The sequence below is a fragment of the Sceloporus occidentalis genome, unplaced genomic scaffold (assembly GCF_023333645.1).
Source record: "Sceloporus occidentalis isolate IW3139 unplaced genomic scaffold, rSceOcc1.0.p SCAF_221, whole genome shotgun sequence".
Lineage (NCBI taxonomy): Eukaryota > Metazoa > Chordata > Lepidosauria > Squamata > Phrynosomatidae > Sceloporus > Sceloporus occidentalis.
The window spans coordinates 394,266-516,703 of record NW_028317201.1 but is presented as its reverse complement, the minus strand read 5'-3'; the positions used below and the strand labels follow the sequence as shown (position 1 = coordinate 516,703).

The 122,438-nt window shown below is 41.4% G+C and overlaps 5 protein-coding genes across 7 annotated transcripts; 3 read left to right on the top strand and 2 right to left on the bottom strand.

Annotated features, from left to right (window-relative positions):
- The first annotated feature begins 13,753 nt into the window (after positions 1-13,753).
- LOC149277023 (cytohesin-1-like) lies at positions 13,754-32,502 on the top strand. 3 transcript variants are annotated; one of them, XM_089503122.1, is made up of 14 exons: positions 13,754-13,772; positions 21,991-22,073; positions 23,136-23,200; positions 24,248-24,314; positions 24,406-24,524; positions 24,650-24,730; positions 24,865-24,977; positions 25,148-25,296; positions 25,455-25,566; positions 26,309-26,311; positions 31,269-31,345; positions 31,529-31,600; positions 31,789-31,943; positions 32,424-32,502. In XM_089503122.1, the coding sequence occupies exons 1-14, from the start codon at positions 13,754-13,756 to the stop codon at positions 32,500-32,502; spliced, it is 1,194 nt and encodes a 397-aa protein (XP_089359248.1). The 3 variants fall into 3 exon arrangements, with proteins under 3 accessions (XP_089359248.1, XP_089359250.1, XP_089359249.1); XM_089503124.1 differs by lacking the exons at positions 13,754-13,772; positions 26,309-26,311; positions 32,424-32,502 and having other exon boundaries at positions 21,999-22,073; positions 31,789-31,947; XM_089503123.1 differs by lacking the exons at positions 13,754-13,772; positions 21,991-22,073; positions 23,136-23,200; positions 26,309-26,311 and having other exon boundaries at positions 24,255-24,314.
- Positions 32,503-51,246: 18,744 nt separating this feature from the next.
- On the top strand, positions 51,247-57,932 carry LOC149277022 (dolichyl-diphosphooligosaccharide--protein glycosyltransferase subunit TUSC3). Its single transcript, XM_089503152.1, has 10 exons — positions 51,247-51,291; positions 52,112-52,281; positions 52,764-52,881; positions 53,268-53,408; positions 53,721-53,861; positions 54,349-54,438; positions 55,005-55,068; positions 55,538-55,612; positions 56,019-56,116; positions 57,885-57,932. Exons 2-10 carry the CDS (start codon positions 52,139-52,141, stop codon positions 57,930-57,932), a joined length of 918 nt encoding a protein of 305 aa, XP_089359278.1. The 5' UTR covers positions 51,247-51,291; positions 52,112-52,138.
- A 100-nt stretch (positions 57,933-58,032) lies between these two features.
- LOC149277021 (olfactory receptor 11L1-like) lies at positions 58,033-58,845 on the bottom strand. The gene has a single exon (XM_089503150.1). The coding sequence runs from the start codon at positions 58,843-58,845 to the stop codon at positions 58,033-58,035; it is 813 nt and encodes a 270-aa protein (XP_089359276.1).
- Positions 58,846-60,701: 1,856 nt separating this feature from the next.
- Positions 60,702-61,286, bottom strand: LOC149277020 (olfactory receptor 11A1-like). The gene has a single exon (XM_089503149.1). It carries the CDS (start codon positions 61,284-61,286, stop codon positions 60,702-60,704), a length of 585 nt encoding a protein of 194 aa, XP_089359275.1.
- A 13,145-nt stretch (positions 61,287-74,431) lies between these two features.
- LOC149277019 (uncharacterized) lies at positions 74,432-120,212 on the top strand. The gene is made up of 18 exons (XM_089503148.1): positions 74,432-74,930; positions 75,582-75,920; positions 107,002-107,199; positions 114,491-114,679; positions 114,797-114,902; positions 115,346-115,450; positions 115,558-115,701; positions 115,795-115,858; positions 116,041-116,101; positions 116,369-116,460; positions 116,547-116,735; positions 117,361-117,414; positions 117,591-117,761; positions 118,094-118,161; positions 118,373-118,415; positions 118,827-118,890; positions 119,524-119,600; positions 120,183-120,212. Exons 1-18 carry the CDS (start codon positions 74,432-74,434, stop codon positions 120,210-120,212), a joined length of 2,493 nt encoding a protein of 830 aa, XP_089359274.1.
- The last annotated feature ends 2,226 nt before the right edge of the window (positions 120,213-122,438 follow it).

Sequence of the window (122,438 nt, the reverse complement as noted above, 5' to 3'; positions counted from 1 at the left end):
AATCGGTGTCTTTTAACCCTTTAGAGCATGCAGACCCTGTTTGATTTCTTGGCCGTGTTTGATAGCCTAGATTTCCCTCACAGATTGTTGTTAGACTCTGTACTTAGATGAGGCGTTCCTGAAAGTCTGCAATATTTGCAGTAGGTTGGGTTCCAAATCCATCTTTCAGTTACCACTTTTTTTTTTTTTTTAATGATTTTATGTTTTAAGAATTTTCAATGCGTCAGATAAGGTCTCCAAGAACACAAAAAAATACTGTGTATTGAGAGATGGATTATAATTTTTTTGTCATCTTGCCACTCTTCGCCCAATAACTTGTTCCTCTGTCCCAGGCGGGCCGTGACTAAAATGAAACGTATCATCCTGCACCCACTGGTGTTCCAGTTCCTCGGGGGGGGGAGCAGGTATTGTGCGGACGGTCGGCTTGTTTCTCAGCCATCTCATCATTTCATTGTGATGCGGAGTTCATCTATTAGATGTCTCGCTCAAAAACTCTTTTGCGTTCTTTCACTCGCTGCTACTAATCACCGAGTACCTTCTGGGACCGGACTGATGAACATCTGCCATCTGCTTCAGTGAATTCCCTCGTCGTCTCTGTTGTTCCTTCTCCAAGACCGTTGTCGACCGTTTATGTACAACCACGTTAAAGACGCTGATCTGGATTTGATCTCATTAAAACAGTTTCTTGCTGGTGTTCTCAGAATCTTCTCACGTGAATACAAGTTGCACTGATGCTTTAAAAAAAAAAAAAAAAAGTTTTTTTTTTCTTATCTTAAGTTTTCAGAACCTTTATACCGAACTCTTGACAAGGCCCGTGGAAACCTTCTCGCGGGAGATCATAGAAATGTGTGTGTGTGTGGACCTGGTTCTTGGCTTCTAGTTTCATCAGAAGTCTGTTAAACCCCCTATTGTTCTCCTTATCTGATGGCTCCTTCACTTGAGTCCGTCACACATTACCCCATTTGGGGGAAAACCTTGAATAACTATGATTTTCTTTAAGGGTAAGATACAGATGTGTAATGTGGGATAATCTAGCATTTCCAGCTTGGTGACAAATCCTCAGAGTGGAAGAAATTATTTAAAAAAACCAAAAACATTGCACCTCATTCTTTCTCTAGAAAAAAAACAACATTCAAGTTGTGAATGAATCACCAATGTATTAATAACTTGTGATTTAGACGTTAGGTACGCGGGAGAGCGCTACTTTTTTTGTACAAATGACTGGCATATCGACCGCGTCACGGATCGGCTCCCCGACACCAATGTGATCTTAATTACGCACCCTCTCTCCAGTACGTACGCCTTGTTTTACTAAACGTTTTAAATGTATATATTCTATACATATCTCTTGAGCTGTTCTGTGCTCTGGAAGGGGCGTGTATGAATTACTAATTCTGTATCTTCTGTTCTTACACGTGGGAACATATCTTCCTATTCTGCAATAAAGCAGACATTGTGGAAACACCTGTCTCGTTGTATGTATTGGGGTGTATATGGGATGGCTAATTGGCTCTGAACTACAGCTCCCATGATGCACAGCCGCCTAAGCCAACAGCGCTATTCCACCGAATCTGGTAACTTTGTTTACATTTTTGTAACTAAATTCAGTATTAGAAACATTATTTCTATTACTATGCCCAAATCCTAACAAACCATAATTCTTTAATTGTGAAAAATATTGGCTCATTCATATTCATGTTTGTCGGGAACAGCTAATTCTCATGCGACACAAAAGCAGGCGCTTATAGGCCGCTAAAGGGCTTCTTAAAAGTTTTTGTAGGTTTTATGGAATCAAACCTTAAGACTGAAGAATAAAATGACGGTTCCGCTAAAGGCTTATGTGCCTAACGCACTAGAAGGTTCAACGTTAAGTCTCGTTCAGCCGCATTGTAAATGTGGACGCCAGAGGTCCGAGTAAAGAATGAATGGAAAGTTTTTTGAAACAAGATGCCAAAACGTGTCAGTAAGGCCACGGTGGACACCAGCTCCTATATGCGGCTCCTTCCCTCCCTGGCCAGAAGGTCTATGGGGGGGGGGTTTAGGACCACTTAACTCTTTAATGGAGGGAGGAGGGTGGCACCCATAAGGGCTACCTATTTATATATTTATAGTTTAGTGCAATAAACATTGATGTACATCGCACACCTAACCTAAAAACTTACCAGCAGCGTCAAACAGAAAGGTGACGTGCTAAACCCACTGCCTACCTTAGTGAGACGTGCCCTAGCCTGGACTGTGGTCAGGGGGCTCACAAAAGAATCCATGAGGCATCTAAACGGCCGATAGGACCAAGCTTTCCCCCTCTGACATACGTACTCACGCAATCGTATCCAAAAGGCCAAATAAGCATAATTTGGCTGGAACCGTAGAACGTTATTTTTAAACTGCATTAGGTAAGACTGTATTTCAACATAAATAATATTACGTAATGTTTTGGTGATGGAGTCCGGCGCCTCAAAAAATATATTTGGGCTAAACAGATGGAAAAGAAAAATCGCAAAAGCATAATTGTGTGGGAGTCGGGAAGATGTGTGTTAAAAAAAATAAAAAAAATAAATCTTAAAAACAAATGGCGTGAAAGACGTGTTGGTGTGAGGAACGGGGGAACGGAAAAATGTGTTTATTTAAAGGGGACTTTTTAAAAATGTTGATATATTTATAATATAATATATATCTCAGAACCGGTAGTATCTAAACTTCTAATTCTAGACCCCTACATTTTTCCATAGTGAACAAATCAACACAGGATCGTTTAACCCTTCTAATGGATAATTCACTTAATGGGACAGTCATATCCAGATTTATTTATTTTTAATTATATTATTTTGAATAATCTAATCAACCATCTAAAATCTGTAAGTTTTAAATTATTAATGAGGTCGTCTGGCTAAAAACTCTCACTTCCAGCTCAGCATCGATGGATCAACAAATTCCTGCACAGACCTAAAACAATGGACGTGTTAATAAAAACGGGATTTAATTGTTAAACCTTATTAAAAAAAAATCCTGTGTGCGCTCTGCAGGGGTGTCTGGTAATTACATATTTTAGAAGAAAAAAAAAAACAAGCATTTTAACCCATTCACCAAACCAAATCAGGCTCCATAGAACGTGCTGGCAGATCAGAACCGTTTGGCCCATCTACCCATAAAGATTCAAACATTAATCAGCCGTTGGTCTCGTCTCAGATTCAAGAGCCATATATGCTTTTGCTATACATATTTAAATTCCCTCACGTTAGCCTCTACCTCTTCTGCTTGGAGGATGTTCCACCCTCTCAGTAGCTTTCTTAAAGTCTATCTAATCGTTGTGTGGCTTCGGGGGGGGGGGGACCAGTTGGGTCGTTTGTCTATGGTACAGTATAATGTATATTACTTCTAAGAACTGGTTTTAGAGGAGTCCAGTAGGTGGACGATGCCCCTCTTTTCTAGGAGCTCAGAACGTCTGCCGGGGATAAGGAGACTCTGTAAGTTTATATAGTATTCAGCGTTGTTACTTTATAGCTGGGTGGACCCCGTTGATGCCGTAATCCCCCATCCAAGGGAGGGGTGACCCAGTTGAAACAATGACGTAATTGTTTATGGAATTATTAGGCAGACAGGGTCGCACAATGGCTTTTATGGGCCTCCGGTTTATTAGTTGGGATTATAGAGTAATCTTAAGAGTGTTTGCTGTTTTCTACAATAGTTTAACCCTGTAATTACATGTAATGGAGTCATGTATTCAAAATATTGAAGTGCAGATGACACATAATCGTGCATGCGTGGGATCGGCATAACGATATCCGGAATCTAAGACAAGACCAAGACCTGAGCGTTACATCAGGAAAAGGGGGCAAACTAGATGACCGAATGGGTCTTATCTGCCGGCAAATTCTATGTTTCTGTATTTTAGACTAATAACAATAACTAACCTTTTCGATTTTCAGATTCCTCTTGAGTCCCTGATTAGTACCTCTTTCGATCCCAGATCCCTCTGCCCTTTTTTCCTCCCCTGATTTCCCTTTTTCCCTAGGCTCTAGGGTTGGAATCTGGGTCTTTCCACCTATAGCCCAGAATGGCTCACTCTTGCCCCCCCTACTTCTAGCTAGCACCACCCTCATTCACCCAACTGTACCGCCCCCGCGGATCCCATATGGAGAGAAAGAGGGGACCTATGGGCTTAGCTCTTAGTGACGATGAACATATATAAATATATATACATATATATACGTATACTGTATATATAGCTTGGGATAGCTATATATAATTATCTCTCTCTCATTATTATATATATATATATATAAAACAGAAGTGTATATAATTGCTGAAGCAGTTAATGTGTTAAAGGGGAAGTGTAGGTAATTCTAAAAGTATATTCTGAAAGATTTCTCGACGTAATAAAGTGGGTATTTCATGTAGCGTGCAGAAGTCTCAACAAAATGATCTCACCCACACCAAAAAAAACGAAGAAACGTTACATAAACCACAAAATGATAAAAATGGGACAGTCGCTTATGAAGCGGTTTCTAAACCCCTTGGCTTTAGAGCTTGTTCGGATTTATTGTGGCAAAACGTTAAGTTCTCTCTTTGTGGAAAAACGTGCTGTTTATAAGGAATGAGACTCTGTTATACAGAGCAGGGTCTTCTGTGGCCTTATAAAGGGGAGAAAAGAGAAGGATGAAAGTGAATGGGGGAAAGTCCAAAAAATAAAACTGTGTGCAAAGGAGAAGTGAACAAAATTAAAGGGGAACTCCAGCCAAAATCACAAGAATCAGATCAAAAATGAGATCCCGTTCCAGTTTTGGAGAATATGATGTTTTCAGGCAGCTGCATATCAGCCATTTGTTCTCTCTCTGTTATCTGAACCCAATTTAGTGACACATATCCCAGACTCCTTCTAATACTGCCTGTGGGAAACAATAGAATGGCTCAGTCTTAATGACTCAGCCGTACTCTGGCCAATTAAAGTTTATGGAGGAATGGACTTCTTTAGCATTGCCATAAAGAATCAGGTTTGCCATAGGTTTGGGGTTTAAACAGAGAAAGTCACACAACTGACCAACATTACAGTCTTGGGGGTTGTTACTGTATACAGCGCTGGGGGTTGTTAGTGTATACAGCTCTGGGGATTGTTACTGTATACATCCCTGGGGATTGTTACTGTATACAGCTCTGTTGGTTATTACTGTATACAGTCCTGGGGATGGTTACTGTATACAGATCTGGGGATTACTGTATACAGTTCTGGGGATTATTACTGTATACAGCTCTGGGGATTGTTACTGTATACAGTCCTGGGGATTATTACTGTATACAGCGCTGGGGGTGTTACTGTAGACAGTGCGGGGGGATTGTTATTGTATACAGCTCTGGGTGGTATATTACTGTATACAGCGCTGGGGGTTATTACTGTATACAGCGCTGGGGGTTATTACTGTATACAGCGCTGGGGGTTATTACTGTATACAGCGCTGGGGGTTATATTACTGTATACAGCTCTGGGGGTTATTACTGTATACAGCGCTGGGGGTTATTACTGTATACAGCTCTGGGGGTTATTACTGTATACAGCGCTGGGGGTTATTACTGTATACAGCTCTGGGGTTTATATAGGGGCCTTCCCTCTTAAAAAGACAGTAGGGCTGTGTTTTTGAAAGTGACCGGAGCAGCAATTCCTCTGGAACCAATACCACAGCTGTCCTCTGATACCAGTTACTCAGTAATGGCGGCTGTCCGAGCGTGTGGGTACATGCGCAATCACTGGGAACAAGCAATGTCCTTTAACAGGCTTCATATTGTATAGGCTTCAATAAAAGGGGGATATATAATTACCATCCCAATGATATATAACCTTCTCCAACGGCTGTCTATATGTTATTTAAAAAATATATATTTTATAACAAAAGAAAATCAATAAAAATAAAACAATAATAATAATGCGGCTAAGGGGTGGAGGGCCCTTTATTTACTCATCTCCCCGTTACCCTTTAAAACATTCCTCGTCGTAGAACATTCCGCCCCCTGTCTTTTTCTCGCACTCCTCCACTCGGTACCTGACACAAACTCTCTTCATCCTCCCTCCTGTTTGCCGTATAATCCCTATAATTGGCGTGTTTTGCAGAAGATGCACTTTCAGATCACACGGTTGCTATGCAACTGCATTGAGAAGTAGAGTACCACGTCGGTCCAAAGCGTCGCTGGATCTGGGGAGGAAAACTCATTACCCGGCTCCTTTTCTCTTAGAGAGAATGCTTCCCATCCCACTGGCACGATTACTTACAAAGTATCCGGGGGTGGGGAAGTTACAGCTCTGTGGTCTGTCGGCTCTGAAACATACACGATCTGAAACCTTCCAGGCATCGGCGAGAGCGTTTACGCCGGTTCTGGATCCGAATGGATATTTAGGTACCGTGTGCCCCCCCGAGAGAAACAAAAACCATGGGGACGGTGAGCGAGCTCTGCGTCTCCAGCTTCCAGGCGTTCCTGTACAACCCCGTCGCCGTCAAACCCGGTAAGCAATGACGGGGCTTCGTGCTCTAACCGAGTCCTGGCTGCCTTCGCTCGGATAATTCATTAAGAGAGAGATCGGGGTTTTGGAAACAATTATGGTGCAATCACCATAGCAACCAGCGGAATATTTAACACCGATTGCTCCACTTATATTACTTATATATAAGAACCTCGTAACGTACACGCACGCCTGGTTGGCTGGTACCGGCAATATGCCTAGTGGGGCAAATTGGGGTCCCCCGGCTCATCGCTTTGGGTGGTTATGTTACCTTTTTTGTTGTAATTAATGTATTTGCACCATTACCACGGATCCTGGGTCCGCGGAGCATCCGCGTGTTTTTGGTTAAGGATAAAGGTTTTAACCCGGTTCAGGTAGCGCGTAACCCTTTGTTTTCCGGGGAATGTTGCAATCTTACAGTATTTATACGGTTAAAGAGTTTTGCTTGTTTTTAGCGGGGGGGGGGGGGGCAACTACGTTTATATGTAATTAGAAATGAGAGGGATTAACCGGTTCGGCTGGACTTTGGAGAAGGCGAAGGGGATTATTAGATATCCGAGACCTTGGCCGAAAGCCGCTGTGTATACGTTGTGTATCCGCCGCTCGCTTTCCCTTCCTGTAAAGGCGCACCAAAGCCCCGATATGTCTGTACGATAAGCTACAAGACTTCGCTAAACCAAAGAGAAACAAAGGAAAGTCTGTCTTTTGCTTAACACACTTAGAACTAAGCTTTTACTTTACTGAGAGTGTGGTAGATTGGTGGAACATCTTCCCAGCAGAAATGGTAGGGATTAACACAGTAAGGGAATTTAAACATGCATGGGATACGCACGTGGCTCCTGAATCTAAGACGAGATCAAGGCACCATTCCTAAAACTGTTGCTTGCTGAAACCCTTCCAAAAAGGAATTTTTGTCGGGAACCTTTAACTGTCATGTGACGCACAAGCACTGATAGGTTGAAAAAAGTTTTTTTTTTTTGTTTTTTGTTTTTTTTTAATATGATTAAACCATCTGTAAAAGTAATACAATGGCAGCTCTGCTAAGGTTTATTTGGATAATATACTAGAGGGTGCAATTATTTTTTTAAGTGAAACGGCACATTTCTCGCTTTCTGGCGTGGCTTCTTGAGAGTTTATTATTAGTTTATATTGGTTAAAAAGATAAAGATACAAAATGTGTTGCTATTGCATTTTTTTAAATTTGATTTGTTTCTGTAACATCTACAGAGAAGCAGTGTAATATCTCATTGTACAGCACTACGGAATATGATGGCACAATATGGATCAATAAATAATAGTGAAAGGTTTTTTCAACAGATTCTATTGCTTTATAAACAGAACAAAATTAATTTTAGATTTTAAGTGTTCCAATAAAATGCTTTCGATATATTGTCGCTTTACGTCTAGCTGACCTAGAATATATATTATTGAACAAAAGGTGACTCTAGATTGTGAGCAGGACCCTCTTTACCGAATGTATTGTCTGTCGGCTCTAGTTTTGTCAGACTCTTTGAATGTGGAGACTGTAAGAAGGGCTGCGGAAATTTTTGGCGCTATATAACTAAAAGATAACAATAATAACAATAATAATAATAAACACTAAAATAAGCAGACAGAGATAGAATGGCAATAAGTCAGCCATGCACTCATATAACAAATAAGCAGTTCATGTGTGCTTCCAGCAGGTGGCAGCACATTCCCAAAACAAACATGGTACCTTTACCAAGTATAGGGTACAATATGTAGTAGTATTAGTATGTAGCATAGCATACAATATGTAGTATAGGGTACAGTAAGTAGTATCAGTATGCAGTATCGGGTACAGTATGTAGTAGTGGTATAGGGTACAGTATGTAATAGTATGTAGCATAAGGTACAGTACGTAGTATGGTACAGCAAGTAGCAGTAGTACGTAGTATAGGGTACAGTAAGTAGCGGTAGTATGTAGTATAGGGTACAGTATGTAGTAGTATGTAGTATAGGGTACAGTGTGTAGTAGTATGTAGTATAGGATACAGTATGTAGTAGTATGTAGTATAGGGTACAGTATGTAGTAGTATGTAGTATCGGGTACAGTGTGTAGTAGTATGTAGTATAGGGTACAGTATGTAGTAGTATGTAGTATAGGGTACAGTATGTAGTAGTATGTAGTATAGGGTACAGTATGTAGTAGTATGTAGTATCGGGTACAGTGTATAGTAGTATGTAGTATAGGATACAGTATGTAGTAGTAGTATGTAGTATAGGGATAGTGTGTAGTAGTATGTAGTATAGGATACAGTATGTAGTAGTATGTAGTATAGGATACAGTATGTAGTAGTATGTAGTATCGGGTACAGTGTGTAGTAGTATGTAGTATCGGGTACAGTATGTAGTAGTATGTAGTATCGGGTACAGTGTATAGTAGTATGTAGTATAGGATACAGTATGTAGTAGTAGTATGTAGTATAGGGATAGTGTGTAGTAGTATGTAGTATTGTACATTAAGTAGTAGCAGTATGTCGTATAGGGTACAGAGTTGTAACCGCTTAGCTCATGAAAAAAAGGGACATAAAGTCATTTTAATCACTATGACAGGTGAGCATCGCCTTATATTTTACCTTTTTTATGCAAAAACATGATTTCCAGGGGGGGGGGTCTAAAGAGACATCGATGCGCATGCACAGAAACACTGCTAAAAGCAGGACAACATTTCAAAGTGATGCCACCTCTATGTTTAATAACGAAAAAATGCAGGTGATGTAATTATTTTATTTTTTGATCATTTTTTAATAGTTTTATTATTGGCAGCAATGTTTTAGGGCCACCATTACACACTGTACTTGGGGTTCACTGAGAGCTGAGACTTCCTATCATGATCTCGCTCTCTTTACTTTGGAGGCCGATAATTATCTTATACTAGTACGATCTATTGTCACCAAAATGTACTGAGCTTGCATAGAAACCGCACCTACGTGGAAACTTAAATCATTCTACAGGATCTCCATAACCACAAGGAGACAGGAAGCAGAAGGTTCTGGTTAACAGGTTTACTACAGGAGCAAAGAAAGTCAAATATGTATTTAGCAAGTGAAGGCCAAGTCTCCTTCTTACCACCAAAATTGTAAGAAAAGTTACTGGTCTCCCAAAAGTCTTGGTTTTCATGCGACAGTCTCGGTTTTTGGGAGCACTGTTCCGCTGTCCCAGCTAGCTGCAGGACGGTCGGGATCATGGGCCATTTGGGTAGATCCTCTGATCTCCTCTGACCAGCCCGAGGAGCCGTAATATCAATACCCAATATCCCATACAGCCTCCTCACAACACTGAATGCGCTTAAGGTGGTTGGGAGACCATGCCTTTCACCCTGTCTACTTCTATAGTGTATCTATCTCCCCCTCTGAACAGAGGTCCCATATATAATCTAACCATTAAGCCTCCGGCTCCAGTGGAAAGCTCTGGGCAACATGTGAACCTCTAAAGGTTTCTGTAAATGGCGAATTTTCCCAACACTCTTAGACATGTGAGTTACCCGTGACTTTTAGGTCAGCTCAGGGGGTTAGCAGTTGCCCTCCCCTCTCCATGCTCTACTATCGAGGGCTTCCCGTTTTCTCCTGGCTGCGGCTGGTTATATGGGTTGGGAAACCTACTATTACGTCTGTGAGCTGCAGGCTTTCTAGTCTCATGGAAATCTCCCTGGATGAGATCTCAATAACATTTTTGTTGCGGGTCTAGGCCTGCGTTTGACCCTGTGTCACAAGACCCTGGTTTGTTGTTGTTTTCTGTCACATTCTTTCCAGCTCGGTTTAACCCATCCAGGTGTTTCATACTGCGTGAGAAACACATAATAATGCACCTGAATCAACCACGCAAACACCGGATGGGCCCCTAGGGTTATTACTGCCCCTGACGAACGTTGTTTCTGGCACCCCCCTGGATGAGCTTTTTAACATTGAACAGAAGCTTGTGGTGACACCTCTATAGGCTCAGACCCTAAGCCTTCCACCCAGCCTCACAGCCTTCCACCCAGCCTCACAGCCTTCCACCCAGCCTCACAGCCTTCCACCCAGCCTCACAGCCTTCCATCCAACCTCACCGCCATCCATCCAGCCCCACTGCCATCCATCCAGCCCCACCGCCTTCCATCCAGCCCCACCGCCTTCCATCCAACCTCACCGCCATCCATCCAGCCCCACCGCCTTCCATCCAACCCCACCGCCTTCCACCCAGCCTCACCGCCTTCCACCCAGCCTCACAGCCTTCCATCCAGCCCCACCGCCTTCCATCCAGCCCCACCGCCATCCATCCAACCTCACCGCCATCCATCCAGCCCCAACGCCATCCATCCAGCCCCACCGCCTTCCATCCAGCCCCACCGCCTTCCATCCAGCCCCACCGCCTTCCATCCAACCTCACCGCCATCCATCCAGCCCCACCGCCATCCATCCAGCCCCACCGCCTTCCATCCATCATTAAGCCATGGAAGGGACGCTGCACATGCCCAAGTACAATGTAACAACTGTATGACAAGACAATGTAACTCTTCCCCAGAACATTTTGCACATTAACTAAGGACATGGTGAATTTCCCAGGCTTGCTCATGAGAGGTATGTGCATATGTGGTCTCACTTTTGCTTAACTATATCTCTGCATTCCAGACATGCCGAGCTGATCGTGGTTTACTTCAAGATATAATCTCTGAAACTTTACTGAGACAATGTAAATCATGTTTTTGTTTTTCTAATTAATCTTTAACTGTCTCTTTTGTCCTCCTTTCTGCCTGTCCCTCACACGGCTCCCCTGCTCCCTGTCAGACTGAGTAACCACCCAGACACCATTATCAAAACATGGCGACTTGTTTGCTCTGTGCGCGATTTAAATACCAGGAGCCCTGAGGCTCTTTTCCGTAGACCTTCCCAGCTCGTTCCGTAACTCTCGTTTCCTCCTACATGGGGCAGCCATGAAGCTACCATAAGTTAAATCTATGAAAGGGGACCTGCTGCCAATGAGAGACGTCAAACGGGCCTTTAAAAACCTTCTAGAAGTGACATCTGTTCTAAAAACCACATAATAAATCGTCACAAAAAAGTTAGGGTGAATAAAAGGTCCCATCAAACTCTGGTGGAGAGGCTTGCAAGTTCTTCTATTGATGCCTAGAATGGTGGACCAGAATGTGACACAGAGTCATATAATGCAATAGAACTCATGGGCTTTCAGACAGGGGCCAAACTCCAAACCACTGGGCTCTGGTGCAAAAATTGCCCCAGTCCCCCCCAAATTCACCAAGCAACATGCTCACAGTGCCTGTTTTGCCACCAATTTGCCAGTGCCAACTTTGTTCCTAAACAGCTTATCTGCACCATCCTAGCCCCTAAACTGCTTGCATCTAAGCCCCCAAATGATTTGCCTCTGCCATCTTAGCCCCCAAATGGTTTGCCTCTGCCATCTTAGCCCCCAAATGGTTTGCCTTTGCCATCTTAGCCCCCAAATGGTTTTCCTGCACCATCTTAGCCCCCAAATTGTTTTCCTGCACCATCTTAGCCCCCAAATGGTTTTCCTGCACCATCTTAGCCCCCAAATGGTTTGCCTGTGCCATCTTAGCCTCCATAGAGACTAATCCAACATGCAGGAAATGTATGTGATGTCACTTCCTGCATGCTGGACGTGGGCTGTATAAACATCTTGAGGGCCACCAGTTGTGTAACACTGATCTATACATAATTACATATAGCGTGGGACGGCTCATCTGACACCATATGTATAAGGCCACACCTCCCCAATCACGTATAGATCCGTGTTACCCGACCGGTAAACGTCCAGCTGGTGGTTGGCTGTGTTCTCACGTCGTACTTTGTAAGGGCTTTATGTTCCGTCGTGCTGTGAGCTCTGGTACCGGATGGTGACATTTCTCTTATCTAGAACTTGGCACATCGCTGTGTGTTAATCTGCCGGTAATAACCCCGCCGGTTCCCTATATCTGAGCACAGGAAGGAAAGGGCTGTGTGTCTGTGTAACCGCAGCGTGGGTGCAGCTGCTGCCTGACAGATAATAATGGCACGGCCTGCGAGCTGCGATAATCTCATCACTCCCAACCGGCTTGGAACGTACCGCAGGCACCCGGTGCCACGCAGACCTGCACACTCTGTATTAAGGGTGTTAGACCTGGTGGCTGCCCGTAAGGGAATTCACAACGAGCCACACGATATGATCTAACAGAGAAAATACAATAAAAAAGTCTGGTCTTTCCACAATTTATCTCCCTATCTGAAGAAGAGACCTCTGAGCTCTCAAAAGCTTATGTAACTTCACACCTTTTTTACATGTTGGCTCAATAAAAGGTAGCAGCTTTAGCTAAAGACTTTTTGCTCTTCTTTGCCAAAATTTGACATACTCTTGACCGTGCATCTTGTGCCGTGAACCTGTGTGTACTAGTTGTGTATACCTGTGTGTTTGTGTACCTCTGTGTGTTAGCTGTGTATACCTGTGTGTGTACTCGTTGTGTAGTGTACACCTGTGTGCGTTAGCTGTGTATACCTGTGTGTGTACTCGTTGTGTAGTGTACACCTGTGTGCGCTAGCTGTGTATACTTAAGTGTGTGTACTCGTTGTGTATACCTGTGTGTTAGCTGTGTATACCTGTGTGTGTGTGTTAGCTGTGTATACCTGTGTGTGTACTCATGTATACCTGTGTGTGTTAGCTGTGTATACCTGTGCGTGTACTCGTTGTGTATACCTGTGTGTGTACTCGTTGCGTATACCTGTTTGTGTCTACGTCCTTGCATTCCTGTGTCGTTCTCCCAGGGCAGGCTATCCGTGCATTAACCCCTTTCTTTCTAATGCCTCTGTGTCTGCCCGCCCCAGGGGTGCATTAACCCATTCAGCTCGGCCCATACCACATTACCTGTTGCATTAGGAGCCCTGGCCGGGGGTAGAAGTTACTATTTACAAACATCTCCGAATAAAACAATAACAAAGCCCGGGCCGGAGCACCGTGTACTCTCAGCAGGAGCCGCAGGGGTTAACGTTGTAGGTCAGACACTGGCTATGACAGGAACAGGGTGTGACAGTTTTCTACCCCCCCAGGGGGCAGGATGACGTGTTTCTCACAGCCCCGCCCCCTCCCTTTGCCCTGTGTGTGTGTGTGCAGCTGTCAGCTTCGGCAGCAGGAGATCAGTGACAATCCCGAGAAGCCCCGATACCCCTCCTGCCCCCGGACCCCTATTTATCAAAGAGCTCCGAAGGGGGGCAAATTCCCACAACCTGTGCCGAGTCCGCATTCCGAGCAGAGAAGATGGTGCTAATAACAGATGGTGAGTTTGGGGTAAAAACACCCAATAACTGTTACTGATTCTATAGACTTACATTTAAAATGTATATATTTATCACATCTCACAAATTGACACTTTTCATACAATTTTACACCATATTGAGCTTGTGATATATTGTATTTCTCCCCAAAACTCCATTGTGTTTCTTTTAATGTTATTCTGTACGTGGATTTAGATGGCAAGCTCTGCGGAGCAGGACTCTCGTCGCCCTACGCATTACTTTGTAGCGGTGTTGTGCTGCGCTACAGAATATGGCGGCGCTCTAATAATGTGTAATAATGGATTATAAAGCCAGGTGCTTGTGCCTCGGCGGGGATGGAAGTTTGGGAGAATTATAGTTAAGCCCAGAACTGGAATGGTGGATGTAGGAACCGGTTTTTTGGGGGGGCAGGTCTGTTACACCCTAAATCATGATATTTAATTATAATCAGCAGGGCGAGGAATTCTTAAAAAAAAAAAAACATTGTGTTTCTGGGATTATGTACATTTCCTATTTTTTTCTCTAATTTTATTACTTTTTTTAAAAAAAATTTAAATTAATTTATCTTTTTACAGTCTGAAGGGAACATTCAGGGGAATGCCACGTTGATAAAAACTTTTTTCTAGAATTATAAATGGGGGGGCAGAGCTCATGTAAGGAAGTTTTTGCTTCTGAGAGGGTGGTAGATGAGTGGAACAGCCTCCCAGCAGAAGTGGTAGAGGTTAATACTGCATGGGAATGTAGACATGCATGGGATAGACATATGTCTCCTGAGTCATAGATGAGACTGATTAAGGTCTGAGTCTCTACAGCAGGAGAAGCGAGCGACTAGGCGGGGGCCGAATGGGCCCGATCTGCCATTAAATCATGTGTTTCTATAAGAGTTGGTAATTTAGTGTATCCTCCCCGTTTGTTACATCGGATTTTTCCGCAAACGATGTAAATTGGGGGTTCCCGCGATAAACGTTATGGCCGGTAGCGCCTTTTTAATACATTCTAAAGCCCTTCTGTTAATCTTTTGTTGGAGCCCACCTGTGAAGCCAGACTTATTGTGTATTGGCAGGGAAAGGGTTAAAAGAGGGATTAAAGGAAATAATAGACAGTCGATCGCAGTGGGGGGAGGTTTCAGGGGCAATCATTTGGGCTGGCTTCTGTGTCACATGATAATTAAGTGTTCCCGGTACAAAAAATAACAATGCAAAACGCCACCGCGGAACCGGGTCTATGAAGACTTGATTTTGTTGGGGGGAGGGGGGCTGCCCCTTGGCCGCCATCTTCCCTTGGAGACTTCAGTGGGGTCCCTCTTTGGAGGGGATCCTAGAAGATGATTTCGGCCAGGGAAGGAAAGGGGCTGCGTATCCCCCCCCCCCATGGGACCTGGTATCCACTGTGGCCCTACATTTTGGCCCTCAGGCTTAGGGACAAGAAAAAGGAAGTGAGGTCACCCTACTGATGAGGTCATACATGTTTCCAGAGGCGAAGCCATTGGCCAATGCATCTGACTTTTGGCCACTGGTTGACCAACCACAACATCCGCTCCGGTGGAACGGTTATCCAAATATAGCAGCTTTCGTCTTTCACCTTGTGGACCCTCAAGAAGGCCGTGGCGGGCGAGACCTCTTCTCCACACTATGGAGGGGCCGTTCCCGGCCCGGGGGAGGAGCGGATGCCGGGGCTTTTACCGAACGGCGACGGATGGGACGTGGTTTCATAAAGAGGTAGAAGAGAGTAGAGAATTTCTCCATGACTAAAGTCCGTGTGACGTCACCACATGATTGTGACACGGGACGCAACCAACCACCTACGCTTCTTGCGAAATAGCAGTAAAGGGGCGCCGCGGTGACCCCCTGAACCATGAATATAATAATACCCGCTCTGTCTGCGCTCCGAGGTTTTGCACATTCCGGTGTAATTTGATGGTCTGTGGAATGTAAGCTCTTCTCGCCTGTTGTTTCTGCGTATCATCTTCTTATAGGACATGTTATGTCCTGTCTAGCCGTTGTACAGCGCTGCTGAATCTTATGGCGCTATCGATGTACCGACCGCAACGAGTGTCTCTTGCAAGAAAGGCTGAGCTGGCCCTGCATGATGTATAGTTAAATAAAATCAGCTAGCCGAAATGTACAATTCTCCTACAAACTGCCAGTTTTGTGAACAAACAGCACCACAGTAGAATTAAGATTAAAAGATACTGAAAGGTCAATTTATAGCCCAAAAAAGCCAAAACGGCTACTTCTTCAAACCGCACAATGCCATATTCCGATGACAGGTGCCCGTTCCGCAAATCCCCGGATTATCACTGGATTAGTGATTGTTACCGAGCCTGGTGGGTACTCGGCGATATTCCTACACCGTGAAGGTGCGGCCGCTGCCCTGTAACATGTGTTTCCTAAAATTCCTAAAATGTGTCGGGGGCTGTAAATAACTCTCGTGCCTCACATACCCCACACCTTGCCTCTGCTCCCCGCTTCTATATAATACAACCACAGATTGTTATGTTATATACATCAAGTCCTGTCTACCCATTGTACAGCGCTACGGAATATGATGGCGCTACGGAAAATAATTAATAATAATAACTCATCCTTGTTTACAAAGAGACAATGTACATGACGGGCACACCCACCGATATGTTTTCTTTTTGATTGAATTTTAGACTATTTTTATAAAAAAAATATATATATTATTATTATTGTTTTTATAATCTGGAGTTTCTTTGCCGCAGAAACTCAAACCTTCATCAGTCTTTTGTCTTGAATCAGGAGCCATATGCCTGCCCCGTACGTTAAAATTCCCCTTACTCTATTAGCCTCTACCACTTCTGCTGTGAGGCTGCTCCACTTATCTACCACCCTCTCAGTAAAGTAAAACATCCTTACAGTTACAATGAATCCAGGGTGCGTGATCACCGTACCCTATGCCTGCTTTTAAAGAGATTGATTTGGTGGCATTTTTATAATATTTGGTGAAAGATTAAAAAACATTATTTCCAGTAAATGTATTCTTTCTGTGAGTAAAGCGATGTGCGAAGCCGAGGACCTGCCATTACTTAATCTTGTTTACACTCTCTTTACGTTGTTGTGACAATAATGTTTTTGTTGTAATCAGAGGCATATCTACTATTGTGCCCCTGTCCAAATATCTAAAACCCATTTACTAGCCCCTGCTGCCCATATATATATATATAAATATTAGTCCCTACTGCCGATAGCAGGTATAGATCAACACACAAACCCAGATCAATTGAAATTCACTTGTGATCTCGGCACTGAAGGTATATATCAAATAAACAGAATCAGACATACAAGTCCTGTATTTGCAGGTATACAATAATAATATATGAAACGTAGCATCGCAGGTATAGATCAAATAAATACACGGAAGCAGCATTGCAGGTATTAATCAACTGAATAAGACATATTAACCCTGTATTTGCAGGTGTACATATATAATGCATGGAAACATAGCATAGCAGGTATGGATCTACAGAATAACACAAATCCAGCTTTGCAGGCCCAGATCAATTGGAATTCACATAAAAACTCGGCATTAAAGGTATATTTAAAAAAATCCTAAATTACAGGCATAGATCACAGGTTGCACCCCAAAGTCAGCCCTGGCGTCCACACTGCCCACATAGAACCTGACCAGCACCCGCATAACACACATAGGATTTGCCATCTTTGTCCCCAAATAGCCCAGCGCAAGTCAACTTTGTCCCCAAACAGTCCGGCCTGTGCCATATTTGTCCCATATACACCCTGCCTGTGCCATCTTGGTCTCCAAGGCTCAAACATCCTGTTAGTGCCATCTTTGCCCTTCCACAATTATACATCTATGATACACAAACACTTTTACAGTCACTCACTAATTCACGCTTTAATTCAGACAACTCACCCACACATTAACTCATGCTCTCCCTCATTCACTCAATGCATTCACACATTAACTCACTCTTTACTTATATCTACCCCCTCTCCTTCCCTTATCACTTTCTAACCCCTCTCCCCCTTTGTAGTTATCTTACCTTGAGATCCAGCGACGGGAGCACGAAACTTCTGTCTTCCTGCACTGCTGCGGTGCCCGCTGCTTCACTGCTGAGCGCCGAAATATGACGTCATATGACGGCGCTCAGCATTAAATGCCGGCACCGGGACGGAGGTAGAGGCCTCGTGGAGGAGAATGAGGGGCGCCGAGCGGTTGCTAGGCGCCCCTCTCTCTCCTCCGTATCAAAAAAACAAAACAAAAAAAAAACGGCGTTTGAAAGCCGCTCACTGGCGCCCCCCTTTCAAATGGCGCCTATGGCACGAGCCATATACCTGGGAACTCCCGGCCCACTTCCCCTCTCCCCGCCCACCATTTTTAACCAGAGGGTGATCTACCCCTAGTTTGCCCTCCCCTGGACTTGCTGGTTTAGGCCAGGATATGTCACCGCCGGGGACGCCTTACCATAGATTCAAAGTAGGCAGCTGAGCTGCTTCTGTATATCAGCAAGCGAGTGCATGCGCAAGAAAAACTGATGTACGATAGATATATATAATATATATAATATATAAAATATAAGGGGTGTAAGCTCTTGAATCCTCGCTTGGCATAATCCATTGGCTAACATCCTGCACTTCATGTTACACAAGCAGAGATGAATAGGTTTTTGGGTGGAATATGATGTAACACGCGGGGCGCACCCACATTATGCGCTGTGATGTCACTGGGTGTTCTCCTGCCCAAACAGATGTGCTGGCAGGCCTGATAATCAAGGCAGCTGATGGGAAAGCCTGGTCTGTTGGGATTGTTGGCAGCTATGCTCAACCTCTGCTCTAAAATAACTAGAAATGCATATTGTGCTCCAGAAACAAATGTAATCTACCCGACTTCTATGATTTCATATATATTATATATGTGTAATATCTATATGCGTCTGTGTGTGTATATAATATACAGTATACGTATACAGTATATATATATATCTATAGAATATATATATAATAGTCATTTCAGCAGAACCCCAATTTTTGTCATCTTCCACTGTAAATGTATATGTGTAATATATAATATATGTATGTAAATATATATCTATATCAGATGATTGACGTGTGTCAATCACCGAGGTGAAACAGGATTGGACATACTGTCAGAGTAAACCCCTCCATGAGGAGCCTGCAGCAGGGGAAGGGTTAAGGGGTGCACAGTGTGCGCAGGCCTGTCCCTTCCCCCCACTCGTGTTCGCGGGGAGGAGCTGGTCCAGATCTGCATCCACGGAGCCGGTCTCCCTGATCGCTGCATCTTGCTACGATTTACCCCAGCCGCATGCCCACCGGTCCCCGCTGTTGGGGGTGGAGGGCTGGATGCCCCCTGCTGCCTCCTTTGTTGCCCTCCTTTGCCATGGCTGTCGGTGAGGACTTGTGCATGGCTGGGCAGTGCCCTCCCAGGATGGGGAGAAGGGGCAGATTAGGTGTCTGGACCGCAGCCTGACCCGTGATACCCCCTCCCAGGGACAGGGGCAGCTCAGTGCAAGTCTGGGTAAGGTGTGTCTGGGGGGGGGGCATAGGGGGTATCCCTGAAGGTCCACAGGAGGGGGTAATTATAGGTGATGGGGATGTAACCAGGGGTAACAGGTTGCACTCATCACACGCTGGACCACCTCCACTGCCTATAGACCCCATCCATATAGGATGCTGCCCCAATACCCCAGAGATGCCCCAGCGATGCCCCCATACCCCAGCAATCTGCCGTAAACAGACTGCCTCCCACTCACTCAGCTACTGCTGTACAGAATGAACGCTCTCACCCTTCCTGCTTCACCCCCACTATCAATTATTATTATTATTATTCATTGATTTATATAGCGCCATCATATTCTGCAGCGCTGTACGTGCCCTTCCTTAACCCTTTCTGAACTCTTTGAATGTACAAGCTCCTTTTCATTAATTTTTATTAATTTCATTGTGTTTATTTAGCATTTTATTTTCATCCATTCTCAGGGCAGATAATCAAATTTACCCCTTATCATCATCATCATCATCATCATTTGGCAACACTTGTTACAAAAAATAAAGCATCGCACAGGGATCCACTCGCTCTGTCCCAACATCCTCCGCTAAAGGGGAAATGAGGTCACTATGATGTCACTCAGTTTAATAATGTTAGTTGTATTTTTTTTTTTACCTGGCAGGGGACTTTACTGAATAAAATCTTGAAAAAAAATACATTATGAAATAATCAGATTTTTCTGGAAACGTGATGCTAATACAATAAATTGTGTGTATATGTGCATGTATATGATTTTTTATTATTATTATTTGACTGTACAGTTTGTGCCATAAAATAGAGAATCCACTGATTGTTGTTTTGGATGGAAATGGTTAAGTGCGGTGAGGGTGTTTTTAAGGGGCTCCTGGGGTGAGCAGCGTGTGGTCGGCGCTCTCACGTCTGTCTCCTTGCCGGCTGCATGTCTCATGTCTGTGTTACCGGAACTCCAGTGACACGTGGCTTGTGGGGACATGCTCATCGGCAACTGCGTTTGTGGCAGTGGGAGTCACCGACAGACACGTTTCTGGGTCCTAGCCTATATATATACTGTATACATATGATACAGTGTATGTAATATATACATATGATATAGTGTGTGTGTGTGTGTGTGTGTGTGTGTGTGTGTGTGTGTGTGTGTATATATATATATATGTGTATATATAAATGTATGATATAGTGTGTGTGTATATATATATATATATTATATATACACATACGCACACACTATATTATATCATACATATACACGCACATGTGTATATATATGCACACACACTGTCTCATATGTATAATATATATATTATACATATGAGGCAGTGTGTGTATGTGTGTATATATGTGTGTATATATATATATATATATAATGTCTATATGTACGTCTATTTTTCACCCATTAGGTGTTTTCTCTGAGCTCGTCATCTTCTCTTTTCTTTCTTTCGGTTCCTCTTCTCTGTCGGTTTTTCCCTCTCATCTCTTAAGCCGTGATGTCCATTCTTTGCCACCTCTACTGCTTATTAGCCACGATAAGCTTTATATGAAAAGGTCTTCCAGCCTAATTTATTCATCAGGGCGGCGCAGCCGATAGAACTCGTGGGACTACAACTCCCACTATGCTGCGATGGCAATAAGCCGTAGCTTAAATATTATTTTGTAATTGATTAATAATAAAAATATTCAAAACTTGACAGAACCGCTAAGCTGTGCGCCGTGTCTCACGTCGAATAAATCTTTTCAGAGTGAGGTCACAGGCTTTAACATGTATGTTAATGTGAACATACAAATTAGATATTGATTTTTTTTTTTTTTTAAATACATTATTATTATTATTATTTTCCATTTTGTTTTGGGTAGATTAATACAATTTTTTCACAGCTTCCTGACATTATAAATTTTGTTCAATATTTATATACAGTGTTTGGTATTACTTTGCTTACGTCTGTTGTTATTAAAATTAAATTACACAATATTTTGGTTTTTAGTTGGTTAGTTTACTAATAACATCTTATTAAGCAAATACTCCTTTGGAGATCTTATATTGTTTCGTCTCATAAAACAGCGCAGCCGATTCTGAGATCCTTTGTCTGATTGATAGAAAGTGTTGCCTGCTTTTGTGTCGCGTGATACAATGTTTCTTGGAAAAACAGATGACAACTCTACGATTAAAGAGCAATTTCTGGAAAGGGTTTGGAGATTCAATGTTCTAGTTACTGGAACAGCAGCTTTAACGCTTTTAGCACCGGTGATTGAGCGGGGCTTTACCACGAAATGCGTTGCCGCAGCGCAGAGAGAGGGTTAAAGCCACGGTAATTATTCGTTCTGCCAGGAAAGGAATTCTAATCGGTTTCTGACTCATTGCATAGGACGTTTTGTGGTTTGACTTGAAGGTATGGATATCGGTTGGGGTCTTCTGCACCTGGTCTTAAGGTTAACGTATATATATACGGCTCTATTGATTGGATGGCGTCTGTGTATGTTACCATGGTTTCGGTAAATATATTTGCCACGTTGCTTTGGCTTGTCACAATATGGTGGCATGTAGTGGTTTGATCGGGTCAAAGTAGGTGGTGGATGAGTTGAGGTGGAAGCTGATGACCGCTCAGGGTATAGATACAATTTGATGTTATTTGACCGTACATTCATCGATAATATAAGATCGATGTGTATATAATGTGCAAACTCCTTTCCTTACAGTGCCCAGTGACCTGACCCCGGAGGAGCGGCAGGAACTGGAGAACATTCAGCGTCGGAAGCAAGAGCTGTTGGCGGACATACAGGTAACATGGTCTTCTCAGCAATGGCCTCCCCCCGGCTTCAACTTATGCTTACTCTTTTTCCGTTCCTGGTTATCACCTCCTGAAAACGTACGCCCCAAAGCTTAAACTGCTACCCTGATTCTCCGTACCCAGATGACACCCGCTTGCCAGTTCCTTCTGCCTGTATCAGGCTTATAGAATGTTTAGGTTTCATTGAAAAACAGGAGAAAGCAAATGATAAAGCCAACGTTTCAGCCCCACGCAAGGTGTCTTCTCCAAGTCTCCAAAATGGTCTAAGTAAAGAAGAAGGTCAGGCCACCGCTGTCACCCAAGCTATATGTGAGGTGTCTCCTGGTATTTTGTAGGAACATTTTGTAACTGGGAAATGCTGATATCTGCACAAAAGGGGCTTCTAGAACGTGATTGACCTGGAGAGAAGCTGTCACATTCCATGTGATTAAAGACCCTTGCTTATGAGTGATTGGCTGGGGTCAGAGGTTCTCACGCTGTTTGTTTTTACATTGGCTTTGTGGCCATCCTCTCGGTAATGGCGGCTTTGTCTTGTGCCCGTGTATGTGCAAAGCACGGACGTTCTCATAACAATCCCTCCCTCCCCTATCGGGTTTTTTGGGGTCAGGTGTCTGCTCATGTCAAGTCTGCGTTTCACCCCCTTAGGCACGGGCTGGCGGCTCCACGGGAATTTTCTGGGGCAGAAAATTGGAGTCGTTGGAAGACAAGAGGTGGTGGCAGGGTGATGGTGAGGAGGGGGCAGCTACAGACACAGTAAAAATAGGGGGAGGCACCCAGCCACCAAACAAAACATTCTCAGGTCACTAAGCAGAAAGCCAAATCGATGGTGAAACCTGGTAACTGACGGGAACCTTTCACCTACGGAGGGCCAGGAAGGGTTAAGCAAGTTGTTGTCCAATTGTCCCTGGTAATCCAACAAATACGATCTGCTCTTTTATGATTTAAGCTCCTAGTTTCCTCCTAACTGTTGGGTTGGCTCTCCTTACCACCACCTTTTTGGTCTCCTTTGTCCACCTTCCCCTGGTGACCGTTCTCTTACTTGTTCTGTTTCAGCGGCTGAAGGATGAGATAGCCGAAGTTACGAATGAAATTGAAAATTTGGGATCCACCGAGGAGAGGTAAGGGGATTGTGTTTGGTTTCTAAGAAATCTCGACTTCCGATTTAGACCGCTGATGCGACTTCTACGCTGTGCCTTGACCTCGCAATGGACCCTGCGTTCCCCTGTTTGTGTCGGACTATGGGCTTATCTATTCCCACATTTGACCTCTAGGACAATAACCTCAACATGTCCTCACTGCGTGGTGCATTGATTTTTCCCACCCACCCTCTTTATCCTCGTTACTCATTGACGTTTCCCATACAGTTCTTCATTTGTAACTTGGATTAATGGGAGTTGATGCCCCTTCCAAAAAGAGTCTGTTAAATGTAATTTATTATTGTCTCGTGAAGAGCTTTTACCGTCATAAAATCATTTAATCAACATGATTGCTTCCAAGATATTTGGATTAATACCATTTTGCCCCAGCAGAGTAGAGTTCAGTGGCCCATGAGGCAAAACTTGCATAACTAATTACAGCCCTGTCGTGGGTTTGGCTTTCTTTTCCTTATCACGCCTCCTAAAACCGCCAGAGCCGATCGGCTTTCACCAAAGAGGAGTATCAACTCAACGGGGCGGAATAATTATACCATACGGAGAGAGTCGGAAAAGGACGGGACATTTTATTTGGAAATAAATTCCTTTTAAATATTTGCCTTGAGATTCAGTGATGAATTAAAAAAAAAAGTGCCCTGAACAGAACTAAAAATATATATTTCAGTATTCAGATTTTATTTAATCGTTTATTAAAGCCTCCCTTTACGTCATGTTTTTAAGGGTTCCCAGGCTGTTGTCGGGTATATTTAAGGGTTAAAAAAGGATGATGTTCTGTCAACAATTCCAGTTAGATCTGTAGATAGTAAGACGTTCCTGCGAGGCATGTCTCTGTGGCATGCAAATGAACGCTATTTATGGAGGAAGCCGAATGTTATGTTTAAGTTTGACGTATCGCACGGGATGGTAGTGATCCGACTTAGATCTGAAGCGGCTTCCATGTTTTGGAAGGCGATGGAAGGTTTGGGGGGTTCTTTATAATTTGTTACTGATTCCGTGGCTTGCGTCCTGCAGGAAGAACATGCAAAAGAATAAACAGGTAGCCATGGGAAGGAAGAAATTCAACATGGACCCTAAAAAGGTACGGCACCAAGACCATGCTGGATCGGCTCTGGCCTGTGTTGGGCGGAGGTATGTTCTTCTGTAATCGTGTCGCTGGGTTGTGTGCACAGGGCATCCAGTTTCTGATCGAGAACGAGCTGCTGAAGCATACGTGCGAGGACATCGCGCAGTTTCTGTACAAGGGAGAAGGACTTAATAAGACGGCCATCGGAGACTACTTGGGCGAGAGGTGAGAGCCGACGTGTCGATGATTCCTTAAGGCCACCAAGAGAGTTTTTGGCATCAGTAGAGTTGAGTATTTAGGGGATGTTGCAGGGGATCTAATGGTTTATTTTTTCTTCACATTGACTGCAGAGATGACTTTAATATTCAAGTCCTTCATGCATTTGTGGAGCTTCACGAATTTATGGACCTTAACTTGGTACAGGCTCTTCGGTGAGTTGGCAGCAGTTTGCAGTTTACTGGACAATTAATTCCCTCGTCCAAACAGTAAAGCTTCATCCTGCTTTAGTTTGTTTTATTTTTAGATTCTTAACCTTTTTTTTTTTTTTTCCTCGTTCTTCCCGTAGTCAGTTCTTGTGGAGTTTCCGCTTGCCAGGGGAGGCTCAGAAGATCGATCGTATGATGGAGGCATTCGCTCAGCGCTACTGCCAGTGCAACCCCGGGGTCTTTCAATCTACAGGTATGGTTTTCATTTCCCAACAAGGTCCTTGGGTTGTCCTTCAAGAGATCCGTCCTCCCATCACCTTGACACTTTTCCTATATGTTTTTTTTTCTATTTTTCCCTTACTCCTCCCAAAAATGTTCTGTTTTTTTGTACCTCCTAGTGACCACTGACCGCTCTCTCCGCAGATACATGCTATGTCCTGTCCTTCGCCATCATCATGCTGAACACGAGCCTGCACAATCCAAACGTCAAAGACAAACCAGGCGTTGAGCGATTTATAGCTATGAACCGTGGGATCAACGATGGTGGTGACCTTCCCGAGGACCTGCTGAGGGTCAGTGCGTCGAAGTGGATGTATCAAATCAGCAGCTTGTGTTATTAGTTAAATCCAAACACTGATTGGACTTTCACCATAAGCCAAGAACATTGTGCGGTCACTGGGCAACGTAGAGGGAAATTTTAGGGTCTAAATCTGTTTTACTGTCTTTGCAGAATCTGTTTGACAGTATCAAGAACGAGCCCTTTAAGATCCCAGAAGACGATGGCAATGACTTAACCCACACCTTCTTCAACCCGGACCGAGAGGGCTGGCTCTTGAAGTTGGGTGAGTAACTCTTACTGCTTTGTGGTGGGAAGATTAAGTATCATTTGGGGAGAAGAGAAGGAACCCCAGCGGGATGTAATACAAGACAAACTGGGGTCGATTTCCAGGACAGGCACATGTATCGTATAAGTCTTTTGGACCCTCATCCCGCTGCCTCTTCCTCTTTAGTAGCCGCGACTACCCTATCTTTCAGTTCCCCCATTTCATTTTTTGCTCCATGCCTGAAACATACCCTGAAGGCTGATTAGTGATGCACCAAGCATGCGCCATCCCAGTTTACCCATACAGTATGTGAGTTCAATGAATTCCAGTAGCCCGTAAACCACGACAGCTGGTTTTTGAGTTATTGTTGTAAAAAAACAAATCCAATGAATCCAAAATTTCGACTTGTGTTCCCCGATGCACCCTCAGTCAACCGCAACCATTATCAGTGATGTCATATATTTACACGGCCCACACCAATACCACATTAATGATGCAACTGTTAAAGGGTATTACGAGACTAAAATTTGACCTTACCAATGGGTTGGGGGCACCATGCTTCTTCCTCCCGGCACCCACAGTGGGATTATTATTATATTATTATTTATATTATTATATTAATTTGAGCTGTTTGCGCATGGGGAGGGGGGAGACGGACAGTGATCTCCTTTTTTTTGTTTTTAATTTTGCTTTTTTTCCCCCCCCTTATTTTTATGTTTCCATCATTCGGGCTGCTTTTTTTACATGCCCCATCCTCCAGGAGGTATGTAGACACGGTTCTGCGCTCAGTGTGTGTGCGGACGCAGGGCTGGAGCTTCAAGCTGCTTCTGTCTCTACTTTTTCTGGCTTCCCATTTTCGGTTTCTTGCTTGGCAAACTTTCCTTGTGCTGTTTTGCTGTCCTTGTTCATCCCCCAAAGTATCCCAGAGAGCCAGGAGTGCAGATTAATTATTGTGGAGATCCACCCTGGATAATTCACGTATTTCCACATGAAGAATAGAGCCATCTATAGACCCCAGAAAAGTTAGATGTTTGGCTGAACAATGAATATGTTAACAGGAGAAGCTGCAGCTTCAGAGCTGCAGCAGAAAGCACCCTTCATGGTCCGTTGTTTCTCTCTACTGATTGGCTGCTACAGGATTAGCATTACATTCTGAAGAATCCCCCCATGCATATATTTAGGGAGGGTGGGGGCAGGGGCAATTTTGTTTAAAAGAGACCTTTCAGCTGTTGTAGGCATTAAAGTGCACGTGATAGTAGGAGAGTCCCTTTAACTGTTTGAGGGTCATACGGGCTTATTCACAAGCTTGTTAGTTAAGGCCAGACGAAGCATTTGACCTTACAGACGTTAGATGATCTTTAACTCTTAAAAATACTAATTAGCACACATAAAAATACATTGTGCAGGGCCTTGTTGCGGGAGAAACATGCATGCATCATAACGCATAGCAAATTCCGGTATATTGAGCTGAAATCCTTCACCTCGACTCCTACGCACCTCACATCTTATTGAATACCCAGAAAAGTGTGGTTTACGGCCAGGCCGTGTCCCGTGGACCCCTGCGGACCTGTCTGTGAATAGATCCAGACCTTCTTTTTGTTTACGGAAAGCCGCAAGATAAGATTTGAATAGTTTTGTGTTATCAGGGCGAGAATTTTCTAATAATGATTGCAAGTGGAGGGCTCTGTGCCTTTAAGGCTTAATCAGCCGAATGTCACTGCCTTGGAGTGTTTTTACCAATCTTTCCCCGTCCTAAAATATTGTTTCTGCAAACGACTCCGGTTCAGCCGGTGCACAAACTGAATCATAACTCTGATTCAGCAGATCTGTCCTCAGAACACGGAGATTACAGTTCGACAAGCGTGAGTCAACCTGGCCTCCGGAGACCGAGCTTCTCGTCCGTCCGGGAGCCGAATTCGTTTTGAAACGTATGATTATTTAGAAACCGTACCCTGTCAACGATTAAGAAAGAGGCAGGTGACCGAAACCCTCGCCCCGTACCGGACTCGCCTCCAGGGCTGAGCCGTGAACTTCATTGTGAATTCATGGCACGAAAAGTGATCTGCAGAGTGAGCTTTACTAACCCAGCTCACAATTATCTGCCGGTTCACGAGAAAACCTTCCGGAAATCTCCGGGATTCGTCTTAAACCAGAAACCTTCTGTGTAGACTTGTGTCAGATGTGGTCACCGTCACACCGACCGCATAACTATATATACTGTGTGTGTGCACTACTGTAGAGCCCTGCGCGGGACTGCTTTTTTAATCCCGCTCCCTCCAATCAAGCCCAACCTCCTTACCTGAACTGCAGATTTCCCGCGCAGTCCCGCAAGGCTGCCCTCGAGTTGCTCCCTCACAGCGTCTCTTCTCTCGCTCTGCCCAGGAACAAGGTGGAGTCACAGGAAGTGACGTCACATCACGTGACTCCATTTTGTTCCTGGGCGGAGCAAGAGAAGAGTCACTGTAAGGGAGCAGCGCGAAGGCAGCCTTGCGGGATTACCGGGCCCCGCAGGTACAGTGCCTGACCGCCCGCAACACCAGCAAGACCGCCCGCAAGTTTTTTGGCGGGTCCCGCGGGACCCCCTCCCAATGCAGTCCTCTACACACTACTGTTCAAAGGTTTGGGGTCACTGAGCTGTTTTCATGGAACACAAGGAAATCTCGAGCCGTAACATGACTACAAGAGGGTTTTCTAACGATCAATTAGCCTTTTAAACTTAAACTTGGATCAGTGCCATTGGAACACAGGAGTGATGGGAGTGACAAAGGGCCATTGGAACACAGGAGTGCTGGGAGTGATAAAGGGCCATTGGAACACAGGAGTGATGGGAGTGATAAAGGGCCATTGGAACACAGGAGTGATGGGAGTGATAAAGGGCCATTGGAACCCTGGAGTGATGGGAGTGATAAAGGGCCATTGGAACACAGGAGTGCTGGGAGTGATAAAGGGCCATTGGCACACAGGAGTGCTGGGAGTGATAAAGGGCCATTGGAACACAGGAGTGCTGGGAGTGATAAAGGGCCATTGGAACATAGGAGTGATGGGAGTGATAAAGGGCCTCTGTACGCCTATGAAGAAAATTCCTTTAAAAATCAGCAGTCATTTACAACATTAACACCATCTGCGCTGGATTTCTGATCCATTTCATGTTTTTTTAATGACCCCAAACTTTTGAACAGTAGTGTAAGTGCTCGGTGTGTTCTGGTTATAGGACGCTGTGTTGGCTCATATATATATATATATATATATATATATATATATATATATATATATATATATATATATATAAATTATATTACACACACACACATATGGTTCTTCCCGGTGTCTGGCTCCTGGAATGCTGAGAGACATTGTGTCGGGGGTCTGGCGTCCGAGCCCCTGCTGCAGGGATGTTAGACTCCATTGCTGTGTTTATGCTGAGATAATCAAACCGTAATTCAGTGTTGCTTATAGTGATGTTTAGAACTTTTTAGGATGATACAAAATATAAATATACAGAATATATATAAAATGGTAAAATGATGGGGGTCGTGGTAAAAAAGAGGGTTATAACCCTCTATTACAAAGTTTCTATGTTACCATAGTAACCAGTGGGATGGTGGTCTTACTATATAAGTGGACAATATATTGTCTCTGGGGGTACTTCACAACGGCCAAAAGAAACAAACGATTTGATGTTTGGCTACAGAACCTTTCCCTCGTAGAAGCGTAAATCATATTTAGAAAGAGTAATTAGGGGCTGGGCTTCTACGTTTGGGGTTGTCGCCATGGAAACCAGCAGGACATTTGTGGGATTTGCTCCACATTCACAGCTTATCATAAGAATGCAGCCCGTGTATCTTTATCACCGTGAAGGCAAAGGGGTCATCTTGATCAGTGATCCTCTGTGAATGATGTTTTTGATGACCTCATAGGTGAGGAACGGGGCATTTCCTGTGGTCTGTTTTTTGTTTGTTTTTGTTTTTAGCTTGTGTGTCCCGTCTTTAAATACCAAGAATTACCGGGGAGAGCAAAGGGTGCAGCCGGCGAGCTCGTTCTTGTTCTTGTAGAAGAAGCCGTGTCCAATAACGCGTAATAATTCGGAGCGAGCCGGAGCGCTGCGAGGCGTTAGGTGCCTGAGTTTCTGGGGCAAATTTTTATTTTTAGAATCGATTTTAAGTGAAATTCAATTGTTTTTTGCATGGGTCTGTAGGAATCCCTGTGAAATTTGTTACTTTTTCCCCCACCCCTACAGACTCTTCTAGATAATTCTGTGTAAGCGCAGCCGGATTCATAAAAAAATTAAATAAATTATTAATTAATCTGTGATTGGGAAATTCCTGGACGTTTAGGTGTAGATAGAATACGAACTTTAGACCTGTTCTAAATCATGGTGGTATCTTCGCAGGAAGCTTGCCCGGGGTGCAGGACGGCTGCGTAAACAAAACAGGAAGTTAACTTTCCCATAATACACTTCAACACGAGCGTATGTTTGCGAGCTATACGGCCGGCGCTATGTATGGATCCCTTAAAGACGAAATGTCACCCCCCCCCCCAGCTCTTAGCCGTAAATTACTTTGCTGAAACTACCTGTTTTTTTTTTTCTTTTATCAGTCAGTATTATTGATTTTGAGATATTTAAGTTTAATGATTAACCAACAATCAGCAATTTAATAACAGGGGAGAGATAACTTAATGGGGAGGAATAATAATACGGATGCCGAGAACGGGAAGTAGTGCTCACACGGCGGGGGGGCTGTGACTAACCGTCTAGTGTTACGTTGTTCTTCAAACAAATGTGAGACGTCATCAAACGGTTAATGAATGTAAAGTCGCTTTGGTTAAACGCGCCGGGCAGACAAAGCAGTAAACCCGCAGTGACGTGCGAGCGTTGGCACGGCGACTCACGGCCATGTATGCGCATGTTTCAGTGACGTCCGCGTCACGCTCACACGGAGTGATTCACTGCTTAAGATGCGGGGATATCCGGGGACTCTCAGGTTTTGCCCCAAAATCAGGGCGAAGGGGTAGACAATCCGGAGCTGGCGCTTTCCTATTCTACCCCCCGCTGTCATCATATATATATATATATATAAGGCTTCCAGCCGGTGCTTTTACGACTCGCTACATATAATCTTCATGATAGGCTATTAAAGGGTTAATATTTAATAATAATATTTATATTATATATATATAACGTGGAGGCTTAAGCTTTAAAACAGGCGTTGTTTTTTTAAGCATTTTTTTAGGTCTTTATCATTTTTATCCAAAAGTTAGGTTATTTCTCTAATATTTAGAATGATTGTCTATTGATTTATATAGCGCCAGCATATTCCTCAGCGCTGTACAATGGGTAAACGGGACAGCCCGTCCCGTGATAGGCTGGCTCTGCTCCGTATAGTAGCTCGGAGATGGCCGTTATAAGAATTGATAATGACTCCCTCCTCTCCGTCGTTCCGCTTTTCTTGTCCGCTGGTGGGTGTTGTCCTCTTCTGCTTCCGCACTGGGATCCTCCTTATGCTTCAGCTTTGCTTTTTTATGTTTTTTTATGTTCTTGTTTGATTTCACGTCTCCTCCAAAGCAGACCCTCTTCCTGCGACCAATGCTTTTTCCTCCCCATCCCCACCTCTCTGGCTCCTCCACTTCCCTGTCCGTTGCTCCTGTAAACCCGATCTATCGGATCTCTTTGTTTCCCCGCGCTCGCTCCGGGACCCTCATGAAACAATACTCCTTTACAGGGGGCCGCGTGAAGACATGGAAGAGACGCTGGTTCATTCTGACCGACAACTGTCTGTACTACTTTGAGTACACAACGGTAAGAGCCACGGCGATAGATACGATACAGCTGTGCATATACAAGGGGTCCTCCACATCTCGAGAACCCAGGGTGCCCGTCCCTATATACGTATACATACATACATATACATACATACTCGCTATCTCTATGGAGCATTCAGTATTTGGGTGTTTAGACTGCTCTATTGCTTTCTGCCCCCAGGACAAGGAGCCCAGAGGGATAATTCCCTTGGAGAATCTCAGCATCCGAGAGGTGGAAGATTCCAAGAAGCCCGTAAGTGACCGGTGGTGATGATGAAGCCTTGGTCTGCTGGCCTGGAGTAGTGGGAGTGAATTATTAGTGGATAGATTTATTCTTTGTTGCCCTCCCCCTGCCTGTTCTTCTTACGCCTACACCTCGTCCTTCACCGTTTATGTTCTTCTTCTTCTTCTTCTTCATCCTGGCCTTTCTTTCTTCTCCAGAACTGCTTTGAGCTCTACATCCCGGATAACAAAGACCAAGTCATCAAAGCCTGCAAGACCGAGGCCGATGGCCGGGTGGTGGAGGGCAACCACACTGTGTATCGGATTTCTGCGCCCACGCCGGAGGAGAAGGACGAGTGGATTAAGTGTATAAAGTGAGTGGTGTCTCTGGGCGCAGGTGCAGTTAGAGAGCTGTTAAGGCATTGATGACGTTGAAAGGCTGTGCGTGCGCTGTCTGTTTCCTTTTGCGTGTGCGTTATCACACATACACATCACACGCACGAGGAAACTGTCTTTTTAACCACATTCCCTGAGTTCCCGTGCTTTGTTGTCATCGTTACCTTGTGCGCCGCTCCGCTGCAGGCTGGACCTTTGTGCCTTTTTTTGGACGGGCAGCTCAGCCAGATAGTACGAAGCAAGCAAAGACAGGGCAGAGGAGACCGCGCTCCCACGCCGATGACCGTAATGGAAATGAATCCGTACGTCTTGCTGTGCAAAGGATTCAAAGTAGCTGGAAACAGTATTAGGATCCACTGGATCCATAGCGCTGAACATCATCCCCTCGCTGCGTCCTTTTACCCAGCGTTGCGTTACGGTGCCCGCAGAATTCTTAACTCCTGTTTCTTACCTCACAGAGCTGCCATCAGCAGGGATCCGTTCTACGAGATGTTGGCTGCACGAAAGAAGAAAGTCTCTTCGACCAAGAGACATTAAGACCACGCGTGGTGGCCGTGGCCCTCTAAGACAGTGCCTCTTTCACCTGCCAATGCTGGTGGACTCTTTAGCTCTGTTCAGGTGTTGATAATCTGGTTGATTTGGACAAAAATTGAGGAGGATCCCCAGCGAGTGGGACTATTCAAGTTTTACTCAGCCTCGTATAGACCTCAACTGCGTCGATCCTACGGGCTGAAGTTCCACATTCCATTAATGACCCTTCTTGGTGTGCGTCATGTTCCTTTACCCACATGAGGTCCCAAGGGCATCCTTTGAGCCACCTACAATCCCTACAGAGGCAATGTATGTTATCTTTGTTGTAAATAAGAACCTTCAGAACGTTTATTTTTTCCATTAAGTTGTAAATAGGGACAACAGCCATGTTTCTTAACCCAGCGTGGACAACCTCAACTTACTGGATTTAGAAAGTTCCTCCCAGGACCCAAGTGACATACTGGACCTCCGCTCGTAGAGTAGTCCTCCTGAACCAAAACGCCCGGTGGAACTCATTCCATTCAAGAAACAAGACATGTTCTTAAGGATGGAGATCTTTACCGCCATCAGAGGAAGCAATCGGTACTTTGAGAATCTTTTTCTTAAACCTTGTGCTGCTTTGGGGACCTGCCGTGCAATTATAATAATGTGATGGGAACCCATATTCTGGTATAAAGGTTAAATGTTTATTAACCAAAACTCAGGTTTTCTTACCTAACTTACTGTGGGAACCTGGGTCTTTTAGCCTTTAGAAGATCTGTGGATAGACAGTACAGAGAACAAGAGAAACCTCTTAACTGTGCATAAATAAAGCCATCGTCTATGGTCTTTTTTTTTTTCTATCAGAAGTAACTAATTTAGCTTTTTTTTTTTTTTTTTTTGGAAAAGTTTTCCTTTTCAACCCTGCCCTTTGGTACTTGTCCCTTAGAGGGGGGCCTGTGCAGTGAAACAGTGTTACCTTATTCTATTTATAAAAGGTGTAAATATTTTGTCTGTAGTTTTGTTTTGTATTTTTCTTCTTCTTCTTTATTTTGTTCTCCAAAGAAATCTATTCTTCAAGGCAGGGAATACAAAAGCCTTATAAAAACCCCATTAAAATGCACGCGGCCAGCTTAAATATTGTGTTAATTTATCATCCTCTGCTACGGCCCGCCAGAGTAACGCAGGGAATGGAGTAGCCAATAAATGATTATGACTACGTTGGTGTCATGTTTTTATTTCCGACTTAATCCGCGGACCTTGAGGTCCCGTGTGACGGTCCCCCCCCCCCCCACGTGGAATCCGTCCTCTACGTACAGACTATTTGTTTTGCGGTAAACGGTTTAACGGGGACACCCCCTACCCTGCCAAAGATTTCTGTCAGTAATACACACTTAACGCCTTATATTCTTTTAATTTACATTGAATTTCATGTTTAACTCACGTACTCGTGATCTTCTGGAACTCCGTCCTGCCTCTGCCATCGGAAGCCTCTTGGAGCTGTAAGTAGAGAATGGCGTCCGACAACCTCTTTTTTTCCAGCAATACCCAGCTTTGGTTAAGGGGCGTATGACGTCATCGAGGACCGTCACTGTCCCATTCAGTCCGTAATCCAACCGAGTCGCCACGCTAGGTTTGCTATGAAGAAGGGAGAAAGGGCAGTTTTCCAACATTCTGTTTCATCTAACACTCCGTACACAACACTAGGTGCCCTACCGAGTACACAACTATACCACCACCAACACACCTGTGGGAGCCCCCTTTAAGAAATGTGTTGCTTGCGTGTTACCGCTTGCTTTCTCTTGGTTTTCCCGTTTCGTGCTGTCTTCTTTGTTTTCACTTTTTTACCTTTTAGCCTCCCCCTCGTGTCTGTATTTCTTTGTTTTCTGCGTTCTACGCAATCATTGCAGACGGAGACGCCACGGACGGTTGACGTGGACACCTTCCAATCTAGTAACTGGATACGGTATGGATTTTCTGGCAGCGATCTGCTGATGAATTGACTTAGACCCCGCCACGTTCTCACTGCTACTATCGCAAGGAGAAACGACAAAACCTGCTGGAAAACCAAATTAATAATTTCCCTGCCGTGGGGCGACGGAGATGTATTTACTAAACTCGGATGATAAACGGGAGTTAAATATTTACCTACATTATGAAGGGTCAATCCTGGAGAGCTTGTCGTGCATGGAGGAGTGAGGCTGGCCCTGTATAATAAATGGTTAAGGAGGACAAATGTCTCACTATGCATTATACAAGTCCTACTCACCCCCTTCTTGCGGTAGGAACTCATTGGGGTTGACCCTTTGTGGTTGAGGCATGTCCACCTTGGGCACATATCCCGGCGCTCCGTGGCTGGAAGGCACGCAGTGGAGCGTGGAGGCTGCGCGTAGCGTTGAGTGGCCCGTTGGGGAGATTAGAGATCTCTCTTGTAAGGACCTCATTGACCGGTGGAACAATGGGGTCTCTGGTTGCCCAACTGGACGCCCTGCCCCCCATTTTTTTTTTTTATATCAGGAAGATAGAACGTTGAAGTCTCCTGCAAACTTTTTGTTGAATGAATACTTGGAACTTCCCAGGGTGGGCTTCCCGGAGCGGCTTTGTGCCGAGGTAGCGCTATCATCCCCATTGGAAGGGCCAGCCCCAGACGGGCTTAAATTAGCTGGGAGAAGAAGCAGGGGAAGTGGTCACAGCTAAACGCTACTCCCATGTCTGGAGAAAGAGGAACCCGACCCGGAGACCCCGGGTCAGACCTGGAGACCCCTGGGTCAAACTCGGAGAGGCCCCAGGTTTGCTGAATACTCCTTTCCGAGGTGGATCGATAAAGCAGAGGAGTTGTGCTTAGACTGCAGTTCTGGGGTCTCTGTGGTTTGTTTGATTCAACGTTCAAATATTTCATTTGTGAAGGGTTTTTTTTTTTTTCTTTTTTCGAGGTTTTTGGCCACGTGAAATATGATGTATTGACTGCGTTCGCCAGTAACCCCCCCCCCCTTCATCCACGCGCTCGCTTTTGCTTGCCTTTCATTTTCCAGAGCTGACAAAGGGAGTTTGTGGTTTCATCCAAACCACGCGAGCTTCTGATTTCTCATTAAAACTGGATGGGGAGGGGAAAAAAAAAAGAAGTCTTAAAAAGCAGAACAAAAAAAAGAGCTGTGCTTAAAAATTATATTCTTCTTCCCCATATTTCAACTAAAATGTTAACGTTGTGGTTTTCTAACATCAGTATTTGTTAATACCCCGAAATATTGTATTTTTTGCCTTGGAAACTTTAATTTCTTGGTGTAATTGGACACAATGTTGCAAGAATTAATGCAAATTTAGTTAGCAGACGCCTAATAAATTAGGTTTTAAGATTACGTTTTTTAAAATAGATTTAAATTGGGATTCTGCAGATACCTCCCAAATGCATTTACCCCGTCCCCCTGCCCCGTGGCAAGAACTGGCACTGATTAGCAGGGAAGCTGCAGCAACAGGGTGGCAGCTTCTAGCCGTGTTTTTCTGTTTTGAAGAATGCATTTCAGGTTAATCACAGAGTACTTTAATATACATTCTTCTTTTAATGGGGGTGTCAGGGGCATTAAACTGGGTAACATATATATATAGGTCCCTTTAAATTCAGACAGCTTATGCATTGCAGGAGGTGCTTCTATCTATCAGGAAGCGCTCCGGTCACTTTGTGGCACGTCTCTCTCCTCTGCCAGGGGTAGTTTGTGTTATATTTGCCTACTCGTGACTCATTGTGGTAATTCTGTTTGCCTTTTCCTGAGCAGCGCTGCTATTCTTGCAAACCGAAAATAGACACCAGACAGGGGAGAGCGGAGACGACGTATGTACACAGTGTACACAGTCACGCAATACACAGCGGCTCCTCATCCATAAATAATTTACAGGTTCTTGTACCAAAAAGCCTGATAACTGCCCCAACGGCGTGTAATAACATAATCCGCTTTATACGCATCGTCATGGCCCACGCACAAACTTTTCTAAATCACCCCTTATGTCTCTCGTTCTATCATAATGCATTTCCCAATTTACTGGGCTAAGAAGATCTTTAATACAATTTATTGTGCTTACAACTTATAATTAAATATATTTTATTGTGCTTAGAATTTATTATTTCATATATTTTATTGTGCTTAGAATTTATTATTAAATAATACATTCTAAGCACAATAAATTATATTAAATAATAAATTCTAAGCACAATAAATTATATTAAATAATAAATTCTAAGCACAATAAATTTATTAAATAATACATTCTAAGCACAATAAATTATATTAAATAATACATTCTAAGCACAATAAATTATGTTAAATAATAAATTCTAAGCACAATAAATTATATTAAATAATACATTCTAAGTACAATAAATTGTAATTAATATAACTTATTGGTATTGAGTCAAAGAATTTAAGAATTTAATGAATAACGAAAACACATTTGAAGTAGCAATCAAAGTAGAACTAGCTAGTGTTGCCACTTTATATCACACACAAAGATTTATTCAACAGACAAATGGAATCACGTAGGTCTGGGATTTATTAACAATTCTCTTCACCAATCCACGCTTAGTGTTTAGTATATTAGAGGGTAAAGAGAAAAAAAGCGTGATTTGTGCAATTTATTATGAACAATCATCCCTTAAACTAAGCCACATGATGGTGCAGATGTTCTCGGGTTTGTGTTAATATCAAATTCCTCCTGTTCTTTGGTTGAATGACATCATTTTGTCCTCAGGATACCCTAAAGAATGTGGCTCTGCCAGCGGGTGCCTCCAGAAGACAGGCCCAATGCAACGAGTGTGAGTGCGCTTTAGTGTAAGGTGTGAGTGTAGAGTGCGCTTTAGTGTAAGGCGTGAGTGTAGAGTGTGCTTTAGTGTAAGGCGTGAGTGTAGAGTGCGCTTTAGTGTAAGGCGTGAGTGTAGAGTGTGCTTTAGTGTAAGGTGTGAATGTAGAGTGTGCTTTAGTGTAAAGTGTGAGTGTAGAGTGTGCTTTAGTGTAAGGTGTGAGTATAGAGTGCGCTTTAGTGTAAGGTGTGAGTGTAGAGTGCGCTTTAGTGTAAGGTGTGAGTGTAGAGTGCACTTTAGTGTATGGTGTGAGTGTAGAGTGTGCTTTAGTGTATGGGGTGAGTGTAGAGTGTGCTTTAGTGTATGGGGTGAGTGCGCTTTAGTGTATGGTGTGAGTGCGCTTTAGTGTAAGGTGTGAGTGTAGAGTGTGCTTTTGTGTAAGGTGTGAGTGTAGAGTGTGCTTTAGTGTAAGGTGTGAGTGTAGAGTGTGCTTTAGTGTATGGGGTGAGTGTAGAGTGTGCTTTAGTGTATGGGGTGAGTGCGCTTTAGTGTAAGGTGTGAGTGTAGAGTGTGCTTTTGTGTAAGGTGTGAGTGTAGAGTGCGCTTTAGTGTAAGGTGTGAGTGTAGAGTGCGCTTTAGTGTAAGGTGTGAGTGTAGAGTGCGCTTTAGTGTAAGGTGTGAGTGTAGAGTGCGCTTTAGTGTAAGGTGTGAGTGTAGAGTGCGCTTTAGTGTAAGGTGTGAGTGTAGAGTGCGCTTTAGTGTAAGGCGTGAGTGTAGAGTGCGCTTTAGTGTAAGGCGTGAGTGTAGAGTGCGCTTTAGTGTAAGGCGTGAGTGTAGACTGCGCTTTAGTGTAAGGTGTGAGTGTAGAGTGCGCTTTAGTGTAAGGTGTGAGTGTAGAGTGCGCTTTAGTGTAAGGTGTGAGTGTAGAGTGCGCTTTAGTGTAGGGTGTGAGTGTAGAGTGCGCTTTAGTGTAAGGTGTGAGTGTAGAGTGCTCTTTAGTGTAAGGTGTGAGTGTAGAGTGCGCTTTAGTGTAAGGTGTGAGTGTAGAGTGCGCTTTAGTGTAAGGTGTGAGTGTAGAGTGCACGGAGGTCTGTGCATGTTAGCATATAGTGCTGGGTTAGTATGTGTTAGTATATGGCATTGAGTGTGTTAGTGTGTGTCTGTGTGGTATGGTGTATAGTGTCAGTGGGTGTGTGCAAGTGTATGGTGTTAAGACCGAGTATGCGTGTTAGTGTATGGTGCAGTGAATGTGTGGATGTGGATTATGTGTGTAGTAGAGTGAGTTTGCCTGTTAGTATGAGTGTGTGGCTGTTAGCTATAGGGGTACAGAGGTGCCAAAGCCCTAGACTTGCCCCTGTGGCTTATTTCTACACACAGTACTGCTGAACCAGATTGATCATTGCTTTGAAAACTGATCACAACAATTACGACACTTTTTATGAAAATAATGTCATGTTATTATAGAGCACTTTGTAAATAATATAAGTTAAAGTGAAGAAAGTATGGATGCAGCTATAATTTATTATTGCCATTATCTGCATTACTATAATAACAACCAACAGCTTGTTTTAGTAAATATCATATATTCTGAATATGTTGGGTTGAGGCTCATAGAACATGCTAAGGACATAGCTCCCTCTAGTGGCCTTGTGCGGTTAAGCAGACACTTTTACATCGACTGCATGTATCAATGATTTGGAGCTTCAAAACCCACCACCCAACTTAAATTACATAAAATTCTAATTTGTTAGAATGCTAATAGCTATTTTTTGGGGGGGAATTTAGGAAAATAATTGTAATTTATCCATGCAAGTCTAACAATATACGCGTGAACACACACGGTGGAGCGATTGTACGCTCAGGAACTGGACGGAAAGACAAGGATGTCGAACATGCCCTCAATAACGGGTTTATCTTTAGGGGGGTTTATACCCGTATGAACAATTCCACATTAAATGCAGCTGCAAAAAATTACCCACAAGACCTCTGTATCTATCATCCAACAATTTAAAAAATGTATATAATCCTGAACACTCATTATTTAAAGAAATTGGAATTTTCTAAACAAATAAATAAAGGCTACAATTAAGGTAGATACTCAGATACTCACCGTCATGCAAAAATCCTCTTAGCTCTTCCTTCTGGAAATAATAAAAAATATAGACATTTGGTAAAAAGCTCGATTTCAGGTTCATGCATTTTTGAAATTGAGAATATGGGCTGGGTTCGAAATACGCATCGTGAGCAACGAGTATACTCACGGCTGACAGACGTACTCGAAGCATGGGCTGCAAAGGTTAGGGAAAAAAATATATCGTAGAAAAAAACCTCTATAAAAAAAACGGAATAAAAGTTACAAAGAGCCGAACGAACAACAGACATTCAGCTTGTAAACTTACCTTACAGTATAAAGAGGATTTAGGCAACGAGGTAGCGAGAAATCACAAGTATTCTGAGGTTAAAGATACAGAATTAGAAAAAGTGAGACGTAATCCTATAGGGTAACCAATGGTATCCTACAAAAGATACTTTGGGTAATAATAATAATAAAAATAAACAAGAATAATAGTACAGCACGAAGACACAATTAGCATTGTTGAAGAAGATTAGTAAATACATTATGACGGACAAGGAGGGGTTAAAGTCGCGTCCTAAAAACTTTACGAGAACCACTGAAAAATAATAAGATGATGCATTGTTCTTTTACACCGGCGAGGAGCATTAAAAGCATCGCAGGTTCATTGAAAGGCGCTGTTGATGCCTATATTTGCCGAGCCCTGGGTACCCGCGGTGAACTTGGCTCTGGTCCGACAATAAATACACCCGGTTACGGAATGGAAGGATGCTTGTGAGGACGTACCGGTGCAGATATCTTACCCATACCTGCCGCAACCTGCCGGTCATAGCTGCGAAGTGGCCCGAAATTTAACTGGGAGAAGTAGACAGATCCTGCCTAGTAACCACGCGACTATATAAAGCCTATATAGTAGCCAATCAGAGGCCTGAACATGGGACCACCGAGGATGTGTTGCAGCTCTGGAGCTGCAGCTTCTCCATAAGGGAAGAGATTCATTTTTAATGAGGTTACTAGTTTTATTGGCACGGTTGGTGCTGCATCATGTGGAGTTCAGTGAAATGATACTGCTGCAAATTAATATATATTATGTGCATGCACCGCGTACAGAACATGTAATTATTTACCGCTTAATTTACCAGAGGACAAAATCACTGAATTCTGGCTGACAATGGAGAACGACGTTCAAGTGGCTTTTATATAATTAATATTATTAGCTTTTATTAATATTGATCTATATTACTATGTAGCCCGGTACTACGGGACTAATTGCTTTCTTGCTTTAGGGCTGATAGAGTTTCCATCAAAGAGTGAGGAACACATCATAAGAATTCAAACTCGAGCAAAATGTATCAATTTAAAACACTGTACTAGGTGCAGAACGCTCAGAAACGCGTTATGGGAAGGTTTTTGGAAGTAAAGACGACTTGGGCAGCACAGATTTATTTAAGACGATTTTAGACAAGAGAAGAACTGATGAACGGCTACCCAACCAGGCATGGCGCCAACCAACACTAGAAATATAGAACGAGACAGCAGAGAAGAACCATTCGGCCCCTCTAGTTTACCCAATATTCCTGATGTCTTCTCTCCAATGCGTCGATGACCTTCTGGAGATGGGGGGTCTCCAGAACCGTCCCCATTACTCTAGATGAGACCTAAACAGAGGTCCGTAAAGTGGCAGGACCTCCTCCCTCTCGCTGCTACTAACGCCTCTCGCTACACATGACCTTTTTGCTTGACCAGCAGAAGAGACAAACGGGAACGGCCAAGCCCAGGACGCGGGGCCAAATACCCGATTAAAAAAACGGTAGGCTACCTGGATGAGTTTCTTTGGCCCAAACGGTCACGAACGCCTACATCAGAGGCGACAAAACGCTACAGCGGCATTCCAGCAGAAAAAAATAAAAAATAAATCAAAAGGCAAAAACAAATTTAAGGTGAGAAGCACGTCAATTTAATAAAACGAAAAGAATTTAAAAAAAGTAAAATAAATAAGTGCTCAGAAAATAGCGCACCGACACCCCCTGCTAACACCACGAACATAGTACAGGCAGAATATTCCTAGTTTGATTTTTCTCTAAATCGGTTTCTTTTTAAGAGAAAGTGCTTTTGCATTGTTTGCTTTGATTAAAGTGGGAGATCGTGACGAATTATAGCAAAATTAGATTTCGAAGGCATTCTTTACGCCGATGAGGTTTCCCCCCCCCCCCCCCTTAATTGTACGTAAGAGCGCGTTTGTGAAAGCTGGACTCGGAGACGAAGAGTTTCCGATAGCCCTTGCGCTTGTAGATCTTTGCCCGGTCGTGCAGTTTCTGATGGGAAATCAGATTGTATTTGGAAGCAAAGAGTTTGCCGCATTCGTTGCACTTGTGAGTCTTCTCCCCGGTGTGCGTCCTCAGATGAACGAGAAGCCGGCATTTATAGGTGAACAGTTTCCCGCACTCGTTGCATTTAAAAGCCTTTTCCCCCGTGTGCTTCCTCCGGTGTACGTCGAGCGTCGACGCGGAATTAAAATGTTTCCCGCAGTCCGAACACGGATACGGCTTCTCGCTGCTGTGGACCTTCAGGTGCTCCGAGAGGTAGGACTTCGAGATGTACCGCTTTCCGCACTCCATACACGTGTAGGGTTTTTCGCCCGTGTGCGTTCTGTGATGTATGATGAGATTGGCTTTGGAAGCGAACTGCTTGCCGCACTGACCGCAGATGTGGGGCTTCTCGCCGGTGTGCGTCCGGCGGTGCACGAGGAGACGGCACTGGTACGCGAACTGCTTGCCGCACTCGTTGCACACGAACGGTTTCTCCCCCGTGTGCGTGCGCCGGTGTTCCAGGAGGCTCGTTTTGGACGCGAACTGTTTCCCGCACAGAATGCAGTTGTGGGGCTTCGCCCCGGTGTGCGTTGCTTGGTGCACGATAAGGCGACACTTATAATCAAACTGTTTGCCGCATTCGCCGCAGACGAAGGGTTTGTCCCCCGTGTGCGACCGCTGGTGGGCCAAAAGCCTGGACTTAGACATAAAGATGTCACCGCACTCGTAGCAATGATGAGGTTTCTGGTTGGTGTGAGTATTTTTATGTACCAAAAGACGACATTTATACTCAAACTGTTTGCCGCATTCATCACAGCTGTGGGGCTTGTCGACCCTGTTTGGAGTTTGTTGATGGGCAAGAGCTAGTTTTCTCTTAAAGCTGTTTTTTCTCCCCGTTTTCTTCTTAACTACTGGGATATTTTCTTCGGCGTTCTCCCTGCTGTCATAAAAGAGCTCAGTTAACGGCTTCTCCTCACACGGGTAGAACATTTCCATAGATGAGAGATCCCCCGGGTCATACGAGCCGGATCCATAAGGTGAGATGGCTTCAGAATCTTCCCCTTGGGACATTACAATCATTCCGATGTCGTCTTCCACCATCCCATCTGCGGAATAGGCCGACGCTTCGTAGTCTTCCAACACAACTCTGATTATGGATCCATCTTCAGGGAAGCGATGACCTGTGTGTATCAGAAGAGAGGTCTATGAATAACGTTCTTATTGCACCCACAATACAAATCAAAGGGCAATTAGGAGTCTGAATCTTAGACCGAAGGAAAAGACCGAGAAAAGAGGACTTAATGCACTGAAAATTTCGAGCGAGACTAAACAATTTATTAAAAAATTTACTTGCCGCGGATTATACAATTATTATAGTGAACGTCATTGGGGTTTATTCACTAAACGCTGTGGTTTCAGCTCTCTTACTTCTCTATTTGTTATGACGGGCCTAGACTGCCAGTTTTCTCAAGCTGTGAGGGCCGACTCGGTCCTGTAATCTCATCGACGTCCCTGTGCATTATAGTATGTCGGCCAAGTTCTTTGTGGAGCAGGAGCTCACCAGGTTCGAACCTTCATAACGTATAGTTGAAACGACAACTATCGCTTTAGTGAATAGACCACTCCGATAGATTCTTATACAGTAAAAAGCATGGGTTCATAGAAATAAGGACACCGATATAGGACTTATTCCAGAGGACATATATATTTCAGGGAACATGTCGACGTTCATAAAATAATTCACTGCCGGAGGATTCATCTCTATACGTATAAAAAGGCATGCGCCGGACTGAGCTCAAGGCAAAAGCGCAAACACAGCGCGCCCTACGGAGTACGATACAAGGTTTGTGATGCGAGAAGCATTTTATATAGCGGCTTGAAGGACTGAACTGTGAAATGGGTTCATGTAAAGCAAATAGTGGCGGGACGGAAGGGTCCTTGTATGACCAAAATATGAGCTCCGACTTATGGTGGAAGAAGATCGTGGGAGAGAGTGAGAGAGAAAAGGAAAAGTAAAAGAGGAGCGGCGAGAGAGAAAAAGGAAAAAAGGAAAGGCGAAAGAGAAAGACACAAACACTGTGTCTTAGGCATGTCATTTTAATGACAGGCACATACAGTAGCGTTATATAAACGCATACTTTAAACACTAAGCGGATATAAAAGCGGTTACAGTATTTACTTGAATATAAGGTGGACCCCCCCCCCCTCCAAACTTTGGATCTTATTAGGAGAGAAAGAAAAAAACATTTAAATAAAAAGGTAAAAGGACAAAAGAAAACACAAAACCATTGTTTTCCTCAGGTAAACACTGTATTTATTACAAAACAAACGGTAGCGATGTATATTCCTAGCATACGCTAAACTATATCATAAACTGACCATAATGTCAATACATTTGCAAAAACGTGCTACATTTCAGAGGGGGAACTGGGGTTTATTATATATTATTATAGTAAAGGTAAGAAGAAAAACGAAAAAAAAAATAACTTGGTGGATGAGGAGAGACATCGTATTCTCGTAAAGTCCATCATCTCCATTTCCAGCGCTGTGCCGCGCTCCGTCATTGGCTTGGCTTTGCCGAGGCAGCATTTCTTAAAGCCGTGAGCGATGTCCTCGGCGGAGTTCGGTCCCCAAGCATCCGATACCCGCTCGCAGAGGAGGCTGATTGATGATTTCCCCATTTATCCTGCCTATGGTAGGCTATGATCAGCAGCTAGAGGACAATCTCCGCAGCGCTTCCTTAACTCATTTTTTAAATGGGCTTCTTATACTCAACACCCAGGACTGTGAGGTCTATACCTCCAGGGATTAAAAAATAAAACATATGTTTTTGTTCCTTTACATTTTTAGTTGGGTGCCTCCCAAGCGTGTCAATAATAAAGTTTCTTTGCTTGAGCCGGACTCCTCGTTTTACAATGTATTTAGAAAGTGTTTTACAAGGAAGAATACGTTGAGGTTTCTCTTGTTCTCAAGTACGTCCTGGGAACAAACAAACAACTTCCCTGAACAACTTTAAACCGCTCTAGAACCAGACGTTCTTCCATCATTCCTTTCTTTGGGGTTTAAGAGCATCTCGCTGAAGTTATCAGGTTGTCTTTGCACCAAACGCCCGAGGCCTAAAACTACAAGCACCGCTATAATTCTGGACATTTCGCATTAAACATGGGGGGGCTTCCTCGTGCTTTTGTTTCTTTACAAGAACGGTGACATGGCTTGAAATGAAAGGAGCGTCTCGCTGAAGTCTTTTGGTAGCCTTTGCGCCAAAGTCACATCAAAGCCAACCTGTTGCGTTGCATCATTCTCCTACACCAACCCATGCTCGCCTTAAAATCCGGAATGCCTTGTTTCTTTGCAAACTCCAGCGCTTTAATCTGCATAACTTCTCTGGTAATGGTGTATCCTTTGCCTCGCATCTCAACGACGTACTGAACCACTTGTTTGTCGATGTCTTCGTGACGCGCATGCTTGGGACCTCTGAAGGCTTTTCTGGTGGAATGCGCGTTCAGGAGCTCTGCCTTCTGGGCCCGCCATCGTCTGACGTTACTCTCCGTAACGCCGTATTTTCTACCGGCGGCGGAATTGTTGGTTTCTTCCGCTGCGTTTATCACCATGATCTTGAAGGTGGCATCATAGCACATACGCAACCCTTGGTTAAATTTCTTCTTCGTTTGCTTGGGTGATGAAGCGCCTTTGGTGTCCCGTGTTGCCATGGTTCCTAAATACCATCCTGTAGTTGGAGAGGGTGACACGATGGCAAAGTCGTACGGTTCTGGGTGGCACGTTCGTTGTTCTAAGAAAATGCCATACAGTTATATTATGGTACCATCACAGACTAAGCATTGTATATAACTGCACGTCACTGGAAACGTCTGGATAATATTTATATTTATTTACATTTTATTTTCAATAAAAAACTTATTAAAAAGTTTCTACTTTGTATTTTTTATTTTTATTTTTTTTTATCGTTTTGTATTTTCACGTCCCTTGGACGCCGACCTATGCAGTAAAGACGAGGCAAAGGACTGCTGCCGGAAGTCACACTGCCATATAAGTAAATTAGCTTTTTTTTTTTTTTTTTTTTATTCTAAACTCTTTAGGAGGAGATTCTTTTTACGTGAATACGGTTTGATTAATCATTTCTTAAAAGTAAAAAAATATACAGTTTACCATAGTTTCACATTTCCGCACTTAGGTCAAACATCAGAAAGCTACCTTTGATGTCTGCCCAGGAGAAGAATACAAAAAAGGAGAGAACGGAAAGACAGAAGAAGATAGCATGGCGGTAGTAGTGGGAGAACCAAATGTAAAGGAGACACCCCCCTCCCCAAAAACAATTTGCCTTATATTTAATAAAATACAGCATACCCATGCGATCTGCTCCTTCCTCTCTATGTGTATTTTCTGGGGTACCTCTGATGAACTATCACCATATATTTTCAACACATGCATTCAGCACATAAAGCTGCATTTCCATTTCGATGTAATAGTGTAGGACATGTTAGAGAGTGATATTCGACTACCACTACATACCTGTGTCGCAATTTTCTTTAATTTCTTGATCCTGGGCTTCCAGTTGACCGATTTCCTCTGTTTGATCATCGTTTGGCTTTGTTCCAGCATCCCTTTTACCTTCAAAAGATTAAATATATTTTAATAAATCATTTTTATGTATTTTTTATATACATTTTTGATGAATATACCTTATAGTAGACTGTAGCAAGAATATTATATTTTAATTACAAAAATAAATAAAAAAAACGAATTAAAAAAATTATATATATATATATATGGTATACAGCAAATTAACATGCTTGGGTCACAGGAGCTTTACTGCCTGTTTAAAGGGTGCCCAAACGGGTTGTTAAGACTGAGACATTCTATAGTTTACAACAAAGCAGTACAATAAGAAGTCAGGGTGTTTGTGTAGTACATAGGGAGCAGAGTGAGAACCTACAAATGGCTGAATACATTATATTATGGGGAAAACATCAGTTTAAAAAAGAAAACAGAGCAATGTTTTCAGATTATTATTTTGAGCACAATATTATAGCAATAAAGCATTAAATTAGAGATTTGTATTTAAAATATGTTATCTCAAAGTGTAACAAGACAATGCTTTTTGTTAATTAATCGTGAAAGTAATTAAACACTCTGAGGGTTTCAATTCCCCATTACACATTTCAGACCAAAAGACAATGGCATTTCATCCAGCTATTTGTATTCAGTTTATCCGCAAAGTCAATTAACTCTTCAAGTATCTTTTTGAAGACAGATAAGCAGACAGGTACACCTTAGAGAAAACCAAACCGAGAACGCAAGATTCGGACCATCATCCTTTACCGTTACCCACCTGTTCGAAGGTCTAAAGCGATGTCAAATTTCTGATCGTTATTCTCAACCGGATCACTCGATTCTGTAAATCAAAACCAAGAATAAAATGCGTTTATATTGTGTTCCTCGGCACATCAAATGCTCTAAATTATTTAAATCTATGAATACGGTTTAAAAAAAAAAAGAAAGAGGATTTTAGGCATACATAAGATACAATGTTAACTTATTTAAATAAAGGGATCTTCAAAAAAAGTTTTGTTTTTGGCAGGAAATATCATCTGGCGCCTAACAATGAGTCTTTATCCCCACAATAGTATATTCAATCATGCTTTCACCTGGACTTCGGTTTGTCGGTATTCTCAGCATATCGGGGGTCTGGTGATCCCCAGCCATCACGTCCTTGTAGCGTTCTTTGTGGTTTTCTATATGCTCCCATTCCTCCGCTGAGAAATACACAGCAACATCACCGCACTTTGCCGGCATCTGAAACACACGGAGATTTAAAGGACGTGCTGGAAACGACCAAAACAACCGAGTAAAACGTTCTTCCCAAACTATATACAATTATGTTTTCTACTATTATGTCCCAGATAGTTTGACATACACCTTATACCCATTATGACTTCCAGGTCAGTGATGTTGGATTTATTTATTTTATCTATTTTAATGATGGTGCTCCATAGGAGACCAGCATTTATTGTGACTTGGCCCCCACTAGACTGTGGAGACCGAAGACACAGGTGTTAACCCCTTTAATGAAAGGGTTAACGTTGCACAATTGCCCTTATGGGGTGATTATGCAGCAGGGGGAAGTGAGTGCCAAACATCCCCTATATTTTGCCCCTGAAGCAAAAAAGTATGGGGTTAATCCCGCACAAATTTCCGCTTGGCTATAAAATGTAGCCCCCTTTTCAGGACTACATGTGATGTAATGTGATACAGTTTCCTGCAGCAAATAGTTACCTCTCCAGTCACCAAGTAGATGATTTCCTGGGCATGTTTCACAATCATCTTATTTATCTGCAGACAGTCATTGTTCAATTCGTTCCAAATTCTTATCTTGGGAAGACAGTTCAAGAGAGAGACCTACAAAAAAGTCAGAAGAAACTTTAAAAGGTCACGGATGACCAGGACAGGATGGCTCGGACTGGCCATCCGGCACACCAAGCAAACGCCCAATTTGCCACCGGTCGACAGCTGCACACACTACTCACCCTGCCCGCGGCTCTAGCGGGAGATCAGGTGCCGCGGTGTGCAGCCGCCGACTCGATATGCCCCTTCCCACCATGGCTTAAACATACCAAGAACTGTTTTAAGTATTACCGTTCCTTAAAGAACCCGGGGCGATCATTTCACCAGCCCAAGGCTCCTTCCAATGAATCCCAGGGGCATTGTTTTCCAACAACACAAGTCACATCCTCCAGAAGTTCTTACCTCTCCAGTCAGGAGGCAGATGATCTCGAGAGCGTGGTTTACAATCCTCTGGCTCATCGGCATCTTGTCCTTAGTCATCATCAGCACATTAGCTCCTTCGAGATGGAGACCTACGAGAAATATAAGATCCGCTATGAAGCGACGCTCAATAGCAGCTACAGAGAGGTACTGGAGGACACTATACATTGTGATATACAGTATCTTAATGCCCTATGCAGCTTAGTGCTTCTCAGAGTAGATATATATATATATATATATATATATATATACACACACACATATATATATATCATAGGAAACGTTAAATAATAAGGGGACGGAATAAAACTTAAACGGATGGGATTTTAGAAGAATAAAATATTTTACAAGATACTGCTCTGAGGTTCCATCGTATGTTAGTCCAGGTATGGTCAGCCACTGGACAAGGTCAGCACAAAAACATCTTTAGGTGCTGTTTGGAACCCATTGAAGAGCTTGAGGTTTGATGACATTGATACATGCATTGATAATAACTGTTGAATTTACCAGAAGCATCACCAAAAGTTGGTACTTGAGGGCCAGTGACGTACATGAAACGTACTGTCCCACCCGACATTCGGACAATCAGCCCGTCGGCAAACGAACATCGTCATACACATCGTGGAATGATTTAACCAGATGATTTAAGGCAGGCGTTATGTACTAAGAGAGATCCGCTCACAGCTGCCCCCATATGACATAACCAGAGGGGCAATTGTGTTTTAGAAGTGCAATTAGTAGCGGTGCTGGGGCTTTCGTGAGCTACAGATCAGCATTTGCAGGCCTGATAAAAAAAACCCGTATTTTATTTACTAACATATTCTGTTGTTTATGAACACATTATTGTTACTTTTATGGCTGTAGAACTCTGTGATCCCCTCGTACCCAGCAAACACTCGGAGCTCCTAGAAAAGAGGGGCATCAGGGGAGGAGAGAGGGGCCTGGGGGGGGGGGGGGGAGAGGGGCATGGGGGGGGGTGGCACAAAGGGGAATTGGGTCCCAAAGAGGGACTGGCCCTCCTACTCAGGGACACTTGGGACACACTGTATACCGTGATGCGAAGTATAAGTTTTATAATACACACATACAGTCACACGTATTGTCTGCATTGTCCTATACATTGTGTGTGAATGTATACATAACCCCTCCTATATCTACACTTAACACGGCGCCCCTCACAGAACCGCAACAAAGGCGGCTTTAACTGCCATTCTGCGTTTATATAGAAATAACGTCACCGGGTATAACGCGGGTCTTTGTAATGGAAATAAAGCAAATCAGATTACTTCCTACCGTGCGGCAGCCGACTAGGAAAAGGGGACGGACAACAAGCTACCTTCTAATTGGCTGCCAACGAGTGATATCACTGTCTGCCGCCCAATGACTTTCGCGATGGGACTTGGACTACAATATCCATGATGCAAAGCGAGCACCAGGGCCTTTAGCCAATCAGAGCATGCTGCTATTGGTTACACTGCATTGGGAAGTCCTCTGTCCGCATATATTTTGATTTCGTCTTATATTCAGGAGCCATATACCCACCCCATGCATGTTTAAATCCCCTCACTGTATTGCCCCCCTACCACTTCTGCTGGGAGGCTGTTCCAGTTTTGTACCCCACCTCGGAAAATAAAGCCTTGTGTCAGTATTTATTTAGGCAAGGATACACGTAACCAACCCACATTTATTGTCCTACTATAGGTGGTTTGTGCCAGGAAGTGCGCGTTGTTTATATTGTGCTATTTGCTTCCGCTGTTTACAAATACTCGATAGCAACAAAGTAAATACAGTGAAAGATCGTAACAAAACACGGTATTTTCCTCTCTGATGTTCCGGGAGGTTGCCGTAGTTATCCGAGAATAATATAAATTCAACATATTTTGTTCCGGATTAATTTTCTAAACTCTGAGCTACATCAATATATATATTTATCTATTACACCCAGTATATAGATGGATGGATAGATAAATGGATGGATAGATAGATAGATAGATAGATAGATATAGATAAATGATTTACAGACAGATAATAGAAAGATAGATCGATAGATAATAGAGAGATAAATTATTTATAGACAGATTATATATATAGATAGATAGATAATAGAGATAAATGATTGATAGATAGATGGATGGATGGATAGATAGATAATCCGAGGGTAAGGGAATTTTGGGGATATCTAAATTGAAATTCTGTTGGCAGGAATCATAGGATGTATATAATCCTTAACTTAAAATTCTACAACTCGCAGGAACATCGGTCGAAATAAACTATTTTTTGGTGACTCAGCCAGTAAATCATTTACTTTACTGAGAGGGTGGTGGATACATAGAACAATATCCCGGCAGAAGTGGTAGAGGCTAATAATGCGAGGGAATTTAAACATGCATGGGATAGGCACGTGGCTCCTGAAATCTAAGACGTGACTGAGGACTGATTAGGGGCAGACTAGATGGGCCAAATAGGTCTGATCGGCCATCATATTTTGACATAATTCAATGAAATCATTTTAAGGTACTTATAGGAAAAAACGCCTGATAAGGCTATGGCGCAGTACACACTGCAGAAGCGGCAACCAGCGGCGTTACTAAGCAGAGGAGACGTTTGTCCTATTTGTCATCTGAGCAAAGTGAAAACTACAATAACAGTGATGCTCTGCTTCTTTGCTTTGCTGTGATTGGCGAATCCTTTTAGCCAATTACAGAGGGCTGTTATCACAAAAGCAGGTGGGGATGGGGATGCAGGACTCCAGCATCATGGCGTGGAGGATTAAGACCTCAGTGCAGCATCTGCTCGTCATGAATGCCTTTCTCATCCTGGCTCTGCTTCTTCAGTATGGGGGAGGACAAAAAAAGAAAGAGGTATTGGATCCTTTAGAGGCTTTATCTCACTTCCTCAAAATAAAACTGCCGCCTAATCTGTTTGCCGCCGGCTACTATGGGGACGGCATGTATCAGCATATACTTTAATGTATACTGTCCGTGTTGTAGATGAATGCATCTTGGCCATGACACATTACATACATTACATCCATTTTCCCTAATCAGTCGTTGGTCTCGTCTTAGATTCAGGAGCCGTATGCCTATCCCATGCCTGTTTAAATCCCCTCACTGTTTAAGCCTCTACCTCCTCCGCTTGGCGATTGTTCCACTTATCCACTCTCTCAGTACCACCTTCCATAAAGTATTTGTATGCATTATTCAGGGCAGACATAGATCTTAACCTGATGCATTACTGTTTATTTCATAGGTATGTGTCGATCCTGGCTGTTGTGGCAAATGGTTCCTATTTGCATAAAATGTTATGTTTCTATGGCGACCATGTTTAATTTTTCAGCGTTTCTACTAAGTTTAATTATAAACACCATCACACCTTCACACCTATACTCCTCTAAAACCTTACCGAGTCGGGAGCCTTTCCTGCTCGCATGCTGTAGGTTCAATGCTCAAACCGATCATGTGACACACAAGTGGGCGCCCGATAGGTTGTTGCCATAGAAAAGTAAAAAGATTCTGAAACGGTTTTTTATGTGATGAATCTGAAGTCACGTTTTGCTACAGGGAACAAATAAAGTTTTGTCTAAGTGGAACAGCACCTCGAATCGCTCATAGGCTGGCGCGGGATCAATCGCTTGTGGCCTTTTTTTTTTGAGATGAGCTACAAACAATTTATTTATTCCAGAACCTTTTAAGTGAAAAGGTGGAGCAGATGATGGAGTTGAGCTCCCGGCGTTCCGTCATCCGGATGAACGGAGACAAATTCCGGAGATTCGTCAAAGCGCCCCCACGAAACTATTCTGTGGTCGTGATGTTCACGGCCCTGCAGCCTCAGAGACAGTGTTCTGTGTGCAGGTAATCTGCCTAAGGATGGCATAAGGAGTCTCCGTATTTGTGCGTTAGTTATTGAAGTTGGTCTAATTTAACTCCTCCCCCAGCTGCCTCTGTTAAAACCAGGAAGTGTACAGGAAGTGTACTTAAGTATGCATCCTATGAATGCACTTTGAAATCAATGGAAGTAGCAGCAGTTAATATTATGAATGCTAGCTGAGTGGGGGAATATATTTCAGTGGGGGCTACAGTACATGAGCAGGAAGCATACTTAAGTACACTTCCTGTTTTCAGTAAATAGTCCAGGGGGAGGAGAAAAATGAGAAAAAAATAATAATTTCCTAACTCCAGTAAGTAAAGAATCCATGCTTCTATTTGCATGCAATAAAATGCATTGGAGTCCATGAAAAATTGTTTCCAATATATATTACAAAGTACAGAAAGAGTTTTGGGGACTAGACTGTCCGTTCATTGTGTTTAATGACTACTATGGGTTCTTTCAACAGGCAGGCTAATGAGGAATATCAGGTGCTGGCCAACTCGTGGAGATATTCATCGGCGTTCTCAAACAAGCTCTTCTTTACTATAGTTGACTACGATGAAGGAGCCGATGTTTTCCAGCAGGTAAAAAAAAAGTACAATATTCCCCCTTTTTTTTGTATCTTTGTTATGCATTCACATAAAATGTCTACAAAACCCGAACAATTGGTTGACGACCAACTTTAAAGGGACACTCCAGCCACTCCAGCCATCATATACATTTTAATGCATACGATAGCTGAGCGGCCCCTTTAAACATTTGTCCAGTTGCCCCGTGCCAAGTTGGCCTCCATGCAACGCCGTAGTATTACAGTCACTTAGTCTGTTGGATCAGCAATTATATATCCACAAGGGGCGGAATGTAGCAATGTTACCAGCAATGTGGACAATGGTGCCTGAAACATGAATCTGGCCCGTGCAATGGTGCGTGTTACATATATCATATATCATATATCATACTTTGTTTTCAGCTCAATATGAACTCCGCACCTACGTTCATGCATTTTCCTGCCAAAGGGAAGCCCAAGAGAGCGGACACCTTTGACCTTCAGCGAATTGGCTTTGCTGCAGAGCAGTTGGCGAAGTGGATTGCAGACAGGACCGATGTTCATGTATGTATTATAACACATTGCCATACCTATGGGCGTTTCAACGCGTCCCTTCTCCTGCTACCTATAGGAATGAAGAAGCGAGAAGGTTGGGATAACAATGGTAATGAGGTAGGGCAATGGAGGCAAGTGTGTGGAACCCAACATGGGGTAGGTTGATCGAGGTGAATCTAGAATCCACTCTCACTGCTGGAAAACAGAATAGGATTCAGCTGAAATTACCCGAGCCTCTGGGGCAATCTATAGCGTCCCTAGGCATGGCAAATCTTTATAGCTACCTATATTATTATTATTTTTTTCTTTTTTTCCTTTCAGATTCGTGTTTTTAGGCCTCCGAACTATTCCGGCACGATTGCCCTGGCCTTATTGGTTTCCTTAGTGGGAGGTTTGCTTTATCTGAGAAGAAACAATCTGGAATTTATTTATAACAAGACCGGTTGGGCAATGGCAGCTCTGGTAAGTATCTCTTTTAGTATATCTGTGTAGACAGGATCGTGCGTGCCTGCATGGAACCAAAAAAAAAAAAAAAACTTTCAGGAGAATAGCCTCTTTTTTTGGTAAATGAAAACTACATCAGAATAGGGATAATTTCAGTAGGAACTCACAAACCACCCTACAGTAGAGTTGCTCAAACTGTGGTCTTCAAGGTAGACTTTAAGATAATACAAAGAACAGAAAAGCAGGGCTATGAAGGTTAAAAAAAAACCCAAATATGTTTTAATTCCAATAAAAAATACGACGGATCAGCGTCCTTTACAGTCCTCAAAGCTGAATAATAATTAATATATAAGCATTGGAAACCCACCTTATATGTGTGCTTTAGGAGCGTTCATCGTAACTTCCGTTTCTCGGGACCTGCGTCGTTATTTTTACCCGTTTTGTTATCTCTCCCCTATGAAGTTGCTGTTAATTGTTGATATGTCGGATTACATTTTATTTTTAGTGCGTTGTGTTTGCCATGACATCAGGACAAATGTGGAATCACATACGTGGACCTCCCTACGCTCATAAAAATCCACAGAACGGCCAAGTGGTACGTGATTGAATTGCTATAATCTGTAATCCCACCCATAGTCCATTGACAATTCATCCTTACACCAAATTTACTTACTGTACGCAAATGAGATTTACAGGGCAGATTTGGAGAAGCTTGGGTGACGTCAAACATCAGGGCAGCTAAATACAAAAATACACCTTTTTTGTGGGCATAATTTAATTTAAATCAAAGCGAAGGCTGTTGATGTTAAGTGAACATTAATAGGGGGAGCGATTTTACATATTTATGCAACGTACAGTTCAACTAAATGAAACATAAGCTTCTGCGAGAGCAAACTCATGAGGGCATATTATTACACGTATGTTGCCTGCGCATGTGCAGTAGTCCTATACTGGCAGGCTGAGTTGAGCATACCTACGAATGGCTGCTTCTCACAAACATGTCATTTGTACCCACATTGACCTCAATGGAAGCTGTCATGTGCGGGCAGTTTAAGTACACCGTCTCCTTCATAACCAGATAATAAAATCTACAGATGCTGATTATTATTATTATTATTATTTTATTATTATTATTATTTATTATTTTTTTCTTTATTTCAGAGCTATATCCATGGAAGTAGCCAAGCCCAATTTGTGGCAGAATCTCACATTATTCTTCTGCTGAGTATCCTTTTCTGGAGGAAATGTCACCGATGAGACTTGTTTCTGTATACATTTTAGCTATTTAGCTGCCTTCCAAATAGTTAATAAATATAAAAAACACAAGTTTGTCCCTCTATGACATCTATGAAGTTGCAGAAAAGATATTCCTAGTAAGGCTAATGTTAAAGCTGTGGTCTTCAACTCCAGACATCAAGGGCCACAAACAAGCCAGTACTTCTGTGTATCATTGCCTAATAATTTCATTATTGTCCTCAAGCTGGGATAGCCAACAATTTTGGAGGTGAAAAACAAAACGAAAGATTGCACCAACATGACTTTGGATGTGAGGCAATATAGTTTACGTTGTCTATCGAAGCCATGTAGATGCACAAAATAGTAGGAACTTTCTTCTTGTAGAGTAGAACTCTACGCATTATCCCTACACAATTAAAAAAAGTAAATTTTGTGATATTCCTTAATGTCAATTTCAGATGCGGCCATCACGATGGGAATGGTTCTCCTCAATGAAGCGGCCACGTCCAAAGGAGATGTCGGAAAAAGACGGAGTAAGTTATCTTCCACACCATTTTAAACAAAAACATGTCTGCAATGTATACAAGGTAACAACATTTAACGTTCTAACAATTTCTATTGCCACGGTGTAGTATATTAAGCAAATAAAACTTAGGAGACCTGCCATTTTTTTTTTCTTCTTCTTAAGGTTCAACCACAAAAGAAGAACCCAGAAACTCTCAAGAAGGATTTGTTTTTAATGTTCTATAGCAACAACCTATCAATTCCTGCTTTTATATCACATGACAATTAAGTGTTTCCTCCAACTATTAAGCATCAGGCAAAATTCTTCATAGTTTCTATCTGGGAAGGGTTTGGGGATCGAGCAGCCATAGGAATGGGATTTTCTATTGATACGTTTAGTTCTGAAAGTGTTTCTCTTTTTTTTCTCTTCAACAGTTATATGTTTGGTTGGGTTGGGTCTCGTGGTCTTTTTCTTCAGCTTCCTTCTGTCGATCTTCCGTTCAAAGTACCACGGATACCCATACAGGTATATAGTACTCTTGCCACTCCCGATGGCTCTTTCTGCTTTGGTGCTTTTTCATTTATCTTTTTTTTTTTTAGCATTTTACATCCATGTATTATCTAGATACGTTATTCATAAGTCATACAGGGCTCCTCAGGCCAACTGATGGACATGTCATCATCGCCCCTCAACACTCTGTATACTCAATGAAGGACACAGAAATGTACCCCATAAGGGTCAGGGAATTCTTCATGGAGGAAGCTCATTACTTATTGGTTACCAGACAAGTCCAAAATCATCCCTGGAAAAGACCATGATTTATTTCTTCTCAAGACCATCTCTCATATCTACTGAAGAGAACTTCTTGAAGGCTGTAGCCAAGTTTGGATTGCTCCGTCTCACCGATCAGGCTTATGGTTGCCTCTAGACCTTATTTTCTGAAACTATGTACTCTAAACCAGTTCTCTTCAGTTCCTTGGCAGACTTAAGGGGAGGAATAGGGAAAACTGGAGATAGTTCAGAACACGAAAGGTTTTGCCCCATTATACAAATTGAAAATCAAAAGGCAGATTCTATAAGTACTTTTATTAAAATAATGTAATGCCACTGATGCTACAAAACTCTGTTGCTAATAATTATACAGTAGACCTAATTGAATAAATGAGTTATTACATAAAATTTATATACATTATATTTATAATATATTTTAGCTATTTAAAATGTTTTTTTTTTTTTATTATTTTCCATTAAACGCTTTTTTTTTCAATAATTTTTACACCAAGATTTAATATATAATATTCTCTTTTGTTTTACAGTTTTTTAATTAAATGAATTGCATGAGAATTCCCAGGAGGCCAGCATTTCAAGAAAAGCTGATTTGCGTCAGTATTATCTGCATATTCCGTATCCCAGCTGTCTTTCTTCGGTTCTTCAGCTACTGCGTTCAATTATAGCGTCGGAAGAAACTGATCTGTGTGTTGTTGTGTCAATGGGAACTTGTGAATCCATTTATTATTTATAAATTGTAACGTATTCTTGTAGGACGTAGTATGCACTTTTAATAAAATTGTGTTGCAGTCGGGGGAAAAAAAGCTTCGTCAGAAATTTTAGAATTTAAGGAAACTTTTATTTTAGATAATTTTTGAAATTGACAGGCTTTAAGTGTTCAGTGCACCATTTTTGTTAATATTATTGGATTAAAATGTAAAATTGGTTAAATTAAAATGGGTTTGAAATGCAAAATGTGTTAACTGCTAAATTTATGTAGTACATGTACCTTTTAAAATTATTTCTTCCTTTTTGGAATTTTTCTCCTTCTGTTTGAATGTCAAGGGTAGTTTTATAGAAAATGTGGTAGTTTTAACAAAAAAAAAAGCTTAAATCAGCCAATGCCAAATCAATGTTGAATTGGAAATGGACGCGTTTATTATGATTATTAATTTATGGAAAAATAAGTGGAACAGCATCGCAGCAGATGTGGTAGATGGGGTGTCCAACCTGCGGCCCTCCAGCTGCTGCAAGACTACATCTCCCATACTCCTCTGCCAGGTCCTTAGCTGAAAGAGCATTATGGGGGATGTAGTCCTGCAGCAGCTGGAGGGCAGCAGGATGGACACCCCTGTGGTAGAGGCTTCTACAGTATGGGAATTGAAACATAAATGGCATAGACATATGGCTCCTGACAAAAACAAGGACTGATTAAGGTTTGAAAAATGGCAGACAAGATGGCCTGAATGGCTCTGATCTACCAAAAAATTCTATGCTTCTTTGTTTCTATATTGTACCATCATATTCCGCAGCCCTATACAATGGGCAACCAGGTCATAATAAGTGACATGACAATTTAGGGGTTTACTAAAGCATGAATTGTTTGAGAAACAGAGAATGGAAGCATTTCATCTCATCAAACCCAGACGCATTCTATTGTTAGACAAATAGATTTTAATATTACCTTAATTTGGATATCAGGAATTCAATTGCTCTCCACATCTCCTGGTTCCTCAGACTGTAGATAATTGGATTGAACAATGGAGTAACCACGGTGTAGAGAAGATACAGAGCCTTATTGACGTTCCATTTGTTTGGAAAGATATAAATTGTGATTAATGTTCCGTAGTAGATGCTAACAGACGTCAGGTGAGAGCTACACGTGGAGAACGTCTTATGCCTGCCTGTTTTTGAGGGAATCTTCAGGATGGTGAGAAAGATGGAGATATATGTTGTAATGATGAAGACAAATGGAATAAGTATGATAGGAACCGAAAGAACGAATATGGCAGCTTGTACGAAAAGTGTGTCTGAGCAAGACAGTTTCAGAAGTGGGGTCAGATCACAGATAAAGTGGTCAATGACATTGGGGCCACAAAAATCTAACCTAAACACCATAATGGCTGTACTAAGTGTTACTAAAAACCCCATCAGCCAACAGCAGGTTACGGATTTCAGACAAATCCCAAGGTCCATGATGGAACGATAACGTAGTGGATTACAGATGGCGGCGTAGCGGTCATAAGACATGATTGCCAAAATGGCGCATTCTGCAACAGTGGAGGCGCCATAGATATAGAACTGTATGATGCACCCTTCAAACGACATCGTGCCCCTTCCTTCTAATATAGCGCACAACATATTGGGGGAAATATTAGTAGTAAACACAATGTCACATATGGATAAATGAATAAGGAAAAAGTACATTGGGCAATGGAGTCTGGAGTTGGCAGACACCAAACCAGCAATCAGAAAGTTTCCAAACAATGTCATCATGTATATCACAAGGAAGAGAATAAAGATGAAGTATTTAAGATTGTGAAGTCTGCCAAATCCAAGCAATATAAACTCTGATAACCCAGTCTTGTTTCCTTTGATCATTTTCCGTGAGAGACAATGGTATGGAATGAATGCAAGCGGGGACGATATTCACTGCTATATAACAATGTTGAGATCTGAAGAGGTCTTCTTCCCCAAAAAATGATGTCACGTGTACTCAAGTGTCGAGTTAATTATTTCATAATCATTTCACAGTTTGCAGGTACTTTTAAAATGTAATTTTGTCTCCATAATAATTTGATGGAAAATTGTTTTTGCTAAATTTTAATAAGGGGAACAGAAAAAACAGCAGATTATTGACTTGAAGTGATGTCTATAGAAATAATCTAAACGATAATAATACTACTACTAATAAAAAAAATAATATTAATAATAACTTGTATTCTTATTATTATTGTTATTATTATTATCTGTAGGGTTTTTTAATTTGAAATATGTATATTTTTACAGATTAAAATCAAACTAGTTACTAAGTATAAATAACAATATGAAATGTATGTCCCCTTTATTGTTTAATTAACCCTTTTGACTTACAGAGGCTCCACTGGCATCCAAAGAAATAACTGATGAAGTGCCAAAAACGTTAAAAATTTATTTTTTTAAATAATTGATGACACTTACAAGAACATTGGAGGACAATCACTGCGGCATGCACTGTTTGTTCCAGCATAATCCAGTGAATCTATGCTAGAATTGATATAATTTATACTAGAACTGGTTTTATATAAGACAACTCTCCAGATGCTAATTTTTAAACCTGCACAGATAAGGAATAATACTTGGGGGGAATGAACTCCAAAGATGGTAACTAATTGACACATCAATTCCAATTAAGTGATATTCACAATTATTTCTTCCTTCGTGCTTTATTGTTTATACAGTTGAAGTTGTATAAGGATTAAGAGGCTGCATAGAATTCTATTTCTTACTGACGTCTCTGCATACGTATGGGAGTGAAAGGCCATGTTGGACATTTGTTTTGAGTAAATATAAAATGTATCTGTGATCAAAGTTAAGATGAAATGAAAGCTTCTATGGGTTTTGTCATGATGCAGCACTGGTGGATGACAGATGGTAGTAAGACGATAGAGCTTGGGGGCTGTAGGTTCTCAGTTCTTGAAAAGATGGCGGAGAAAGAGAAAGACCTCGTCCTTCTAAACATGGGTTTTTATGACCCTTTACAATATTGGACTAGTCATGTAACATACTAACATTCCAGAAAGACCCTCTAACATATGATCAGAAACACATGTTCCTAGCATATTGTAATTGAAGAAGTGATTTTGGTTGAAGGCCCCTTGGATTGGTGTCTATGTGGGTCACACGCAAGATCAAAGTTCCTTAACACAGTGATGGCTCCGGGGTGCAACGATTTGGGCGTCAAATGGAAATTCTACCTTGGGGCAAAAGAAACAACAATATTATATATACACATGGACTCATGTAGGCCAATATGTGAGGTTTTGTCATGTTATAGATGTAAAGAATTCAAGGATGCATAGTGTGGACTGAAGGACCAGTGACCAAACGATTGGGATACTCCATTGCTACTCTTACCTGATCTCGTCTTGGACTCCTTTTTACAGCCGATATGTTTTAATTGAATGAAAAGAATACATTATCACAGCAGTAACCATTCATCTTAAATAATCACAGTATCAACAATCTCTGTTATTTTTCTATTTAACATTATTTTAACCGTAAAAGTAATAATGGTGAAAAAGTGGATAATATTACTTTAATATTATTTTGTAAAACCATTCTCGTTGTTTTTGTACAAATCAAGGTTCTCATCTGCTCTTCATGCAAAACATTTTCCAAACCGCAGAATGGATCTCCTTGTTCCTCAGGCTATATATGAGAGGGTTGAATAATGGCGTCACCACAATGTACAGAAGTGACAAAGCCTTGTTAACATTTGAATAATGTCCATTGCTTGGAACCATGTAAACAATAATCAACGTCCCATAATAGGTACAAACAATAATCAAATGGGAACTGCATGTAGAGAAAGCTTTCTGTCTGTCCATGGTGGTAGGGATCCTGAGAATAGTAATAAAGATACTACCGTAGGTCGCCATGATAAATAAAAATGGAAATAAGATTACTGGGAGGGAAAACACAATAATTTTGGTTTCCACCATGGAGGCATTTTCCGAGCATGTAAGTGAAAGAAACGGGGCAAGGTCGCAGAAGAAATGGTCAATAACATTAGGGCCACAAAATTTTAAGGTGCTTATCAGCAACCCAGGGATTAGGGTAGCGGCAAAACCCAACAGCCAAGACCCAAAAGCGAGGTTGAGTCTCAGCCTGAAGTCCATAATGGAGAAGTAATGCAAGGGGTAACAAATCGCCAGATACCTATCATAAGACATCACTGTAAGTAGGAACGACTCAGTACTAGTGGAGCTTCCAAATATGTAGAACTGAATCATACAATGAGTAACGGGGATGGGGACGACCTCTAAAAATATGACATGTAGCATGTTGGGTATAATATTTGTTGTACACAAAACATCACACGCCGACAGATGGCTGAGAAAAAAATACATGGGCGATCGAAGACTTTGACTTGATAACACCAGTGATATAATTAGGAGATTTCCAGTCATGATGGCAAAGTAGATGGTAAGGAACAAACAGAAGAGAGGGATTGTTAGGCTTTGAAGTTTTCCAAATCCAAGAAGCTTAAATTCCAAGACGGACGTCTGGTTCTCCACTTCCATTGACTGTTAATGTATAGCAGATGCATGAGTTCCGTAACATGTAAGTCGATCTACTAATCTGTAGCACAGGATGATTTATAAGGCATTATTTGTGACGGGATATAATTAGGGAAAATTTATTCTATCAAAGAGACTGCTCTCGGAGGAATGGTCCATTTTTTATATAGATTAAGGTTCAAGAGGCACGCATTTATTAGCTTTTTGTTTATTATAGTTTATAGATACATTTCTAATGTGTATTTCACTTTAATAGCTGGGTTATTTATAAATTACCTTCGCTTATATATCACCTAAATATTACTTTTTTTGCAGTTTGATACACTAAATAAATCATGTGTGAAGGTTAAAAATAAACAATATATTCATATTTTAATATATTAAGTTGTTGTTCCCCTTCTATTGAATTACTTCTGGAAAATTGATTGAAATGCTAGCTCTGCCACCATTTGTCACAGATCTCAAGTTGCAGGAAGTTCAAGAATATGTTTCTTTAAAACAAATATTAGAAAACAAAAAATAAGCAATTAAAAATAAAAACATCAAGATATAGTTTTTTTTAAATAAATGAATGTAGTAAAAAATAATTAAATAGCTCTTTAAATCTTGCTGTGCCAATAATATCTATCTATCTATCTATCTATCTATCTATCTATCTATCTATCTATCTATCCATCTATTTATCTAGAATCTATTACTCCAGAATATGATTACCTTTAGATGATGTAAAGTTTCTCCATTGACCATTGTTGTATTATCTTAATGGCGTTTTCCACTTGCTTTTATACAAATTTTCTGAAATGTTGCATTTCCAATGCAAAAATTCTAAAAACTAAAGTTTACATTTTCATTAATTCTCATCACATCTGGATTTTTTGGATTCCCATTTACCGCACTACCTGTGTCCCCATTAGGAAACGTAATAGATAAATCAACATACTAGTCCAGTTGTTCTCTTTCCAGATTTTGACTTGTATTCATCATAAAGATTTAGATATATCTAAAGTTTTGTTAGCTCTGAAAACAGGTAATACATTGTTTGGTGTTTATATAGGATTTTGAATACCAGGAGGTAAATTCCATGAAGACTCAGTAATTAGTCCAGAGAGAAATGAAGGTATCGCACTTTACTAATACACCTAAGACTAAGATTAAAATAACATTAAAAAAAAACCAAAACAAAATATTTTATTGAAATAAAAATCACTAAAATGATGCAAGATGTATAGTTGTGTGAAAAAGAAAGTACACCCTCTTTAAATTCTATGGTTTTACAGGACATAATACCAATCATCTGTTCATTAACATTTCTAAAAAATAGGTAATTACAAACTCAGATGAATAACAACACATGACGTATTACACTGTGTCATGATTTATTCCACAAAAATAAAGTCAAAAGGGAGAAGCCATATGTGGAAAAAGTACACCCTTACTGCTTCCATAGGAATTAAGGCGCTAAGTAGCAGATAGATGCTGGTTGTCGGGGTCCGCAGCCGAGACCCCGATAAAGTCACTCACCAGAGTAACCGGCACCCGCGAGTGCCAGGTGCAACGCTGCCGCTCCAGCTCCTGCCCCCGCTCCTGCCCCGTCGGCCGTCCGTTCTGGGCACTGGGGTGAAGGAGTGATGAACTCCTCTGTACTCCTCTGTATACCAAAGTATTCTAGAGTCAAATGTGAGGCCATCTGTCCGACAGCTAAAGCTTGGTCGAAATTGGGTCATGCAACAGGACAATGATCTCAAGCACACCAGCAAATCTACAACAGAATGGCTGAAAAAGAAAAGAATCAAGGTGTTGCAATGGCCCAGCCAAAGCCCAGACCTCAACCCGATTTAAGTGCTGTGCATAAATGCCCGCAAACCTCAATGCAACTTTGTAAAGAAAAGTGGGCCAACATTCCTCCACAACAATGTAAGAATGATATAGCCATAAAGAACACGATTACTTAAGATGTTTGCTGCCAGAAGTGGTTCTACAACCTATTGAATCATAAAGTGTACTTAGTTTTTCAACCATGGCTTCTCCATTTAGGCTTTCTTTTTGTTAAATAAATCATAACACGGTGTAATATGTCATGAGAATGTTTATTAATGTCTATTTATTTAGAAGTCATTAAAGTCCTTGTTGGTTTAATGGTCAGGTGTGCCAATACTTTTGTCCATATAGGATATAATATATATTTGTATATATATCAAAAATGTAATATACGTGAGTACTGATTCCATCGATATGCAATGGCATATTTCAAACATAGAGAATGGGCCCTTTTTATTCTTACCATTTTATTAATAAAATTCCATATCTGTCTATAATAGAAACTGGATCCTTTCTCTGAACTTTCCGGGTGAAGCCCTGCTTCTTGGGGTCTCTGAATCAGTTTCTCCATTCTAAGCATTTGGGAAAGTTTGTCACCACGCCCACTCCCAGCCCATGTTCCCTCCTACTAAAGGCTGGAGATGGGCCGACCCCTACACAAAGCCACTCCCCCCACAACAGCGAGCAGTCATCTTTAAGGTTCTGAACCTGGTGCAGGCAAATCCCTATACAACTACTTATTTACACAAATAAAAGAGTGTGGTTTGCAGTACCCTGATTCCGGCATATAAAATAACAACCAAGATTAAAAATGTCTATTCAGTATCTTCAAAATGAATCAATTTTAGTTTGGGGCGGATGTTTTCAAGGCCGAAAGTGACAATTTTTAAATGTTAAATAATTAGATTTATTATAATACCCCTTTCAACCCAAAAGGCAGAGATGGAGGGACAAGGAAAGGAAGGGGAGGGGAGGGGGTGTCTATGCCCCTCCAAAGGGTTTTTGCAAGGTAGCTTATGGAAAAAACTTATTAAACCTTAATAATAAACTAATAGTACAATCATTTAATAATAATTTAAAATTACATTGTATTCTTGTAGTATGTTGTTTTTATTAACGTAATGGGATCATAACAGCTATTATTAGACGACAGTCCCCAGGCATTCAATAACCCTTTAAGAATTGCACAAATAGTATAAAATGTAACTGTAAATGTAATCAAGCAGCATTAATACCTGTTTCCTGCTGACATTTAGTTCTACTAATTTATCACCCTTAAGAAAAGCAATAAATGATTCATTAAAATAAATGCCAATTCCATCCTCCTTATAGAATGCAGCACTCCAGCTTTTTAGAAACTTGGGATTTTTGGTAAGTGTAAGCCATCAAATATAAATGCATATTCTATGGTATAGAATAATAAAATTATTAATTTGCAGAAAGCTGTGAATGGCCTTTTATTCTCTGCTTTATTGAAATACCTGAATTATCACCTTTTTTTACAGGTAAATATAGGTTTGGTATAGGTCTCTTTTTCTCAATATATGTAACATAGACAGTAATTAAAATAATTAATGGCCAAAAATGCCTGAACCCTAAAAATATGAGGATTATTGAAGATGTATTAACACATTCTCCTTATTTACAATCCTTACATTTTTACAACTTTAATATAATATAATTATTTTCCTTTTTATTAAGCATATGTTAGTCCTGAGCTATTCTTTAAATTCAATTAATGTTTTTGTATATTCTTTTTAGATTTTTAAAATTTATTTTTTTTCAATGCTTCTTTGCTCGCCAATGTCACCAAGAAACCAGTCCAGGGTCACAGAGTTCATTCTTCTGGGATTCAGAAACCTTGACGGAGCCAACATTGTTCTTTTCATATTTTTTCTAAGTATCTTCCTTCTTACAATAGCTGGAAATGTTCTTATAATTCTATTGGTTTTGTGCAGTAATCACCTTCAGTCCCCCATGTACTTCTTCCTCAGTCATCTTTCCTTCTCTGATATTTTACTCTCAACAAATACTGTTCCCAACATGCTTGGTGCCATCTTACTGGGTGGAAAAATAATGACTTTAGTTGGATGTTTAATCCAATTTTATATCTTCAGTGGCACAACTATTACAGAATGTTTTCTGCTTTCAGTGATGTCCTATGATCGATATCTCGCTATATGCAACCCCTTGCGCTACACTTCAATCATGGACTCCAACAGCCAAGTTTACCTTTCTACCTTTCCATGGCTGTTAGGATTTATGATCAACCTACTATCTGTCATACCTATATCTAACTTTCAGTTCTGCAACGGCAACATCATCGATCATTTCTATTGTGACTTTTCTCCTCTCCAAAAACTTTCATGCTCTGACACTCTTCTTGCAGAATTTGTAATCTTTGTGTTTTCCATCCCTATATTTATTTGTCCGTGTGGTTTCATCATCCTGACTTATGTCTATATCTTTGTTACGATAGTCAGGATCCCTTCCACAACTGGAAGACAGAAAACCTTCTCCACCTGCAGTTCCCATCTACTTGTCGTGGGCACTTTCTATGGGACATTAATAACTAAATACATGATGCCGTCTACAGGTCATTCTTTGCTTGTGAATAAGATTATTTCTCTGCTTCATACTGTGTTTACCCCCTTACTTAACCCTATAATATACAGCTTAAGAAATCAGGATATCAAAGTTGCCCTGAAGATTTCTGTAGGATTGAAATGTAACGCCTAAGCTTTTCATCACATATTATGTTCATCTCTCTATATGAGTGACCGTAAATAAAATGGTGATACTATAAAAACGTATCAAAAGTATCCGCATTCAGAAGATTTCATTTGAATTTAAATATATTTTCATGAAAATGTTTCTCAGAGCTGGAATAATAGATTTTGCCTTCAGTGTATAGCCATTGGGGGATTATTTAAGTCATGTTTTCGCACATTGACTATATGTTTTTCATTCCGTCCTTAAACTTCCAACATGCACACTATATTGAAGTCTAAAGGGCCAAAAAATATAATTACTAATAATGAAGGATATTTGAAAAAAAGAATAAAAAATGCGTACATTAATTGTGATGCTGATTAATAGTTCTTTATAATTCTTAAGAATAAAAATATTTTTCTTATTTTCATTGCTTTTAAGTAACTTGTATATGTAGTCATATTTTTGCTGAAATATGTTGACTTATTTGTCCTATGTTACATACACGAGGATCTGCATTTAAAAAAAAATAGAATAAGGAATCCACAAATCCAAGAAAATATTGAATTAATTCCCATGATTTGTCTTTAAATGTAACTTTTAAATTTTGTTTAAAACAGTTGACTATAGCACAATGTCTAATGTTTTTATGGGAATTTTTTTGAAAATGAATCATGAATTTTCATAGAAAGTATATATTAAGGCATTGTGGATTTTCTTTTGCTTTTTACCTTTTTCTGTTTTAATTAGATTTAAGAACAAAGTTTATTTCTTATTCGGCTGAATCATTTATTTGCAAGATAAGATGTAAAATATTTTATAGTAGCATTACCATTTTTATTAAATTGAAAATTGGCAGTAGATTTCAATTTTAAAGCAATGCATAGTAGTTAATAAACTTTTAAAATGTCATTATTCTAGGATCTATTCTTGAAAACTCTGGAAAATAAAAAAATGACATATTAAAAAGCACTATTTAGAAAGTATACATTATAAATAAATATAATGCAACCACATATACATCCCATAACAAATGATATTTAATTTAATTAAATCAAACTAAAAATAATGATAATATATTTAAATTCTCAGTCTACACAGCAACAGGTCATCTCTGTTTTAGAAAATTGGAGTATAGGGATGACAATGAAAATGTTTTCATTAAATCCATTTGCCTCTATTTGTAGACATACACACAGTTTCAAATACTCCCTTGGAAGATATTTGCTTGGAAGGGAAGGAGCACTGAGCTCCTCTGGCATCAACTGTCCTTCCCTGGTTGAAGCCAGAGGAGGGCCCTGCCAGTGACCAATAGAGTAGCTTGTACGGACCTTTAACTCCTGGAACCTCCCCAGACCATGTTTTGGCGTTAGGAGTTAAAGGTCCATATGAGCACCTCTATTGGTCGTCAACACTGAGCTTCTCGGGCATCAACCAATGAAGGGCAGCTGAGGAGGCCCCCGCCGATGACAATAGAGGGGCTCGTAAGGATCTTTAAATCCGGGAGCCTCCCCAGGCCAAGATTCAGCACCAGGAATTAAAGGTCCATATAAGCGACTCTATTGGTCGTCGGCAATGAGCTCCTCTGGCATGAACCAGCTGCCCTTTATTGGTTGATGCCAGAGGAGGCCCCTGCTGGTAACCAATAGAGTCACTCGTACGGACCTTTAACTCCTGAAACCCTTCAGGCCAAGTTTCAGCGTCAGAAGTTAAAGGTCTGTTTGTGTGACTCTATTGATCGTTGGTCAACTTCTGGAGCTGGGAGACCAATGGTCTCCATAGGTCAAGTTGCTTCGAGGTGGACCTTGCCTGCTGTTTGCCACAGAGACTGAAATCCCCGTTGCTCCCAAGCCAAGTTGCTCAGAGCGGTTATCCGAGTCTTAGACAACCACTCTAAACAACTTGGCCTCGGAGGAATGGGGATTATAGTTCCCCATGCAAAGCTCAGGGCATGGTACACCTGGGAGCAACTTGGCCTGGGGACACTAATGGCTTCGGCGTTATGAGTTAAAGGTCCGTAAGAGCGACTCTATTGCTCTCCCCCAGGGGACTCGTCTGGCATCAACCAATGAAGAGCAGCTGCCCTTCATTGGTTGATGGCAGTGAAAACCTCTACCGGCGACCTCCTCTGTCTGGCCCCGCCGAAGGGGTTTCCCCACTCGACGAACGCCCCCCTGCAGCATCAAAAACTGATCCCCCTGCAATAAACCCACTCCCCGCCGCACCCGGGCTAAGCGGCTAAGCAACCACAACAAACACTCAGCGATCAGTCCCCCGGCTGCTCCGAACCGCTGGGCCATGGAATCCTACGCAGATGCCGAAGGAACCAGCAGAGTGGCTGCCACCAAAGCCGCACTCCCGCTCTGCACATCCCGCTGATGTTGATCCTCTGCATCCAGCCAATTCCTGGAAACAAAGGAACACCTGGACTGTGCTGCCAAAGACCGTGCACCCAACGACCCCTCCTTCCGCCTAACCGCAACATCCCCCCATGCCTGCTCACCCCTATCCCCGTCCCTAGAGACACCCCGACCCCTGCCTGGCCTCAACCTGACGCTGAGGAGAACGGCCCTGCACCACCTGAACATCCCGACCCCCGGGAAAAACGACAAACCTGCCAGCCAGCCTGTTGACTGGCGACGCCTGGAGGAGGAACGGGAATGCAGACAATGCCGAGACCGGCCAGAGGCCCCATTTGCCCTACCACGGGAGCGCATACCTACCCCGGGAACTAAACCTATCCCCTGACACCGCACCACCACGAGGACCGCACAGACCCCCGACTGCTAACCATAGACCCAATATGCCCCCCTAATACACCCTACCCCAACAAACCCGGAGGGGCCCCTGACACACCGCTAAGCTCCCAAGATCCTTTCTGTGAACTTTCTGGGTGAAGCCCTGCTTCTTGGGGTCTCTGAGTCAGTTTTTCCTTTGTTAGCATTCGGGAAAGTTTGTCACCCCACCCACTCCCAGGCCATGTTTCCTCCTACTAAAGGATGTCTATCTGATAAGCCCACCCCTTATACAAAGCCACTACCCCTACAACAGCGAGCAGCCATCTTTAAGGTTCTGAAGCAGGTGCTGGCAAATCCCTATACAACTATTTATTTATACAAATATAAGAGAAATTCAGCTAGCGCAAAATGTTCATTGGTTTTCTTTTTCTCCACAGGGCAGACAGCAAGGCCGAAAGTGAATATTTTCAAATGTGAAATAATTAGATTTATTATAATACCCCTTTTCTATGCCCATCCAAATGGCTTTTCAAAGTAGCTTATAAAAAAAAACTATTGTTAATCCTTAATAATAAACGAATAGTACAATAATTTAATAATAATAATTTAATAGTACATTGTATTCATATAGTACATTGTCTTTATTAACGTAATGGGATCGTAACCTCTATTATTAGACGACAGTCCCCAGGCATTCAATAACCCTTTAAGAATTGCACAAATAGTATAAAATGTAACTGTAAATGTAACCAAGCAGCATTAATACCTGTTAGTTCTACTAATTTATCACCCTCAAGAAAAGCAATAAATGATTGATTAAAATAAAGTCCATCCTCCTTATAGAATGCAGCACTCCAGCTTTTTAGAAACTTGGGATTTTTGGTAAGTGTAAGCCATCAAATATAAATGCATATTCTATGGTGTAACAGTACTCTATGACTTTTTTTTTTATGTATTATTTATTATTTTTGTCTTTTACAAACTGGCATGGATTGAAAATGACATATATTTGGTATAGGTCTATTTTTCTTATTATATAGAGTAATTAAAATAATTCATGCCCAAAAATGCCTGAAAAATATGAGGATTATTGCTGATTTATAAACATATTCTCCTAATTAACAATCCTTACCTTTTTACAACTTTAATATAATAATACAATTCTTTTCCTTTTTATTAAGCATATGTTAGCCCTGAGCTATTCTGTAAATTCAATTCATATTTTTGTATATTCTTTTTAGATTTTGAAAATGTATTTTTTTTCAATGTTCCTTCGATCGCCAATGTCACCAAGAAACCAGTCAAGGGTCACAGAGTTCCTTCTTCTAGGATTTGGAACTCATGGAAGTTATGGAACCCACGTTGTTCTTTTCATATTTTTTCTAAGTATCTTCCTTCTTACGGTAACTGGAAATGTTCTTATAATTCTATTGGTTTTGTGCAGTAATCACCTTCAGTCCCCCATGTACTTCTTCCTCAGTCAACTTTCTTTCTCTGACATTTTACTCTCAACAAATACTGTTCCCAACATGCTTGGTGCCATCTTACTGGGTAGAAAAATAATGACTTCACTTGGATGTTTAACCCAGTTTTATATCTTCAGTGGCACAACTATTACAGAATGTTTTCTGCTTTCTTTGATGTCCTATGATCGATATCTCGCTATATGCAACCCCTTGCGCTACACTTCAATCATGGACTATAACTGCCAAGTTTACCTTTCTATCTTTACATGGCTGTTAGGTTTTATGGTCCACCTAATAGGTTTCATACCTATATCTAACTTTCAGTTCTGCGACAGCAACATCATCGATCATTTCTATTGTGACTTTCCTCCTCTCCAAAAACTTTCATGCTCTGACACCTTTCTTGCAGAATTTATAATCTTTGTGTTTTCCATCCCTGTATTTATTTGTCCGTGTGCTTTTATCATTGTGACTTATGTGTTTATCTTTATTACGATACTCAGGATCCCGTCCACGACTGGTAGACAGAAAACCTTCTCCACCTGCAGTTCCCACCTACTTGTCGTGGGCACTTTCTATGGGACATTAATAACTAAATACATGATGCCTTCTACAGGTCATTCTTTGCTTGTGAATAAGATTATTTCTCTACTTCATACTGTGTTTACCCCCTTACTTAACCCTATAATATACAGCTTAAGAAATCAGGATATCAAAGTTGCCCTGAAGAAGATTTCTGTAGGGTTGAAATGTAACGCCTAAGCTTTTCATCGCATATTATGTTCATCTCTCTATTGCAATGAGTGACCGCAGCGATACTATAAAAACGAATCAAAAGTATCCGCATTCAGAAGATTTCATTTGAATTTAAATATATTTTCATGAAAATGTTTCTCAGAACTGGAAAAGTAGATTTTGCCTTCGGTGTATAGTCATTGGGGGATTATTTAAGTCATGTTTTTGCACATTGACTATATGTTTTTCATTCCATCCTTAAACTACCAACATGCACACTTTATTGAAGTCTAAAGGGCCAATAAATATTTTTACTAATAATGAAAAAAAGAATAACAAATGTGTAAACTAATTGTGATGCTGATTAATAGTTCTTTAAAATTCTTATGAATAAAATATATTTTCTTATTTTCATTGTTTTTAAGTAACTTGTGTATGTAGTCTTATTTTGTTTAAATATTTTTATTTGACTTATGTTATATACATAAGAATCTGACTATAGCACAATAAGTAATGTTTTTATGGGAATTTTTTTGAAAATGAATCATGAATTTTCATAGAAAGTATATTTGGATATTAAGGCATCGTGGATTTTCTTTTGCTTTTTACCCTGCTGTTTTGATTGGATTTAAGAACAAAGTTTATTTCTTATTCTGCCGAATCATTTGTTTGCAAGAATAAATATGAAATATTTTATAGTGGCATTACCATTTTTATTGAATTGAAAATTGGCAGTAGATTTAAAATTTAAAACAATGCATAGTAGTTATTTTGTTTTTAACATGTCATTATTCTTTAAACTATTCTGGAAAACTCTGGAAAATAAAAATAACAAATAAAAAAAAATAAAGCACTATTTAGAAAATAAAGTATACATTAAAAATAAATATAATGCAATCACATATAAACCCCCTGCCCAATAACAAATTATATTTATATCAAAATACAAATAATGATAATAATATAATTAAATTCTCAGTCTACACAGCAACAGGTCATTTCTGTTTTAGAAAAGTGGAGAATAGGGGTGACAATGAAAATGATTTCATTAAATCCATTTGCCTCCATTTTTGTAGACATATAAAAAGTTTCAAATACTTGCTAGGAAGATGAGAAACTTAACATTGGCAGGTGATTCTGGAGCAGACCAATAAAACTTAACCACTATGCATGAGTATTGATTAGGTGGTATCTCACTCCAGATCTATAAATTTCCCTTGGATGCCTATTTCCATGGGTGTACAACCCAAAGTACGTTCATCCATGTTTGGAGGACTCTATACTGTTGGGCACACGCTAAAGTAGTATGCCAGATGTATCACTAAAGGTTGGAAGGTGAGAGTCCCAGACTTAGAATTTTTTGCAAAAAAGATTGATTTCGTTTATGAAATGTGGGCCGCTCAGCTGGAAGATACTCAGAAAGGGTTCCTCAAAGTGTAGACACCATGGTTTGTGTGGGCTAGTGCTGTTGAAGTGGTTCAGAGGTAGGGGCTCTTAATCTCTCCGGGGGATGTCCCTTTTTTTCCTTCTCCAGAAAACCCTGAAGTCATTGGGGAAAGGGGGACACTGCACCTTGTCAGTAGAAGGCAAGGAAGGGTTAATTCAAGGATGGTCAACAGAGGAAGGAAGCATGGGTTATGTGATCAAGGGGGGGGGAAGGGTGCTAGGCTATAAAGCCCCATCCTGTGTAGCAAGGGGCAGTTATTTTAATAGCACAGGAGCAGTTCCCTGCTAGCCCTCCCCCTTTTCCCCCTTTAAGTTGTTTTGCACATTTGCCTTGTTTCTTTTCCTCTCTTTCTGTTTTCCTTTGCAGCAATTTTGGTGATGCCGGAGAAGTTCCTTGGGAGAGTTTGAAGTCTACTGGGGGTGGCAAGTTGAATTATTTGGTTAGAGGTTAGAGTTAATGCCTTCCTTGAATAAGGATAAGCGGAAGCTTAGGATAGAGCTGCCCTACCCGGCCCACTGTCAGTCAGTGACCGACGGCATCCTGCGGAAGGGCTAGGAAGGGGTAGCCACTATCTTCTCTGAGATGGAAACCCTCAGTTGGTTTTAGTACACAGATGTACATTAGATGGGATCGATTGTTATACGATGGTTTATTCAAGTCTGTTTTGAATAATTTGTTGTACGAAATGTTTAAATAAACTTATGTTGTGACATTTAATAAATAAATGTCTCGGCCTTTTCTAAATCCAGCCCTGCGTGTGTGTCACGATCCGGGACGGTCTCGTCCCGAACCGCAGCGGAGCCATTCTCCCGAGTACCCGCGGATAGCGGGTACTCGCCACTTACCTTCCCCGGTGCCCAATCTTCGGTGCCCGCGTCCGGCGGGCACTCGGGGTCTGCTACTCCCCATGCCGCCCCTCCAGAATAGGGAGGAGGAGCACGCACACATACCACGCCCCCTCCCTCTCTCTATGCCTCAGTAGAGATCATGCTGCACGCACAGCTCCACGTCATCAGCTGGGGGCGGGGCTTGGAGAGGCGGCAAGTTTAAAACCTGAGCACTGACACTCATTCAGTGCTCGGTTGTTGTTCCCAGCTGAGCTGTTCCCTGCTGCATATTGAGTTTACTCCTGTTTTGGTTTGTTCCTGGCTACTCTGATATCTCCACTCCTGACCCGGCTTGTCTGATTACCCTCTCGTTGCTGACTCGGCTTGTTCCTGTTTACTCTGATTTCTCCACTCCTGACCCGGCTTGTCTGAGGATCCTCCTGTTGCTGATCCATTGCCTTACTCCTGACTACGTTACCTTCTCCATTCCTGACCCGGCTTGCTCAACTATTCTTTGGACTCTGTCCGAACCGTTCCTGTTGCTACCTTTCCTGCATACTGGATTCCTTACCTGCATTTACCAACAGAAACATTACATAACAACCGAGCCCTTATGGAATCCGCAGGTTTGGCTGAGGCTGTGGCCGCACTTACCCAGCAAATGGCCGTGTTTAATCAGTCACTGCAAGATGTTCAAGCAGGACAGCTTCAGATACGCCAGGAGATGCACCAGAGGCAAGGCAGCTCTACCGCTCAAGGCGATCCTTTCTCGGCTCCTTCTATGGCACCTGAATCCATGACTCTGCAAGGAGCATTTGCACCTGAACCTCAAATTCCTATGCCTGAACGTTTCTCCGGTGACCGTAAGAAATACACTACTTTTATGATGTCTTGCCAAATTATGTTTAATTTAAGACCACGTACTTACTCATCGGACTATATAAAGATCCATACGGTTATTGCACTATTGTCAGAAGAACCTCAACTTTGGGCTCACCACCTACTTCGTAGTAATAGCTCTATTTTAGAGTCATGGGGCTCCTTCCGCCAAGCTATGAACGCTCTCTACGAGGATCCCTTCCGATCCACTTCCGCTACCAGCACCCTACTGGCACTTAAACAAGGTAAAAGACCTGTGGAGGAGTATATTGCTGAATTTCGTCGGATCTCTATGGAGACATCCTGGAACGAACCTGCACTGCATGATCAATTTCGGTTAGGATTGGCAGAGACTATTAGGGATGAACTGGCCCGCACCAATATACCCAATTCTCTGGATGAGTTTGCTAACCTAGCCATTCAAATTGACCGTAGGCTACGGGAAAGAAAGGCCGAAAGACAAACCACCTCCTTCTCAAATTGGTCGTCCATACGGCAGACAGTCAAGGTAACCCCTAAGGACAATGGGGAGGAACCAATGCAATTGGGCCTCATCAGGGGACCTCTATCAATGGCTGAGAAGGAGCGTCGCCGAAGCCTGGACTTATGCCTGTACTGCGGAGGTAAAGGTCACTACGCCAATGAATGCGGAACCAAGACACGTTCCCCTAAGGGTAAGCAGAACCCTCGGTTTATGCAAACTAACAAGAGAGCATCCTTACACTTCTCCAATCACTTATCCCTTTCAATATCTTTACAGTGGAAAGACGAACCCATCAACCTTTTTGCCATGATTGATTCTGGTGCCAGCAGTAATGTTTTGGATGCTGACCTCATACAACGCCTGGGAATGACCACCAGGGAGAAGACATCATCTATTTTTCTTCAATTGGTAGACGGAAGCCCTTTAAAGACTGGTCCTATTACTAAAGAGACTGTACCTTTATGTATGCGTATTAGTCCTACTCATATGGAGGAGATTATATTTGATGTGGTGCCTTCTCCTGTTTTTCCAGTCATATTGGGTCTACCCTGGTTAAGGACTCATAATCCTGTTATCAACTGGGAGACCGGTGCTGTACGGTTCACCTCTAATAAATGCTCACAACACAATCAACCCTCTTTGTCTCTTAATGTGGCTCATGACTTTAGTTCACTGCCTATACCTAAGATACCACCTCAATACTCAAGATTTTCTGATGTGTTTGAGAAAAAAGGAGCTAATGAACTACCTCCCCATAGGGAGTATGATTGTCCGATAGAATTGTTCTCCGGTGCTCCTATTCCTTTTGGTCGCATCTATCCAATGTCTGAACCGGAACTAGTTACGCTCAAGAACTATATCGACGAGAATCTGGCCAAGGGATTTATAAGACCCTCTACATCACCTGCCGGAGCAGGTATTTTCTTTGTTGCTAAAAAAGATGGTGGCCTTCGCCCCTGCGTGGACTATCGCGAGATCAACAATATAACCATCAAGAACCGTTACCCTTTACCTCTAATATCTGAACTTATGGAACGCGTTCGCTCTGCCTCTGTGTTTACCAAAATCGATTTACGAGGAGCCTACAACCTGGTCAGGATTAAGGAGGGACACGAGTGGAAGACTGCGTTTAGATCACGATATGGTCACTTTGAGTATTTGGTGATGCCTTTTGGATTATGTAATGCTCCTGCTACCTTCCAACATTTTATGAACGATGTATTCAGAGACATGTGGGATCAATTTGTCGTTATCTACCTGGATGATATTTTAATTTACTCAGAATCATTACCGGCCCATCGAGAACATGTATCCAAGGTATTGATGCGTCTCAGAGAGAACCAATTATATGCCAAACTTGAGAAATGCGTTTTCGAGACTCAATCAGTGGAATTTTTAGGTTTTATTTTGTCTCCTACAAGGGTCGAGATGGATCCAAAAAAGATAACCACGCTCCTTCAATGGCCCCCTCCTACAGACAGGAGAGGAGTTCAAAGATTTGTGGGTTTCGCTAATTTCTACAGAAAGTTCATCAGAAACTTCTCTAAAGTCATTCAACCAATCACATCACTCACGTCCATCAAAAGGAGGTTCGTTTGGACTGAATCTGCACAAAGAGCATTTGAGTTTCTAAAGGAGAGATTCACTTCGGCACCCATATTGATTCTTCCGGTACCACAACGACCATATGTACTCGAGGTAGATGCGTCTGATTCTGCGATAGGAGCAATCCTCTCCCAAAGAGATGAGTCAGACAACCAACTTCACCCAGTCGGATTCTTCTCTCGTACACTTAACCCTGCGGAAAGAAACTACGGGGTAGGGGAGAGAGAGATGCTGGCTTTGAAACTGGCACTGGAGGAGTGGCGACATTTATTGGAGGGTACTCTTCATCCCATCACTGTTTACACGGATCATAAGAACATGGAGTTTTTTAAGACTGCCAGACGCCTGCAACCCAGACTTGCCAGATGGTCTTTGTTCTTCTCCCGCTTCCAGTTACACATTACATATAGACCAGGTTCCCGTAATACGAAGGCTGATTCGTTATCCCGTATGTTCGAGAGACCCACATTACCCTCCCATGACGAGAACACTGTATTACAATCAGGACATTTTCTAACGCTAACACGTTCTCTATGGGATGAACTTCGTTCTCTCTCCTCCCACCTAAATCCATCTGATTTCCCTCAACTACAGTGCCGAGGAGGGTTGTACTATCACAAAGATGCAATTTACACTCCTCCTGAAATACGTCTTACGATATTGCAACATTTTCATGATACCCCTGCAGCTGGACACGGGGGCATCACACAGACTATTGACCTAATTCAAAGAACCTTCTGGTGGCCTGATCTCAAGGAAGACGTTTTTAAGTTTATACGATCCTGCAATATATGTGCTCGTTCCAAGGGTTCTCACCATAAGCCTGCAGGTTTTTTGTGTCCTCTGCCAGTACCGGTGCGGCCATGGTCCGACATTTCCATGGATTTTATCACGGATTTACCTGAATCTAATCAACACACCACTCTTATGGTGGTCGTCGACAGATTTTCGAAGATGGCTCATTTTATTCCTGCAAGACACTTACCCACATCGGAAGAAACAGCTACCTTTTTTGTGAAAGAAATTTTTCGTCTTCATGGTCTACCTGAAAATATTGTTTCTGATCGAGGAACACAGTTCACGTCACGAGTCTGGAAGGCTTTTTGCGAGGAATTACACATACAGCGTTCTTTATCTACTTCATTTCACCCTCAGAGCAACGGACAGACAGAACGAACGAACCAAACTTTAGAACAATATCTCCGTTGCTTCACGTCTCACCTACAAGACGACTGGTATCAACTCTTACCACTGGCAGAATTTGCCTACAATAACCATATTCATTCCTCGATACAGATGTCCCCCTTCTTTTCTAACTATGGCTTCCACCCTTCCATGCTTCCTGGCTCCCCCATCTCCAGTGCAGTTCCTGCTGTAACCAATCAGATCTCGAGGATGACTAATATTTATCGGGACTTACGTACCACCCTTATCAAATCTCAACAACGTTACAAATTCCAGTCGGATAGACACCGTAGTGTCACACCTGCATACAAACCTGGGGACAAGGTATGGTTATCCACTAATCACCTCAAATTAAGTTGTCCCTCCAGAAAACTAGGACCCAGGTTCGTGGGTCCCTACACAATCCTACGAATCATCTCTCCCGTGGCAGTTGAACTAACGCTCCCCCCTTCTATGCGGATTCACCCAGTATTCCACGTATCCCTTGTGAAACCATGGATTGAGAATCCTTTTCCAGGTAGACACCCAGATCCTCCTGCTCCCATCGTCGTCGACGAATCTGATGAATATGAGGTTGAGCAGATTATGGACTCCAGAAGATACAGGGGTCGTCTCCAGTACCTCATAAAATGGAATGGATACGAAGTGAATGAAAATTCTTGGGAGGATGCCAGGGAAGTACATGCCGATGAATTGGTACAGGACTTTCATTCCCTTCATCCTCACAAACCAGGTCCTTTGAGAGCCCGGAGGTCTCTCTTTAGGGGGGGAGACTGTCACGATCCGGGACGGTCTCGTCCCGAACCGCAGCGGAGCCATTCTCCCGAGTACCCGCGGATAGCGGGTACTCGCCACTTACCTTCCCCGGTGCCCAATCTTCGGTGCCCGCGTCCGGCGGGCACTCGGGGTCTGCTACTCCCCATGCCGCCCCTCCAGAATAGGGAGGAGGAGCACGCACACATACCACGCCCCCTCCCTCTCTCTATGCCTCAGTAGAGATCATGCTGCACGCACAGCTCCACGTCATCAGCTGGGGGCGGGGCTTGGAGAGGCGGCAAGTTTAAAACCTGAGCACTGACACTCATTCAGTGCTCGGTTGTTGTTCCCAGCTGAGCTGTTCCCTGCTGCATATTGAGTTTACTCCTGTTTTGGTTTGTTCCTGGCTACTCTGATATCTCCACTCCTGACCCGGCTTGTCTGATTACCCTCTCGTTGCTGACTCGGCTTGTTCCTGTTTACTCTGATTTCTCCACTCCTGACCCGGCTTGTCTGAGGATCTTCCTGTTGCTGATCCATTGCCTTACTCCTGACTACGTTACCTTCTCCATTCCTGACCCGGCTTGCTCAACTATTCTTTGGACTCTGTCCGAACCGTTCCTGTTGCTACCTTTCCTGCATACTGGATTCCTTACCTGCATTTACCAACAGAAACATTACACCCGGCTTGTCTGAGGATCCTCCTGTTGCTGATCCATTGCCTTACTCCTGACTACGTTACCTTCTCCATTCCTGACCCGGCTTGCTCAACTATTCTTTGGACTCTGTCCGAACCGTTCCTGTTGCTACCTTTCCTGCATACTGGATTCCTTACCTGCATTTACCAACAGAAACATTACAGTGTGTCTTGTGTTTTATTGGGGGTTTGGGAAATTGGAGATGGTTTAACCTCCTGGGTATGGACAGTGCAAGGGTTATGGCCCTTTCTCCAATGGTGGATGCTAGGGTGGTGAGACGGTGGCCGCGTTTGTGGAAGAGATCCAAGCTGGAGATGATCTACATTTCAAGCTTTTTGGTTCATCTATACATGAAGGCCAAAACAAAGAAAATGCTTCCTTTTATTCATTTTTGGGAGGTGGTTGTTTTGGGGTTCAATGGGTTGTTGATATCCTAAAGGTTCCTAAGAAGTGCTGTGGGACAGCTATTATAATTTGTTTCTTTTCCTTTTTTTCTGAAAAGGGTGATCAGGTATAACATTGTGTCAATACTAAATATGGTTGTTTGGCCTCCAGGCGAAGGCCTAGCTCAGTGTCATTGGCTATTTATGTTTTCTTTCTTACGTGGAACCAGTAAGATTTCGTAACTGGAAAAAAGTTGAATGGATCAGGTAATCGTTGAGCGATAGGAGACAGGAGGTTGTAGTTAATTGTGTATATTCAGAAAAAGGATCGGTTTTGGGACCCGTACTTTTAAAAAATTGTAATAGTAATATTACAAAAGGTCTTAATGATAAGGTATGCTTTTTGATGATGATGTAACAGGGTATACAAACATTCCTGGTGGAACAAGTCAAATGGTGTAGATTAGAAGAATGGTTGAGAGCGTAGCAGCTACATTTTAATGTTGACAAATGTAAAATAATGCACTTGGGATGTAAAAATCCTCAAGGAAGCATATAGCATTGGGGACTCTGTTCTCTCAGTAACAACAGAAGGACGTAAAGGTAAGCAGGCAATGAAATAAAGCGTCAGAAAAGGAAAGCAGAGTGAGGGATTGTATAAGTAGAAGCATTTGTAGCAGAGCGAGGTAGTTATGCCACAGATGTCTGGTCAGACCTGTTTTCAGTATGGCTCTGGAGACCACATTTCCTTCTGGAGCGTGTTCAATGAACAGCTACTAAAATGGTAAATTGCTCACAGGATAAAATATACAACGAACGACTAAAGGATCTCAATATGTAGGGTTTGGGGGAAGAAAGAAATAAAAAGTTACAGAAGCATTTTTATACAAAGTACAGGAGGGAAGTTTATATCAAGGTAGGAGAGATGTTAGAATAAGAGGTCATAATCTAAAACTAGAGAGTCAAAGGAAGTTTTACTTTACAGAGAGTGTGGTAGATAAATGGACCAGCCTCACATTAGAAGTGGTAGAAGCTAATGCAGTAGGGTAATTTACACATGCATAGGATAGACGGGACGAATGGTTCTTATATTTTCATGCCAACATTTGCCTGTAACTATTTCATCAAACTTAAAAAAAATCAACAGATTCCTGATTAATATTTTTTGCCAATTCTATCCTGCTTGCAGCACACGAGAGGTTTATAAACATGGGAATTTGGAATAGCGGTTTATTCTATTGTATGCAATGCTATTGTATGTAATGCTAAAATTAAGGAGCTGCAAAAAGCGGTGAATGGCTTTGAAGAGAAGTATATTATTCACAAAGACATGATTTGTTTATCAATTAAAACCGATTATGTCCCTTTTATTCTCTCCGTCTGCTATATAGAATTACCCGATATAAGTATACTGCTTTTTCTCATCTCAGGCTTTGCGGGAAAAGATTAGTGTTCTGTTACTGCACCTAAAAGTTTTGTCTTCTGGTAGGAATTACTGCCATGAAGTGGTGAAATAAGTCTTAAGTCTCTCTTGATTCCCTGTCGGCATTGAGGCTAAACAATGTTTTTGTTTTTTTTAAAGAAAATACAATTTGGAATTCTAATTTTTTTTAAACACACAGAAAATTATCTTATGAAATATTTTTTTTTTTAATTATAATTGTGTTTTAGTTTTTCTGTTAATTCTGTAATTAATAATTTTGTATATTTCTTATAAATGTTTATTTTTTCCCATGCCATGTGAATAGCCTTCGCTTGCCAGTGTCACCAAGAAACCAGTCAAGGGTCACAGAGTTCATTCTTCTGGGAATCGGAAACCTTGACAGAGCCAACATTGTTCTTTTCGTTTTGTTTCTAAGTATCTTCCTTCTTACAATAGCTGGAAATGTTCTTATAATTCTATTGGTTTTGTGCAGTAATCACCTTCAGTCCCCCATGTACTTCTTCCTCAGTCATCTTTCTTTCGCTGACATTTTACTCTCAACAAATACTGTTCCCAACATGCTTGGTGCCATCTTACTGGGTGGAAAAATAATAACTTTACTTGGATGTTTAACCCAATTTTATATCTTCAGTGGCACAACTGTTACAGAATGTTTTCTGCTTTCAGTGATGTCCTATGATCGATATCTCGCTATATGCAACCCCTTGCGCTACACTTCAATCATGAGCTATAAATGCAGAATTTACCTTTCCACTTGGCCTTGGATGGTAGGTTTCCTTATCAACCTAACAGCCGTCATACTTATTTATAACTTTCAGTTCTGTGACGGCAACATCATCGATCATTTCTATTGTGACCTTTCTCCTCTCCAAAAACTTTCATGCTCTGACACTTTTCTTACAGAATTTATAGTCTTTATTTTTTCCACCCCTATATTTATTTGTCCGTGTGGTTTCATCATCGTGACTTATGTCTATATCTTTCTTACGATACTCAGGATCCCTTCGACAACTGGAAGACAGAAAACCTTCTCCACCTGCAGTTCCCATCTACTTGTCGTGGGCACTTTCTATGGGACATTAATAACTAAATACATGATACCTTCTATGGGTCATTCTTTGCTTGTGAATAAGATTATTTCTCTACTTCATACTGTGTTTACCCCCTTACTTAACCCTGTAATATACAGCTTAAGAAATCAGGATATTAAGGCTGCCCTGAAGAAGACTTTTGTAGGCTAGAAACACGATGATTTTCATCACCTAAATTAGCTTCACGTCTTTATTGCTATGAGGTGCAAAATGGGATGTAGGATCATATGATTCATATTTCTATGTAAAGTCACCAAAAATAAGAGATTATCTGCATTGGGAAGGAGCAGAAAAATAATTATTTTTGAGAAAAAAAATATGATTTTGGAACCTTGAAAAATATGTTTTTTATTTCGTGATTAGTCTTTGGGGTGGTTAAGTCATGTTTTTATACACTGACTATACTATTTTTCTGCTGTATTTTTCATTTTATCCTACTTTTTCCCAGTATCTGCGTTTAGAGGCAGCTCAAAAATATGTTAAATGAGAAATGTTTTTGATTTAAATATCATATATATATATAAATGTGTATAGCTAAATGTCTATATCCTGATACTTTGTTTATATGCGTTATTTATTCCATTTTTTTTACTTATTCTATGAACAATTAACATAATGAAACCCCCAAGCTTACTAAGTCGTCCAGGTACCACACGACTGCATGGAAGCCTCCCACCACGAGTTCCGCCAAATGCTCTCTCAGCTGCATTAACCTCCTAGATACCTGGTAAGTTTTCACAAAGAGCCCATCCCCTGACAACTTAAGCTGGATGGGCTTCCCCACCAAGAAGAAACAGGGCCTTTTTAACATCTTCAGCCATCCCCAAATATAATAAGGTAGACCTAAGCTCCGAAATATGAACCCCACCAACATGAAACAAAACTGGGCCAAACCCCTCCAGGGCTACAAAACTTACCATAAGTTTATTCACTTTCCCTGACTACACTCCATCGCTTCTGCACATGCTGGTGGCACTTCTTCACCCTCTTCGGGCCCTGAGGCAATCCTGGGGGTCAAGTGTCAAGGACGGATCCTTCTGGTAGGCCTCTTCGGAACGTTGGCCTGGCTGAACATTGGGCCTAGCTACTTCCTCAGCCACTCTGTTTCACGATGCAGAGCCGCCTACCAACACCCTCCAGCATCTTCTTCACCTCAAGATCCATGCTAACCTGCACGGAAGACAAGAGGGAAGAAATGGGGGAAAGAGAAAAGGCCTACGGACAACGAGTGACAAGGAGGCACGCAAACAACAAGATTTTAGTAACATTATCACTCAATTAATATTTTACTGAATCCTGGTAGTACATTTCATTTCTAAAGCAATGCCATAGTAGTTATGTTAATTTTTAACTATTATTTTGCTAGGAACCATGTTTGTAAAAAGAAGGAAATAAATATTTACAAAAATATTTAAAGTACACAATATACAAAAATATAATGCAATCACATATACAGCCCCATCAATATATCATTATCATAAAAAATCAGTTGTTGATCCAAAGTTGAATTTCAAAATCAGATTCCCCTTATTTAAAAACACTGCTGCTCCACCCCAAACAAAAAAAAAAAAAAAAGATAATAATCAAGTTAAATTCTTAGTCGAATGAGCAACAGGCAGTCCATGCAGTGTCTTTTAAGGCAGACTATGGTGGCTGGGCCATAATGGAAACAATGAATGGGAGAGGGTATGTATGTATGTCAGCATGAGTGTGTATGTATGAATGGATGTGAGCATGGATGTCTATGTCTAAGAGTATGTGAGCATGGAAAGCTATGTATAAGTGTATGTGAGCATGAGTGTCTATGTACTCAACATATGTACTCTATGTGAGCAAACATGAATGTGTACGTTTATGTGGGCATGGATGTTTATGTATAAGTGTATCTGTGTTAGTGGTGTGAGATACAGTATATGTTAACATGAGTGGCATCAGAAGGAGTGTGTGTGTGTGTGTGTGTTAGAATGAGTGTGTACGTGTGTTTCAGTGAGTATGATTAAGTGTGTATTATCTGTAAATTTGTGTAAGTATGTTTACGTATGTTTACATATGCCAGACTGTAGGTTGGAGGGGCAAGGGGTAAAGAAGGCCCATACAAGCTGTCTGGGAGCAGTGATGGCACAGATAAGCTGTTTGAGGACAATAATGGCACAGCCCAACTGCTTAGGGACAATGATAGCACAGAATGCTGTTTGGAGGCCAAGAATTTGGGGCAAAGATGGCACAGGCAGGCTGTTTGGGGGTTAGGATGGTATTGATAAGCTGCTTGGGGGCAAAGGTGGCACTGTGGGACATGTTGCTTGGTAACGTTGGGGGCCTGAAAATATTATAAAAATAATAATTATGCCTATTGTAATGCCCTCCGCATCACAAAGTCCAGGGACAAAGAGAGTGGGGGGGGAAGCACAGGATAAGCAGGTTCTTGCCCCTCCAAAGGGTTTTTTCACATAGATTATGGTAAAGTTAACTTTGTCCTTATAAGTGTAAAATGATCATTATTATTGTAATTATACACTGCAATGGTCATGGGATGTGTATTGAAATACCCAGGGCTTTGAAAAACCCTTTCTGAGGTGTGCCAATAGTATAAAATGTGACTGCAGAAAAACTGGGTGGCATTAATGCCTTTTCCATGCCGACATTCGGCATCAATCCTAAGAAAAGCAACAAATTCTGGATTTCTCAATACTACTGCGGCACTCACGAGCTTTATAATATTGCATTTTTTTGGTAAGTGTAAAGCATCAAATACAAATGTGTACTTTTTGGTATGTAAAAAATATGGAGTTGCAGAAAGCTGTGAATCACTTTAAAAGATCATAAGCCATCAACTTTTTATTCCGTTATGGTGTCGGGCTAAACAATGTTATGGATGACTGTGTCTGATTTATAGAAGGTAAGAACTTAATCAGACAATTCATATAACACATATCATTGTAAAATGTGTTTGTGACGTAAATTTAGGCTGCATATTTAAATCCTTTTTAGTTGCCAATTGCAATTAAAAGCAGCAAGCACATTTCTAGAAAATATGAAAATGAATGTATTAAAAATGAATGCTCAGAATTACAGAAATTGGAGAAATATCAACCTCCAGGTGTGAATAAACGTTTCCTTTTTTACATTTTCAAACATGTACCATTTAAAAAAAACTTAAATTCTACTACAAGTTTTATTAAACATTAAATTCACATTAATTCACATTAATTCACACAATCCCCAATCAAACCTCTATATATTATATATTATATATAGGTGGTGTTAATACTTCCTCCCACTGTCATAATTTTACACACACACACACAAAAAAAACATTTTTATTATAGCCATTGGTTACTTTTTAAAATGAACTCATAATTTTGCATATATTTCTTAGATTTATTATGTGAATAACCTTCGCTCACCAATGTCACCAAGAAACCAGTCAAGGGTCACAGAGTTCATTCTTCTGGGATTCGGAAACCTTGACGGAGCCAACATTGTTCTTTTCATATTTTTTCTAAGTATCTTCCTTCTTACGGTAACTGGAAATGTTCTTATAATTCTATTGGTTTTGTGCAGTAATCACCTTCAGTCCCCCATGTACTTCTTCCTCAGTCATCTTTCCTTCTCTGACATTTTACTCTCAACAAATACTGTTCCCAACATGCTTGGTGCCATCTTACTGGGTGGAAAAATAATGACTTTACTTGGATGTTTAATCCAATTTTATATCTTCAGTGGGGCAACTATTACAGAATGTTTTCTGCTTTCAGTGATGTCCTATGATCGATATCTCGCTATATGCAACCCCTTGCGCTACACTTCAATCATGGACTCCAACAGCCAAGTTTACCTTTCTACTAGACTTGGGCACCAGGGGGCTCTTCGTGTTCGTCTTCGTGCTCGTCTTCGGGGAAAAAAAAATCTTCGTATTCCGCGAATATTCGCCCGTTCCTGTCTTCTCTTCGGGCGAATATTCGCGGACATTCTTCGTGCTCGTTTAATCTTCGTTTTCCTCCTGGTTGCCTAGCAGGGGTTAATACGGGGTTAATAACACATCACAGCAGCAGCAGCTGCCGTGAAGGTACGTGTGTGCAGCTCTATTGGTCGTTTCGGCAGGGGGCTGGTCTGGCATCAACGAGTGAATTGCAGAACTGCAGAATGCACTTCATTCGTTGATGGCAGGCGAGCCCCCTGCCGAAACGACCAATAGAGTTGCACACACATACCGAGGTGTACTGTCCATAGATGTTTAATAAAAGAATAGGGAATATTTTACATTTTTAAATTGATTTTGGACCACTTTACATGCCTAACATTTGCTACCTATTTACAATGGCATACTTTGCAACAACCCAACTTACTTATTGGACAGGACTGGAAAATAGCAGGACTGTCCACCAAAATCTTGGGTGTGTTGGCAGGTATGCTGATGGAAAAATGTTGGACAAGAACTAAAAAATAGCTTAGGGTTAATGTACGGTTATGTTTAAGATTAGTAGCAGTGCACTGGTTTGGTTAAAGATGGATTATGTCTAAATAATAATAATTTAATTTTAATGTTTTTTTAAAAAAAAAAATAGGGGTTTATTTAAATGTATTTTAAAGTTAGATTTATTATTTAGTACTTGATTATATTTATTAAATGTTTATAGTAGCGTTACCTACCGAGCTATAACTACCTATGTGTATTTGCATTTTGCATACCTAGTTTAGCTAAATTAGATGGGACAGGACTGGAAAAAAGCAGGACTGTCCCTGAAAAAGTTGGGTCTGTTGGCAGGTATGTGGATGGAAAAATGTTATAGGGTGAAGTGTGAGTTATAGTGTTAATGTAATGCTATTAGTGAGTGAAGGCCAGGGCAAATAACAAGGAAAAGGTCCTTGTGTTTTGTGCATTGTAAGTGTGTGTGTATGTGTGTTATGTGTGATGTCACTGTGTGTTATATGTGTTATATGTGTTATTGTGTGTGTTATGTTTGGTTGGTTGTGTATCAGAAGGAAAATAATGAAATGGAAAAGGAAATGGGAAAGGCAAATGAGTGGGCAATTGGCGACCCGCTCACCTGTTTCACCCCAGGGCAAAGCACCCAAACACTGTCAGTCTTAGACGTTTGGCAGCAGACTTCCAGAGCTCAGACACAAGGCCCTAGCGTAAGCTGGCCACTCCGGCGGAGGTAGCAGGCGTTGCCACACCGCAAACAGAGGCAGCCAGGGGGGAGAAACTGCCCTTACCATTAGGGACATTTTGGGCATGACTCTAGCCAGGAAGCGAACTGGCAGAGAAGAGATGCTGGCACCACCACCAGCAGCAGCATTGAAAAGGCGAATGAGTGGGCAATTGGCGACCCACTCACCTGTTTCACCCCAGGGCAAAGCACCCAAACACTGTCAGTCTTAGACGTTTGGCAGCAGACTTCCAGAGCTCAGACACAAGGCCCTAGCGTAAGCTGGCCACTCCGGCGGAGGTAGCAGGCGTTGCCACACCGCAGACAGAGGCAGCCAGGGGGGAGAAACTGCCCTTACAATTAGGGACATTTGAGGCATGACACTAGCCAGGAAGCGAACTGGCAGAGAAGAGATGCTGGCACCACCACCAGCAGCAGCATTGAAAAGGCGAATGAGTGGGCAATTGGCGACCCACTCACCTGTTTCACCCCAGGGCAAAGCACCCAAACACTGTCAGTCTTAGACGTTTGGCAGCAGACTTCCAGAGCTCAGACACAAGGCCCTAGCGTAAGCTGGCCACTCCGGCGGAGGTAGCAGGCGTTGCCACACCGCAGACAGAGGCAGCCAGGGGGGAGAAACTGCCCTTACAATTAGGGACATTTGAGGCATGACACTAGCCAGGAAGCGAACTGGCAGAGAAGAGATGCTGGCACCACCACCAGCAGCAGCATTGAAAAGGCGAATGAGTGGGCAATTGGCGACCCACTCACCTGTTTCACCCCAGGGCAAAGCACCCAAACACTGTCAGTCTTAGACGTTTGGCAGCAGACTTCCAGAGCTCAGACACAAGGCCCTAGCGTAAGCTGGCCACTCCGGCGGAGGTAGCAGGCGTTGCCACACCGCAGACAGAGGCAGCCAGGGGGGAGAAACTGCCCTTACAATTAGGGACATTTTGGGCATGACTCTAGCCAGGAAGCGAACTGGCAGAGAAGAGATGCTGGCACCACCACCACCACCACCACCACCAGCAGCATTGAAAAATTGGAAAGGCGAATGAGAGGGCAATTGGCGACCCGCTCACCTGTTTCACCCCAGGGCAAAGCACCCAAACACTGTCAGTCTTAGACGTTTGGCAGCAGACTTCCAGAGCTCAGACACAAGGCCCTAGCGTAAGCTGGCCACTCCGGCGGAGGTAGCAGGCGTTGCCACACCGCAGACAGAGGCAGCCAGGGGGGAGAAACTGCCCTTACAATTAGGGACATTTGAGGCATGACACTAGCCAGGAAGCGAACTGGCAGAGAAGAGATGCTGGCACCACCACCAGCAGCAGCATTGAAAAGGCGAATGAGTGGGCAATTGGCGACCCACTCACCTGTTTCACCCCAGGGCAAAGCACCCAAACACTGTCAGTCTTAGACGTTTGGCAGCAGACTTCCAGAGCTCAGACACAAGGCCCTAGCGTAAGCTGGCCACTCCGGCGGAGGTAGCAGGCGTTGCCACACCGCAAACAGAGGCAGCCAGGGGGGAGAAACTGCCCTTACCATTAGGGACATTTTGGGCATGACTCTAGCCAGGAAGCGAACTGGCAGAGAAGAGATGCTGGCACCACCACCAGCAGCAGCATTGAAAAGGCGAATGAGTGGGCAATTGGCGACCCACTCACCTGTTTCACCCCAGGGCAAAGCACCCAAACACTGTCAGTCTTAGACGTTTGGCAGCAGACTTCCAGAGCTCAGACACAAGGCCCTAGCGTAAGCTGGCCACTCCGGCGGAGGTAGCAGGCGTTGCCACACCGCAGACAGAGGCAGCCAGGGGGGAGAAACTGCCCTTACCATTAGGGACATTTGATTCATGACACTAGCCAGGAAGCGAACTGGCATCGAAGAGACACTGGCACCACCACCAGCAGCAGCAGCAGAATTGGGAAAGGCGAATGAGTGGGCAATTGGCGACCCACTCACCTGTTTCACCCCAGAGCAAAGCATCCAAACACTGTCAGTCCTTGGCGTTTGGGAGCGGACTTCCAGAGCTCAGACACAAGGCCCTAGCGTAAGCTGGCTACATTGGCGGAGGTAGCAGGCGTTGCCACACCGCAGCAAGTGCAACCAGGGGGGAGAAACTGCCCTTACCATAAGGGACATTTGAGGCATGACACTAGCCAGGAAGCGAACTGGCAGAGAAGAGACACTGGCACCACCACCAGCAGCAGCAGCAGCAGCATTGGAAAAGGCGAATGAGTGGGCAATTGACGACCCGCTCACCTGTTTCACCCCAGGGCAAAGCATCCAAAAACTGTCAGTCCTTGGCGTTTGGGAGCGGACTTCCAGAACTCAGACACAAGGCCCTAGCGTAAGCTGGCTACACCGGCGGAGGTAGCAGGCGTTGCCACACCGCAACAAGTGCAACCAGGGGGGAGAAACTACCCTTACCATCAGGGACATTCGAGGCATGACACTAGCCAGGAAGCGAACTGGCATTGAAGAGAGACACTGGCACCACCAGTGTAAAAAAATTTTTTTTAAAAAAATTAAATTAATCAAATTATTATTATTAAATATATTAATTAAGTAGCACTGAAGTGAGGATGAAGTACACAGTGAGAAATGGCAGGCTAAGGCTTACCAGTCTCACACAGAACAGAACAATCTCTCTCTGTAACGCTCGGATGCAGCACAGCAGTGTTGCCAAAGCAGTCACAGCGAAAAATGAATGGATCTCTCAGGCAAGCTCTGGTCTTATAAAGGCGCCTTCAGAATTCAAAAAACAGCAGCACAGGCATTGGACGAGACCCTTAGCGTTACGTCACAAGAGTGAGCTGATTGGACAGACGAGGATCAGCTCACTCCTGTTTGAAATTTTGGCGGTTGCGCGGCAAAAACGAAGACGATCACGAAGAATCTTCGATTCTTCGTGATTGTGAGTCTTCGTCTTCGCCTACGGTTTGCCGGCACTGTATTCTGTTCTACGTTCCTTCGGAACGAACAAAAAAACGGCCTCTTCGTGCTCGTTTTCATGTTCGCCCGAAGACGAATGCACAAGTCTACTTTCTACCGTTCCATGGCTGTTAGGCTTTATGCTCAACCTAATATCTGTCATACCTATATCTAACTTTCAGTTCTGCGACAGCAACATCATCGATCATTTCTATTGTGACTTTTCTCCTCTCCAAAAACTTTCATGCTCTGATACTTTTCTTGCAGAATTTGTAATCTTTGTGTTTTCTACTCCTATATTTATTTGTCCGTGTGGTTTCATCATCGTGACTTATGTGTTTATCTTTATTACAATACTCAGGATCCCGTCCACGACTGGAAGACAGAAAACCTTCTCCACCTGCAGTTCTCATCTACTTGTCGTAGGGACTTTCTATGGGACATTAATAACTAAATACATGATACCTTCTACAGGTCATTCTTTGCTTGTGAATAAGATTATTTCTCTACTTCATACTGTGTTTACCCCCTTACTTAACCCTATAATATACAGCTTAAGAAATCAGGATATCAAAGTTGCCCTGAAGAAGACTTTTGTAGGCTAGAAAATCAAGCTTTTCATCACCTAAATTGGGTTGACATCTTTATCGCTATGAGGTGCTCTAGAAAAAAATGGGATGTAGGATCATATGAATCACATTTCTATGTGAATTCACCAAAAATATGAGATTATCTGCATTGGGAGGGAGCAGAAAAATAATTATTTTTGACAAAAAATAAAATGAATTTAGAACCTTGAAAATTAGAATTTTCATTATGTGATTAGTCTTTCAGGGGTTATGTCACGTTTTCATACATCCAAATCCAATCGATATTATATATCTATATATATATATATATCCTGATACTGTGTTTATATTTTTATATCTATGCCATTTTTTTACTTCTTCTATAAAATTTTTGTTAATCATTATTTTGGCGTATTTATATTCTGTATGTTACATAAGGAACAGTATTTTTCATAGAAAAGATATGATGAACCATAAAGTAAATAACATTTTTACATAATCATGATTGTTGTTTCTTTTAATGTCATTTTTTCATTTAAGTTTGTTGACCTTAAGACAGTGTGTAATGTATTTGTGTTATTTTTTAAAGACAGTTTATTTTTGAATATTTAGCTATTTATGTTTTCTAAGAGACAATGAGAGATATATTTGTCTGTTTCCAAAGCATACATTTGAATTAATCCATTATAGTAACATTATCACTAAATTATTATTGTACTGAAAACTGGTAGTACATTTCAGTTCTAAGCATTGCCATAATAGTTAATTTTTAATTTTGTTTGCAAGACCCTGTAAAACGAAAAAAATATTTCAAAAATAAAATACACAATATACAAAAATATAATGCAATCACACATAAAAACACGCATTAACCCAACGCTGAATTTCAGTATCAGTTCCCCTTAAATCACTGCTTCACCACCAAAAAATAGATAATAACCAAATCCTTATATATATATGAGCATGCATGTCTCTGCATAAATGTATGTGAGCATGAGTGTCTATGTATAAGTGCATGTGAGCATTGATGTCTATGTATTTGTGTAAGTGGTGCGAGATGGAGTATGTGTTAGCATAAGTGACGTCAGAGGAAGTGTTTGTGTGTTAAAATGAGTGTGTGTGCTTTAGTAAATATGAGTAAGTATATACTGTATGTTATCATGTGTAAATTTGTGCAAGTGTGTTTAGATATGTATGTAGAGTGTATGTTGGAGGGGGGCCAAGGGGCAAAAAATGCACAAACTGTTTGGGATCAGTGATGGCATAAACAAGCTGGTTGAGGGCAATAATTGCATAGATCAGCTGCTTGGAGGCAAAGATGGCACAGATATGCTGTTTTGGGGGTTAGCAGTGGAATAACTAGAAACCACATGGCCCTGATGCAGAAATTTCCCCAGGCCTCCCCAACTTCACCCAGGGTCATGTCTCATAGTGACATCCTAACCCCAAAATAGTTTGTTGGTGCTTCCTTTGCTTCAGCTTGTCAGTCCCCCCAAACAGCTTATCTGTGCCATCTTTGCCCCAAACAGCTGTTCTGCGGCATAATTGCCCTCAAACAGATTGTCTGTGCAATCATTGCCCCCAAACAACTTATCTGTGCCTTCTTTGCCCCTCTTTCAACATACACTCTGGCACACATATGTAAATAGATTTAGGCACAAATTACACACACTTACTCATACTCAACACACACATACACATTCATTCCAACACACACTCCACCTCACCCCACTTACACATTCATGCTCACACACACACAAACACACTTACACATCCGTGCTCACACACACAATTATACATCCATGCACATACACACACAATTACACATCCATGCTCACACACACTTATACATTGACATCCATGCTTACATGCATACATTTATACAAACATACCCCTGCGTCCCCGTCCCCACTTACTTCTCACCTCTTCTGCAGCTTTCTTTTCGGCTGCTGAAACACTGTGACAGGAACAACTGGTCGCAGCGGTCGCCCCGGGCCCCCTGTCACAGGCATGGGCCGTGTCGCAGTTGCGACCACTACAACCTCTGTAGTTAAGCCACTGGGGATTAGGATGGGTCTGATAAGCTGCTTGGGGGCAAATGTGGCACTCACAAGCTGTATGGGGCCAAAGGTGACATTCACAGGATGCTTTGAGGCAAAGGTGGCACTGAAGGACATGCTGCCGGGACCCTGTGGTTACAAGTTACACCCCCTGACAGTACAAGTTAAGTTTTTATTATTAAAAAAAAATACTTATTGTAACACACTCCCCATCATAAAGTCCTGAGACAAAGAGAGTGGGAGAAGCACAGGATGAGCAGGTTTGAGCCCCTCCAAAGGGTTTTTCATGGATAGGTTATGGTAATAAATACATAAATAAACGAATAAACAAACAAACTTTTGGAATAGTTTAGTTGTACTTACAAAGTTAACTTTGTCCTCATCAGTGTAATAGAATTGTAACTTATATAATTAAACTCTGCAATAGTAAAGGAGTGTGTATTGAAATCCCTAGGCATTCAAAAACCCTTTCTGAAGTGTGCCAATGGTATAAAATGTGACTGCAGAACAACTTGGTGGCATTAATGCCTTTTTCCATGCCGACATTCAGCGCTAACAACAACCATGAGAAAAGAAACAAATTATGGATTTCTCAATACTACTGCGGCACTCAAGAGCTTTATAATAATATTTTTTGGGGGTAAGTGTTAAACATCAAATATAAATGTGTATTCTTTGGCATGTAAATTTCTGTGGATTTGGGCTTGTTATTTATTTATTTTTGTACATTATATTTATATTCTTTTTCAGTTGCCAATTGCAATCAGAAGCAGCAGGCTTCATGAAAATGAATGTATTTTATTGTTTGAAGACCACATAGTACTTACATTTGTACAAAAGTACAAACATTTGAGAAATCATATCCACTATCTACCACCAGGTTTAAATAAAAAATTGCCTTTTTACATTTTCTAATTTAAAAAAATAAAATATTATACACATTCCTAATTCACACAACTATGTCTTTCCCAATGGATAGATAGACAGATAGATAGACATATAGATAGATAGATAAATAGACAGATAGATAGACATATAGACAGATAGATAGACAGATAGACAGATAGATAGATAGATAGATAGATAGATAGATAGATAGATAGATAGATAGATAGATAGTTATTGGTGATGCTGTAAATTCAATATTCATATTTTTTAGATTTTGAAAATTGATTTTCCAATGTCACATGACACGCTCGCCAATGTCACCAAGAAACCAGTCAAGGGTCACAGAGTTCATTCTTCTGGGATTCGGAAACCTTGACGGAGCCAACATTGTTCTTTTCATATTTTTTTTAAGTATCTTCCTTCTTACGGTAACTGGAAATGTTCTTATAATTCTATTGGTTTTGTGCAGTAATCACCTTCAGTCCCCCATGTACTTCTTCCTCAGTCATCTTTCCTTCTCTGACATTTTACTCTCAACAAATACTGTTCCCAACATGCTTGGTGCCATCTTACTGGGTAGAAAAATTATGACTTTAGTTGGATGTTTAACCCAATTTTATATCTTCAGTGGGGCAACTATTACAGAATGTTTTCTGCTTTCAGTGATGTCCTATGATCGATATCTCGCTATATGCAACCCCTTGCGCTACACTTCAATCATGGACTCCAACAGCCAAGTTTACCTTTCTACCTTTCCATGGCTGTTAGCTTTTATGCTCAACCTAATAGGTTTCATACCTATATCTAACTTTCAGTTCTGTGACAGTAACATCATCGATCATTTCTATTGTGACTTTTCTCCTCTCCAAAAACTTTCATGCTCTGACACTTTTCTTGCAGAATTTGTAATCTTTGTGTTTTCTACTCCTATATTTATTTGTCCGTGTGGTTTCATCATCGTGACTTATGTCTATATCTTTATTACAATACTCAGGATCCCGTCCACGACTGGTAGACAGAAAACCTTCTCCACCTGCAGTTCCCATCTACTTGTCGTGGGGACTTTCTATGGGACATTAATAACTAAATACATGATACCTTCTAGAGGTCATTCTTTGCTTGTGAATAAGATTATTTCTCTGCTTCATACTGTGTTTACCCCCTTATTTAACCCTATAATATACAGCTTAAGAAATCAGGATATCAAGGTTGCCCTGAAGAAGAATTTTGTAGGATAGAAGCTTTTCATCACTTAAATTGGTTTCACATCTTTATTGCTACGAGGTGTCTTAAATAAACTGGTGATCTAGGATCATATGAATCAATACCAGACTGGGTGCTGCAACATGCGACCAGCAGTGGATATGCCCAGCCACACGCTATAAAAAGGTAATGTGGGGTCGCTCATGTCCATCCATTGGCCATCATGCGGTCACTGGACTTAATGTGCCTTAAGGGTTGCCTGATAAAAAGTCGGCTTCTATGTAAAAGTATGAGTTATCTGCATTGAGAGGGAGAAGAAAAATAATTTAAGTAAATATTTTCGACAACAATAAAACATTTTTGTAACATTTGTGTCACATTTTTTTTATGTTTTCCTGCTGTATTTTTAACATCATCCTTTTTTCCATTCTTAGACTTGTAGACTCTATGCTATTGGAATAAAATCAATATAATTAGTAATCAATATTAAAAAAGTGAAAAAAAAATGTTAATGGCTTAGCTGATACTTTGTTAATACTTTTTAGTTATTTAGTTTTTCTTACTTTTTAATCATTATCATTTTTTGAGTACATTTTATGTATTTTTATTTTTATCTTTTTAATTTTGGGGATATTTACCCCGTTCATTACCCTATAGATGTGTGGCAAGATTATCTTTAGGATGTACTTCTATGTCTTGGCTTTTTCACAGAGGCACCTCACCTCCCTGCTGATGCAGTCTATTGACAGCCTGGACTCCCCCTGTCAGCAGAAGAATACTATGTAACAGCGTTTGGCTCTTTACGTAAGCAATGACTGGGCATTCCCTTTCGGTAGGGGTCATTGCTGACATCCACCGCAAGGTCACCGGACGATAGGAGAGACTCAGCAGGATCTGTGTAGACCTTGTGTGGATCTTCAATTGCTCCCCCTGCTGGCTGGTCACACCGATGCGATGAGCAATGCAAGGATATGGAAACCTGCTTGCTGATCACAGTGCGATCACTGCAGGGTGATCAGAGGGAAGATTATGAGAAAAGTGTTATTTTTATTTTATTTTTATTTTTTTTGAATAACCTATTCGAGCCAGATTTATCCTGGTTCTCTCCACAATCAGAGGACACAAATGTCCTCTCCACTCAGGTCAGGTCTAGAGTAGCAACACCCAAGAATTCATTGCTGAACACACCAAAATATCCATTTGATTAAATATATAGCCCTTTAAGTGCCAGAGTGCTCAATACACCCTTTTGCATACAAAGAAAAATGGGTGGTTAATGTCATTAGTTGAAATATATGTATGGGTAACCATGACTTAACAAGTAGTAAATAGCATAACATTTCGGCTTACAGAAACAAATATTTTGTTACCTAGCACGGATTATTACAGACATCCGATATCTGTCTCTATTGCTAAACCAAGGCCATTGGAGTGGGGTACCCAAGGAGCAGAGAAGTCGTAGGCGGGGTACGATTTGTTCGCAGGATTTGGGGTAATAGTCATATCTGGGAACTTCCCAGGGCAGGCTGCCCAGAGACCTTCCTGTTCTGAGGGTATGGCTTCATTGAAGGACAGGACCACCACACATGAGGGCATGGCTAATGTTGCAAGTAGCGTGGTTAGCAATGCGAGATTCGTGGCTAGTTTCAGCTAGGGATCAGGCACGGCTAAACCCCACTCCCTTGCCATGGGGAAAAGAAGGAGGCTGATTTCATATGCCTAGATATATGCATATGATTAGCAAAGGTAGACAACACAAAACTTAAAACAAAAATAGTTTACAGAGCACAGTATAACATAGCATTTTTTTATAAACAATCAAAAAGATGTTTCGTAAATAAATGACAAAAATGAAAAAAGTAAAATGAATAAAAAGAATTATAAATTGCCAATTGAGGTGGAAGACTTAATCAACCGCACGTTCATCAAGGTACAGAGTACAGGGTAGAGGGGCCTTCAACATTTCTTTTTGTTTCACATACCCCCTTAAACCTTGTCATAGGATAGGTGAAGTAAGAGAACGATCCACTCATTCGTTTCAGCATTCTATTTGTACCCGTGGTACACTCTAATTTTCTTTTTTAATTAAGGGGATCATCCACTCATTCTATTTGACATAAAGACCCACGGTACACTCTAATTTTCTTTGTAATGATCATTGTTCATTCCACAGGTTAACCGCGTAGGAGATCAAGTAAAATTTTTACTGAAAAATACTTTAAAACGGAGTCTACAGGGCAAGCAAATTTGTTTTACTATAATGATAGGATGGTAATTAGTATGACAGCCAGGGGCCGCACAGGGCATTCTCCTATGATTTGTGCAAAAATATAAAATGCAAAGCTGGGACCCGCTCTCGTTATTCAAACATTCACCTTAAACGCTACAGAGCCGTATTTGTGACAATTTATTATTAAGCAAAGAAAGAAAAAATAACCAGTGGGTTTTTTTTCCAATAACCTTTAAAGTCTGGAGGTCACGGATAGGATTTTTTGGTAAGTACCAAATTAGCCAGAATCCGGAAGTCAGCTATGGATCCGTCTTTTGTATTTTATGTTTTTCATTATAAAACTTACTCATTTTATAATTATTTTGAAAGAAAAGTGTACTGTATACACCTTGTTGACTGATGAATAAGTATAAATAAGAATACTGTACCATTTACAGGTCAAAAAAGCTTTGTAAGCTAGAAATAAATACCTAGAATTATTTATTTCCTTGCATAATTCCTCAATTTTTTTATTATAAAAATCAAAATGTAAATAAAAATCATGCCTTTCACCAAATCATGCCTTTTACCTCTGAATAATTCACGACTATGTATATTTTAGAATAATTTATATTTTGGGACAGTTTGACAGACTGGGGTTCATCATGACCCTCCAAGGGTTGCATGGTATTCATATAGGGCCGCAATAGGGCACGGTGAGTAAGTCCTACTGTGTGCTTGTGTATGTAATGACTTAGTATGAATAAACATTATCCAAATCAATTCCTATCCTTTATCCTGATGTTTTTCAGCATGTTCCCTCGTACTTATACATATAACTTTTCCAGAATTTAAGGAGGGAGTCATACATACCATGCGAGTAGCTTTTCTCAGACGATGTCTTCACGGAACCATTCGGTCATCACAGAGTTCATTCTTCTGGGATTCGGAAACCTTCACAGCTTCAAAGTTGTCTTCTTTGTTATGGTCTTAATTATTTTCCTCCTAACAGTAATTGGAAATATCTTGATCATAGTATTGATTTGCTGTAGCAACCACCTTCATTCACCCATGTACTTCTTCCTCAGCCACCTTTCCATTTGTGATCTCCTACTTACAATGAATACGGTTCCCAACATGCTCGGCTCAATCTTGCTTGGTGCGAAATTAATAACTTTTCTTGATTGTATGACCCAATTTTATTTTGTTAGTGGCACCACAATTACAGAATGTCTCCTGCTTTCAGTGATGTCCTACGACCGATATCTTGCTATATGTAACCCCTTGCGTTATTGTTCAATCATGGACCAAAGATGTCAAATCTGTCTGTCCGTCTTGCCTTGGCTGTTGGGTTTTCTGCTTAATCTAATAGGCATCATACTCGTATCCATGTTTCAGTTCTGTGATAGCAATGCCATCGATCACTTCTATTGTGACCTTTCCCCTCTCCAAAAACTTTCATGCTCAGACACCTCTTTGGCAGAACTAGCTGTCTTTGTGTTTTCTACTCCTATATTTATTTGTCCGTGCGGATTTATCATTCTGACCTACATATATATCTTCATGACAATCCTGAAGATTCCATCCACAAGACAGAAGGCCTTTTCGACCTGCAGCTCCCACCTCATTGTTGTGGGGACATTCTATGGGACATTGATAATTAAGTATATGATACCATCTATAGGTCATTCCTTACTTGTGAACAAAATTATTTCCCTGATACATTCTGTTTTTACCCCCTTATTCAACCCAATAATATACAGTCTAAGAAATCAGGATATCAGGGTCGCCCTAAGAAAAATTGGTGCTGGAAAAAGACACCATCAAGATCATAGGAAATAAATGTTTTTATCCATCTATTATTCGCTATGTGTACGTCTTTCTTCTTCTTTTGTACTGTTTCTTATACACAATGATAAAAAAAAATATTGTAAGTGGCTAGCCGTAGCTAAGCGTATTCAGCACTTGTACTGTCCTGAAAAGGACAGTGGGTTTTTACAGCAGCCCATCCCGAGCATTAGACAGAACTAATGTTGAGGTGAAAACAGGACTGACTTTATTGGGAACAGCACAGATGTACACAGATATATCCAGATACACACACAAACATAACCAGGAGTATAATCCCATCAACTACCAGACAGCCCGGTGCTTCCATACAGTTCTATGGCCAGCAATGCCCACCCAACAAAAAGTCTCTATTTCAGCGTGATCGGGAAGGAGTGACGTCAATCCCGGGGTACCAATGGAGAGCTCAGGGTCCGAAGATGTTATGATCCAAAAAGCAACTTGATCCATCATCAGGACCAGGAGTGACAGCGACAGGAATGTCCCCGGGAATAACCTACACGGCAGCAAGACCAGAGTTCAGGGATGGGTAATAAAACCAGGTTTCCCAAATGAGCTCCTTCTCCGCAACCAGCTCTGAGCGTGACCCACCACGAGCTCAGTATAACCCCAAAAGAGCGATGTGGTACAGCAACAGATGCCTGTAACAATTCAGTTCCACGGTGTGCATCGGCGCAGTTCCTAGCTGCACAGTCCCGAGGATTTGCGGCTAGATCCCGGTCAGGCGCATGGAGCGATTCCGGCCATGTGGAGCCCCCATAGCTGGCTAGTTCATGGGAGTCGGATTAGGGCAGACCAGACAGGGTCTGCCCCCAATGAGCACACGGTGACTGAGACATAAGAGAGGACAGGACAGGCAGGCAAGGAGTCTCCCCAGGAATCCTTCAGTGCCCAGTCTAAGCAAACCAGAGCCTTTCTCCTTTCTGTATCCTATGTTATGAGCATTCAACTTTTTTTCCGATTTGTCCTTACTGCCCTAGTTAAATATATGTTTATATCTAGCCTACCTTTTATTCAAATTATTTTCCTTCCTGTGTACTTCTTGCACATTTAGGGGGTTATTCACTTAAATGAGACTTTGCAGGAGAGATATGGTTCCAACTTCACTCTCCATTATGATGGACCAACAATGGTCAGCTTTTTCTGGAAGAACGGCTCATATGGCCGTGTGATTCACTATTCACGATCGGTGCGTTAAAGGAGCCCTACAGATTGAAGCACACGTCAGACAAAGTTAACTAAGCTCTTCTTACAGGAGGGTTGGTTCCCTCCTAAGAGGAGCTTTCTGTAGTAGGGGTACAGCATGAATCTGATCATGGGGTAAAGCTAATCTAATCTTGAAACTGAAATATATAAATAATTTGGCAACTGTAAATCATTGTTATGAAACAAATATGATTTTCACTTCAATCAGTTATCTTTGGTAAGCTTCTTAATGGTATGACAACGAATTTCATATCATATGGATAATAATAACCACCATAATGAAGTCATTAACAAGCATTACTAGTTTGTTTAATTAGAAAGTGGAAGACTTCGTCTCCGGGGAAAATCCCTGCAGCGGTTAGAGAAACAATAATTTATTGGTATGGGACATGGTCCGTGAGGTTTATCTTCCGGGATTCTAATCAGTACTGTTTACAATTATTCTTTCCAGTTGAATTGACAAGGGATTCCGATGTAACAAACACTATGTTTACACGGAATGGAGACATTTTGCATATGTGTTCCAATTTTGATGTTATCCATCATATAGCCCATAACGCAGTTAGGGTTATCCCTAGGGGAGGGCCGAAACCTTCTGGCTTAGGGAGCAAGTGTAGTGGCTGCCCTGCACTTCCCCACCATAACTAACACACACTCACTTTAACACACACTTACACTCTGTAACACAAATATTCACTGTAACACACTCACACTAAAACACACTAACACACTAACTCTAACACACACACACTTAATTTGCCTGGAGCCTCTCTTCATGGTTACCCGCACAATGGGCACACATAAGTGACCCTACTGATCTTCTGTCTCTCTAGCCTCCAGATTGGGCTAGTCCCCTTTGTAAAAACTATTAGCTACCCTGCACCTCCCCACCATAACTAACACACGCTCACTGTTACACACACTCACACTAAAACACACATTCACTCTAACACTTCAAGGCTGCTTGCACACTGGGCATACGTTATGTCAGCCTACTGAGCGTCTGTCTCTCTAGCCTTCAAATTAGGTTACCCCGTTTGGAGAGCTAGGACCGTCTCGGCCCTGGTCATTACAGTTATATGAAAGCATATATTTAAATAAATCTGGTGTAAGATTAAATCCATGTCTGGGTTATTGGAAGCAAAGGGGGGAGGGGAATTAGCCCTTTGGGCTACTCACAGTTTTGGTCCACCTTGTGTGTTACTTGTAATTACTTGGGGTCACTTTCCCTTGTTTTTTTTTAAAGAAAAACACATTTTATCCATTAAACTAATATGAAATCGATTGGAAATCCAGCGCAGAAATGACCCTTTTGTAATTATGTTACAGCCAGAAATGTCCCTGTTTTCCATGAAGACAGCTGAGTGACCCCAAACTTTTGAACGGTAAATGTATATAACTATATTAGAAGTATAAGATCTCGGTTGTTTACGTGTAATGCATTTCATACATAAAAACCTGTAAAAAAAAAAATCACGCAGGGCTTTTGTAAGACTTACCCTTTCTGTAAGCACTTTATGTAACATGTATTCTTTGACATATACTGTTGTCATTGTACAAAGTAAATAAAAGGCACTCGCTTTTACAAATAATCCTAGCAGGGCCACTGATGGCAATAAGAAAAATCTACCCTAACATTCAAAGGTCAAACAGTTCCAATTTCGCTTGGATAATCCATATACTTAAAAAATGTGTCAACGGAAACTCTGATGGGCCTTAGCGGTAAACCTGGTTGTACTGAAGAATTCTGGGAACAGTCCGAGTTAACCCTTTCAGTGATGCGTTTTAGATACCTCCTACGCTAGAGCTTGAGCATTAGTGAGCCTCTTCAGCAGCCAAAAATAATATACATTTTGAATTAAAAAAATGTAAATTTGAGTAAATGCTACAATCCTACATGCTTTCAGCAGTCAGCAACAAAATATCAAATGTATGCTTCCATGCAAACAAAAGGCTGAAGTGGCACTTAGACCACACATTTAATTGTCCGGCAGGGGAGGATGACCACATTTGCCATTTTTTCCAGGACACGCATACTTTTGGCATGTAAAGTGCTGCCCCCTGCAGGGTGTAGGATGTGTAAACCGACTCCCGTCTGTACGCTTATACCTTTCACATACTCTAGGGGGCAGCACTTTACATGCGTTGGTTAACGTTGTGTGAAATTTAAGTGCGTCCTGGAAAAAAAAATATCCTGCGTGGCCACCTTTGACGAGCATGTCTATGAGGTCACTCATTTCACCCGGTGTAAAAATAACAAAAAAGTCAGAACTCAGTTTTGAGAGAATCGCTCCATCTCTTCCAAAGCATGTTGAGCAAAAAGGTTTTTCCTTCAAGTGAAGGAATTAGCTGTCTCCCAACTATCTTCATGCTCACTTGACGAAAAGATCAATAGAGAGGTCTAAGTGTGTACATATGTTGAAGACACATGACATTTGCTAAGGAAAGATCATGTCAATTACACCTAACACGGTTCTAAAAGATGCCACGGATTAATAGAGTGTATAATCTGATGTGTTGATATTTACACCAGGTTTACAACTAATCCCTCTTCAAGGTGCTTAATATTTTGGCTACAGTAATCATTGTGAGTTATGAGCATCATGCACCGCAGACCTAGTCATGTTAACGCAATGCCCGGAGAGAGAGAGGATAGGTGTACGCTAAGGTTACATCTACCAAGTAATAGAATTTTTCAGAAATCTGGACCATTTAACACACTATTTTCTTGTGAACATTAAGGAGGAACCCAAAAGAACTTTACAAATATGTTAAAAAGTTATAAATAAAACCATGAAGTGTTTTAGGTCCCTGCTTTACTTCTAAACTCTGTAAATCTTTTAATGAGAACTTTGCGAATTTTGTTATCAAGAACTATTCCTATTCCAAGAACATCTATGGGTTCAACTACAATCAGTGGTGGTGGGACCTGTTTTTGACCTTAATAGCATCCCCTAACCTCCTTCACAAGGGTCGCTTATAGATGAGTGCTGGCCAAGTTCCTTCTAGTACTGCTTCACCTAATACAGGTGTGTGACCCTCCCGCAGTCCCGCTTACCCCTCAAAGTCAGCCATGTTGGTTTATTTTAATGGATAAGAGGCTAAAGCAGTTATTAATTTTCTATTAATTGACATTGACAACCAAGTGGTTTGCAGCTTTATGCAATGTTTTCTAATATATTGATAATTAACATTTATACCTCGACATAGGTACTTTTATATATATATATATATATATATATATATATATATATATATATATATATTTATATATATATATATATATATATATATATATATAAAATATTAGATACTATTAATACACAAATGTACATACAGATAATAAATTAAACATTATATATATATATTGCATAAACATACACACATATACATACATATTCACATACATACGCATGTACGAGTATGTCCTTAAATTGGCAAGGAATGATTTTGGATCCCTAATGTCATTTCTTATTTTTCAGGCTTTAAGTATAACTATTTGCCTTGGACAAAACTTAACGCACCGTCCGCATCCAAGGAATAATCCCTGCTGTCATCTATAGCGTGACTTCCCTAATTGTCGGGGCAAAGTTTGGTATAAAAGGAGCACCAATATCGCTTCGGTTTCAGAGGAGAGAGGAGGTGGACAGAAAGACTCGGGCTTTCTTCAAACACCTAAGCCTGAACTGAACAAGGTAAGTGCAGAACTTTCCATGCACTAAATGTTTAATAGGAGAGTGAAAGAATAGTGGTAAATAAGAAAATTATGCTTTACGTGGTTCATAGAAGTGACCCCAAAGGCTGCCCGTATGGACGAAATGTCTTATATATATATATAATATATATATGGTTTTTTTTTAACTTTACAAAATGTTTATACTTAATTCCCCCCGTAATCATACATTGAATAATTAAATATTTGCTTTAAATGGACGAATACCATGCTTAATTCTAGCAGAACTATGATTTAGAATCTTTCCCCTATACGTCTAATAGTTTTATATGGAAAAACCATTAGGACAAATCTTAGATCTGAGATGGGACAGTAACTATGTCAAAAGGGGGACTTACCCTTGGATACCCCAGTGATGCCACTTGCTGCCATAGTTTTCATGACAGCTGTAAAACATTTTAATAATATTAATAACCTGCCATAGACATGGATCGTTTAGGCATTATGTGTTTTTGCTATATGTCTAGGCAAAGAGTAGACTGGGTAGATATTATTTACTCATCCTTGTGTTTTGTAACCATCATGTTCTTTTTAATGTTTCCATTTCTGCCACTCCTAATAATCTGCTCAATATACTTTGCTCTGTGGTCACCTTTATTATGTCGGCCCTGAAAATTCCTATCTGAATGTTGATTCAATAGCAAATGTCAAAATATGATGGCCCCAAAATAAATTCTAACCATTGATCGGCACCATTGATGCCATGGTTCCATATTGTTCTGCTAACCCTGCCTTTAATATATCTATTTATATTTCTTTGTATTCAATAATTGTCAGTAAGTATAAGTTGTCTATGTATTAAATTAATAATTATAGGACTGAATGATGTCCATACTATGGAAGATGCTGCTTTTATGCAGCTTGGCAATTCTGCCCAAGAATCTTGTGCTATCCAGACCCGCAGCAAAAGTCTTCCCAGCAGAGACAATGACCTGGGAAGGAGGTAAGTTGCATATATATATTATACATAAAACAGCACACTCATAGATATTCAAAGAAATAAAACATAGGAGACTGACACATGCAAGGAAACGCAACAAAAATAGGGACAAATATATATATATATATATATATATATATATATATATATATATATATATATGTGGCACATTTAAGAATTTTTGGATTGCCAATCAAAAGTTCATTGGACCAACCGAAGCAGTACAGATCACTACTTTATTGTATTTTACCCTATGAAAGCTGTTGCCTACATGATCTTTGTTCAAAGGCTATGTAGGTTAAGAATTGACTTTTTCTTAAATCTCGTCTAGTGTCTAACCTTGGATCAGGAAAAAGCGGCCAGACATCTAAGACAAGCTGGACAAAATCTGGAAGTAGTTCTAACTGGGACCTTCCTGAAAACATGAAAAGTGGAGCAATGGTTTTTGAAAGTCAGCCAAGCTTCACCTGGACAACACATAGTTCTGAAACAGCGGGTCCAGTGGAAAACTATAAGTGGAATGTAAATGATGCGGGCAAAGGGAACTTTGAAAGTGCAGTTTTCAAGGGTCAGCCTTCGTCTGCTAATTGGGAAGTTAGTGGAAAATCAAATAGCATGAAAGGTGGCCCAAGTAGTAGCTGGGTTTCCTTTGAAGATGGAAACGGCAAAGGGGCTTCTAACTGGGCTATGTATGAAGGAGGCAAAATGATGACAGGTGGTGAATCTGGTTTCAGTTGGGATCCAAGTGATGGAGACACACATGCATATGCATTTTCAAGTAATAGTGATGGAAACATTGGTGGAAATGGGAAAGGCCAGAAGGGAAAAGATAAAAAGGGTGGCTTGGGCAGTATCTTAGGTGGAAACAAGAAACAGAAAGAATCATCAGGTGAAAGCAGTGGGAAGAAAGGGGGACTGTTCGGAGGGTTATTAGGGGGAGAGGTGAAAAAAGGGGGCATAGAAGGTATTGGTGGAGGTCTGATTGGGGGTCTGAAAAATGTTGGTGGGAATCTTGTGGGAAGTGCTCTTAGTGGTGATGTTACTGCAGATCTTACAGGTGGATTATTAGGTGGTGATGGTCTAATGGGAGGACTTCTTGGTAGTGATGGCCTAGTTGGAGGACTTGGTGGCGACGGCCTAATGGGAGGGTTTCTTGGGGGTGATGGTCTAGTTGGAGGATTTGGTGGTGATGGCCTAATGGGAGGGTTTCTTGGGGTTGATGGTCTAGTCGGAGGACTTGGTGGTGATGGTCTACTGGGAGGATATCTTGGTGGGGATGGTCTAATGGGAGGAGTTGTGGGTGGAAGTGTAATCGGAGGACTTGGTGGTGATAGTTTACTCGGAGGATATCTTGGTGGAGATGGTCTAATGGGAGAAGTTGTGGGTGGAGGTTTATTGGGGGGACTTGGTGGGGGTGGTGGTCTGGTTGGAGGACTTGGTGGTCTGGTTGGAGAATATGGTGGTGATGGACTAGCTGGAGGGATTCTTGGCAGTGATAGTCTAGTAGGAGGACTTATTGGTAGTGATGAGCTTTTGGGAGGATTTATTGGCAGTGATGGTCTAGCAGGAGGACTGCTTGGTGGATATGGACTAGTAGGAGATATTGTTGATGGGGTTCTTGATGGAGTGCTTGGTGATGATGGTCTACCAGGAGGAGTTCTTGGTAGTAATGACATAGTCGGAGGGCTTCTAGGTGGTGATATTCTAGTGGGAGGATTTCTTAGTGATGATGGGATAGTTGGAGGACTTCTAGGTGGTGATGGTCTATTAGGAGGACCTCTAGGTGGTGATAGTCTACTAGGAGGTCTTTTTGGTGATGGTCTACTAGGAGGAGTTCTTGGTGGTGATAGTATGGTAGGAGGACTTCTCGGAGATTATGAACTAGTGGGAGGACTTCTCAGTGATGGTCTATTAGAAGATGTTCTTGGTGGTGGTGGGATAGCTGGAGGACTCCTAGGTGGAGATCTTCTTGGTGATGATGGTTTACTTGGAGGAGTTCTTGGTAATGATGGTATAGTCGGAGGACTCCTCAGTGGTGATGGTCTACTAGGAGGAGTTCTTGGTGGTGATGGTATGGTCGGAGGACTCCTAGGTGATGATGGTCTAGTAGGAGGGTTTCTTGGGGATAGTGGTCTTCTCGGAGGTCTCCTTGCTAGTGATGGACTAGTAGGAGGACTTTTTGGTGGTGGACTTTTGGGTGATGATGGTCTAGTGGGAGGACTTCTTGGTGACAATGGTCTAGTAGGAGGTTTTCTTGGAGATGATGGTCTTGTAGGACTTCTTGGAGGTGATGGAGTAGTAGGAGGACTTCTTAGTGATGAAGGTCTACTTGGTGGCCTTCTTGCTGGTGATGGTCTAGGTGGAGGGCTTCTTGGAGATGATGGCCTAGTTGGTGGCCTTCTTGGTGATGATGGTCTAGTAGGAGGTCTTCTTGGAGATGATGGCCTAGTTGGTGGCCTTCTTGGTGATAATGGTCTAGTAGGAGGTCTTCTTGGAGATGATGGCCTAGTTGGTGGCCTTCTTGGTGATGATGGTCTAGTGGGAGGACTTCTTGGTGGTTATGGTTTTATAGGAGGACTTACTGGTGATGAAGGCCTACTTGGTGGCCTTCTTGGTGATGATGGTCTGGTAGGTGGTCTTCTTGGTGATGATGGTCTAGTTGGTGGCCTTCTTGGTGACGATGGTCTAGTAGGAGGTCTTCTTGGAGATGATGGTCTTGTAGGTGGACTTCTTGGTGACAATGGTCTAGTAGGAGGACTTCTTGGTGGTTATGGTTTTATAGGAGGACTTACTGGTGATGAAGGCCTACTTGGTGGCCTTCTTGGTGACGATGGTCTGGTAGGTGGTCTTCTTGGTGATGATGGTCTAGTTGGTGGCCTTCTTGGTGATGATGGTCTGGTAGGTGGTCTTCTTGGTGATGATGGTCTAGTTGGTGGCCTTCTTGGTGATAATGGTCTAGTAGGAGGTCTTCTTGGAGATGATGGTCTTGTAGGTGGACTTCTTGGTGACAATGGTCTAGTAGGAGGTCTTCTTGGAGATGATGGTCTTGTAGGTGGACTTCTTGGTGACAATGGTCTAGTAGGAGGACTTCTTGGTGATGAGGGTCTAATTGGTGGACTTCTTGGTGATGATGGGTTAGTAGGAGGACTTCTTGGTGCTGATGGTATAGTGGGAGGACTTCTTGGGGATGAAGGTGTACTTGGTAGCCTTCTTGGTGGTGAAGGTCTAGTAGGAGGGCTTCTCGGTGATGATGGGCTGTTTGGAGGACTTCTTGGCGGTGATCTGTTAGGTGGGCTTCTTGGTGATGATGGTCTAGTTGGAGGGCTTCTTGGAGAGGATGGTCTGCTTGGAGGACTTCTTGGTGGTGATCTGTTAGGTGGGCTTCTTGGTGATGATGGTCTGGTGGGAGGACTTCTTGGTGAAGATGGTCTACTTGGGGGACTTCTTGGTGGCGATCTGTTAGGGGGACTTCTTGGTGATGATGGCCTAGTGGGAGGACTTCTCGGTGGTGATCTGTTAGGTGGACTTCTTGGTGGTGATCTGTTGGGTGGAGTTCTTGGTGGTGATCTGTTGGGTGGACTTCTTGGTGACGATGGTCTAGTGGGAGGACTTCTTGGTGGAGATCTGCTAGGCGGACTTCTTGGAGGTGATTTGCTGGGAGGAGCTCTTGGACTTGTAACAGACACACTTGGGTGAGTCAGATTTCCTTAAATCATATCACAAATTTACATCTTTCCATAGAGTGCATAGTACACAGGTGCAGTGAAATAAAAATATAGTACAGAAATGTTTTTTATGTTTATGTTTTTTATACATACTTTCAATAGACTTAAAAAAACCTTGCTCTTTTGGGCACAACTGATGAAAATTTTATTCTCATAGATTTTACATAACAAAATGATTAATGACATGATAATACATTAAAATAATAGTTTTGTTACTTTTGTCATGTTTAATAAATTTAACGTGTTTCATTTGCATTACATTGTGTTGTGGGGTATATATATATATATATATATATATTTATATTTATTTTTTCCAGTTTGGGAAGTGTGGATATTGTCTTTCCTGCGATTACAATTACTCCATTAGACGGCCTGGGCTTTCAGATTGATGTGTATTGCAAGATCGGAATGGGTGGAGAAAACGGGTAATATGCTTTATATTTTTTTTTTTACAACAACGTTGTTAAACATTATTAAGATACCATTGGAAAGGCTACTGTGGGCTCAAGTCCAAAGCTGTTTCCAATCGGGGAGGACCATAAGCCAAAACAGAGCCACCTCCTGCTCGGTCAATGGATCCTCAGTAGGTGACAAGCAGGGTCTCCAAAGGCCTTAACCTCACTTTCTTATTCAGAATTTTGGGAGACATGCTGGGTGCTTGTGTGGAAGCTAACGTTACTCTAAAAGTCCAGATTGAAGATGTCAATGGCGCATTAACTCTTGTGGTTGACTCCTGCGAAAATGTTTTCACCGGCATCAAAATGAAAGGATTTGGGTAAGTACCCCACAGTAACCAACTTTTAAAAGTTTAAGAAGCGGAGAGGTCCAATAGTTTATGTATAATGATGTATATGTTATCACTTTTTACTGTTCTGTGGGTCCCATTCGTTAGTTTGAAGATGACGTTTCATATAATAACATTAGTGTTGACTGGAACATTATTGATATAATTTAGTTATATATAATTTATATAGGATGTAGTATATTCCTAACCATACATAGTAGCAGAGATATATGTAGTGGCAATGCTAGGCTAACCTAACCGAGTGTACGTCCCTAAAAAAATTAATTACACCCTGTCTTTTGGTGGTTGGCAAAAGGAGCTGAAACCTTTGGTTTTCCAACACAGATCCACTTTAATTTCTAAATCTAGCAACTGTATAGTAAGGAGCACAGAGCTACATTGTTATTACTACAAATACTACTACAGAAGGGGTTGAGGGTTTCTAATTGCAAGAAGAAGAATCTAGGAAGAAGCTAGGAAGTTTCTGCCCTTAGACCTGCTTATACAAGCCCTATCCGTTTCATATCCATACATGTAATAGAAAGGAATTCTTGGTAGAAAAGAAGTTGAGAAAAGGTGTGTTAGGTAAGAAAAGAGTCTTAGGTGGTAAATGTCTCAAGGTATTCTTGTTTAGAGAGTAAGTTGGAGAAAACAGGGGAAGGTCTGGTAGAATTAGATTTTTTCAGTAAGCCTTCAAATTTACACCTGAAATATGCATTTATGTTGACATTTTTTTCTTCTACCTCTTTAGAGTGCTTGACATTGGCGAGGGAGTTCTTCATGGAGTTGCTCCTGGACTTGTGAGTTTAAAATTTACAACATTTTGGTCAATTGCCCATCCTTCTCTCATTCCGTAACTCCTTTCAGTCTTCTCCCATTGCTTGACTCCATGGTGGGTACAATGCAAATCTCTCAATCCTCATGGTTTTTATACCCTTGGCTATAGATCTTTGACCTAAAATCCCTATGTCTGGTCTGCAGTCTATTGAAATTGCCCCTTTCGAATGTGTTTTCATTTTTATATCCTTATTTATACTTCATTTTTATGGTAGTGGCCATGTATTTCAAGCAACAAAACCACATTAACAGCAAAGCCCACATATTACTGACCCTTTAATGGTGTTTAAGGGATACATTAAGCCACTGAATAATAAAGCTTCATAGATAATATTGATATTACCTTGATTCTGGAACCAGGATAAGATTCCTAATTATAATTTTAATATGAATTTCTGAAAAAGCTAAAACAAGCTATTCATAGTACCTACCCTAAACTGTACATTGTTTGCATTCTTTTTTTTTAGGTGTGCCCCCTAGTGGAAGTTGCACTTGGCTTAGTCAACTCAGCTGTTGGTATGGCTGGAGGTAAGTTGTCTGGTTTATTTCTCAACACACTCTTGGCATGCGCACTCAAAGTAAATGTGCGTTTGGATGGATGATGACAAAATGGAAGAAGCTAACTATATTGTCTACCTCTGAATTAGGTCTTATCCCCGGGGACTTACTAGGAGGTGGTTTATTAGGAGGAGGACCAGCACCTGATGAAAATCCAGGCGGTTATGGAGAGCTTGATATATCATCACCAGGATTAATCGACATAGACATTCCTGACATAAGTGTCGATTTTGATTTTTTTCCTGATTTACCAGTAGACATCCCAGATTTTGGTTATGATTTTGATCTATCAATGCCACAGATCGATTTCCCAGAATTTAACCTTGACATTGAAATCCCAGATGTAGACATGCCATGGTCAGCATTAGACCAGGACTTCCTTGGAATTGACATGCCAAAAATTGAATTTGATATAGAACTCCCAAACATAGATGTGCCAGGGTTTTCTCTAGAGTTCCCAGGTATACAAATCCCAGAATATGGCCTGGATGGTCTAGATTTTGACCTGAATTTCCCCAAAATAGGAATCCCAGAATTTGATTTTGACCTAGGAGGAGATTTCAATCAAATAGGTCTGGATATAGAATTACCAAAACCAGACTTCTTAGGATTCGAATTAGATTTCCCAGAGTTGGAGCTTAATATAGACTTTGGCATCCCTGAATTTGATATAGATTTACCTCAAGTAAGCATGCCAGGACTTGATCTAGATTTCTCACAAATAGACATCCCAGGATTTGATATAGAATTCCCACAAATAAGCATGCCAGGACTTGATATTGATTTCCAAGAAATAACCATTCCAGGGCTTGATATAGACTTCTCTCAGATTGGCATCCCAGGACTTGACATTGATGTAGAAATACCAAAAATGAGCTCAGTATTGGAAATAGACATTCCAGTAGTTGAATTCAGCTTTGATTATGACAGTCCCCAGGTGGTATCTGAAATTCCAGTCGACATTAACATAGATTTTGGACAGTGGGCTGGCAATATGGGAGGAGAACTTTCACTTGGTGAATTTGATGTAGATTTTGGAACACTTCAATTGACCCCGGGAAGCATAGAGGGAGGAATGTCAATAGTAGATTTCGGAAGCATGGGTGGCATGTCCTCTGGAGGTGACTATAAAGTAGATTTTGGACAACAGTGGACATCTGGCAATATGGGAGGAGAACTTTCACTTGGTGAATTTGATGTAGATTTTGGAACACTTCAATTGACCCCGGGAAGCATAGAGGGAGGAATGTCAATGGTAGATTTCGGAAGCATGGGTGGCATGTCCTCTGGAGGTGACTATAAAGTAGATTTTGGACAACAGTGGACATCTGGCAATATTGGAGGAGAACTTTCACTTGGTGAATTTGATGTAGATTTTGGAACACTTCAATTGACCCCTGGCAGCATGGAGGGAGGAATGTCAATAGTAGATTTTGGAAGCATGGGTGGCATGTCCTCTGGAGGTGACTATAGCGTAGATTTTGGACAACAGTGGACTTCTGGCAATATGGGAGGAGACCTTTCACTTGGTGAATTTAGTGCAGATTATGGAAAGGTTTGGCCACCTGGTTTCACGGCCGGAGACATTTCAGGCAGTGATTATAAAGTAGATTTTGGACAAAAGTGGAGTTCTAGCGGTAAGGGAGGAGACATGTCCCTAGGGGAATTTAAGAAAGGAAGCATGTCTATGAGTAGTAATGGAATGTACAACAAAGGACAAGACAATGGTTGGAAATCTAAAATGAATGACTGGAAATTTTAAAGAGCAAATTCATTTTACAACAGATCATATAAACAAAACAATAATATAACTGCAAATGTTTATGCAAACAAAGCTTGTAATATCGTACTATGGTGATTTCAATCTAAAAATGGCACACTGAGATCCTATGATTGCTTTTTCCATGTGGTGATCCAATGTAAATTATGAACCAGTCTTGAATAAATGGAATGTAATACAATTAAATGTAATTATTGTTGAAATAAAATATATTTCCTTCCCTGCAATTCATTTTGTTTGGTTTTCTTTCTGATAAATGTATGCAAACATGTTCTTATCTGCCTTTCAGAAGCCAGGTTTCAGGCTCTTGTATTTTCATCTGAAATATGTGGGCCCACATTCATTCACACTCTCACTCACTCGTTCACACTCTCATTCTTGTTCACTCTCACGCTCTCTAAATGTTTCCCTACCTTCTCTGCCGACCACTTCCGCGTCTTCTTCATCTTCTATCGCAGGGAACAAAATTTGTTGCCTGAAAAACAAATGTGCCAAAAACAAACTGAAAAACTTGTCTGAATCGTTTTTGGCCCATTCACACATGTCTAGTGTGTACAATGCTCTGCTGTCCAATGGATACCTGTCAAAACATACTACTTAAAGGTTCTCAGAAAGTAAGGTTCTGGCGGTGGCTTAAAGTCTTTAAATCAGAGAAGACCAGTAGACAATTGCCCCCTTTGCCGGTCTTCTCCCATGAAGGGCAGTATTGTTGCTCCATGGGGGCACAAGAGACACCAAAAAATAAGTGACTAAACCAGATCGGAAATGTTTTTCTTTGTTTTCACACCAAACAAATAATAAATAACATGAAGGCCGAGCATTGTATTCTCAAGCAATAAACTTTTCCTGGATTTCTACGGGATGCGCAAATGCTGATGTTATCTGGTAATAGGAAACCAATTGCCATTGACAGAGGTTTTTAGTATGATTTATGATTAATCTTCTTTAAAGTGATATATGAGAAAAGCTAATCTTTATAGCAGTTTAACAGCTCCCCTCAATTTCTATAGCACTACATTAATGTTTGATAAAAGGATTACTTATCTGGTTTAACGAGGGAAAGTGGCCGGCTACAAGGACATATGATCACTAAATCCGATTTCTTATCTGTTCACCTGGTTGCCTATGAAATCGAGAATCAATTTAACAAATTTAATAAATTTTATATAGAAATGTTTGCTCTCATTAATCGGTCACCACCTAACTGTTACCCACAAAAAGTAAAGTACGTAAATATCCCCTTACGGCATCCTATTTATTAATGTTACTAAGTGAAAGGGGAGATGTGTGTCATCGGAGAAAAAAAAAATACAATATACCGTAAATTAAAGTGAGTTCACATCTTGTCTCAACAGATATCAGATTGAGAGGCAAAATCATCAAGTGGAATAATCACAAGGTATTCAAGTATATAAAGTATTAATTATATTAAAGTGCTGAGTTAAAAAAAAAAAAACTCAGCACTTTAATCCTCTGAGGGATTTGTTTAATTGTTTATCTTGGAAAAATCCCACAATAGTTGTTAATTGTTTTGGATATCAGATGTAGGATTAAAGTCTAGAATTTGGTTCAGGATATAAGGATCGATTGCAGTATTTGTCGCCAACTTGGGTAGAAGAAAATGTGTGCCTAGTGATCAGAATTTTCAGTTCCAAGTGTTCTTCACGGATATTCAGTCCAAAGATGTTCAGGTTATGGCGATTCTGCTTTGTGTGTTCTCTGCTCATTCAGTCTCATTTTGCTGCTGTTTCTGGGCAAAGCGGAGCTGTACTTCGAATGAGCAAAGGAGCCTTAAATAAAGGTAAGAAGTACAGAAATATAATAAAAAATCTCTTAAATTTAAGTTATTCACCAGCTTTCGATGACACCTGAAATATTTTTTATGAAGTTTCAGTGTATACATCTTCATAAGATATAGTCATATTGATGACAAGAACCAATTGGCCCCTAATTTCCTGTATTATGCATGTATTAACCCGGCTGTAATAAGGTCCGTGTTGCAAGACGATATTAAAAAGACTTTGGGCAAAAAAAGGAAAAAAAAATAATTCTGTTTTTGTTGGTGTTTTAGCTGTTTCAGGACAAATGAAAGGAAGAAATTCCCAGAATTTGCAAAATCCTGCGGCAGCTGGTGGCGGTGATCTTGTTGGAGGTCTGGTTGGAGGGTTGCTTGGTGGAGGAGGTGGTGGGGGTCTTCTGGGTGGCGTCCTAGGCGGCGGTGGAGGAGGAGGTCTGTTAGGTGGTGTACTAGGGGGTGGTGGAGGGAGTGGTGGAGGAGGTGGCCTCCTCGGTGGTGTCCTAGGGGGTGGTGGAGGAGGTGGCCTTCTCGGTGGTGTCCTAGGTGGTGGTGGTGGTGGCGGCGGCGGCGGAGGACTTCTTGGGGGCGTTCTTGGTGGGGGTGGTGGTGGAGGTGGTGGTGCTGGTGGTGCAGGATTTGATAATAGTAACACAGGTCCTCAACCTAATGGAGGTCTCCTTGGAAATGGAGGATTGTTGGGCGGCTTGCTTGGAGGAGGAGGTCTTCTTGGCATTCTTGGAAATGGAGGACTATTAACCACAGTGCAGGGGATTACTGGGTAAGTTATATCAAATTCATTTTTTCAAAGAGAAAATGTTTCATACCTTGATAATTATACCTTTCGGATTTAGGATTTTAGAAAATTCCTTGGGGATATCCAATACAAAAACCTGCCCCCAAAGATATGTTTTCTCTCATTCATATCCCTTAACATGTTTTAGTGGGGTGAAGGAGATGTCTCAAAAGTAACTCATCCCTAGTGTCCATTGGAAAAGGGAGAGATATTGTGCGTGCCTCTGAGATATTGTGAATTATTCTAAGTATGTACATCATGTGTCGCCATCTAATAGATATAGAGCCCTAGTTGTTCCAAGGGGAAGATCCGTCTCCATGCTCAAGGAATATTTTCTTATATACTATATATATATATATATATATATATATATATATATATAGATATAGATATATATTTATATATATATATATATATGTTTCTTTTAGCTTACGGATTATTGATCTTACACTCCCTAAAATTTCGTTGCACCTGCTGCCGGGAATTGGAGTCCATCTTAATTTATATACCAAGGTGGCCATTAACGGAAAAAGGTAAGAGCGAAATTTCGGAAACATTTTGGAAGTGCAGCAATGATCCTTTCAGAAATCCATAAATACTAAGTATTGGTGTTTTGTACTTATTTCCTCATTTATCAAAGCCTCTTGGGGTTCCTTGATATCTTGGTGGAAGTCAACATCACAGCCAGAACCCGGCTCACCCAGGAGGCATCAGGGGTACCCAGACTGGTGATTGAGGACTGCCATGCATTGCTCGGTGGAATAAATATTAGACTTTTAAGAGGGTGAGTAATATGGTATTTTTCATCATGTGCAAAAATAATGTCATGTAAATCAGGTAAATGATCGAAAAAATACACCCCCCCCCCTCTACACAGTTTGTTGTCTGGAATTTTGGATGGGCTGGTCAGTAATCTTCTTCGGAACATTCTTCCTGGATTGGTAAGGACGATCTCTCTATTCTAATCTCTTGGATATAGATTTGTGTTTGAGATCATGGAAGTTACTGATAATTTAACCTGATAAATTACATTGTATCGTATTGCCTGCTTAACAGGCGTGTTTTGCCTTTTGGGAAATGTTATTTAAGAGAGCTAACAGATTGTGCTGCTTTTACTTCTCAGTTGTGCCCCGTCGTCAATGTTGTGCTTGACTTGACCAATGGACTTCTTCTTACTGTGAATTGTAAGTTAATGGCAAATGTAGTGGCCAGGACAAAATTTTAGGGCATATTGGTTATTTGCAAATTGTCTCGTAAAAAACATTCTACCCCTGCTCTAGCCACATCTACACATTCCCAGACCCAACGATGTCCCACCTTTGAAGACACCTTTTATATATTAATGCCTAGAGGCTTCTGAGACGTAAACCCAACCCTTGCATGACATTTCCGACAATGACAATCTGGAAACATCCTCGTTGTATTAATGTATTTTATTTGTTTTATCACAGCTATGGTTCCACTTGGTTTAATCGGTAGCATTCAATACACAGTATCAAGCCTTCCTATAGTGACCGGGCAATTTATCGAGTTGGATTTAAATGTAAGTTCTCTTCCTTAATACTGTTAATAATTTATATTTGATATACAGTCATTGATGTTTACTCACAGCCCTCTTCTTTTTTGTAGACAGTGGTGGGTCAGTTAGGAGGGGGTCTCATTGACTACCCACTTGGTAACTCCAATGCCCCAGTCTCCATGCCACCGATGACAGAAGCCACAGAATCCCAGCTTGGCCTCTCTTCCAACTTCCTTGGATGCGTTTTAACTGCTCTTCAAAAAGAAGGTCTTATGGATATAGAAATCACCAATGGAGATGTGAGTAGCTACTCACTAACACACCCGTACACATTCATTCTAACACACACATGCTTACATCGCTCATGCTAACACACACACACCATCTCACACCACTTACACATCCATGCTCACACACAAACACTTAAACATCCATGCTCACACACACTTATACATATACATCTATGCTCACATACACTTATGCATGCATATTCATGCTCACATACATACATACATTCATATATACAAACATACATATGTCTTCCCTCCCGCCTTCTATTTGGCCGCTTGCACACAATTTGAGCAGACTCGGTTTCACCGCAATCATGTGACATAACGTGACCGAGATTCGTTCTTATTTTCCGGTGCCAGTTCAAAATAGTTTAGGAAGGGCCCTTCTGATCTGGACCAGACTTTCTGAATAATTTTGAACTGGTACAAGGAGACAGGAACAAGCGGTCGCTGGGATGTCATCAAAAGACAGAAGTCAAGTGGAACGTTCCTTTTCAGCAGTTATAGCCTGGGGGAAAACAGTGTCTCCTTTTTTTAGTTTACAGAATACGTTTCACAATAGATATATAATTTATATAATGTGCATAATTTGTTAAAAATGACATTAAACTGCATTAGTGTTCCCAATTTTCAGGTACCTGGAATTCCACCGCTTACAACAACAGTCCTTGGCAGTATCATTCCAAAGGTAAATAATAATAATAATAATAATAATGTAAAGAAAATACTTAATTACAAAGAAGAGTTCTTGAGTAATGTCAAAAATATATAAAGTCATATATATATATATATAAACTTATATCATGTATTTAAAGAATGTATATTTTGAAAACTCAATAACATGGATTATTTGTTTTAATTTAGGTTTCTCTCATGTATAAAGACGCCAGACCGCTGGTCCTCAGGGCTAAGGTTCCCTCGGCTCCTGTTGTCAAGCTGCAGAAAAATCGAGGACTTGTAACCTTATTTGTTAAAACAGAAATCTATGCCTCCAATCCAGACTCAACACTCACGTCTCTCTGTGTCCTTGGGGTGGTAAGTATTGTGTGTACAAGGTCTTCAATATCCTTAAATAAAACAAGTTCTGGAGAAAGTAGGAATGGTCTCGTCTTAGATTCAGGACCCATACGCCTATCCCATGCATGTTTACATTCCCTCGCTGTATTACCCTCTACCACTTCTGCCGGGAGGCTGCTCTACTTATCTACCATCTGCTCAGTTAAGCAAAACGTCCTTACATTCCATCTAAGCCTCTGACCCCCTGGTTTTAGATTACGATCTCTTGTTTTTGGTGTTTGTGCTCTTCATGGGCTGAATAACAACCATGGATGTTGCATTTTCATAGAGTTTCTCCTCTCTCTCTGCAGGATGTCCGTTTAAGCGCTCACTTCACTGTCGGCGGCGACAAGCTGATGATAGCTTTATCTCTTGAAAGGTAAAACTTGTTCGCCACCCCCTATGAATGTGTGTGTGTGCAGAAGGTAGTTGGGTGAAAAGTTTCATTTTCTCCCTCCAAGTGATTCTAATGGCTCTTTTTGGAGTTATTTAAGAAGGAATGATTTGTGGTCCATGATGGGAAGACTATGGATTTATCCAAAAGCCCTTTCATAAAACACACCCCTGACAGATATTTCCATGTTTTCTAGCACTCACGCCTCATTATTGTCTTCATCGGTCGGACGCTTTGAAGTAAGTAGGACAATCGAAGGGTGGGCGTTCCATCCAAATGACCAAGTTATAGGGTAGACCAAAACATGTATGATGCGCACAACATCTCACCAAATGAACGGCTACAGCTGATTTTGGACTTCCAAGTAACATTAAGACCCCTTTTGGCAGCCGCAATAAACCCCCTTTTACGCTCCTTGAGGTTGGCATGAAAATTAAAGAGATTGAATAGATCCGATTCTCATGACGAGTGAAACTCGAGGGATAGACAATGCAAGTTGGTTTGCCACCTAGTGACCTGAATTGATGTTGAGGACCAAAAAACACCCATTTTCCATGGTTTTGTATTTCATGATACAGATGGTGTTAGTAAATTAGTTTCTGTGATTCAGGTTATTTTGTTCTTTCCTTTGGTGACACCTTTTCTTGCAGGTTTCAGCAGTAGAGGGATTAGTTGGAAACCTCATGAGCTTGGCCCTCTTGCCGGCAATCAACAGTAAGAATGAGTTTCTGGCTTAATATGATATAGAAGAACATCACTGAACAATTGCAATTGTTTTGCCGGAATGATGGATTCTATTTTTATATCATTCCACTGGTTTTACAAGGAAGTAGCTGTCATAGTACAAAAAAGAAAAAACCTCCAAAAAGTATTTAATAGGGCTGCCATCAGATGGAATACAAAGGTGGCTATTGTTTGATATGAAGATAAAATGATATCAGCTGACGACGACAAGAATTTTAAGCACACATCCGATCCTTGTATAGGATTACTGTAAAAACCACACAGTTTAATTTCCTTTTCCATGACTATATGCTCCATTGTAATTACCTCTGGTTGGGTTATTAATGGGGTCATGTAGCCCCTCTTGGAAGACACTAAGCCCACATTTTAGTTGTCATATTGTGATGCCGTATCTTAGAACATTTAGTGATACACGAGGGACGTGTAAGTGTGATCTGTCTCCAATGACAGTCATTAATATTTCCATATGTCAACACTTTAGTTCTGACCCATGAGCCTCCTCATCATCTTGAAGATATGGTATTAAAAATGTAATATGGAAGACACATGGTTTCTGCTGACAACTATAACGCCAACCTAATACTTAAACTCTTTTGATTCCAGCCGTAGTAGGACAAGGAATTCCTCTTCCAAAGCTGATGAATATAGACTTTAATGATGCCGACATCGACATTCTGGATGTAAGTCAAAAATAAAATATGTTCTATTATATATATATATATACCTGTATATATGAAACTGTAGAAATTGAAAACAGCTCATGGATAGAGGTTGGTCCATACAGAAAATCAAATTTAACTTAGGGATGTCACAAGTATTCATTTAAACGGTTGAGGTCCTCTTCTAACGCTCAACTTGGGTGCTCATTCTTGCGAACTCTCCTAATCAACCCAGGTGACCTGATAATACCCTGATATCTCGACGGTGGGGGTGTTTGCTTTTTTACCCCCATTGTTTTCCACCCAATTCGCCTGTTGACTCACACCACTAGAGCCTTTTTTCTCCAACAGAGTTGAAAGAACAGTTCCCATGACATCATACCCAAACTACCAGAAGAACTCGGTGAAGCCTGTAGAATACAAGTGCATGGCTAAAATAAGTAGGGAATGGATAGAAGATGACAAAGCTACAATTTCCCCTTCATTTGCCTCCTGTGGCGATCTTAAGAGTTTCTAATCAACCATGCAGTTAGTTCAGGCTGTTGTATTTACTATATATGAATATTATCGCATAAATAAGATGCATTTCCTTTTATTCTCTAGGATCTTGTGGTGCTATCTACACCAACCTAAAAGGTAACAGATCTTTGCACCGAAGAGAGTATTGCGCAACGGTATCAGATGTCCTGAACCCCGTATCCATGCAATGCGGTCCTGTCTAATATTTTTCCCGTTTCACTGCAGGGCAAGCAAACACGTGTAACTAACATGCCATCAGATGAGTGGATCATGTTACCTGCCCTCGAAGCTCATGATAGTGATTGTAACTGTAACACAAGTAGCAGTTTGTTGGATCCATTAGGTCGGCTACCCAGGAGATTATTATTCTGGGGCGTTAAACACTGAGAATTGGTTCTGTATTCTTCCAATAAAGGATTTTACAGTCTGTGTAAATTGGTCTTTTTTTTTTAGCTCAGGTCTTGGTATCAACTCTACACAGATGGGTCATCCTGGATGGTAACCGCCCTACGGGATGTTTTGGGCTTCTAGCAGTAGTGTCATTCTCATCCTTATGTTCCACATACCACCAGAGGCGGTATTAGGAAATTATGTCATGATGAATAATGAAGCCAGATATTTTGTTCGAAACCCTTGTTATTCTTCTTTATTTTTTTTATATTTTTTTGTATTTATTTATATTTACTAAGTACCTCTGACAGCTTAGTCGTATTAACTTTCTTTTCTTGGTATCTTCATGATTATTCCTCCCATTATGTTGTTGATTGGTTCAGGCAGCATTTATAAGATTATTCTGTAAATGGATTAGATAATATTAACCAAGCTTAATTTATAAGTAAGTAAATGTTTAAACTAATTATCTCCAAACCAATTACCCTGATTGCCAGAAAGGCACAAGGTACAGCTCATTTTAATACAGTAATTTATTTACACAGAGACAACCCACATTTAATGACTCAAACAGTATGTTATTTGTCATAGTTATTTATTTTTTTAAATTAGAACCCTGCACAGGGTTACCGCTAAATATGAAAAGTACGTACGTGTGAAAAATATTGTAATTACGCCACTAGATGGCAGTGCAGAGTTACATATGCAATACTACAAAGCTCGTATTCTGACGTGACTTTAATCGCACAAATCGAGACACCTGTGTTGAGGGTATGGCAACAAGGGGTGGCGCAAGTTCCAGAAATGGGTGGGGCCAGGGGCGTCGTCACCCATCCACCATACCTTAAAAGCCACGTCACCATGTGGGCGCTGCAATCCGTTGATTTTACAGCTCACTGGGCCAGTTAGGGGAGATCAGAGGATCTTCACAACTGCCCCATGCACCCCACTGCCTGCAAAAAGCCGGGCGGCAGGACAGTGCCTAAAAAAACTTATAAATCAAGCCTGACACCACACTTTTCTGCTTCGCCACTAGATGCTGGCAAGGACAGAGTAACAGGATTTACATGCCCTGTGAAATAAAATGTTCTGTATATGGCTTCCACATCCCTATTTATCAGAAATAAATATAAATTTTATCCAATAGGAGAAAATAAGATTGTGACGGACATGTATGGACGTTTATGGTTTTGTTTGTAGCATCTTCGTGTCTTCTGTTCAAGGTGTCTGGTTACATTGTTTCTTTGGCACAGTATAAGACTTTTTTTGTCAGCACAGACAGATACCACCATCAAATTTGGGTAGAGTATTAGGGACATCTCCAGTAAGATATTGACAAGTTGGAGAGAGTCCAGAAGAGAGCTACAAAAACGGTATCTGGTTTTCAGGACAAAACTATCAGGAACAACTAAGGGATCTTAATAGGTAAAGCTTGGAGGAGATGTGAGGGGGAGAGAACCTTATTTCAAAGGAGGAGCAGTTAGACCCAAAGGTCATAGTCTAAAACTAGAGGGTCGTAGGCTTAGGCATAATGTAAGTTCTACTTTACTGAGATAACCGTAAAGAAATGGAACAGTCTCCCAGTAGAAATGGTGGAGGCTAATACGGCATGCACGGGATTGACAAAACGTTACTTTTTCAGCTATTTTTTCATCCAGGACAAATACAAGCCAGAGAGACTCACCGAACTCACGAGCACAAACCAATAGCGAACCATGATCCTGAACTTTACAATAAATTTAACGCCCGGCGTCTTATGAGTCATTGTTCAGTGTTTCACACCAAAAGTCTCTGGAGGTTATTGCAGAGATGATAAGAGATGATACATCAAACACTTGTTCATGGTCACTGCCCTAATTCTTGGCATCACCTTAAGAAACAACTCAACAAAGAAACCTTTGTTTAAGACATGCTGTGGTCCAGTCACAAGACGAAAGCAACTACAGGGTG

Excerpts from the sequence above, each read along its gene's own strand:
- LOC149277023 (XM_089503122.1), top strand. Across the intron at positions 23,201-24,247 it reads TTGGGATCCACCGAGGAGAG|GAAGAACATGCAAAAGAATA; the intron begins GTAAGGGGATTG and ends TGCGTCCTGCAG. Across the intron at positions 25,297-25,454 it reads TTCCCGAGGACCTGCTGAGG|AATCTGTTTGACAGTATCAA; the intron begins GTCAGTGCGTCG and ends CTGTCTTTGCAG.
- LOC149277022 (XM_089503152.1), top strand. The coding sequence starts at position 52,139 with ATGATGGAGTTGAGCTCCCGGCGTTCCGTCATCCGGATGAACGGAGAC. Across the intron at positions 52,882-53,267 it reads GAGCCGATGTTTTCCAGCAG|CTCAATATGAACTCCGCACC; the intron begins GTAAAAAAAAAG and ends CTTTGTTTTCAG. Across the intron at positions 55,069-55,537 it reads TCACATTATTCTTCTGCTGA|ATGCGGCCATCACGATGGGA; the intron begins GTATCCTTTTCT and ends TGTCAATTTCAG.
- LOC149277021 (XM_089503150.1), bottom strand. The coding sequence starts at position 58,845 with ATGACATTGTTTGGAAACTTTCTGATTGCTGGTTTGGTGTCTGCCAAC.
- LOC149277020 (XM_089503149.1), bottom strand. The coding sequence starts at position 61,286 with ATGTCTTATGATAGGTATCTGGCGATTTGTTACCCCTTGCATTACTTC.
- LOC149277019 (XM_089503148.1), top strand. The coding sequence starts at position 74,432 with ATGAACGCTCTCTACGAGGATCCCTTCCGATCCACTTCCGCTACCAGC. Across the intron at positions 118,416-118,826 it reads CATCGGTCGGACGCTTTGAA|GTTTCAGCAGTAGAGGGATT; the intron begins GTAAGTAGGACA and ends CTTTTCTTGCAG. Across the intron at positions 118,891-119,523 it reads CCTCTTGCCGGCAATCAACA|CCGTAGTAGGACAAGGAATT; the intron begins GTAAGAATGAGT and ends TTTTGATTCCAG.